Consider the following 136,158-nt stretch of genomic DNA (forward strand, 5'->3'; position numbering starts at 1 on the left):
CGTTTGTTCCTGTTATCCTCCTTGTCCGTTATGTTCCTTTTCCTGCTTTTGAAGAAAGACCAGTTGGGATACCCACAGTTCTGAAGTGCTTTCCTGATGTGATTCTGCTCCTTCTCTTTTCCCTCTACCATTGTAGGGATGTTCTGAGCCCTGTGTTGCAAGGTCCTAATGACCCCCAATTTGTGTTCCAGTGGGTGGTGAGAATCGAAGAGTAGGTACTGGTCCGTGTGTGTGGGTTTCCGGTAGACCTCGATGCTAAGGCTTCTGTCTTGTCTAATGTGTACATCACAATCCAAGAAGGCTAGATTATTCCCACTTACGTCCTCCCGAGTGAAATTGATGTTGATATCCACTGCATTGATGTGTTTAGAGAAGGCTTCCACTTCATGGGCTTTGATTTTAACCCAGGTGTCATCCACGTATCTGAACCAGTGGCTGGGAGCAACTCCTGAAAAAGTGGTCAAGGCTTTATGTTCCACTTCCTCCATGAACGCACACCAAAACCCAGCTGTTTTCAGTGGCTCACAGGAGGACAGAGAGAATCAGCATTCCATTGATCACCTTAACGGGCAATCCATTGATCACCCTAACGACTCTCGAGGCCATTCACATTCAGCCCCCAGTGACCCACACCAACAGGATGACTCAACGACACCTTAGATGAGCTTTTCATCCATGAGAGGATAAATACCTGATACTCCCTACCAGTCAGACAGAACTGAAGAAGCCTTTCGGATGAGAGGTGAAACGTCTTCAAGAATCTTCAAGCAAGTCCAGTTGCTCTCTTTTACCACCCATAGTTACTATGACCTGGATGACTGAGAATATTCACAGATAAGGTTGCTTTACAATTGCAAAAAAAAAAAAAAGTCCACCAAAAGAGGGTCAGGATGTAATTCCAGTGGCATAGTTGCCCATAGTCCCATCAAAAGGTGGATGAAGGTATGTCACACACCGCCTGCACAGCCGCCGCGATACCACCAGGCATCATCACTCGGGACACCGGGCCAAGCACAGAAACACCTTTGCACAGAGTGCTGGGGAACCCCGATGTTAAAGAGAGCAACGAGTTCACTGCAGTCCATAGTGAGGAGCACAGGCATCATCCACGGCGGACCAAAGCCTGAGCAAACTGACACCCAAAACTGGGTCTGGAGCTAAACTACAACTGGCGGACAAAATATTCAAACAAAGAACAAACATCAAAACATACAAAAAAAAAAAAGCTCCAGTGAGAAGCAGCAGCCAAAACGTGCACTGCGTACTCTTAACCGGAAATGGAAAGTCACACTGACCAAAGATGGACAAAAAAAGACGCAACGCACAACAAAGTCCTGAAGACTTTCCTGTGGAGGAAAATTTACCTCTGATAGAAAGCCTTATTTTATAAACAAATTTATTCTACCCACATTCACTGGATATGAGCAATTGTGTGCTCTGATTGGCTACTAGGATATCAGCTCATATATCGTGAGTAGAGAAAAACAAAATGGCGGAGTGCATCAAGTCAGATATATCACTTTATCAAGTATTTTAAAAGAAACAGAAACAGCTAAATAAAAGAAAATAATATAATCGCGGTAATGCACTTTTAAGTTGGTTTGCCAGCTGCCAAAAAAAGAAGAAAAGAAAATGGCGGCGTGTTATTGAACCAACCAAGGCGGAATAAAAACTCTACTCAAAAACAAAACCTCAAAAAGTTAAAAAATAAAAGCACAAAATATTGAATAAAAGTATTTAATGGTAAGAACATATCTTTTTAATTTTTAAAATTTTTTAAGAAATATATGTTATTTACCAGCTGGGAGGTCCGTATGGTGAAATACCGTGACCGAGGTCTTGAAAGTACTGAGTGAGGCCCTCTGGGCCGAGGTCAGTATTTAAGGCCGAGGTCACGGTATTTCACCATACGGACCGACCTTAAGCTGGTAAATAATATATTTATTTTTTTCTTTACCAAATTCTAACAGAAAACGAGAGCGCCCAAAAGGGAAAACCGAGCCGAGCCGCCATTTTGAATCCTCATTCACGGCTGTAATGCAAATGGCTTCCTCCTCGGTATACAAGTGCACTTCCATGGCAGGAAAAAAAACTACATTTTGCCTCCTATGTAGTCCCCTATTTATACAAAATTGAGTCATTCAGGATTCAGCCATGTTTTTGCTCGGCGTTAGCAACAGTTAGAGGTTTTTAGCTTTCTCCTGAAATGTTTTGTTTTATTTTGTCTTCCTCAGGGTAGTAAAACTCGCTTTTGCTGTGAAGACTGTCGTTATCGCTATCCATGCTGTAAAATTAATGCTATTTTGAATCCTCATTCACGGCTGTAATGCAAATTGCTTCCTCCTCGGTATACAAGTGCACTTCCATGGCAGGAAAAAAAACTACATTTTGCCGCCTATGTCGTCCCCTATTTATACAAATAGGAGTCATTCAGGATTCAGCCATGTTTTTGCTCGGTGTTAGCAGATTATAGGTTTTAGCTTTCTCCTGAAATGTTTTCTTTTATTTCTTCTTCCTCAGGGTAGTAAAACTCCCTTTCGCTCTGAACACTGTCGTTATCACTATCCATGCTGTAAAATTAATGCTATTCTCCTGAGAAATGCTGGCAAAAATTTACAAGATTTTTGCTAATTTTATAAATAAATCTGCCCTGTGATGACCTGGCGACTTGTCCAGGGTGTACCCCGCCTTTCGCCTGTAGTCAGCTGAGATAGGCTACAGCTTGCCTGCGACCCTGTAGAACAGGATAAAGCGGCTAGAGATAATGAGATGAGATGAGATAAATAAATCTTATAAAAAAAGATAAATGTTGACAAAAAAAATGCTACTATGTTTGTTGTTGTTGTGAACGAGCGAGTCGCCAGAGGTCCGTAACCGGGGTCCGTAACCGGGATCCGTATCGTAGGATATGGACCCGCTCGCCAGCCAATCAGAGCGCGGGATTTGGACCACGAAAAAAAAAATTATTATTATAGCATTTTTCACAAATTGCTCCTGTCATTTCGCCAGTTTGTTTACATTCTAAGTGGAAATGATTTTGTTGGACGTTTTGTATCAAGCTTTTATTTATCGAATTTGCAAAAAATAAAAAGGCTCTGTTTCTCAAAATCCAGTGAATGTGGATAGAATAAAACAGTTATTCCACTCAATCTCGTCATATATGGATTATAGCTGACTATCAGCTCAAGTATGACTCGATTTCATGGAATAACTGTTAAATATTTGCACCATTTGTTAAGTAAAACAGATTTTAAAAATGTGTTTACCATACAAGTCCCCACGTTAATATACTGCTATAGATGTTACTATAGAAATGCGAGCAACTGACTAAAGGTGCTATTATGGAAATTTAATAAATCAATCAATCAATCAATCAATCAGAATAAAGAATTTCATAGCGCAGCACAATTAACATTTTTAAAGGAACAGTCCACCGTACTTCCATAATGAAATATGCTCTTATCTGAATTGAGACGAGCTGCTCCGTACCTGTCCGAGCTTTGCGCGACCTCCCAGTCAGTCAGACGCAGTCAGACGCGCTGTCACTCCTGTTAGCAATGTAGCTAGGCTCAGTATGGCCAATGGTATTTTTTGGGGCTGTAGTTAGATGCGACCAAACTCTTCCGCGTTTTTCCTGTTTACATAGGTTTATATGACCAGTGATATGAAACAAGTTCAGTTACACAAATTGAAACGTAGCGATTTTCTATGCTATGGAAAGTGCGCACTATAATGACAGGCGTACTAACACCTTCTGCGCGCTTCGGCAGCGCATTGATACGGAGCTCAGATATCAGTGCGCTGCCGAAGCGCGCAGAAGGTGTTAGTACACCTGTCATTATAGTGCGCACTTTCCATAGCATAGAAAATCGCTACGTTTCAATTTGTGTAACTGAACTTGTTTCATATCACTGGTCATATAAACCTATGTAAACAGGAAAAATGCGGAAGAGTTTGGTCGCATCTAACTACAGCCCCAAAAAATACCGTTGGCCATACTGAGCCTAGCTACATTGCTAACAGGAGTGACAGCGCGTCTGACTGCGTCTGACTGACTGGGAAGTCGCGCAAAGCTCGGAGAGGTACGGAGCAGCTCGTCTCAATTCAGATAAGAGCATATTTCATTATGGAAGTACGGTGGACTGTTCCTTTAAAACTGAATAATGATTTTTACAAAGTATTTTTTGTATAGTCTCCCAAACGCTTTTGAGAAATATGTTATTATTTGTAATAATACTACTACTAATAATGAATATTTTATATTTGAATACGGATCTGTTTTCTTCCTGAAAGGTCACATGACCTATAACCGAACTGCCCCATTGATCCCAAGCTTGTTCTGGCAATTAAATGACTTTACAAGTCAATATGAGTTAAAATATCACATCTATAACCCTGTCATTGCCCTCCTGCACTGCCTTACCCTATGATGAAGTATGCATCACGTGCAAGAGTGTTTTCCCCAGTCTTGTACACCACATATAGCAAAACCAAACATGGACAAACATCTAGAGGTCGTTTATAATTGTCCGGCTGCACCCAGGTGCTGGTGTTTGTTGACGATGAGACGCAGCGGCGTGGATTAACATCGATTCCGCCGTGACCCTGCATGCAGATCAGGGTCCATGTCGGGCCTTCGGATGCTGTGCGTATCGATCCTGCTCTAATTTCAGCACAGAGGGAGTGAGAGGGAGGCGATGAGGGAGGGAGAGAGCCTTGTTTGCCTGCAGACCGTTGCACTTCCAGCTAAAATAACCACCTGCCTACACACCAAGCCAGGATGAAGATCAAGATGGGGTGGATGGAGGAGTAAAGTCGTTAGGTAATATGGATTGTACGATTAAATCCGATTTACTGCAGCCATGAATGTTACATAAAGCATTTAGCAATGCAGCATCATGCAATGAAGATCATTATTAGATATTTCTTCCAAAGTCCTACTGAGTTTTCAAATCTGATTCTCAGAAGATGTTGATAAATTATCATGTTGTTGCTCCATATTACGTTATTATACGGACACGAGTGTTTTACTGGGAAATACGCCACTCGTATTTTTCTTACGAGCTCCATCCGGGATATGGAGAAGCAAAACCGTGACATAAATCTCTATATGTGACTTGTGATTAAACCGATGAATTGTTTTGATAAATTTTGGTACTTTTTGTTTGCGAATGTGTCGATATAATAAAAAGAAAATCACACTTTGACTTGAAGATATGAAATTTATCTTCTCATGATGAAAAAACTCGCATTTTTCATATGAAATACATCGCGGATCGGAGTGACATATTTAAATAATATTGGCTGGCGTTGAGTGGTATATCAGATATATTCCATTCAGCTAGTATGATAATGAACGAGTCAAAGACGAAAAAAAGCCAGCAAATATTATTATTATTATTATTATTATTATTATTATTATCCATACACATTCCCTTCGGGTGTTCAGCATGTCTTTCTCTTTCAAAATTCTCTCAAAATCTTCCATATTTAACAAAGCAAACCTGGCGGCCATGTTTGTTACAGTTGTTCTCTAGCGCGGAAGTTTTACGTCTCCGACGTGTGACGTCATGTCGTCTTGACAACCATGCAATATCGTAAACCATATTCAATGCTTATTCTCCACTGGGTAGAGTGACATAATACACGTACGATAAGCGATATGCTAACAATGTTGCATGCTATCAAACCAAATGAATGAAACCTGCTTGAAGGGACTAGAACACATGTTTTTACTCCAAGGAAAAAGTGTCCTATATGGATAATAATTCCTGATATTTCACTCCGATGACATCACTCTCAGGGTTTTCCCGCTGACTTTTTGTTTGCGCGTTGTCAAAATGGCGAGCCAGTTCAAAATGAAATTCTTTTGATTAACATGCGTATTTATTTTTTTTTTTGTGGATGTATCCATATAATATAAAGAACATTACATGGTGGTGCAAAGACATGAAGTTTATCTTCTCGTGTTGAAAATATTTTCATTTGCTCGCTTCTCTCACTTGTGAAAACATATATTCACCACTCGAAGATAAACTTCATATCTTCGCGCAACCGTGTAACGTCCTCAGTATACATTTTGTATCCACAGTATTCATCTGTACTACGTTCTTAATGTACGTTCACGCCAGCATCTGAAAGAAGTTTTTCGTTTTGTTTGGAAGTTTCAATTTCAGTGACAGAATGATGGCGTGACAGAGCGATCATGAGATATTTATTAGCTTGGTCCTTTCCTTTGTATATAACATAACATCTTTTCTTCTCGCTTTCCGTTACTGTAGTCGGTCTTTCACGTTTCATTTGCATCCTCCATTTTTCTCTCCTGTTTCAAATTTGTATCCCACAATGCCTTGCGCAAACAGGGAAAGCCCATCACGTGATGCATGACGTAGTATCTTGTATTGGGTCATGATGAAGCAGGAAAAAATAGCAGAGAATTTAGGGCCACACGGCTCTAAATTCATTAATTGTTCTATTAAAAAAACTAATAAAATTGGAAGTCTGTGATTCGAATTCAGTAGCTTTCGGTCCACTAAACAAAAATAATTGGGTGTCGGGGAAAATTCTTTTTATGACCTACACTTGAACAATCTGAAAGGCAGTCTAGCTTTAATGTTTGTTAAATAGGCTGTGGTGCTGATTTTGGGGAGAGTGGGGTCAGTTGTAAGTCATCAGTAATCAGTTGCTCCAGTCAAAGCAAACTACAGCTACGGTATAAATGTTTTATTTATGCTACTTTCTAACTACAGGAGATCATACTGAAATAAGGAAATCCATGCGAAATTACTAAACCCTTTGTCAGGGTTCCCGCTGGCGCTCGTCCCGCTCGTCATTGACGAACATAATCCATCAGTGATGAAAAGAAAATTACTAGCAATCATCATAGTGACGGATATATTTGTCATCTTTATCATCATCATACGTAAGTCATCTTTTCTAGAAATCTCTCCACAAATCCCTTCGTTTGTTGAAATCCAACCCCAGTGAAGAGATGGCGGGAGGCCAGTGTATAAACAATGAGCACGTGCTTGTGACCAATAAAAATCGTTCATATATAATGATCAAATGAGCGCCGGCACGGTGGTGTAGTGGTTAGCGCTGTCGCCTCACAGCAAGAAGGTCCTGGGTTTGAGCCCAGCGGCCGGCGAGGGCCTTTCTGTGTGGAGTTTGCATGTTCTCCCCGTGTCCGTGTGGGTTTCCTCCGGGTGCTCCGGTTTCCCCCACAGTCCAAAGACATGCAGGTTAGGCTAATTGGTGGCTCTAAATTGACCGTAGGTGTGAATGTGAGTGTGAATGGTTGTCTGTGTCTGTGTGTCAGCCCTGTGATGACCTGGTGACTTGTCCAGGGTGTACCCCGCCTCTCGCCCATAGTCAGCTGGGATAGGCTCCAGCTTGCCTGCGACCCTGTAGAACAGGATAAAGCGGCTAGAGATAATGGATGGATGGATGAGCACCAAGCTTTTGACCAATCGCAGTTCATCTTAATCGGCCTGGTGAGGTGGTGGAATTATCTCTGCGTGAACCAAACAATGGCGCAGTCTAAACTGATGAAGTTTTTGGGCGGGGCTTCTTCAAGCACTGAAGATGATTTAAGGGCTGGAACAAGCACAGGGGAGACACGCTCAGAGCCTCGACTGTCCCCGAGCACATCGGACAGTGTTAGTAATATGGGGTCAGTAAGAAAAAAAACCCCCGCCAAAGTGAAAGTGTTGTCAGCCAGCAAGCAACTGAAGGGAGCTCTGTTTCGGGGGCGTGGCGTATTGAGTTCCCATGGCGAACGTATGATGTAAAACATAGTGTCATTCTGTGTTTGGTTCATAAATCGATGGGAAATTCGGATTCTTTCACTCTTGGTTGTTCCAAGACTCTTCTCGACTCTGTTCAATTGTAAATCAAGTTTTGTGTTGAAGTAAAGGCTAAAAGGAGTCCTAATATCTCTTTTGAATAATTCCGTCTTAAAATAACCTTCAGTACGCTCAAACTAAAAAGTGGAGAATATTTTTTAGAACCCGGGGGAACGCTGCTTTGTAGCTAAGTGTGATTTTCTCACCTTTTAGGTCACGCTATGCAGGCAGAGCATCTTTCAGTGGCACTGGGATTTTCAATTTTCACTTTTGCTTCTAGAACTTCACTTGTGGTTCAGATACCGTACATGTACCGTATATTTTAGATCAGGAAAGCCTGTACATTTTGTAATGTCAACATTTCACCCATATTGTAATGAAATGGCTGGATTAAAGACCACTCGAGCTGTCTGTGGATCGTGAATAAGATTTCGAGCTGCCGATTGAAAGCTGTTTGATAGAGAATTGGTTGTTGAATACGCGAAAAAGTGATGTGTGCATGTGTGTGTGTGGTGCTGCTGCGTTTTATAGGTCGGAGAGAGAGAGATGCTCAGCCATTCTGTCCACACATGCTTTAAATATGCATGGAGTCATGAGTCACACAGGGAATTAGATACTGGTGAGATACTGGTGACAGCAAGGCGCTGCACTTTTCACTGAAATAAAGACTGTAGGAAAGAAAAGGAGGGCGACAGAAACAGGGAAACAGGGATGGAGAGATAATGGAGAGACAGAGAGAGTGGATTAAGCAATGTGAGGTTAATAAACGAGGGCACTTGTATTGACACTGAGCAGCCAGCTTGTAGAAGTCTCCGTTTCCGCCTACTTTTTTAACGTTTGATCGAGTTGGTTTTGTGCTACAGTGAAACGGATGTACAGGACATACGTTCAGATTGTAAACAACAACAATAATATAAATACTACCCGTGAATACATAATGTATGAATGAAGAAAAAACATTCAGTGACTATTTCAGCGCTAGATCTGTTGAATCAAGAGCAACAATAAAACTCCAGTTTGTCAATTGCTGTGATTGATGATGTGATTACTACAACACGATGACACTAGAGTAGGATTTCCAAGAGCTGGTTAAGGTGCAGTATTTCATTCCAGCCAATCAGGACTCACATCTGGTTCCACCTGTTTACCAGTCGATCAGGTAGTAGGTGTGTCTGCTGCTTAGCTACAAATTTAGAGCATGACGGATATTAGGATATTATTCTATTCACATTCACTGGATATGAGCAATCTCACGCTTTGATTGGCTACTCTGCTACTAGGATATCAGCTCATATACCGTAAGTAGAGAGAAACAAAATGGCAGCGCGTGTTGCTGAACCAACCGAGGACGAAATAAAAACTTGACTCGAAAACAGAACCCCAAAAATTATCAGGTGTTTAAAAGAAACAGAAATGGCTAAAAGAATATATATTTTTCTCCCGTAATATCTCCTGTTCCACACTCCAGCCCAGTTGGTAGCGGTAATGCACCTTTAAGTTGGTTTGCCAACCACCAAAAAAACCCTAAAGAAGAAGAAGAAGAAGAAAAGCCCCCTAAAAAAACCCCGCCAACAAAATATGGAATGAAAGTATTTGATGGTAAGAACGTAGGGTTTTTTTTCAAGAATTATTATTATTATAATAGCATTTTTCACCGGTCATTTCGCCGGTTTATTTACATTCTAAGCGGAAATTATTTTGTCGGACGTTTTGTATCAAGTTTTTATTTATTGAATTTGCAAAAAATAAAACTAAAAATGCTCTGTTTTTCAAAATCCAGTGAGTGTGGATAGAATAAAACAGTTATTCCACTCAATCTGGTTGTACATGGCTTATAGATAACTATCAGCTCATGTATGACTCAATTTCGTGGAATAACTGTTAAATAGTATATTAGTATAAATCTTGAATCTTCAGTCTTGCTGGAAGCTCTATAGTCTCACTAAGACTCCTCAGTACCTGGCTGAGGAACTCCCAGCAGGCCGTGTGCCAGTTCCTCTTGCACTCTGTGTCTATACGAGTAATGAACCTTTGTGACAGGAAACACGGGAGTATGTTAAGTGAGGCTTAACACAGTCTGTTCCTGGATGCTGAATGATCATAATTAATTTATCAGGGCCTGGTGTGATTGTGATGCGCTGTCGTAAAGCCTCTATTATGCTTGTACATACAAACCGCCCACAGTTGATTACAGCATGGGATCTGGAAATGGAAGAGAGGGATAAAATGTGTAAATAAATACAGGGGTGAAATTTGTCCAATTCAGAATTCACATCGATGTATGGGTTCATTCAAAGTGGATTCTGTTATTGTTTACATTTGTTGATTTTTCACGTGTAGTTTGGCTCTACTTGTCCACATATGATGATCTTCGTCCTTCAGGGTTGAAGATGACCATGACTTCAATTTGGTGGGTGGCGGTTGTGGGTCCTGAGGTGACTGATGAGGCCAATCCGGGTTTTGAAGGTACGCCCATATGTTGACATTCCACGTGCCAAGGTTGAGTACCTTCACTGTCTTTTTGGTGTATTTCGACTGCTTAGTGAGATCCCCACCAGCCGTGGTTTACTGACCAGGGTGAGGTGAGGCAGGCTATGTTTGGGGCACCATTTCTAGCCCCTTCCTCTATGGAGGTGAGCAGAGCGAATCCTAAACAGAGCTGCTCAGACACCCAAGGGGCTGCCGAACTCCGCTGCTGCTTCATTCCAGCAGAGAGCGACCCTATGCCCTGGGCCACCTGTGTGCAAGTTCATTACTACAGCTTCCAGTGTTTCTGCACCTGCTGCTTCGCCACTTGCCCATCGCTGCAGGACTTGAATTTAAGTCATGACTTGCGCATGGGGCGGCACGGTGGTGTAGTGGTTAGCGCTGTCGCCTCACAGCAAGAAGGTCCGGGTTCGAGCCCCGTGGCCGGCGAGGGCCTTTCTGTGTGGAGTTTGCATGTTCTCCCCGTGTCCGCGTGGGTTTCCTCTGGGTGCTCCGGTTTCCCCCACAGTCCAAAGACATGCAGGTTAGGTTAACTGGTGACTCTAAATTGACCGTAGGTGTGAATGTGAGTGTGAATGGTTGTCTGTGTCTATGTGTCAGCCCTGTGATGACCTGGCGACTTGTCCAGGGTGTACCCCGCCTTTCGCCCGTAGTCAGCTGGGATAGGCTCCAGCTTGCCTGCGACCCTGTAGAACAGGATAAAGCGGCTAGAGATAATGAGATGAGATGAGACTTGCGCATGACTTGGATTAGAGTGAGGGAGAGTTGTGCAGCCGTCAGCCTCACTCTCTCGTTCTGACCTAACTGGGTTCATGGGCAAGACAGAATCAAGACGGCTGGAGCTAGGTCGGAATGCAGCGGATGGCCAACAGTGTTCTACGTGTTGCGCTGTGCCCTGATCGTGCTCCACAAACACTTTGCTGGGTCCGCCTTCCTGCCCATTTAACCATCAGGTGGTGGTCTCCTCCACGTAGTCTGCCGAGTCCAGTCTTCGGTCGTAACCCTGATCGGGGGGGTGAGGGGTTGCTAGTGCTTACTTAAGGCACCACCCCAGGATAGTGGAGGGAAGGAGACGCCTTACTACTCCATTGCATGGCGGTCAAGGACGGCACATGCCCACTGCCCTAAAATACCCCACTTTACTTGTCGTCGTAGCATGAAGCATCACTGCATATCAGTCCTGCCGTTTTTCTGACGCTTTTATCCTAAAATTTCCCAAACCTTTCCTAAGCATCCTTACGGGAGTGGTCTCTTTTCCAGGATGACCCCACCTGTCGACAGGGCATCAGGGTTCACTGAAAGGTTTGATGTAGATGAAAATGGTGGAAATCATATGCCAAGGCGTTCACACTCACCAGACTCAAACACTTATAGGAGATTTTGGAATGACGTACAAGTCAGCACTCTCCATCACCATCATCAAAACACCATCTGTCTGTCTTTTGGAAGATATTCATTCCTCCAGAACAGTTCCAGAGACTTGTGGAATATGTTGCGAGCCACATTGAAGCTATTCAGGCAGATTGTGGTGGCACGACACTTTACTAAGAGACTTTATATTAGGTTTTCCTTTAATTTGTCACATATCTGTAGGTTGAAAAAATGTCAGAGTGAGATGTTTACATTTCAGCCAGAGGAAAAGATTTTAATACAGCTTTTTGAAGATGGCTGTTGTGGACAGACATAAGATGTCAAGCCAAAAAAGATGTTTATTTAGGAGACAGAAAATGGACCAGACTTGCTAGGCTAGTCCAGTATTTTTATTTATTTATTTATTTATTTTGTTAAATGTGGCTAAGAAATGTGTACATTTGAGGCAATTTGACGATTCCTTGAACATTTCTGTTCCAGTTCAAATGCTTGTTTTTCTGCTGGAAACGAGAGTATGGAAGTATGGAGATGCTGTGCACCTTTACATTGTGGATATTCTCTAGCTTGTGGCCGGAAAAGTACACGTAAGATATTCAGTAACCCATAAACTGAGCATTTAAGACTAAAAATAGACAAATAATGTTTTTTTGTTGGACAAATGGAGTCAGGACAGACTGTCGCACTAATGGATCTCCTTTTTAGATCTGTAGTATGAGAACTAAGTTGCTCACTAATTTATGTCTCGTACTGTAGCAGTGATCTGAAATGCGATTACTCTGAGCGGGCGTATATTAAGTTGATGTTTAAAGTCAAATGTGTGCAGTGAAATATCGACAGGAAATACAGGAAAAAAGTGTACGAATGAAGCGCAAAACATAAGGTAGCTAGCTAACTGGATCTGGATCGCTGTACAGTATACAAGTACACGATTATGAAGATTCAGGTACAATAGGGGTACAATGTTATGTCATTTTGGCTCCGTTGAAAATGAATAAGGTTAACGGACATACATGACTACCTTTGGTCAAATCCTGTATACTAATCAGTATTACATCTCTGTACTAAAGTGCTTTATGATTACATTTGTGCGTTCCATGTCTCACACGCAGGCTCTGCTGATCTCAGTCAGACTGTAACCCCTGATGTATGTATGTGTGTGTGTGTGTGTGTGTGTGTGTTTGGCGTCCTGCTGGTAGTGTTGCTGACTCTGAGCAGTGTTATGGCCACTGCTATAACCCCCACCTCACCTCATCCTCTGCCTGCTGCTTGCTGCAATGTGTCACCTTGTGAAGTCTCTACAGTGTCCCGGCAGTGTGTCACTGACGAACAGTCCATGATATGATATAGTTTAGCCGTTTGTACTTAACAGTGCAGTCTAGTTTTGTGTACAGATTATTTTATATTATATAGACACGGGTGTTTGACTGCGAAATACACCACTTGTATTTTTCATACGAGCTCCATCTGGGACGTGGAGAACCAAAACTGTGACATAAATCTCTATATGTCACTCCTGATTAAATCGATGAATTGTTTTGATAAATTTGGGTACTTTTTGTTTGTGAATGTGTCTGTATAATAAAAAGAAAACCACATGTTAGCTGAATGGAATATATCTTATATACCATGAAAAAAGGCGGCACGGTGGTGTAGTGGTTAGCGCTGTCGCCTCACAGCAAGAAGGTCCTGGGTTCGAGGCCCGTGGCCGGCGAGGGCCTTTCTGTGTGGAGTTTGCATGTTCTCCCCGTGTCCGCGTGGGTTTCCTCCGGGTGCTCCGGTTTCCCCCACAGTCCAAAGACATGCAGGTTAGGTTAACTGGTGACTCTAAATTGAGCGTAGGTGTGAATGTGAGTGTGAATGGTTGTCTGTGTCTATGTGTCAGCCCTGTGATGACCTGGCGACTTGTCCAGGGTGTACCCCGCCTTTCGCCCGTAGTCAGCTGGGATAGGCTCCAGCTTGCCTGCGACCCTGTAGAACAGGATAAAGCGGCTAGAGATAATGAGATGAGATGAGAATTTCATTATAATTTTTCTCTTCTAATTCTAATTTGGCCTCATTTTCTATCAAATTTGCTTCGGAAATGAAAGGGTTACTGTCCTGAAAACATTTAAATCAAGTTATCCAGTGAGATTTGTTTGTTTGTTGTGTCTAGGCTGAGAAGAGTTTAGAGCTACTCACTCATTGGTTAGGACTTCATTGCCGGGACAGAAGGCCATGGCAGTGTATGTTTATGTAAGAAGTGACAGATGAATTAACCAATCAGATTTTGATTTATAGTGGGAGGGACCAAAAATGTATCACCCTCGGCCTTCTTGAAGGCCAATGCGAGCTTGACCGCAAGTCGGCGCCATCAGCGCAGCAGTGAAGTCACCTTCCAGCCAGTGTAGCATTCATCAGTGGTGCTAGTGAATGCTAGTATAGCGGTCAAGCCAGTGCTATCGAGAGCTACAGGCTAACGACCGAGAAACTAAGATTTCTGTCTCCATACTCTTCTTCCACGCTGCATGCTTGCTACAGTATTTTTCACTCAGACTTACACTACCTTTCAAAAGTTTGGGGTCACCCAGACAATTTTGTGTTTTCCATGAAAAGTCACACTTTTATTTACCACCATAAGTTGTAAAATGAATAGAAAATATAGTCAAGACATTTTTCTGGCCATTTTGAGCATTTAATCGACCCCACAAATGTGATGCTCCAGAAACTCAATCAAGTCCCAGCTCTAATAGTAACGGTTTGCTACTGCTTGTAAATATGCATGAAGAATATCTAATGAAGTTTTGGTAGCCTTTCAGGTGTTCAACGTGTCTTTCTCTTTCCCGGCAGACAAAGAAATGTTTGCCGCATTAGCTCCGACATGTGACGTCATGTCTTGACAACCATGCAATATCGTAAACCATATTCAACGCTCATTCTTCATTGGGTAGAGTAATGTAATACACATAGGCTAAGCGATATGCTAACAATATTGCATGCTATCAAACCAAATGAATGAAACCTGCTAGAAGGGAATAGAACACGTTTTTATTGCATCAAAAAAGTGTCCTGGATGTATAATAATTCCTGATATTTCACTCCAGTGACATCACTCCCAGTGATTTCCCCCTGACTAGACGTGCGATGTCAAAATGGCAAACCGGTTCAAAATTAAAATTCTTTTGATTAACTTTTTTTTTTGTGTGGATGTGTCCATATAATATAAAGAACATTACATGGTGGCACGAAGATATGAAGTTTATCTTCTTGTGTTGAAAAATATTTTCACTCATTCGCTTATGTCACTTTCTGATTTTTTTTTCTGTCCATTGTATGCACCAGAATTAAATGAACTTAAAAATATTTTAAACATTTCAAACATTGGCTAACCCTTTTCTAAATACATTAAACTAGCTAGTTAGTGAATGTACATCAGTTAAACATAAATAGCTAGCTTCAGAAAATATTACATAGGCTACACCTTGCCAACTAACACTACACCAAGTAGCTCAACCAGACAAATATGAGTATGGCGACTCAAATTGGCTGCTGCATCATGTAACTCCTACCTTTTCAGTTAAAACAGCCAATTACCTTATTGATTGAGATGTAACCAGAAAACACACGGCCTATCAGATTCTTATGCGGATGTATTTGCAGATATACAGCTTTGCTTTATTAGTTATCAAGACACACAGTTTCGCTGCAACCTGAATTTTTTTTTTTTGACATAGCTGCCAAGATGGCTGCTGAATGAGACTTTACTGGCTAAACATGCATAGATAAACAGCTAGCTAGTTGACTAGCTACTAGACTGCTATTAGGTTATGAATTAAAGAGAGATGGGTTGCTTTAGGATTGTGGGTAGTGCAGCACTTCTCCAAGACTTGTGGCTTCAGGAGCATCATTTCACAATTCTTGTGGAAATTTTTACCATTGCAAACTTTGTTGGAGGAGGCTATGTTTTCCTTTGTTTGTTCCCAATGTAACTCAAAAAGTAGTGAATGGATTTCGATGAAATTTGGAGGAAAGGTGAGCCATGGACCAAGAAACAATTGGTCCAATTGATTTTGAACGGACAGATCAACATCGATGGCACTAATGGAACTAATAAAGGAAATCACAAAATGTATAGACAATAAAAAAATAGCAATTGGAGTATTTGTGGACCTAAAAAAAGCATTTGATACCATTAATCACAGTATATTATTAAGTAAACTAGAAAAGTGTGGTGTTAGGGGAGTTGGGTGGAGTTGGCTGTCGAGCTATCTAAGAAACAGGCAACAGTTTGTGCAGATAGGTGACCATAAATCTGATTTCATGAACATTACATGCGGGGTACCACAGGGGTCAATATTAGGTCCGAAATTATTCATAATATATATCAATGACATATGTAGAATTTCGCAAGTACTGAAATTTTTGTTTGCAGATGACACCAATATTTTTTGTTCCGGTGAGGATTTGCAGCAGACTTTGGAGACAATCACAACTGAAATAAATAAACTAAAACTATGGTTTGACAAAAATAAATTATCATTAAATCTAAGCAAAACAAAGGTCATGTTGTTTGGGAGACACAAAATAGATTGTAATGTAGAATTGATAATAGACAATACTAAGATACAACCCCGATTCCAAAAAAGTTGGGACAAAGTACAAATTGTAAATAAAAACAGAATGCAATAATTTACAAATCTCAAAAACTGATATTGTATTCACAATAGAACATAGACAACATATCAAATGTCGAAAGTGAGACATTTTGAAATTTCATGCCAAATATTGGCTCATTTGAAATTTCATGACAGCAGCACATCTCAAAAAAGTTGGGACAGGGGCAATAAGAGGCTGGAAAAGTTAAAGGTACAAAAAAGGAACACCTGGAGGACCAAATTGCAACTCATTAGGTCAATTGGCAATAGGTCATTAACATGACTGGGTATAAAAAGAGCATCTTGGAGTGGCAGCGGCTCTCAGAAGTAAAGATGGGAAGAGGATCACCAATCCCCCTAATTCTGCGCCAACAAATAGTGGAGCAATATCAGAAAGGAGTTCGACAGTGTAAAATTGCAAAGAGTTTGAACATATCATCATCTACAGTGCATAATATCATCAAAAGATTCAGAGAATCTGGAAGAATCTCTGTGCGTAAGGGTCAAGGCCGGAAAACCATACTGGGTGCCCGTGATCTTCGGGCCCTTAGACGGCACTGCATCACATACAGGCATGCTTCTGTATTGGAAATCACAAAATGGGCTCAGGAATATTTCCAGAGAACGTTATCTGTGAACACAATTCACCGTGCCATCCGCCGTTGTCAGCTAAAACTCTATAGTTCAAAGAAGAAGCCGTATCTAAACATGATCCAGAAGCGCAGACGTCTTCTCTGGGCCAAGGCTCATGTAAAATGGACTGTGGCAAAGTGGAAAACTGTTCTGTGGTCAGGCGAATCAAAATTTGAAGTTCTTTATGGAAATCAGGGACGCCGTGTCATTCGGACTAAAGAGGAGAAGGACGACCCAAGTTGTTATCAGCGCTCAGTTCAGAAGCCTGCATCTCTGATGGTATGGGGTTGCATTAGTGCGTGTGGCATGGGCAGCTTACACATCTGGAAAGACACCATCAATGCTGAAAGGTATATCCAGGTTCTAGAGCAACATATGCTCCCATCCAGAGGACGTCTCTTTCAGGGAAGACCTTGCATTTTCCAACATGACAATGCCAAACCACATACTGCATCAATTACAGCATCATGGCTGCGTAGAAGAAGGGTCCGGGTACTGAACTGGCCAGCCTGCAGTCCAGATCTTTCACCCGTAGAAAACATTTGGCACATCATAAAACGGAAGATACGACAAAAAAGACCTAAGACAGTTGAGCAACTAGAATCCTACATTAGACAAGAATGGGTTAACATTCCTATCCCTAAACTTGAGCAACTTGTCTCCTCAGTCCCCAGACGTTTACAGACTGTTGTAAAGAGAAAAGGGGATGTCTCACAGTGGTAAACATGGCCTTGTCCCAACTTTTTTGAGATGTGTTGTTGTCATGAAATTTAAAATCACCTAATTTTTCTCTTTAAATGATACATTTTCTCAGTTTAAACATTTGATATGTCATCTATGTTCTATTCTGAATAAAATATGGAATTTTGAAACTTCCGCATCATTGCATTCCGTTTTTATTTACAATTTGTACTTTGTCCCAACTTTTTTGGAATCGGGGTTGTAGAAATGGTACAGGAAATTAAATTTCTTGGTGTGATTTTGGATCATAAAGTCTGCTGGAAACCTCATGTAGGATACGTACGAGCAAAACTGGCAAAGTGCTCGGCAGTTCTGTGGAAAACAAAACATATTCTTGATTGCAAATCTTTGCATACTCTATATTACTCATTATTTTTGCCATATCTGATTTACTGTGTCGAAGTCTGGGGAGACACCTACAAAACCACTCTGCAGCCGATATGTACAATACAGAAAAGAGCAATAAGGACAATAAACAAAACGGGATGCAGAGATCACACAAACTCACTATTCATAAAATCACACATGTTGAAATTTATGGATCTGGTCAAATTCAGAACAGCACAAATAATGTACAAAGCGAGAAATAATCTATTGCCGAAAAATATACAAGGAATGTTTAGTGAGAGAGAGGGGGGATATAATCTAAGGGGAGACCTAAATTTTAAAAAACCAAAGGTTCGAACAAATATGAAAAACATGTGCGTATCGAGCTGTGGGGTGACTTTATGGAACAGACTGGAGGCAGAAATAAAACAAAGTGTAAATATAAATCTGTTTAAAAAAAGGTACAAAAAAATATTTTTAAACAAGTATATAGAAGGGGCGGCACGGTGGTGTAGTGGTTAGCGCTGTCGCCTCACAGCAAGAAGGTCCTGGGTTCGAGCCCCGGGGCCGGCGGGGGCCTTTCTGTGCGGAGTTTGCATGTTCTCCCCGTGTCCGCGTGGGTTTCCTCCGGGTGCTCCGGTTTCCCCCACAGTCCAAAGACATGCAGGTTAGGTTAACTGGTGACTCTAAATTGACCGTAGGTGTGAATGCGAGTGTGAATGGTTGTCTGTGTCTATGTGTCAGCCCTGTGATGACCTGGCGACTTGTCCAGGGTGTACCCCGCCTTTCGCCCGTAGTCAGCTGGGATAGGCTCCAGCTTGCCTGCGACCCTGTAGAAGGATAAAGTGGCTAGAGATAATGAGATGAGATAAGAAGTATGTAGAAGAGGAAGTATGTCAACGGAGGATGATGAGGGATAAATAGAATAGGGTTGATTGTTATATTAGAACTAACTTAGTATATGGTATATATGGTATATATTTATTTATGGGGATAGTTTATATCTTCATATTTACAGGGATAGGTATGTAGTAGATATTTATTTTTGTAATTATATATTTATATAGATATTTATGAAGTGTATATATGGTATATAGTATATATTTTTGTAATTATATATTTATATAGATATTTATGAAGTGTATATGAATGTAGTATATATTTAATTTTGTCATTAAATATTTATATAGATATTTATGAAGTATATATATATATATATATATATATATATATATATATATATATATATATATATATATATGGTATGTAGTATATATTTATTTTTGTAATTATATATTTATATAGATATTCATGAAGTGTATATATGGTATATATTTTTATAGGAGTATTAATGTAGTTTGGATTTTGGGGTAGTTAAAAAGGGGTGGGAAATTAAAAAGTATTGTACTTCTTCCCACTCCTTTTTCAAACAATGTGTGGTGTATTGTAATGTCTTAGCTCTTTATCTTATTTCATTTATTCTTTTTTTCACTTTCTCGTTTTCTTTCTTTTGTATGTACAAATAGTTACATACATTTTTTATACATGTTCGAAAATAAAATAAATTCATTCATTCATTCATTTTGATGCAAATCCAGATATGTATGTGGATCCAAGATTATTTTGTCTCTTCCAAATATAACTCAAAAAGTAGTGAACGGATTTGGATGAAATTTGGTGTACAGCTTTAGTGTTATACCAGGTTCAAGTCATTTGATGTTGATAGTATGTAGCTTGGCCGAGGTATGCACTCTACTCTACCGAGTGCCCTTCTCATTACACATGAGGTTCGTTAATAATATTTGTCCTTTCCAAGCCTTCTTATGAAGCTTATTTTTAGCTCTTCTTCTGTACCAATTCTATTTCCTTCTAAAATGCATGGACCTTGATCAGTATGCTGGGTTTTCAATTCAGCCTTGATGGATGGAAAGGTCTCAGAAGTGGTCATGGACAATGCAGCGCATAAAGTGTGGTGTGATATGTACACAAATTGGCCCTAAGCCTATAGCGCGACATTCCCATCAATGCCCATCAAGGTCTCAGCCTATGTGCTCTATTCCTGCAGCTCTCACATTATCTTTCCTTCCTCACACTCCAACTGCAGATGCACAATCGACTTTTTGGCACTCACATAGCGTTAACCCTGGCAGGCAGACTCGCACATGTTATTGCACAGGGAGCCGGGAGCATGGAAGGAATTTGTATTTTAATATAGAAAGGTCAGGTGGTATTACTCCGATATGATGATCTCATTAGCCTGATTGTAAAAACTATATTCACGTCATTGAGTGTGAAGGCTAGCAAGGCAGATTGATTTAGTCCTTTGTGGATGTGAAGAGACATCCTGAATGGCGATTTTGAGTCTTTTAGGATTTCAAGGACCATTTAAAAGCACACTGAGAATCTTTTATCCAAAGAGCATGCTCTCTTTAAGACATTTTTTTTTTTTTGGCATGCTTTGTAAAGAGGTAGAGGATTGGCAAGGACTTGCTTCATGGTGAGTCATCACTGTATACCCCTACGCATACTCATTCTGCAGGCTGCACAATGGAAAGACGTGTCTTCTTCTTCTTCTTCTTCTTCTGTTTCTTCTCTGCACCAGACGCAAGGATGGGAGTATGCCAGGCGCAACTGAAAATTATTAATACGACGTGCTAATGTGCGATTGCACCGTGGGAATGCAATCGTGCTACTCAGTGTCTCCTGCCATTCATTGAATTTTTTTCTCTGCGTTAGCATTCCTAAGCGAAATATTCCTTTCAAATTTGAATCGAATTGGCAGAACAAGAAGAAATTAAGTCACAGAAGGCGAAGAAGACAGTTTACTCCGAGCATCCAGGCGGAGCAGATGAAGACGAGGAGAGAAATAGTGTAACATAGCCGAGAGAGCGCTTGAGGCTCAGATACAGAGCAAGCAGTTTATGCCACACTATACAGAGCCATGAAGACAGAAAGGCAGGCTGTGACTGACACATATATACACACACAGAATCTGAAAGCTGCTTCATCAGACAGACGGACGAATGAGAGGAAAGAGCAGGACAGCTATTTAAAGGTCTCCAGAAGTGTGTGGATTGAAAGAGTGTGTGTGTTTTTAACGGATGCTTGATGCAGCACAAAGCACAGCCTGGTCCCCTCACCTCCCTCCCTTTACTGTCTTTCCTTTGTGTTATGTCTGACTCGAGTAAAGCAGCATTTTTCTCCAGAGAGGATTGGAGCGATTTCCTTCACCTCCTATTTAAGCGTCTTCGTCTCTTCACGACCGAAAAAAGATTTCCATCCCAAAGATTTCTATAATTTCTGTAATCAAACCAGGGTATTTTTCTTTTTTACTTTGTATTGCGCTTTTAACAGGAGGCATTCTCATAAAGCAGCTTCACTGAAATTTGGATGTAAATTTAGATAGAGAGAGAGAGAAGACAGATTATTCGGAATACTCTGATCAGTTTCAAAACTGATTCAACTGAAAAACAACAAAAAAAACAACCAGAAATAATCTACTTCACTTGTGATTTGTATTCAGCAAACAGACTAATACGAGAAAAGGTGCCCTGAAACACTTGCTCTCTGCCTGAGTACTGCAGTCTACATTATTTCTGATACCAAATCATTATGGATTCAATCGGTATTTGAAGGAACAGGCAAGCCTCAGCTCCACAGGGGCAAAAGAGATTAAAGTTCCAGGAATAGCACGTATAGTAAAAGGGGATATTGGGGATAGTGAGCATATTAGAATAATTTGGATTTGTAATAGCCTTATTAGTTTTACATAATCTCAAGTGGACAGTGTGAGAAAAGACATCACAGAAATAGGAAAAGCACAATTAGTGGACTCACATTGAGAAATACTTTAGCCCAAGCCACTGGGATCAGTTTTTAGTCTGTAAAATAGTCCTAGTCCCGTCTTCATTGCTGTCAAACACGAAACGGGTGAACACAATAGGGTAACAAACCAATGACAGGAAAGGGGCGGAGACAGGTTCCGTATACTTCTCTTACCACCTCCTCTATCTCTTCCCTCATTAGAACTTGTACCAGAACCGCTTTCTCGGGCTGGCGGCCATGGCCTCGCCGTCTCGTTCGTCCCAGGCCCGGCGCCGGAGCAAAGACCCTATCCGGCACAGCTTCAACCCGGAGCACTTCCCCAGTGTAGACTTCCAGAACGGCGAGCCTGAGGAGCTGGCAGCTGCCCTGCCGCGTTCCACCAGCGATACGGACCTGGTGACATCACACAGCCGCTCCACACTGACCGCCAGCACGTCCCACTATGCCATTGGCCAATCGGTGGACATCACACTTACCTGGGACATCAAGGAGGAGGTTGATGCCGGAGATTGGATTGGAATGTATCTTATTGGTGAGTGATGAAAAATCGAGAGATGTGAAGAAAGCAGACTGGATTTGGCTGTCTATAAGGAACGGTAAATCTGTTTCATGCCCTCTCTCTCTCTCTCTTTAATCCCTCACTCTTCTATCACACTGTCTCCCTGTTTCTTTGGGCCTGTGTGAACGACTGAGATTGGATTGAATCCAATACAAACACAAATCCATTAATCATTTGTTATCACATGCCTAGCCAACACAGACTCCAGCAACTGGCTGTATTATAAATAAAAACGAATTGTTTGCTGGAAAAAAACGTCCTTGAAATTAGGGACCCACATCATCATTACATCGTTTTCCTCAGAGAGGTATGCTACAGTATGTTGGTACAGATTCTTTTTGTCTTTTTCAGATGAAGGGCTATCGGAGAACTTTATGGACTATAAGAACCGCGGGGTGAATGGCTCTCACAAAGGCCAGATTGTGTGGAAGATTGAAGCCAATTCTTACTTTGTTGAACGTAAGTGAATTGTCTTTCATGCACACAATGTTCAGTATATTTTACAGTAGGCCTCTTTTTGAGGTCTACTTTTGAGGCCTACTTTGACCAAAGCAACATGCTCATCCCACACAATCACCATCATCTTCATAACCTGGAGACTTAGTGCTGACAGATTTGCTTTGGATCAGCATATTTAATTCTACAGTCTTCACAAGCAAGTAATTCACATCCAATCAGTGCATCAGAGCCTCTAAACATCATTGACATGTCAATGTGACATGCAGGCCTGCGGAAGGATGATAAGCGTTTGATCTTGATGCGCTATTACCCAAGCATAAAGACCACAGGACATTACTTTGTTCTACACATAGCTGCCATGGAAACAAACACACCATGTCCACTCACACAGTTTGCTCTGAGCAGTCGACGTTGAGTACCGAGTGCTCTAATACACTTGAGTGTGGCTGGCTTTTTTTAATGCCTGTCTTGCAGCTGGGGTCCACATTTCATTCCATACATACACATGATCCCTCTGTAGCACAGTGCAATACCTCATTAGACGTGCTTTTGTGCAGTGAGAGCAGCTCTGAGCAGGAGTGCCTTAAGAGCCATAGACAGAAATGTTGGTGTTTCTTTGTGTACATACGATATGGGTATCTTCAATTAGTAACCATTTATCCTGGTGAGGATCGCGGTAGATCCTGAGTCTATCCTCAGAACACTGGGCATGAGGCGGGAATACACCTTGGATGGGATTCCTGTCCATCGCATTGAAATTCATATATATTAGTATATGTTGGTGTGTCTTTATGTACATATGATATGGATATCTTCAATTAGTAACCATTTATCCTGGTGAGGATCGTGGTAGATCCCGAGTCTATCCTCAGAACACTGGGCATGAGGTGGGAATACACCTTGGATGGGATTCCAGTCCATCGCATTGAAATTCGTAAATGCACATGAATGAGATAAAGTGACCATTTTTGAGGGAATTTTTAAAAATAATTTTCAAAATGTTCAATTTCTAAGATGATTTTTTTTAAGCCATATTAATTCAGTATTTGTCATTTTTTAATGCTATGCAGCTAGCTACCATGAATTCACCTGAAAGGATTTATATATATTTTTTAACTTAATACATTTTAATACCTTGGTAGCTATCTGGCTTAGAAGCGTACCTGACAAGATTTCTGAGCAGATCTATATATATATATTAGTGCTGTCAAGCGATTAAAATATTTAATCGCGATTAATGTCGCGACTGTCATAGTTAACTTGCGATTAATCGCAATTTAATCGCACATTTTTGTCACATGAAAAACCATTGTAATTCTCTTATCAGCATAAAAAAGTGAATGCGCTTGCTCACCGTTCGAACTACGGGGGTACTCGGGGGATCCGAGATCCCCTGAAACAGACATGAGATCCCTTGAAAACATGATTTGGGAAATGTTGGGGGGGGTCTCTAAAATATTGGCAAAATGATGTTTATTGACATAGCAATCGTGTGTAACGGGAAGCATTTGCATATCCGAAGTGAGCGCGCGATGGAGAGCCGTGCTCTGAGACAAGCGCAAGCACCCCCCCAAGGGAAAATAAGGGACCCCCCCGAAAATATCGGCATAGTTCGAACACTGGTTGTACCAATGTTTTTTTTTTTATTGCAGAGCATAACACGTCTTGTCACAGCCACTGCAAAGTGGGACTGGAGCCGCCGATGGGAAAACGAAACCTAAGCCGAGCACCGTGGCTCTTCGGGGGAGGGCAGAGGACTCTGGCTGTGCGGGGCGTGGCATCATGTCACAGAGCGTTAATCTCGCGATAAAAAAATTATCGCCGTTAAAAGTTAAAATTGAGTCAAGTTAACGCGTTAATAATGCGACATTTTTGACAGCACTAATATATATATATATATATATATATATATATATATATATATATATATATATAAATAAATAAAATGTGTTTATTTTTAAACCTTTTACCATAACTGCTAGTTCTATCTAGCTGGCTAACTTATCAATATTTCTGAGAGTATTTCTAAATGATATTCCTAAATGTTCATAGTTGTTACAAACGAGAAAATAAGCTAATCTCACACGTTTGAGAAAACCTTCTCTCTTTTGTAATCTCCAATGCTAATTCTGACCAGCTAGCTAACCTAAGTTAACCTGACAGGATTTCTGAGAGGATTTTTCATAATCCGTACTTCTAAAGCTAGCTAACATGAGCTAATTTATTATTTTTATTATTATTATTATTATTTTAAATTTTTTCGCTAGCTACTGGCGAACAAAAGCTGACAGGATTTCTGTGAGGACTTTGAAATCATTTAAAAATGTTGGTCTTCTAATGATAGTTAGCTAGCTAACATGGGAATTCCTGACAGGATTTCTGAGAAGATTTTTGTCATAATCCTTCTAATGCTAGCTAACATGAGCTAATTAACAATCTCTAAAAGGAATTTAAAGTCATATTCAGAAAATGTTTATAATTTTTCTAGCTAGCTGCTGGCTAACAGAAGCTGACAGGATTTCTAAAGGGACATTTAAGTCATTAAAAAATGCTAGTCTGCTAATGATACAGACTTCTAATGGTAGTTAGCTAGCTCACATGGGAATTCCTGACAGGATTTCTGAGAGGATTTTTCATAATCCTTACATAGGGTGACCAGATTTCCCTAGTCTGAAACCGGGACACTTTTGCGTGCGACCATGCTCGCGCACGCACACCTTTTTTTTTACGTAAACGTGACACTCAGAGAGGTGCTCTTATCATTTTGTTGAAGCTCACATTTATCAACATCTCACATGAAATAAAACAAACAGGCATTTTGTTATCTAGTAGCATAGTGGTATACAGATCAGTTAAATTATGGTCAGACAACAGATTTTGTAATGGCTGAGAATAGACCAGGCTATGTCCATAGGCCAAATTTAAACTGATTTATTTTACCTGTTTGTGAGAACACCAAGAAGAATGCATATGCACATGTAGGCTATATCTCTAAAATTGTACGCACTATAGCATGAACTTAAAAAGTAGATATGTGACCTCAACATAGCCTAGGTCAGAATCAACCTTACTAACCATTCCCCACAACTGAATGAATAAAGCAAGAAGATGTGTACAAAAGTGAACACTTTAATGGAAGGTGCTGTTTAATGGAAGGAAGCTGTTCAACACAGCAATATGGCCAAACTGTCAGAATGGTATGTTAAACAGAAACAAAAAAGAGACAAGTGATTTGAGAATATATACTACGGAAGCCGAGAGAGGCCCTTCATATAATCCTTTTTTTTATTCACCTTGTTATCCCGAGATAACGACATAATTAATTCAGGATCTCGAGAAAACAACACAACTAATTCGAGATCTCGAGAAAACAAAACAATTATTCCGTGATCTCGAGAAAACAAAACAATTATTTCATGATCTCGAGTAAACAGCTGAGAAATGGTTCATTCAGGTGCGCCAAGAGACTTGTGATATGCTGACTTTGGGGCTATTTCTCATTCTGTATAGACGCAACTGGCCTGGCTTCGTCTCTACCGACGGAGATACAGTGATCCAGCTGAGATCATGAAATAATGGTTTTGTTTTCTCGAGATCTCGAATTAGTTGTGTTGTTTTCTCAAGATCCTGAATTAATTATGTCGTTATCTCGGGATAACAAGGTGAATAAAAAAAGATTATGTGAAGGGTCTCGCGGCTTCCGTAAATATACACTCAAACAAAACAGCAGTAAAGGAGGAGAGGGGCGACAGCCTGAGGAAAGCCCCCACAGGAGCGCACAGCATTTGCAACATAGGCTACCCAACTCAGTACAAGAACAAAGCACTTACAGTGTGTGCAGTAGGCTTCATGCGCATTGTTCTGCACCTCTCGGAGGAAGGGGTAGATGCCCTGTAAATCTTTGGAAAAGGTGTATTTTCTTTTCGGCATAATTGCTGCGGCATTACTGTTGCTAGCTGCTAGACAAAGAACATTTGCGCCAGTTAATGTTTATTTTATTGTTGCATGGCAACACGTTCTGTTGTCTGGAATAATGTGGCTAAATAAACACCCATGCCACAGGGCCAGGGGGCAGTAACCAGGAAAGTTTGCGATTCCTGTCAGTTCATCAAAATAGTAAATGCAGACATTTCTCTGCTAATGATTCCCACGCTGCTCAGTCGCAAATGTCGCGAGTGGCAAAAACCGGGACATATCCGTGTCCCGACAGACTTTTGTCAGGACTCGGGACACACAACCCCAAATTGGGACTGTCCCGGTAAAACCGGGACGTCTGGTCACCCTATCCTTACATCTATTGCGAGCTAACCAGAGCTAATTAACAGTCCCTAAAAGGAATTTAAAGTCATATTCAGAAAATATTTATTATTTTTTAGCTAGCTTCTGACCAAGAAAGCCTGACAAGATTTCTGAGAGGATTTTAAGTAATTTTAAAAAATGCTAGTCATCTTATGATACACACTTCTAATGAAAGTTAGCTAGCTAACATGGGAATTCCTGACAAGATTTCTGAGAGGATCTTTTATAATGCTTACTTCTAAAGCTAGCAAACATGAACTAATTAATAGAATCTCTAAAAGAATTTTAAAATGATATTCAGAAATATCAGCAGCTAGCTAAAAAATGTTTATAATGTTTTAGCTAGCTGCTGGCTAACAAAAGTTGACAGGATTTCTGAGAGGATTTTATGTCATATTTCTACACGTTTGCCATATTCATCGCCACTCAAACTATCTGTCCAATCTAAGCTAAAATATGTTGACAGGAACCTTCATTGGTAATGCTAGCCAACCAGCTAATATATGTATAAAAAAAACACCTTGACATGATTTCTCAAATAATTTTAAAGCTATATTCATAAAGATTCACTGATAAATCTAGCTAGCTAGTTAATACTAACCAATGTGACACGATTTCTCAGAGGAATATTCATAAAATTCACTGCTAAGGCAGTGTCACGCAGCTAAAATGAGCTAGCATGGCAGGATATCCAATAAATATTTACCACTCTAAATCCTAAAACTATTTCTGAGCACTGTTTAAGGGGTTCAAAGATGTGTCTGCAGTCTACAGACAGATGATTCAGTACATTTCACATCTGTGTTTATCTCAGTAATGCATAATGTACGTTTATTTGAATTCTCTTAAATAAATAATGTCACCAATAATAATGGTGGTTGCGTCTTAGCTGTGCTATGCTAGCGTCAGTATGACGCTGCAGAAAAGCAGGCCGTCACAACAGCTGCTTTAGCGCTACGACAGCGATTTATCATCCCCATATGGCACGTTGCGGGGAGAACGTGCAGCTCTGTGTGTTGCAACACACTGCTGCGTTACGGTTATGTGAGAGACTAGTAGGTTAACCGACGACTATGTCTCTAATGCAGGAGTTTGCATTGGGCGTGCCACGTGAGGGGAAACGCTCTGTGAGCTCTGAATCTCCTCCACAGCTCTGTTTTCCTCTGGTTATCGGTGTAAAGTGGAGTTTATAGAGATGGGGAGAGAAAGAAAGAAAGAAAGAAAGAAAGAAAGAAAGAAAGAAAGAAAGAGTCGATACTGACCACATGCCACCTGCTTTGGTCCTATCAATCAGCCATATTGCTAACAGGAAGTGCTCCTGTTGGCAGTCTTCAGCAGTGTAGAATTAATGAAACTATAAAGAAATCTATTTAAAGGTGTGTGCGTGTGTGTGTGAGAGAAAGAGAGAGAATACAGAGGCTAATTTTAGCCACAACACTCAGCATTTTGTCCATAAAAAACACTGCCCTTGTTCGAACTCATGCCAGTGTTTTGTTGACTGTGTTTAAAAAAGAATTCTGGTGGTTTTACACTGATTTGTTTAGGCCGATTAAGGGCAAAGTACAAAGTTGTAGGACGCTCTTCAGAAATCTCAAACAGGACCATGTCACATCAGTAGACTGTCCTCTGTTACACACTTGACTGACGGTTCTGATGATTTCTACGCTTTACATAAGTGATACCCTTTCTATCCCAGTGCTTCTGAAGCTTTGGTAACACTTTGTGATAGGGTCCACAAGTTAGCATATATTAATACATAAGTAATGCTTTCATACTGTTTCTAATCTTTAGCACATCAGGAAATCATGAAGCATACAGTGGTGCTTGAAAGTTTGTGAACGCTTTAGAATTTTCCATATTTCTGCATAGCTGTGACCAAAAACAACATCAGATTTTCACACAAGTCCTAAAAGTAGATAAAGAGAACCCAGTTAAACAAATGAGACAAAAATATTATACTTGGTTATTTATTTATTGAGGAAAATGAGCCAATATTACATATCTGTGAGTGGCAAAAGTATGTGAACCTCTAAGATTAGCAGTTAATTTGAAGGTGAAATTAGAGTCAGGTGTTTTCAATCAATGGGATGACAATCAGGTGTGAGTGGGCACCCTGTTTTATTTAAAGAACAGGGATCTGTCAAAGTCTGATCTTCACAACACATGTTTGTGGAAGTGTATCATGGCACGAACAAAGGAGATTTCTGAGGACCTCAGAAAAAGTGTTGTTGATGCTCATCAGGCTGGAAAAGATTATAAAACCATCTCTAAAGAGTTTGGACTCCACCAATCCACAGTCAGACAGATTGTGTACAAATGGAGGAAATTCAAGACCATTGTTACCTTCCCCAGGAGTGGTCGACCAGCAAAGATCACTCCAAGAGCAAGGCGTGTAATAATCGGCGAGGTCACAAAGGACCCCAGGGTAACTTCTAAGCAACTAAAGGCCTCTCTCACATTGGCTAATGTTAATGTTCATGAGTCCACCATCAGGAGAACACTGAACAACAATGGTGTGCATGGCAGGGTTGCAAGGAGAAAGCCACTGCTCTCCAAAAAGAACATTGCTGCTCATCTGCAGTTTGCTAAAGATCACGTGGACAAGCCAGAAGGCTATTGGAAAAATGTTTTGTGGAAGGATGAGACCAAAATAGAACTTTTTGGTTTAAATGAGAAGCGTTATGTTTGGAGAAAGGAAAACACTGCATTCCAGCATTGGAACCTTATTCCATCTGTGAAACATGGTGGTGGTAGTATCATGGTTTGGGCCTGTTTTGCTTCATCTGGGCCAGGACAGCTTGCCATCATTGATGGAACAATGAATTCTGAATTATACCAGCGAATTCTAAAGGAAAATGTCAGGACATCTGTCCATGAACTGAATCTCAAGAGAAGGTGGGTCATGCAGCAAGACAACGACCCTAAGCACACAAGTCGTTCTACCAAAGAATGGTTAAAGAAGAATAAAGTTAATGTTTTGGAATGGCCAAGTCAAAGTCCTGACCTTAATCCAGTCGAAATGTTGTGGAAGGACCTGAAGCGAGCAGTTCATGTGAGGAAACCCACCAACATCCCAGAGTTGAAGCTGTTCTGTACGGAGGAATGGGCTAAAATTCCTCCAAGCCGGTGTGCAGGACTGATCAACAGTTAATGCAAACGTTTAGTTGCAGTTATTGCTGCACAAGGGGGTCACACCAGATACTGAAAGCAAAGGTTCACATACTTTTGCTACTCACAGATATGTAATATTGGATCATTTTCCTCAATAAATAAATGACCAAGTATAATATTTTTGTCTCATTTGTTTAACTGGGTTCTCTTTATCTACTTTTAGGACTTGTGCGAAAATCTGATGTTGTTTTAGGTCATATTTATGCAGAAATACAGAAAATTCTAAAAGGTTCACAAACTTTCAAGCACCACTGTATCTATATTAACAGCCATCTGAGTCATATCCGAATAACCGTGAATAGTGGTTCAGTATTAACATCGTGATAATGTGTTCTGCTAATTATGACTTAGCATGACTTGCAGTATTAATAAAGATCTTATTAGGAACCTGAGGTCAGAGCAGAAGGTCAGGCATGATACAGTGCTAAACAGCTTGGCTAAGATTTTGATCTCATGATAATGACTTCTGATCGCTTTGATGTTACCTTGACTCCTGAGCTGTATGAAATAATTTTCACCTCTTCTCTTCCTCTCCCTCTCCCTCTCAGCGGAGACAAAGATCTGCTTTAAGTACTACCATGGGGTGAGCGGCGCCTTGAGGGCCACGACACCCAGTGTGACCGTGAGGAACCCTTCAGCACCGGTAGGTGTGTGTGCACTGTGTGCTTCCCAACACCAGTGACCAAAATTTCAACCAGTACTTGTACCCTCCAGTCCAATCAGTTTGCTTTTTCAGTACACATCATCATCATCGAGTAACACCGAAGGATGATTTTCATTACTGAGGAGAAAAAAATTAGAATAGACAATGCCCGGATTGATATGTAATCAAGGATTTGATGTTTAGGAAGTGCATTAAGAGCTGTTTTGATGTAATGAAATCACTGTTTTGCATAAACCTGGAAACTAGAAGCAAAACCATTTGTGAGTGTAGACCCTTTTTTCATCTTAGCACCCCTAAAAATAACAATAGTAGTAGTAATAGTGCATTTTATTATTATTTTCTGACATTGTCTCCTAACGTTATATTTTGACAACTTGTACAGAGATGGTACAGGTTCAATCTTAAACAGGTTTAAATTTCCAGCGTTGTTGATGTCATGACGTCACGGCTCACTCACACAGGCGTTGGATGCTTCAATTGTGAGGCTCATCGTTAATAAATAAGACCTGCGTTGCTCGCGGCAGAAAGGAGACGAAGAGTTGATTTCATGACACAAATCGGTGGTGCAAATTTAAAACGCACGTTACCTGAAACGTGAGCAAGCAAAAGTGTAGAATGTTCTGATAACGCAGGGTTGTTGCTGTGACTTAAAAAGTGTCTGCTTATGGATATTTGTTCCCTAAAGTGTCAAAAACGTTAACTGATGGAGGATAGTTCACTAGAGATTATTAGCTAATGTTAGCTTTCTGAGCTTTTAGTCTGCTGGCATGTCACTAGTTGCCAGCCAAGGAGATAACTGATGTCCTTTATTATTTTAGTTTCCTCTTCTGATCAAACTGAGCTTCATGGTTTGTTTACAGTACATTTATGGACAGTGAATTGAAGTACTGAAAGAAAACCTGACTTATTGGAAATGTCATTTTTTCCATAGATGGATGTATGTGTTTTATCTTTAAAAAAAAAAGCCAGATCCAGGTGAGAGAAAGTTGATTAAAGCTGTCTCAGTTCCCACAGGATCAGTTTGGCGCACAAAAAAGAGCCTTCCAACAAAACTGGTGGAGCTTTGGAAAGTTCTGGCCATCATGATTGAGTCTTTGCCTCAGGTTTCATTAACTAACTAAAGGGTCCACCCTAACACAGATCTACAACCCCGATTCCAAAAAAGTTGGGACAAAGTACAAATTGTAAATAAAAACGGAATGCAATAATTTACAAATCTCAAAAACTGATTTGTGTTCACAATAGAACATAGACAACATATCAAATGTCGAAAGTGAGACATTTTGAAATTTCATGCCAAATATTGGCTCATTTGAAATTTCATGACAGCAACACATCTCAAAAAAGTTGGGACAGGGGCAATAAGAGGCTGGAAAAGTTAAAGGTGCAAAAAAGGAACAGCTGGAGGACCAAATTGCAACTCATTAGGTCAATTGGCAATAGGTCATTAACATGACTGGGTATAAAAAGAGCATCTTGGAGTGGCAGCGGCTCTCAGAAGTAAAGATGGGAAGAGGATCACTAATCCCCCTAATTCTGTGCCAACAAATAGTGGAGCAATATCAGAAAGGAGTTCGACAGTGTAAAATTGCAAAGAATTTGAACATATCATCATCTACAGTGCATAATATCATCAAAAGATTCAGAGAATCTGGAAGAATCTCTGTGCGTAAGGGTCAAGGCCGGAAAACCATACTGGGTGCCCGTGATCTTCGGGCCCTTAGACGACACTGCATCACATACAGGCATGCTTCTGTATTGAAAATCACAAAATGGGCTCAGGAATATTTCCAGAGAACATCATCTGTGAACACAATTCACCGTGCCATCTGCCGTTACCAGCAAAAACTCTATAGTTCAAAGAAGAAGCCGTATCTAAACATGATCCAGAAGCGCAGACGTCTTCTCTGGGCCAAGGCTCATTTAAAATGGACTGTGGCAAAGTGGAAAATTGTTCTGTGGTCAGACGAATCAAAATTTGAAGTTCTTTATGGAAATCAGGGACGCCGTCTCATTCGGACTAAAGAGGAGAAGGACGACCCAAGTTGTTATCAGCGCTCAGTTCAGAAGCCTGCATCTCTGATGGTATGGGGTTGCATTAGTGCGTGTGGCATGGGCAGCTTACACATCTGGAAAGACACCATCAATGCTGAAAGGTATATCCAGGTTCTAGAGCAACATATGCTCCCATCCAGACGACGTGTCTTTCAGGGAAGACCTTGCATTTTCCAACATGACAATGCCAAACCACATACTGCATCAATTACAGCATCATGGCTGCGTAGAAGAAGGGTCCGGGTACTGAACTGGCCAGCCTGCAGTCCAGATCTTTCACCCATAGAAAACATTTGGCGCATCATAAAACGGAAGATACGACAAAAAAGAACTAAGACAGTTGAGCAACTAGAATCCTACATTAGACAAGAATGGGTTAACATTCCTATCCCTAAACTTGAGCAACTTGTCTCCTCAGTCCCCAGACGTTTACAGACTGTTGTAAAGAGAAAAGGGGATGTCTCACAGTGGTAAACATGGCCTTGTCCCAACTTTTTTGAGATGTGTTGTTGTCATGAAATTTAAAATCACCTAATTTTTCTCTTTAAATGATACATTTTCTCAGTTTAAACATTTGATATGTCATCTATGTTCTATTCTGAATAAAATACGGAATTTTGAAACTTCCACATCATTGCATTCCGTTTTTATTTACAATTTGTACATTGTCCCAACTTTTTTGGAATCGGGGTTGTATTATATTGAAATCTGTGATTATTTGTTCTGAATTATTCTTAGACACTACAACAGACCATCCAGCTAATTAGGTTGCTTTTGAAAGTATCATTGTAATGTGTACCTATTCATTTTCTTAAAAAAATTATTGGTGTAAAACTCATGTTACTAAAAGTAATTCATTAAGTATTATTGTTTTATTAATGTTTTAATCGCAAGGCACTGTATGCATGACATTCTGATTGGAGGCTGCGCCCCCCTAAAGGTCTTACTCTTGAATCGCCCCTGAGCAAAGCAAGATGTTGTTGATCAGATGGTTTGTATATTTCCTGGATTTGGTATGAGAGTGAAACTGATCTGTGGCTTTAACTTCACACTCTGCAGCACGTGTGTATGTTGGGGAGGATTTTCGAAGTATTTTTTTCTATGGGGTGACAATACTGATTGTATCTCTCTTTGTTTCCATCACGCTCGCTTTCCTTCTGTCTCTCCCTCCCTCGCTCAGGTGTTCAAGCCGGTTGCCGTGGATGACGTGCCTCAGAGTCAGGGCAGCCGAAGACTCATCAGCTTCTCTCTGTCAGGTACGCACCACCCGAAGCACGGTGCGTGTTACCATAGCAACTGCCACGAGCACGCTTTCCAATTAGCAGAGAGTAATTTGGTTAGATAAATTTTCAGTTCACCTCTATTTTTAGTGACTCCCGAGGGACGCTTATTATTGATCATCACTTCAGTCTTTCACTTACAAATCTTAACATGCCACGGCTTCCCTCCGGAGAAGAGTAACGTAAACACACTTGCATAAACACTTGTGCCATTACTGAAAGCGACGAGCCAAACGCTGAGCTGACAGACGAGTGCTTTTAGAAAACCCTTCAGCTTAGGCATTTAATTCGCTTGACTTCTAAGTAAAGCTCTTTCCCATTAATATTTCTTGTGCTTGTGTGTGTGTGTGTGTGTGTGTGTGTGTGTGTGTGTGTGTGTGTGTGTGCTCAGATTTCCAGGCAACAGGCTTAAAGAAGGGCATGTTCTTCAACCCGGACCCCTACCTGAAGATCGCCATCCACCCGGGCAAACACAGCATCTTCCCTGCTTTACCTCACCACGGCCAGGAGAAGAGATCAGGCATCGTCTGCAACACCATCAACCCCGTGTGGCAGAGAGAGGTGGGGAGATATGATACGACCATACATATGCATACACACACACACACACACATGCATATACGCTCATATTCATTACAACTCGACCTCTAAAAGCTTACCATGTCCTTCTCTGAGATCTGAGCATGCGGTTTCAGTGTTTTCACGACACCCTTCACTGACTTTCCTCCAAATGAACTCACGGCAAAGGGAAAATGTAGGACAGTGAATTAATCGAAATCATGGTTGACAAATCACATGCCATAGGCTTTACAGGTGTAAAAAGGTTTAAAAAAAAAAGGTGTAAAAAGGCTGTCTGGATTTGTTTATAAATCTCAAATCTAAATACAGTACATGAAATTATTATACATATAGAACACTTTTACGATGGAATAAAAACATTCCCTTCTAGCGGATTCCATTCATTTGGTTTGATAGCATGCAATATTGTTAGCATATCGCTTACCCTACGTGTATTACGTCACTCTACCCAATGGAGAATGAGCGTTGAATATAGTTTACAATATTGCATGGTTGTCAAGACAACACGACATCACATGCTGGAGACGTAAAACTTCGTGCTAATGAGCGACTGTGACAATTTGTAAACAAACATGGCCGCCAGGTTCGTTTTGTTAAATACAGAAGACTTTGAGAGAATTTTGAAAGAGAAAGATGTGTTGAACACCCAAAAGGAATGTATAATAATAATAAGAATAAGAATATTGGCTGGCTTTTTTCATGGTAGATCAGATATATTCCATTCAGCTAGACTCGTCTTCAACTCGTTCAATATAGTGCTAGCTGAATGGAATATGTCTGATATACCATGAAAAAAAGCCAGCCAATATTATTTAATTATTATACATACAGGCCACTTTTTCCATGGAATAAAAACATGTATTATATTCCCTTCGACTAGGTTTATTGATAGCATGAAATATTGTTAGCATATCACTTGTCCTCCATGTATTATACCACTCTGCCCAATGGAGAATGAGTGTTCAATATGGTTTACGATATTGCATGGTTGTCAAGACAACACGACGTCACACATCGGAGATGTAAAACTTCCACGCTAGCGAGCGACTGTGACAATTTGTAAACAAACACGGCCGCCAGGTTTGCTTTGTTAAATGCGGAAGATTTTGAGAGAATTTTGGCTGCCAGGTCGCTCCGTTGTGTGTAGCTGTCAATGTTGATTTTAAAAGTAACTAAGTAAACTACTATGGATGGGTGGTTGGCGTCTAAACCGACTCCCCCACCAGTTAATACTGGTGAGGAGGGTGGCATGACACCCAGCAGGATGAAAAACAATACCTGTCAAAGGGCGGATGAGCTCCTCATGAGCCAACGGCTATCATGCAACAACAACAGGATGTTCCGCCGATCAAACAGGACATCTTGCCAGGAGGGTATCACATTGCGCTGGATGGTACCGACATCGTACCATCGTACGACATTTCATGAAATTAAATCTGTATGAACTATAGACTATTTGATTGTTATTCACTGTGTTATATCCATATCGGTGTAAGGCGTACATATATATCGTCGCTGTCAGGTCAAAACCTGCTATGTGACATTTTTCCTTTTTTACAGGAGACGTAAAAAACTTAATAAAACTCTGAAATAACAAGCTGAGAAGCCAGTAAAAGTTGTTCTATTATTAGCTTGGTCAGTTAAATATCCATCAAAATAGCTAATTGCAGCATTATATTAGCGTAAATTGCAAAAAAGTTATCCTTGAGAATTGACCTAAATTGTCACATAGCAGGTTTTGAACTGACAGCGACGATATATAAAGTAAACTACACAGGGATGTGAAGAATAATATACGTACTTTCGGGCTTGACTGCACTCGCATTAGCCTTTGCTAACATTACACCGGCTGGAAGGTAACTGGACTGGTGTGCTAACAGCACCGAGTCAAGGGTAAGCTTACATTGGCCTTCGAGAATGCTGATATGTAGAGAGTGTGTATGTACAGTGGTGCTTGAAAGTTTGTGAACCCTTTAGAATTGTCTATATTTCTGCATAAATATGACCTAAAACATCATCAGATTTTCACACAAGTCCTAAAAGTAGATAAAGAGAACCCAGTTAAACAAATGAGACAAAAATATTATACTTGGTCATTTATTTATTGAGGAAAATTATCCAGTATTACATATCTGTGAGTGGCAAAAGTATGTGAACCTCTAGGATTAGCAGTTAATTTGAAGGTGAAATTAGAGTCAGGTGTTTTCAATCAACAGGATGACAATCAGGTGTGAGTGGGCACCCTGTTTTATTTAAAGAACAGGGATCTATCAAAGTCTGATCTTCACAACACATGTTTGTGGAAGTGTATCATGGCATGAACAAAGGAGATTTCTGAGGACCTCAGAAAAAGCGTTGTTGATGCTCATCAGGCTGGAAAAGGTTACAAAACCATCTCTAAAGAGTTTGGACTCCACCAATCCACAGTCAGACAGATTGTGTACAAATGGAGGAAATTCAAGACCATTGTTACCCTCCCCAGGAGTGGTCGACCAACAAATCACTCCAAGAGCAAGGCGTGCAATAATCGACAAGGTCACAAAGGACCCCAGGGTAACTTCTAAGCAAATGAAGGCCTCTCACACATTGGCTAATGTTAATGTTCATGAGTCCACCATCAGGAGACACTGAACAACAATGGTGTGCATGGCAGGGTTGCAAGGAGAAAGCCACTGCTCTCCAAAAAGAACATTGCTGCTCATCTTGAGTTTGCTAAAGATCACGTGGACAAGCCAGAAGGCTATTGGAAAAATGTTTTGTGGACGGATGAGACCAAAATAGAACTTTTTGGTTTAAATGAGAAGCATTATATTCGGAGAAAGGAAAACACTGCATTCCAGCATAAGAACCTTATCCCATCTGTGAAACGTGGTGGTGGTAGTATCATGGTTTGGGCCTGTTTTGCTGCATCTGGGCCAGGACGGCTTGCGATCATTGATGGAACAATGAATTCTGAATTATACCAGCGAATTCTAAAGGAAAATGTCAGGACATCTGTCCATGAACTGAATCTCAAGAGAAGGTGGGTCATGCAGCAAGACAACGACCCTAAGCACACAAGTCGTTCTACCAAAGAATGGTTAAAGAAGAATAAAGTGAATGTTTTGGAATGGCCAAGTCAAAGTCCTGACCTTAATCCAATCGAAATGTTGTGGAAGGACCTGAAGCGAGCAGTTCATGTGAGGAAACCCACCAACATCCCAGAGTTGAAGCTGTTCTGTACGGAGGAACGGGCTAAAATTCCTCCAAGCCGGTGTGCAGGACTGATTAACAGTTACCGCAAACGTTTAGTTGCAGTTATTGCTGCACAAGGGGGCCACACCAGATACTGAAAGCAAAGGTTCACATACTTTTGTCACTCACAGATATGTATTATTGGATCATTTTCCTCAATAAATAAAAGACCGAGTATAATATTTTTGTCTCATTTGTTTAACTGGGTTCTCTTTATCTACTTTTAGGACTTGTGTGAAAATCTGATGATGTTTTAGGTCATATTTATGCAGAAATATAGACAATTCTAAAGGATTCACAAACTTTCAAGCACCACTGTAGTTAAAAAACAAAACAAAAAACTATTATGACGAATAAAACACTTCAGTCAAGTCAAGTTTATTTGTATCGCGCTTTTAACAATAAACATTGTCGCAAAGCAGCTTTACACAATTTGAACGACTTAAAACATGAGCTAATTTTATCCCTAATCTATCCCCAATGAGCACGCCTGTGGCGACGGTGGCAAGGAAAAACTCCCTCAGACGACATGAGGAAGAAACCTCGAGAGGAACCAGACTCAAAAGGGGAACCCATCCTCATTTGGGCAACAACAGACAGCATGACTATAACATTAACAGTTTTAACATGAAGTCAGTTTTGTTGATGTTATAAACTCTTCACTGATGGAAACTTGAGTGCAAAACTGTTCATGACAACTGCAGTCCTAAAGTTAGCAAGTCAACTGTAGTCCTCAGCAGGGCCGTTGACAGCTTTGGCTGGGCCCGGGACAAAATAATCTGAGTGGGCACCCCCCCCCAAATAATCTGAGTGCCCCCCCCCACACACACACACATACGCGTGCACGCACATCGCCACGCAACAACCACCCACACCCAACCCCTCTTTTCACAGTCTCCATTCACTCCAACCCTTAAATAACAGGTATTCCAAGCCCATTATAACAGTCAACCATTTTATTTCAACATTTCAACATATTTACAGTTTGAATATTTCCTTAGTCTGCAACTATTCAGGTGCGAAATGCAATGCGCCGGACTTTTGCTGTGGCAAAGTCGTCAATAAGGTCATTGAAGTCCAGCTTCTTTGCAAGTTCGCGCTCTATAGAGAGCATAGCCAGCCCATTGAGCCTCTCCTGTGACATGTTTGAGCGCAGGTAGTTGATAAACCAAAATGATTGTTTACGGGATGGAACTGGGCCTCAATGAGAACGGAGTTATGGCTTTCCCAAAATCTGAACATAGAAGCATCACCACTAGTGATGTGTACAGTGAGTTTTTCAGTGTATTTTTTTGTCTTGTTTTTCATAAACGTCCTTTCCGTACTCGATTTAGAATGTTACAAAAAAAAATTGACACCCTCCCAACCACGTAACATTAGCCTATCTGACCTGGGGGCTGACACGTTTATTACGGATAAACCAAAAGGATTACAGCGTTCCCTGGATATAGAACTGGACCGAGAAGATTTCAAAATCTTAACGTGTAAGCAACAACAATAAAACAGAGGTTGTTTTATTCATTTAGGGCTTATTAGGCTACTTTCATTAATTGCGCTTTTCATACAGGCCTATCATTTTTCACTTGAGCAAGGGAATTGTTTGAAGAGTATCCAGTGTAAGCGAAAGTTTAATGTTTTGCAACAGACTAACCTCAAAACACCCCATTTATAGCCCATTCGTTACATTAAACTCTATCTAGCTGGCAATTTCACATGCCGTCGTATCTACACGGGATGATTTCCAACAAAATAAGGTTTAATTAACAAGAGGCAGCGTTCCACGGGCTTTCAGCTAACTGGAGTCCAGCTCAGCGCAGCTCAGCAAGCGTGCCTAAAACATTTGGATATGATTGCCACATACATATACACATACAAACAGCCACTCAAATCTCCACTGCCAAGCCTCTACCTCTCCAATGCCAGATCCATGTAAACAACACGGACGATTTGGAATTACCTTATTCTATTCTATAATCGGCTGGTCAGTGCTATACTCAATACTTCAGTGACTTACCCATCCAGTGCGAATTATTTTGTTTACAAGATGCCACATCTGAGTCGCTGACAAATCCTGAATTTCTGTAAAGATAACTGTGCAGAGATTTATAAGCACGCAGTGCTTCACCACTGAACAGCGAGGGAAAGTTAATGAGGTAATTATACACGTCCGGGTATTCCGCTGGCAGTTCAAAATCCGGTCGTGAAAACTCCGTCCGGTAAGCCATAAGGGTCACAAATCTGTAGCTCGTTTATTTTAGACATATATCTAGTTATCTGTTCATTAGAAAAATGAGCCGTGTAGTCCGTCGGTTGAAATTGATCCATTCTGTACACGAGTGCAGCAGTATTCAGCGGTGTTTTTGACCGACAAGATGGCGGTTGTGTACTTTCCGGTCACATGACTGCAAGATCTTTATAGTGCCGTGTTATTTGGCGCCTTAATCAAAGACCAAACCATTTCTGCATTAGGGGTGGTACGTGGGTTCTTGAATCTATTTTCGAAGACAATAAAGGCAAAAGAACCAGAAATCATTCATTGAATGCAAATATAGCACATTTTTCTCCCCCAAATCAACACATTTTGAAATGAAACAGAATGATTAATGGCATCTTCATGAGGGACCAGTTCTGGGCCCCCCCTCATGCCTGGGCCCGGGACAAAATACCCGGTTGTCCCCCCCTGTCGACGGCCCTGGTCCTCAGCCATAAAAGCATTACTGTAAGAGTCCAGAGCGTCTTCCAAGTGTGACTTTCAGCTGTCCTCATGGGGCCGTCCTCCACAGGAGCGATGCGATGAGACTCCAACCAGACACAGGGCACCAGGATGGATCAGGCAGGTCCGAGGAGCAGAAGAGGTCAGGATCTCGATCCCAGGACCGACATGTAACTCAGAGGGACAGATTTGGGGGGGGGGAGAGAGAGAGAGAAAACACAGGTTGTTAGGTATGCCCAATGTCACCTGAATAAGTAGGAACAGTATACATATTGCACTGAGTACAAGCAGGGACTCCGGCAACTAGCTATGACAGCATAACTAAAAGGGGAGAGCCAGAAGGTAACACAGGCATGAGGGAGCCCCGGGACATAAAGCAGCAGCCACTACACCATCAACAAACTCGAGTGAGCAAGCGAGTGGGGACTGACAGCATCCATACATCCCAGTTTACCAAAACACTCTGTCTGAGGATCCTCCAGATCTACACCTTTACCTCATAAACACCGTTAACAAAAGACTTGACTAAACAGATATTTTCAGCCTAGACTTAAATACTGAGACTGTGTCTGATTCCCGAACTTCAGGGGTTGATGTTGACTCCGTTACTTGCTATAAAAGTGTAGATAGTGATGTATTGATGTATTAAGTTTTGGATCAGGCGGCACGGTGGTGTAGTGGTTAGCGCTGTCGCCTCACAGCAAGAAGGTCCGGGTTCGAGCCCCGTGACCGACGAGGGCCTTTCTGTGCGGAGTTTGCATGTTCTCCCCGTGTCCGCGTGGGTTTCCTCCAGGTGCTCCGGTTTCCCCCACAGTCCAAAGACATGCAGGTTAGGTTAACTGGTGACTCTAAATTGACCGTAGGTGTGAATGTGAGTGTGAATGGTTGTCTGTGTCTATGTGTCAGCCCTGTGATGACCTGGCGGCTTGCCCAGGATGTACCCCACCTTTCGCCCGTAGTCAGCTGGGATAGACTCCAGCTTGCCTGCGACCCTGTAGAACAGGATAAAGCGGCTAGAGATAATGAGATGAGATGAAGTTTTGGATCAGCCCTGTTTATTCTCATGGCTATTTTTTATTCTCGTGAGATGACTTTAGGACCTTGAAGGAACTCTCAAGGGAATTTGAATGTTGTTCATACAGCAATATTATTTTTTGACAATAATAGTATGTTTAATCATGATGCCTGTTGGCAATTTGCAAAGGGAAGATTTAAGGCTTTATTATTATTAGCCTGATTTCTCTGGCAACCCAGAGAACATAATTGGCCCTGTTCTGTGAGTGGGAAGGATGGCGGGGTTTTTTTCTCTCTCTTCTGTGTCTATCAGAGAGACGCCAGCCAGGCATCTGTTAGCGCTTGTCTAAAGGGAAAATAGGTCAGTGTGGAAGATATACAGAGGGGAGTGTGTGAAGAAGGAAATCACTTCCTTTTTATTCTTTCTGAAGGGATAAAAAGAATGAAAGACGGCTGGTGTTTTATGGTGTGAAGCCCATAGCCACTCGCCTCTAAGTGTGTTCAGCTGCCCAGTTTGAAAGGATGCTATTTGCCATTAAGCGACATTCCTTTTCAGACAGGGAAGTCTCAGACAGGTCGAAAATTTTTTCACCAGTTTTCTCTACAAAGTGGTTAAAAATCTGCCTTTGTTGATTCCCCGTCCCGACATGGTACAGCACACGGACTATACAGATACGCCTTTACTGGTTAGAAGGATGGTTCTGGGCATCTCTGGTCTTCTCCAGCTGGAAAAATGATTGTCAGCTTTCAGTCAGAGCTTTAGATGAGAGCGATTCATCACGTGAGTGATTGAAGCACCCGGCGCTGAGAGCTGGCCCTGTGGGGGAGGAGGGAAAGTAGGTCGGCACGGAGAGATGTAGAAAATGGAGAAGATGGGTAGAGACGAGTGAGGTGGGGGTTCAAAGCGGGGAAATCATCTCCTTTTCATCTCTTTGTGAAGGGAAAAAGGTTGAGGCGGCTTATTGCCGTTTGCCTTGGAGAGCGACCTCACCCACAGCTCAACATCCTGCTCATGGTCTCTCCAGCTGTGCCTTTTTTCCACCCTCACAGTTAACAACTCACAAGCACATGCACACTTACACACTTTATGTACAAGTATAAAGATCTACTTATTGTCCAGGCTTGTGTATAGCAACCAAGAATGATGTTACATGGTGGTTAGGAGGTCACATGTCTTCTCAGAAAGCAGAAGACAAAGCTGCAGGCAGGCACAATATGTGGAATGATGTGGCGCTAACATGGCGTCTCTTCCATAAAGACTCCCGAGGGAAGCCACGGACAACAGAGATGACAGAGGCACGCTGGGTAGTGTAGTCCCCATTCCGTAAGACACAGCTGGAGAGATTTTATGCCAGAGCTCACGTCTTCATTTTTTTTTTTAGACTTTCGTCTGTGTATATGGGCTGCAGTAGCGCTTTGTCATTTCCTTCTCCCTCAGAGAAGAAAAGGGATGTAAGGATAAAGGAACTTACACCAATATTGACGCCATCGGTTTAAAAAACATCACTTTCTGATCTCTGTCACTGGTCTTACAACATACACTCACTGGCCTCTTTAATGGGAACTTGTACTTGATTCTAAAATTCCTGTTCTTGGCTGCAGGACTGGAACCCAATGTGTTGTTCTTTCTCCTGCTGCATGCTGAGCTGCTTTTCTGCTCACCACGGTTGTAAAGAGTGCTATGAGTTGCTATATCCTTTCTGGCAAAAAAAAAAGCTCGAACCAATCCGTCCATTTTCCTCTGATCGCTCTTATCAACAAGGCTTTTGTTTCCACCAACAGAACTGTCACTCACTCACTCGATGATGTTTTGTTTTTCGCATCATTCTGTTGTGTGTGAAAACCCCAGGAGATCAAGAGCAGTTTCTGAAATACTCAAACCAATCCATCTGGTTAGCACCAATACCCATGCCACAGTGAAAGGAAAGTCACACTTTGAGATCACAATTTGGGATTGGCTGATTAGATAACTGCAGAAAACAGCAGGTGGAAGGGGATTCCTAATAAAGTGGCCGGTGAGTGTACACCTAAATAAATGAAACCGTGATGGAAAAACATGAAGAATTAACATCACTTAGAATATTATTGCACCTAGGGGATATAAATATACGAATAAATAAATCGGAAAGTCCTTAACTGATTCAGACAGATGTTAAAGCGAGCGTAAGTGTGGAGTGTGTTGTGCTGGAAATGCTGTGCAAGGGTTAAAAGCGCTTTCTTCTCTCTTCTCTCATCTCCTGTTTCACAATCTGTGCAGTTCTGCCATTCCCACAGACCCACCGTTTCCTGTGCAGATGCATCACAAGTGTGGCAGCTAGGGATTAGATTGGACCTTGCCCACAGACATAGACACACACACACACACACACACACGCACACACAAATACAGAAGACTTGTTGGCGTCATGCATGAACACACACAGGCTTTTTCTTTTTAATGATCTGGGAGAAATCGCTTGCATACAGAGACACAAGAACAAAAGGCACTCGTACAGTCTTCTTGTTGTATTCTCAGTGTTTTCAATAATAGAGCCCTTGTTTTTTTTTCCCCTCGCTCTCTTTCCCCAGAGCTCTTTTCTTTAATTCTTTAACTCTGTTCCTTCTGCACATCGCACATTTGTTCTGTTTCGCTGATTTCCCTTCTTGCTTGCGTCCCTCCTCCCTGTGTCATTGTTAGATTTCCCCAAGAAATTGCTCTCCTGCTGCGAATGAGAAAGTGGAGTCTGTCACAAATGGAGCAAACCTTCAAAAAATGATAAACGCTCCTGCTGATTGCAGGCTTTCAGCGATCAGAGCCGTTCTGAACTTTCGGCGTATTCCATGGCAGGACATCATGCAAAGAGGGTGAAGATAGCAGGCCAAGAGGCTCGTTGGCACCAAGAAGCCATGTGCAACATCGTTGTTACAGTGTCTTGTTTTCCTCCTCATTAATCTTAAAGGAGCCATGTGCATTTTTTGGTGCCCTCTGCTGGCTGTTAAGCAAATTGTAATAATAATAATAATAATAATAATATGGTGATTAGCTTTCCCTTGCCCAGAGTCAACCCAACCCCCTTTAATGAAACCATTTCTTGTGAGTTGAGAAGCTGTGTTCTGAAAGAGGGTGGAGCTCATTTCTGGGCCAGAAAAATGTGAGTAAGCAAATCCATTGGAAGACCTACAAACCAGGGCGGCACGGTGGTGTAGTGGTTAGCGTTGTCGCCTTGCAGCAAGAAGGTCCGGGTTCAAGCTCCGTGGCCGGCGAGGGCCTTTCTGTGCGGAGTTTGCATGTTCTCCCCGTGTCCGCGTGGGTTTCCTCCGGGTGCTCCGGTTTCCCCCACAGTCCAAAGACATGCAGGTTAGGTTAACTGGTGACTCTAAATTGACCGTAGGTGTGAATGTGAGTGTGAATGGTTGTCTGTGTCTATGTGTCAGCCCTGTGATGACCTGGCGACTTGTCCAGGGTGTACCCCGCCTTTCGCCCGTAGTCAGCTGGGATAGGCTCCAGCTTGCCTGTGACCCTGTAGAACAGGATAAAGCGGCTAGAGATAATGAGATGAGATAAAATGCGTAGCTTTCTGTAATTACATACATCTTGCATGAAATAACTATTCAGTTCAAGTTCTGTTAATGTTCACAAGATAAGGATAAAGTTAGCTAGTGGTTAATGGACAGCTAATGCACAGCACCTCTTTCTCAACTAAAATATCCCTAACTTACTTGTTATATTAACTGCTAGCGAGCTATCGCTTCAGTCAATGGTAGCAAACCAATGGTAGCAAAGTTAGCTAGTGGTGAATGTTAGTTAGCTGTCTAACTAGCGCTATGTTAGTTAACAAGATGTCTATCTTTATGAAGAGTAACATATATGGATCAGATATAGTCATAAAGCACATTTCAGTATCTTGCTTTTGCTAGTTTTTAGCACTTAGCATTGCTCTCACTGTAGATGTTTTTATCCAAGTTTCTGAAGTCTTGTTGTGCTGTTTTTTATTACCTCTGCCAAGGAGGTTATGTTTTCGGTAGCGTTGGTTTGTTTGTTTGTTGGTTTGTCTGTTAGCAACATTACGGAAAAAGTAATGAATGGATTGCTCTGAAATTTTTTTCCAGAGGTGTGACTGGGCACAAGTAGCAATCCATTAAATTTTGGCGGTGATCCGGATCACCTTCTGGATCCCGGATTTTTTTAAAGGATTCTTGGCGGAGGTCTTCGCTTTCCGAGTACTTTTCTAGTTGGATTATGAATCTGTTTTCTAGAAGACATTGTGAAGAATTTTGTAATGAATGTTTAGAAGAGTGCTATGGAGCGCTTGCATGTGACGTCACAGCCGATCCAGATTGTGACAAACGCCATCTTGTCGGTCAAACGCCATATTCCGCCTTCTACTTCTACTTCTGGTTCTACTTCTGCTTTTACGTCTACCTTTTCTTCTGGAAAACCCTACTATATACAATTCTACTACAACGGCTGCGGCTACAAGCTCTCCCTACCTGTGCACGTTTTTTATGTTTTTTGTGTGTATTTTTGCGTGTTGTTCGTCTGTACCGGACTTCAATATCCACTACAACCGTATGGACTTACTGGACATTGGTTTCCAGCAGAAAATGATGGTTTGTAGCGATTTCCATCGCATGCACAACATTCCAAATGAGAAAAAAAAAAACATTCCGGACGAGATAGCAAGACCAGCGGGGTCTCCGTGGATTGTTATCGGAAGCAAAGCGAAGGAGGCGGCGCCGGGAGCGGAAGCAAAAGCGAGGCTGCAGAGCCGGCCTGTTGACTAAGCTCAGAAAACAGCTACTCAAATCTCCACTGCCAAGCCTCTACCTCTCCAACGCCAGATCCATGAAAACAAGACGAACGAGCTGGAATTACCTTATTCTATTCTATAATCGGCTGGTCAGTGCTATACTCAATACTTAAGTGACTTACCCATCCAATGAGGATTCTTGTTTACAAGATGCCACATCTGAGTCGCTGACAAATCCTGAATTTCTGTAAAGATAACTGTCTAGAGATTTATAGGCATGCAGTGCTTCACCACTGAACAGCGAGGGAAAGTTAATGAGGTAATTATACATGTCCGGGTATTCCGCTGACAGTTCAAAATCCGGTCGTGAAAACTCTGTCCGGAAAGCCATAAGGGTCACAAATCTGTAGATCGTTTATTTTAGACATATATCTAGTTATCTGTTCATTAGAAAAATGAGCCGTGTAGTCTGTTGGTTGAAATTGATCCATTCTGTACACGAGTGCAGCAGTATTCAGCGGTGTTTTTGACCGACAAGATGGCGGTTGTGTACTTTCCGGTCACGTGACTGCAAGATCTCTATACAAATAAAGATTCCTACTACTACTGCTGCTATCTAACTAACATTAGCCAAAACCTCTTGTAGTTGAATAACATTAGCTATGTTAGCTAGCATGCTAAAGTGTTGTTGAGGTATACCTCATTTGGCTGAATAAATATGGTATACTATATGCATCTGAAATATTAATATTAATATTAACTAACAGGGGCGGCACGGTGGTGTAGTGGTTAGCGCTGTCGCCTCACAGCAAGAAGGTCCTGGGTTCGTGCCCCGGGGCCGGCGAGGGCCTTTCTGTGTGGAGTTTGCATGTTCTCCCCGTGTCCGCGTGGGTTTCCTCCGGGTGCTCCGGTTTCCCCCACAGTCCAAAGACATGCAGGTTAGGTTAACTGGTGACTCTAAATTGACCGTAGGTGTGAATGTGAGTGTGAATGGTTGTCTGTGTCTATGTGTCAGCCCTGTGATGACCTGGCGACTTGTCCAGGGTGTACCCCGCCTTTCGCCCGTAGTCAGTTGGGATAGGCTCCAGCTTGCCTGCGACCCTGTAGAAGGATAAAGCGGCTAGAGATAATGAGATGAGATGAGATATTAACTAACATTAATATTAACTGTATGTTTGCTAACACGGTGTGACCAAATACCAGATTGTTTTCTTTTAATATCTGTTGCGTAGCAGGTAGGTCTAATAATGCTTGGTAAAAGTTAATTTTGGACACGTGAAATGTTTTGTTATGGCCTTAATTGTGCCTAATGATGTTTTTAAAGGGATTATGTATTTTTATAGCTATTACCTTATTTGTGCAGCCGTCTGTTTTGAAAGATCTTTGGTTTTGGTGATGGGTGACAATGGGATTTTGAAATTTGTCTGTCTGTCTGTCTGTTTCTCTCTCTTTCTCTCAAACAACAGAGGTTTAATTTTGTGTCTTTACCCACGGACGTGCTGGAGATAGAGGTAAAGGATAAATTTGCCAAGAGCAGACCCATCATAAAGCGCTTCCTGGGGAAACTGTCCATGCCAGTGCAGAGATTACTGGAGAAGCATGCTATTGGGTAAGTTCTACATATACTGTACGCATAGAATTCATAATCTGTGTCTTGGCCCTCATACAATATGTTGTAGTCTGACAGGATACAGGTCATTTCGTCCAATGACCATTTCATCCAATAGTTAAGACATTTGGTTCAAAGCCTTTTTCATATGCACTATCAATTATTTTCTATTTCAGGTATTTGTTTGTTCGAAAAAAGGAGGAATTCTCAATGGAATTTGACGGAAACAAAACGCATTTTTGCAAAATAAAAACGAAACCGGAAATGACGGGAATCAGCGAGTGTCAACTTCGGGCGCGTTTGGCTGGGGCCGCTTGTGGGGAGAGATCGTTTTTATTGGACCAAATTACATACAAAATCTATACTCGCACTTGCCAGATATCCTTGGCAAGTGTGAGATATGATATCCAGATATGAGAAAATGTGCGTTTTCTCAGTCTTTATATAGTCACGCTGATGCCTCTTGATCATGTACAGGTGAACCTCATTAACAGCGCGCGTGCGAGAGTCCACTCGGATGCACTCCGGACTGCGCACACGCCGAGTGGACTCTCGCACGCGCCCTGTTAATGAGGCTCACCTGCACATGATCAAGAGGCATCAACATGCCTATATAAAGACTGAGAAAACGCACGTTCAGTGCGAAGTATTATACCACGTCAGCACGCATTACCGAGCCTTATTCTCCTGTGTAGATTCCCTGGGTTTCTGATCCTATTTCCTGTTCTTAGTTTCTGTTTTTTTCTTTGCCTGATTTAGCCTGTTTGTGCCTCGCCCGACCTTTTGGTAGTTTCACACTTATGAGATTGCCTGCCATTTTGGATTGTTTGCCTGTGTGTTTTTGATAGTGCTTAATGCACTCCCTTAAATGAATTATGGTTTGTTTATATCTCGATCTTGTCGCACGTATAAAATAATTGATAGTGCGTATGAAAAAGGCTTTGGACGAAACGTCTCCACTATTGGACGAAATGTCCTGATCCCGTCTGACATGGAGTTGCCAATATATGGCTTGATGCTTTGCTTTCAAGGTAAGCTACTGTAAGTAGCTACCGAATGCTAATTTCTATCCAGACAAAACCCAGATTCAGCATTATACCATTTTCTTTTTTTAGATTTTTTTTGGGCTTTTTTTCACCTTTATTGGACAGGACAGTGTAGAGACAGGAAATGAGCGGGAGAGAGAGACGGGGAGGGATCGGGAAATGACCTCGGGTCGGAATCGAACCTGGGTCCCTGGATTTATGGTATGGCACCTTAGCCAGCTGAGCTATGATGCCCCGTTATGCCATTCTCATGGATTGACAGCAATGATCGTCTGAATCTGGCTGCCAGTCTGTCAGGCTTGATACTGACAAGAACTTAGAATTGGCTGAACCAAAATTAAATGCTTGGTTTGATGCTGTTTTTAGGACATTTTCCAAATGGAGTTCATTCATTCATTCATTCATTCATTCATTCATCTTCAGTAACCACTGTATCCTGGTCAGGGTCTTGATGAGGAATGGGACGCCATTGGAGGACACATTCGCACCTCCACGATTTATATCCACCTCCTGGCATGTATTTCGGAAGTGGGAGGACATAAGAGAACCTAGAGGAAACCCACATTGGGAGAATGTGCATATCTGTACAAAACCAATAACCCGAGGTCAGGATCAAATGTCACAAAAAACCTTAAATGTCCAAAATGTGGCTTCTTCCTGGTGCGTCATTTCTATCATGATAGTATGGTGAACCTCAACCGTATTTGACTCAGGATCATGTGCTATCTACCTAATGCTTATAGAAAGTATATGAAGGTGATTGGAGGTGTGGGATCCAATCCTAACTATATCCCACCACTTATCTGCTGGAGTTTATGCTTTTGGGCCTCAACTCCTTCATAAACAGAACTTCTCATTTATTCTCTGTCCTCAGTGACCGAGTGGTCAGCTATACTTTGGGCCGAAGATTGCCAACGGAGCATGTCAGTGGTCAGTTGCAGTTCCGATTTGAGATAACTTCTTCAATTCATCCAGGTTTGTCCTAATTTACGTCATCATTGTAATTAAAGGCAGTAGACAGGTACTGCTTATCTGGATTTCTGCTACTTTGAGCTGATGTAGTATGGTGGTTTTTCTTGGGTTTTTTTAATTGCGGCTCTCTTCATCCTCTAGATGATGAGGACATGTCCCTCAGCACAGAGCTTGAGTGTAGCACAGTGCCTGGGGAACATGAGCCAGGGCAAGTGGCAGTAGGAGAACATCCTGCTCCAGTCCAAGCCGAGGACACCATGAGCCTGGATCTGGTTGCTGCTGATCTGCCTCTGGATGGAGATACGGCCTCAGTAGAATTTCCCATGGATGTAGAGCCTTTAGAGGCAGATAAGGGAAGGGCAGAGATCCAGGAAGTGGAGGAGACCACGGGGATCCAGGAGGCAGAATCTGTACCTGGAGAGAGCAGTGAGGTCCTGGTGCCTGAACAAGATGGAGGAAGTCAGGTGAAGGCCCTGGTACTTGAGCAAGATGGAGGAAGTCAGGTGGAGATCCTGAGGCCTGAGCAATACGGAGGGAGTGAACAGGAGGTGGCAGCTCCAGAGCAGATGGAGCAAGGAGAGACAGGAGTAGAGGGAGAAGGATATAGTCAAGAGACAAATCATGGAGAACTAGTTGATATAGAAACTATGGAAAGGACAAAAGCAGCCCCTGCTGTATTGGTGGAAAAAATGGAGAATGCAATGGGAGGATCTGAACCTCAACCTGTCTCCGCTGAGGCTTGTGCTCAAGCAGAGGATGAGGATCAGGAAGAAGAAGAAGGTTGCTCACTCCGGATGCGTGGTGCAGCGAAGCGGAAAAATCGGCCTTGCTCACTACCTGTGTGTGAACTGGAGACGGTAATTGCCTCCACATGCGAAGAACCTGAGACCCCACGGTCACACTACATCCGTCTCCATCACCTTCTCCACAGCCTTCCGTCTAACCAATCAGAAAGCTCTAAAACGGAAGAGGAAGAAGAGGAGCAAGATGAAGATGGTGCCGCACCAGAGCCGCTGACTCCCAATGGTCCACGCCGTTCCCTTCCCCGCAGCCGCTCGCACCAGCGCCTTTCCGAACTTGTGCAGATACTAGATGGAGAGGACCAAGCACTAGGTTCTGAAGGTCAGGTGAGAAGCCAAAGGTCTCCAGCTGAAAGTGAGGGTGAGGCTGACCTTAGCCCAGTTCCATGTTGCAGTCACATGGTGACGAGGGGTGCAGGTGCAATGCGTGCAGCATCTTTGGACAGCGCACGATGCGGCAAGAGCAGCGTGTTCTCCTCACAAGAAGAAGATGACGACATGGACGGGCTGAATGGCATCTTGGACTTGGAGGTGGAGCCTTGTCCAGGGGTGCAGACTCGAATGAGGGATGGAACAAGGTGGGAGGAAGTTCCTGACACTCATGTGCAAAGTCCACATGGCATTATGGGTAATGGAGAGTCCCCAGGAGCTGGGACAAGCAACAGGAGTGAGTACGAGTCTGAGTGATTCTGAATCATCACATCACCCAATATTTATTTAATGTTCTTATCATTTATTATTGATAAAAAACATTTTGTACATGAGAGCCAAAATCTCCCAGTAGGAATGATGCTAAATTTTAATACATGAGCTGAATTTTGATCACCGTGTTACTGATGTTGTAAATGCTGTAGTGAAAATGTGTCTTCCTAGACATCAAATATTTTGTCTGCGATTTGGATATTATCCCACAGCACTGTTTAACTCTCAAACCTGATTGGGCAGATTTTTTTTTTTTTTTGTAACAGCATGGCTCTGACATTATAATATTGGCTGCTATTTAAATCTCACGTTTATATTAATGCCCTCGTTCTAATACGTTATCGTTTCTATAGCAACAGCTTGTTCACAGGGACTTGTATGGTGGACGAGCTACATGAGCTAAGGCTAATAATAAACAGATTAGAAAAATGTGTTATTTAACAAAGAGAAATTTATAATTGTTGATGTCAGGCTTGTAGTACTTGAGTCCAGGACTCGGACTCGAGTCTGGCTCGTGACTTGACTTGGACTTGAGCACTGATGACTCAGGCTCGGACAATCCCGATTCCAAAAAAGTTGGGACAAAGTACAAATTGTAAATAAAAACGGAATGCAATGATGTGGAAGTTTCAAAATTCCATATTTTATTCAGAATAGAACATAGATGACATATCAAATGTTTAAACTGAGAAAATGTATCATTTAAAGAGAAAAATTAGGTGATTTTAAATTTCATGACAACAACACATCTCAAAAAAGTTGGGACAAGGCCATGTTTCCCACTGTGAGACATCCCCTTTTCTCTTTACAACAGTCTGTAAACGTCTGGGGACTGAGGAGACAAGTTGCTCAAGTTTAGGGATAGGAATGTTAACCCATTCTTGTCTAATGTAGAATTCTAGTTTCTCAACTGTCTTAGGTCTTTTTTGTTGTATCTTCCGTTTTATGATGCACCAAATGTTTTCTATGGGTGAAAGATCTGGACTGCAGGCTGGCCAGTTCAGTACCCGGACCCTTCTTCTACGCAGCCATGATGCTGTAATTGATGCAGTATGTGGTTTGGCATTGTCATGTTGGAAAATGCAAGGTCTTCCCTGAAAGAGACGTCGTCTGGATGGGAGCATATGTTGCTCTAGAACCTGGATATACCTTTCAGCATTGATGGTGTCTTTCCAGATGTGTAAGCTGCCCATGCCACACGCACTAATGCAACCCCATACCATCAGAGATGCCTGAGCCCATTTTGTGATTTCCAATACAGAAGCATGCCTGTATGTGATGCAGTGCCGTCTAAGGGCCCGAAGATCACGGGCACCCAGTATGGTTTTCCGGCCTTGACCCTTACGCACAGAGATTCTTCCAGATTCTCTGAATCTTTTGATGATATTATGCACTGTAGATGATGATACGTTCAAACTCTGTGCAATTTTACACTGTCGAACTCCTTTCTGATATTGCTCCACTATTTGTCGGTGCAGAATTAGGGGGATTGGTGATCCTCTTCCCATCTTTACTTCTGAGAGCCGCTGCCACTCCAAGATGCTCTTTTTATACCCAGTCATGTTAATGACCTATTGCCAATTGACCTAATGAGTTGCAATTTGGTCCTCCAGCTGTTCCTTTTTTGTACCTTTAACTTTTCCAGCCTCTTATTGCCCCCGTCCCAACTTTTTTGAGATGTGTTGCTGTCATGAAATTTCAAATGAGCCAATATTTGGCATGACATTTCAAAATGCCTCACTTTCGACATTTGATATGTTGTCTATGTTCTATTGTGAATACAATATCAGTTTTTGAGATTTGTAAATTATTGCATTCCGTTTTGATTTACAATTTGTACTTTGTCCCAACTTTTTTGGAATCGGGGTTGTAAATTGGAGACGAGGACTCTGATTTTTTCTTTATTTTTTTGTAACATGCCATAATAATTTGGCATAAGATATTTATATCTATATTACCTTTTGTACTAATTTCATGCAAGAGTGTCACACCTGTGCACCTTGGCACATGCATCAGATAGACTCTTGGGTGCACTCCGGACAGCGCGTGCGGCAAGCCGACTCTCTCACACGCTCCGTAAATGACTCGCACCTGCACAGGATTAAGGCACAATCAGTGCGCCTATATAAAAATGATGAAAACACACTTACTTTGCGAAGTATTGAGTTGCATTGCTGATATATTACCGAGCCTTATTTCCTTGTTTGGTTTCCTGATTTCCTGTTTCTCGTCTTTGATTCTGCCGAGTCTATGATAGCCTGTTTGTCTCTCGCTCGACCTATTGCCTGTTTCACCGTTTTACGATTTTGCCTGTCGTTCTGGATTGTTTACGTGTCTTCGCTTGTATTAATAAACACACTTTCTGCACTCACATCCATCTCCCAACCATCTCTGACAGAATACTTCTCACTCCCTGACAAAGAGAAGCACATTCACCTGTTCATATGGAATGTTTAGGAACAAACTAATGTTAATGGTGCTGAAACAGCCACCGTCAAATGGTGCGGTTGGAGTCTTGTTCTCGGACTTGACTCGAAATTTTTTTTAATGGCTTGGACTTGAGCACTGGGGATTCGAGACTAGACTCAGACTTGAGGTTTAGTGACTCGACTACAACACTGGTTGATGTGGTGAAGTTTTTAGTAAGGAGGTGTTGGTGGACCAGTGTCAGTCATCTCAAAGTGACACTAAAGCTGTTTTCTTATATTGTTTTTGGTGTGTGTAGGAGAGTGTCCTCTGCCATGTAGTTACCCTCCAGTGAGCCAGCTTCCTGCTCTGAGGCCGGACCCCCACCACTACCCGACCATCGACGAGCCTCTTCCTCCTAGTGAGTGCCCCCTTCTGGATGACCCACTCACTGCGACACATTCATGAAGTAGTCAGTGACGCTTGTATATTTTTAGCTCATCTCTGATGCACACAGTATTTATCAGATTTCCACTTATCTGTTTCACACCTCACCAGTATTTTGAGCCAAGCTGTGAGGGTTGCCTCAAAATCACTTTTTCACTACACTCTGCTTGCTTATCGGTGTTACTCTGTCACACGTCTGATTCTTTCTGGTTTGTGTGCGTGCAGATTGGGAGGCACGTATCGACAGTCATGGACGCGTGTTCTACGTGGATCACATTAACCGCACCACGACGTGGCAAAGACCAACAACAGCAGCGACGCCCGACGGTTTGCGCAGGTCCGGCTCCATCCAGCAAATGGAGCAGCTCAACAGGAGGTGTGTTTATGTGTGCATGTTTTTTTACCCACAGTAATTTGCCAATGATTGCAATTTTTATTAATTAAGGAGCAACACATTTTGACACTTTTTATCCGTTCATACTCCTATCTAAAGTTAGCAGAGGTGGAAAGAGTACTAAAATATTATACTCAAGTACAAGTACTGTTACTCTGATGAAATTTTACTTAAGTACAAGTAAAGTTACCAGACAAAAAATCTACTCAAGTAAAAGTAAAAAGTAGATCATTTAAAATGTACTTTGAGTAAAAGTAAAACGTTACTTTTAACAATGGGTGTTTTCTGCCTCCATTGTGTTGTGCAAAAATGAAAAAGAAGAGGAAACAAGGATATATGTACATCTCAACCCAGATGTTTTATTTAAAGGAAGTGTATCAAATTGAATGCTTAGGATAATGCTGCATTAAAACTGAGACAAACAAAAAAAGGTCGATACACACAGTCATGTCGTTTACATCGCCCTGACCACACACAAAGCATTGTACACGAAATATGAAAGTGAAATGTTGCACCGAAATCTCGTAGCTTGCCTGTGTGCACTGTGTGTTATTGAACAATTCAATTCAAACATTATTTGTTTTGCTTAGTATTCCTTTCTGGCCTGTTGGATGTAGAATGGTAGGAGGACTGATCACGTCAGGTTGGCGAGCTAACTTGCTTGCATGATTAGCCAACCGAATAACAGACTAGTTACCGTTATGTTACAGTACCAACAGGTTGCTACTTCAACATTAGCAATGCCATCCACTATTTTTGGAATATAACCAGCCTATTGTCAGTTTTACTATGGAAAGGAAACATTATGATCGGGGCGCAGATACGTTTTTTGAACTGGGGGGGACAAAAAACTGGGGGGGACAAAGCTGCCAGCAAACCAACCCCAATCCCGATATGCCTGTCAAACTTGTTGTGGGTAACCATAACAACCAAGCTCAAGCTCGCAACCTGTGCAGTCTGCGCAGCTCAACCAACCGAATATCAGTCTTTGTTTTGTTTTATGTGAGTTGTTGCAACTATGTATACAGTGGGGCAAAAAAGTATTTAGTCAGTCACCAATTGTGCAAGTTCTCCCACTTAAAAAGATGAGAGAGGCCTGTAATTTTCATCATAGGTATACCTCAACTATAAGAGACAAAATAAGAAAAAAAAATCCAGAAAATCACATTGTCTGATTTTTAAAGAATTTATTTGCAAATTATGGTGGAAAATAAGTATTTGGTCAATAACAAAAGTTCATCTCAATACTTTGTTATATACCCTTTGTTGGCAATGACAGCGGTCAAACGTTTTCTGTAAGTCTTCACAAGGTTTTCACACACTGTTGCTGGTATTTTGGCCCATTCCTCCATGCAGATCTCCTCTAGAGCAGTGATGTTTTGGGGCTGTCGCTGGGCAACACGGACTTTCAACTCCCTCCAAAGATTTTCTATGGGGTTGAGATCTGGACACTGGCTAGGCCATTCCAGGACCTTGAAATGCTTCTTACGAAGCCACTCCTTCGTTGCCCGGGCGGTGTGTTTGGGATCATTGTCATGCTGAAAGACCCAGCCACGTTTCATCTTCAATGCCCTTGCTGATGGAAGGAGGTTTTCACTCAAAATCTCACGATACATGGCCCCATTCATTCTTTCCTTTACACGGATCAGTCGTCCTGGTCCCTTTGCAGAAAAACAGCCCCAAAGCATGATGTTTCCACCCCCATGCTTCACAGTAGGTATGGTGTTCTTTGGATGCAACTCAGCATTCTTTCTCCTCCAAACACGACAAGTTGAGTTTTTACCAAAAAGTTCTATTTTGGTTTCATCTGACCATATGACATTCTCCCAATCCTCTTCTGGATCATCCAAATGCTCTCTAGCAAACTTCAGACGGGCCTGGACATGTACTGGCTTAAGCAGGGGGACACATCTGGCACTGCAGGATTTGAGTCCCTGGCGGCGTAGTGTGTTACTGATGGTAGTCTTTGTTACTTTGGTCCCAGCTCTCTGCAGGTCATTCACTAGGTCCCCCCGTGTGGTTCTGGGATTTTTGCTCACCATTCTTGTGATCATTTTGACCCCATAGGGTGAGATCTTGCGTGGAGCCCCAGATCGAGGGAGATTATCAGTGGTCTTTTATGTCTTCCATTTTCTAATAATAATTGCTCCCATAGTTGATTTCTTCACACCAAGCTGCTTACCTATTGCAGATTCAGTCTTCCCAGCCTGGTGCAGGTCTACAATTTTGTTTCTGGTGTCCTTTGACAGCTCTTTGGTCTTGGCCATAGTGGAGTTTGGAGTGTGACTGTTTGAGGTTGTGGACAGGTGTCTTTTATACTGATAACGAGTTCAAACAGGTGCCATTAATACAGGTAACGAGTGGAGGACAGAGGAGCCTCTTAAAGAAGTTGTTACAGGTCTGTGAGAGCCAGAAATCTTGCTTGTTTGTGGGTGACCAAATACTTATTTTACTGAGGAATTTACCAATTAATTCATTAAAAATCCTACAATGTGATTTCCTGGATTCTTTCCCCCCATTCTGTCTCTCATAGTTGAAGTGTGCCTATGATGAAAATTACAGGCCTCTCTCATCTTTTTAAGTGGGAGAACTTTCACAATTGGTGGCTGACTAAATACTTTTTTTCCCCACTGTACACTGCTGTGCACCTCAATAAACCGATTGGTAATTAGTCTTTTGATTTTTCCGTGAGGTTTGCCTTATGCAAAGAAAGACAGCATAGACATTTTTTCCTCCCTATAAGTGGGGGGGACCGAACGAGGTGAATTTAAATCTGGGTGGGACGAATCCCACCCGTCCCACCCTCTATCTGCACCCGTGATTATGATGCCAATGACAATACTTACCTCAACATGCTTGCGCAGATTAGACGTGGAATTTTTGTATGCCGCAATGGTTGTCTTCTTGGGCACACATAATCTGCATTGCATAATGAAACTGTCACCCCTTTTCTCTACGAAGCTGAAGTGATCACGTATGTAGGGCCAGGGGTGCACTTCATTACTGGAAGAAATTGCATTTTCTGCAGGGTCGTCCACCACAGGTTCCTTGGTCTCCTCCATGTCCGCAGGGGCGCTTTATCAACACCCGTGGCCCAGGGGCTAGGCCCCTCATAGGCTACCTGTCAACCCTACCCTTACCGTTGGCCAGGAAAACACTCTTATTTTATTTGCAATACGTGTCAAGCATTTACAGTGTAAGCGCGTAATTAGCCTAGAAGCCTACGATAGGTTACGTTTGGCTCAGCGTAGCTGCGCAAGGCCCACGCTCACATCGCTCAACACATCCGACCACAGAGGGAGAGAAGAACGCGCGCATTATCATTACAGAGCCGGTTCTGATTATTACCACAGACAGGACAGTGATACTGCGTAACTTTCACGCAGGGGCATGGCCAGAGATAACCACACAAGCGCGCGTGCGCTAATGTAGACCTATGTGTTGTAAACATAAAACACACACACCTACAGACAAGTCCTTTAAAAAATAAAATACATAAAAATAGCTCGGCGGCATGAAAACAAACATTCACTGCAAGACAAGGTGCCCTAGAATCGCCATCAGTTTTTAATATCTATATGGACTTTGTTGCACAGCATGAGATATCAAAACTGTACCCAAATACAGGCTTCAAGTTTAGATATTGCATTCCAAATGAGGTATCCACAAGAGAAATGCGTACGAAAGCACGAGCATCAGGAGAGGGTTGCATAACAGAGATTCTATACGCAGATGATCAGGCCATACTCGCTGGATCCATCGAGGAGCTTCAGAATATTCTTCAGTTGTATGATAAGACCTACACCCGCTTTGGTTTACAAATATATGTCAAAACAGAAACAATGGCTTTTAACATCAATGAGGATATCAAATGTAAACCAAGTATCATTTCCCTTGGCGGCACTAATATTAAAAACATCCGCACCTTTAAATATCTTGGTTATAATGTCAGCAACTGTGATGAATCCTCACACTTCCTGCATGCTAGGATAAGTGCTGCATTCATGAAATGGAATGAACTGAAACACGTTCTAACCGACCACCGAATACTACTAAAAACCCGTATAAAGTTCCTAGTGGCATGCGTTCGATCTCGCCTCCTGTACAGCACACAGGCATGGCAACTATCATCCAGTGAAATTCACAAAATTGAGGTAGTGTGGCACGGCTTCCTAAGGAAAATGATTAAAGGTGGATATAAACGAAAGAATGCCCCTGACCAAAAGAACACTACAAATGAAGATATAGACTGGAGCTACAAGATGTCCAATGCTGACCTCCGGAAACTGACAGGAAGCCAGGATATAAAACTATCCTGCTACGTACAACAACTAAAATATATTGCTCACGTTTGCAGAATGGGCAATAACCAAGTGCAAAAGCAGCTCCTGTTTGACAAAAATGGTTACAAATGGACGAAATGGGAAAATCTGCTGGGCATAGACACCCAACAGATAAGACGTATGATGATGGACAAATCAAACTTTGAGCAACTGCTGCAACTGCTACAGCAGAAGCACCCCTAGAGAGTTTAACTTTTGACAGGGGAACATGATGATGATGAAGGTACTTGGCTCGGCGGCCACATGAAACATAAACACCATGGACAGCGGCCAAACTCATAACTCTACAGACCGAAATACACGAAACCAAGTCCTACTAGGGTCTATTTTACCGATCTATGTTCAAGCATCATGCAAGTCTTCCTTCTCCTTGAATAAGACCGTGCATTCAACTGCCTTTTTGACATGACTGCATAGAAATACCACTTGCAACAATATTTCACGCACTCCATCAAGAAAAAAGTTAAACATGATGAACACGGGCATACTGTTTTGAGCATACGATTTTTTAAAAAGAAACTAGCTACATCAAAGTCCTTCAATAAACCCATCCTTTAGCGCAAATGAGCTTAACCTAGTTCAAAGCATGACGCTAGCAGTAGCTGCATAAGGCAAAATCATGTGGGCCTTTCGTCAACAACAAGCCACGGCAGGCAAACAATAATCAAGTGTCCTTACCTTAAAACGTTGTCTTGACCACAGAACTTCTCAAGTATTTCACTTAAATCCACACGGGTTAACAACACACCCAACACAGCTAGCGAGAAATGTGGATATGCGCTAGCTTTGTATTGCTATTCCCCTCAGTATGCTTACTCTGTCTGCTGCCCGAACTGTGAACATTATAGGCTACAATCTTTTCATCAATTTCTTCAGTAGATGCCGTTTTAGACAGGGGCGTCAGAAGCATTTTTAATATGGGGGACACACACTGGCGGGGGGGTCCTCCGCCAGAAAATTTTTAATTAATTTTCAACAATAAGTCCTCATTCAACTAGTCCATATATTCATCAGCCTGTTTTTAAACCCACCGCTACGCCTAAGATAATGAGATGAATGTGACACAATTTATCACCAATAATGACTTTATGGGTGCATTTTACTTTTTATTTTGTGTTTTCTATTTAGTTTTAGATGTAACACAACATGCCACTGGGCCAAGCAATAGTGACACTCAACTGTATGTTTAAAAATAAGAATATTCATAATCTCACACAATGAACAGGCATGACATGGCATCATGCAAACTTCATAACACAAAATCACACTGTGTCAAGCAACGGTGACACATAAAAAATAACTTCACACAATGAACAGGTGCAATTTTGTCAACCTACATGCAATGGTGGTACTACAGTAGCATTTACAGATTAGTATAACAAATAGATTTATAGATATAACTCCTTCTTATATTGGTGCCACCACAATTTCTACCACTTCATAACTTTTATCCCCCTTTCCTTCACAATCCACCTGGAATAACATCCATCTCTCTCCATCGCTTTCCTCTCTACTATTCCTTCCCCATGCACTGATTTCCCATCTTACGCTACGTTCACACTGCAAGTCTTAATGCTCAATTCCGATTTTTTTGTGAAATCCGATTTTTTTGTGAGGTCGTTCACATTAACAAATATATGGGACTTGTATGTGATCCTCAGTATGAACGAAAAGCGACCTAAAAGTGTTCCGCATGCGCATTGCAGGATACGACGACGTCACACGCAGTGAGCATGGCCAGTGTTTACGGAAGTAAAACTGCCCGGTTGCGGTATGACTCATCCAATCTAGCTTGAATAGCTGTATCCCCCCAAATGGAAATCAGCTCCCTAACCTCTGCGTCCTTCCATTGAGAAGATTCAGAACCTTCACAGCCCGAAGCGTCCCTCGCATTGATGTCATGCGCAGGGGCGCAGATACGTTTTTTGAACTGGGGGGCGGACAAAAAACTGGGGGGGACAAGGCTGCCAGCAAACCAACCCCAACCCCGATATGCCTGTCAAACTTGTTGTTAGTAACCATAGCAACCAAGCTCGAGCTCGCAACCTGTGCAGTCTGCGCAGCTCAACCAACCGAATATCAGTCTTTGTTTTGTTTTATGTGAGTTGTTGCAACTATGTATACACTGCCGTGCACCTCAATAAACCGAATGGTAATTAGTCTTTTGATTTTTCCGTGAGGTTTGCCTTATACAAAGAAAGACAGCATAGACGTTTTTTCCTCCCTATAAGTGGGGGGGACCGAACGAGGTGAATTTAAATCTGGGTGGGACGAGTCCCCCCCTCTATCTGCGCCCGTGATTATGTGCCATGTTGTTGTAACTTTTTTTGAGAGACCCGCCGCCTACTTCAGCGCAGAATAGTGACGTTTGTGGCTTGTTGATGACGTGCAAGTCGGATGAATGCGACCTGGCGGTTCAGACTTAAGTCGCATATGAAAAGAGCGGATAGGAATCGGAATTAGGACCACATATCCAAACGGCCCGGGTCGGATTTGAAAAAATCGGATCTGTGTCGTTCATATTGTCAATAAAAGATCGGATACAGGTCACATATGGGCGAAAAGATCGGATTTGAGTCACTTCAGCCTGCAGTGTGAACGTAGCCTTACTTTCCAGAAAACTGCCAAAGACCAGACAAAACAAGGAATCAATAAATATCATCAGAGCAGACTTGAGCTCATTCTTGGCATTACAGTAAGGCAGGCCTACTGGGTTTGAATTAAATGATAGCTAACATTAAGCTAGCTGATCCATCTCCTAATATTGACTAGCCAGCTAACTGCACTAACATTTCCATTGGGACAAAAAAAAACCCTGTCCTGTGGGGAAATTTTGACTGACTTTCCGCTTCTTTGTAAAGAATGTCCTTATGTCCATTGTGTCTGGGGAGAAGGAAATACTGCAAACAATTCATCATCAACCAAGAATACCCCATTAGGCTAAGCTTATTTCACTGTTTAGTTGAATATTAATTTAACGTGTCCTAGGGTTGATTTTGAGGGCAGATAACAAAAGAATACGGTTTTAGCAAAAGCTAGACATTGTGAGGTTGCAATGGGGATGACGTCACCTCCTCCACTTTCCAGCAGCTGCACCAACATTTCTGTGCTCGCGCTGAGATTCACTTCACTCGCGCGCGGTGAGCTGTTGTAGGGAACGCCCGGAAAACCCGGAGTGGATTTTCAGTGGTCTGTGTATTCTCTTATCGATCAAGTGGAATGGATTCTTTCACGAAGCAATAGAAACGGCGCTGGGTGAACGCTACGTTCACACTGCAAGGCTTAATGCTCAATTCCGATTTTTTTGTGAAATCCGATTTTTTTGTGAGGTCGTTCACATTAACAAATATATGCGACTTGTATGTGATCCTCAGTATGAACGAAAAGCGACCTAAAAGTATTCCGCATGCGCATTGCAGGATACGACGACGTCACACGCAGTGAGCATGGCCAGTGTTTACGGAAGTAAAACCGCCCGGTTGCGGTATGACCCATCCAATCTAGCTTGAATAGCTGTATCCCCCTAAATGGAAATCAGCTCCCTAACCTCTGCGTCCTTCCATTGAGAAGATTCAGAACCTTCACAGCCCGAAGCGTCCCTCGCATTGATGTCATGCGCAGGGGCGCAGATACGTTTTTTGAACTGGGAGGGACAAAAAACTGGGGGGACAAAGCTGCCAGCAAACCAACCCCAACCCCGATATGCCTGTCAAACTTGTTGTTAGTAACCGTAGCAACCAAGCTCGAGCTCGCAACCTGTGCAGTCTGCGCAGCTCAACCAACCGAATATCAGTCTTTGTTTTATGGGAGTTGTTGCAACTATGTATACACTGCTGTGCACCTCAATAAACCGAATGGTAATTAGTCTTTTGATTTTTCCGTGAGGTTTGCCTTATACAAAGAAAGACAGCATAGACGTTTTTTCCTCCCTATAAGTGGGGGGGACCGAACGAGGTGAATTTAAATCTGGGTGGGACGAGTCCCACCCTCTATCTGCGCCCGTGATTATGCGCCATGTTGTTGTAACTTTTTTTGAGAGACCCGCCGCCTACTTCAGCGCAGAATAGTGACGTTTGTGGCTTGTTGATGACGTGTAAGTCGGATGAATGCGACCTGGCGGTTCAGACTGAAGTCGCATATGAAAAGAGCGGATAGGGATCGGAATTAGGACCACATATCCAAACGGCCTGGGTCAGATTTGAAAAAATCGGATCTGTGTCGTTCATATTGTCAATAAAAGATCGGATACAGGTCACATATGGGCGAAAAGATCGGATTTGAGTCACTTCAGCCTGCAGTGTGAACGTAGCCGAACTCATATTTTATGTTAAATGTGTGGGGGGGGTCCAAACGAAGAATTATGAAATGTGAGGGGGACATGTCCCCTTCACATTCAATGGTGGCAACGCCCATGGTTTTAGACATTTTATTATCCCCATCGAAATATGCTATTATACTAACAGGATTATAACTCAAATCACACGACAGGTATTCAAATCACAACTGATTTATTTTACTGTTGGACAGATCATAGCATATCTAGCCTAGCTGCACATAGCCTAGCTGCTGGTAGGCTGATCACTGATAAGTAGCTGATATTCTGAACAGATTGGTGATCCTTACCTTAAAAAGTCTGTGACTTTAGGTAACGATTCTATCATTACCTGCATCTCTCTTTTTTTTTTTTCCTTTTATGCGCCCCGCTAACATGTGAACGCTTCATCTTTCAAAGCCTCTAAATTTGTGTCTCTGTAGTCTGCAGTCTTTGGCGCGCTTTCGTGCGTGACCAGGGCCGTCGACAGGGGGGGACAACCGGGTATTTTGTCCCGGGCCCAGGCATGAGGGGGGGCCCAGAACTGGTCCCTCATGAAGATGCCATTAATCATTCTGTTTCATTTCAAAATGTGTTGATTTGGGGGAGAAAAATGTGCTATATTTGCATTCAATGAATGATTTCTGGTTCTTTTGCCTTTATTGTCTTCGAAAATAGATTCAAGAACCCACCTACCACCCCTAATGCAGAAATGGTTTGGTCTTTGATTAAGGCGCCAAATAACACGGCACTATAGAGATCTTGCAGTCACGTGACCGGAAAGTACACAACCGCCATCTTGTCGGTCAAAAACACCGCTGAATACTGCTGCACTCGTGTACAGAATGGATCAATTTCAACCGACGGACTACACGGCTCATTTTTCTAATGAACAGATAACTAGATATATGTCTAAAATAAACGATCTACAGATTAGTGACCCTTATGGCTTTCCGGACGGAGTTTTCACGACCGGATTTTGAACTGCCAGCGGAATACCCGGACGTGTATAATTACCTCATTAACTTTCCCTCGCTGATCAGTGGTGAAGCACTGCATGCTTATAAACCTCTGCACAGTTATCTTTACAGAAATTCAGGATTTGTCAGCGACTCAGATGTGGCATCTTGTAAACAAAATGATCCTCACTGGATGGGTAAGTCACTTAAGTATTGAGTATAGCACTGACCAGCCGATTATAGAATAGAATAAGGTAATTCCAAATCGTCCGTGTTGTTTACATGGATCTGGCGTTGGAGAGGTAGAGGCTTGGCAGTGGAGATTTGAGTGGCTGTTTGTATGTGTATATGTATGTGGCAATCATATCCAAATGTTTTAGGCACGCTTGCTGAGCTGCGCTGAGCTGGACTCCGGTTAGCTGAAAGCCCGTGGAACGCTGCCTCTTGTTAATTAAACCTTATTTTGTTGGAAATCATCCCGTGTAGATACGACGGCATGTGAAATTGCCAGCTAGATAGAGTTTAATGTAACGAATGGGCTATAAATGGGGTGTTTTGAGGTTAGTCTGTTGCAAAACATTAAACTTTCGCTTAGACTGGATACTCTTCAAACAATTCCCTTGCTCAAGTGAAAAATAATAGGCCTGTATGAAAAGCGCAATTAATGAAAGTAGCCTAATAAGCCCTAAATGAATAAAACAACCTCTGTTTTATTGTTGTTGCTTACACGTTAAGATTTTGAAATCTTCTCGGTCCAGTTCTATATCCAGGGAACGTTGTAATCCTTTTGGTTTATCCGTAATAAACGTGTCAGCCCCCAGGTCAGATAGGCTAATGTTACGTGGTTGGGAGGGTGTCAATTTTTTTTGTAACATTCTAAATCGAGTACGGAAAGGACGTTTATGAAAAACAAGACAAAAAAATACACTGAAAAACTCACTGTACACATCACTAGTGGTGATGCTTCTATGTTCAGATTTCGGGAAAGCCATAACTCCGTTCTCATTGAGGCCCAGTTCCATCCCGTAAACAATCATTTTGGTTTATCAACTACCTGCGCTCAAACATGTCACAGGAGAGGCTCAATGGGCTGGCTGTGCTCTCTATAGAGCGCGAACTTGCACAGAAGCTGGACTTCAATGACCTTATTGACGACTTTGCCACAGCAAAAGTCCGGCGCATTGCATTTCGCACCTGAATAGTTGCAGACTAAGGAAATGTTCAAACTGTAAATATGTTGAAATGTTGAAATAAAATGGTTGACTGTTATAATGGGCTTGGAATACCTGTTATTTAAGGGTTGGAGTGAATGGAGACTGTGAAAAGAGGGGTTGGGTGGTTGCTGTGTGGCGATGTGCGTGCGCGCGTATGTGTGTGTGTGCGCGCGTATGTGTGTGTGTGGGGGGGCACTCAGATTATTTGGGGGGGGCCCCACTCAGATTATTTTGTCCTGGGCCCAGCCAAAGCTGTCAACGGCCCTGAGTACACTCTTTAAAAATTACTTGAAAAAGTATAAGTACACAAAAAAGCTACTGAAGTACAGTAACGCGAGTAATGTAATTCGTTACTTTCCACCTCTGAAAGTTAGTTAGTTCCTGTTCTCACTTTCGTTAAAGCAGATATAAACAGTTGTTGCCTCAGCAGCCAGATTTTAGCATTCAACAACAACAGCACTGTGCACATTTTATTTTTGGCTGAACTTTTAAAAAGATTCAGCCGCTTTGTGGATCTGATTCAGAGTGTAGATGATGAATCATCAATGTAAAGTGCCTCATACTTCAATTTGAGGATGTGTGGAGCGGTCTACAGAGGGGAAGTGAAAGCGTCGTGGGCCGTCTCTTGCCTTTTATTCCACCTTGTGCAGTGTGGATTTGTGTTCTCTGTCATATTCAAGATTGCTGCTTCTCTTCACTCTTCCACCTCTTACGTCCTGCTGAAAACATGCTTCTGCCAGGGACTTGAAAACTGGCACTCTTGCACCACCTGGTGGACAGAAATATCATGAAACATAATGGTGTAACAATACACGACTGGTACAATTCGATTTGATTCGATTCATGAAACTGGCCTCAGGTTTTGATCTAATTCTATTCTCGGGAAGAAAAAATATCACTGAAAATACTTTTTTTTTTAAATTTCTGAATCATAAACAATGCAAAACTACAGGTTCAGCTCTGACCCAGGGAAAATGATCGATTTGAAGCATAATGACCTCCGTAGCAGCCTCAGACATGCCATTTTAAAGCGGAACCGAAGGCAAATTTTTTATTATCAAAATTCTATTTGTCATGTTATTAAATATCGGAATGCATTTTTGATCGCTATTTTGTCGTTGCTATAGCAAGTTACGAGTGTTTGAAATATGCTCTGTAATATATCAGTCCATATGTCAAAGCGACGGCCGTAAACGAGATTCGTTGAGACCTGTGCGAGACATCGTAGGACGGAAGTAAAACGTACAGCGGAAATCAAAGTGACCGACATCTGCCAACATTCCCTGTGTCCGAAATCGCTCGCTCGTTCACTACTCCCTACATAGGGAATTACTATATAGAGGACTATATAGTTAGCTCATTGGTAAAATGAGAGAACGCTTTCGGACACTACTCCGTCGCGCTGGTATTTACGTCATTACTGTCGCACAATTAAAACGTGCCAGATCAGTCGGCTGGTGGGTTTTCAAAATAAAAAATACATGCATGTGTTTTTGTGATAAATCCATATTATACTGAGCGCATTTCCAACATTAATCAATACAAAGTCCCTGCGTCTTTCAGTTCTTTTAAATCAAGGCTGAATACTTTCTTTCTTCTTTGCCGCTGCCTTTTATTAAATCAAACTTGAGACTTTTAATTTGATTTCTTTCAGCGCGACTGCAATGCATGATGGGATATATCGCTTTGGTTAGTGACCATTGGTTGTACACTACTTTTCGTGATGCATTGTGGGATACTTTGAGTGCACTATATAGGGTGTAAATAATCCTCACTAAGGTTTCGGACAGGGCGGCACGGTGGTGTAGTGGTTAGCGCTGTCGCCTCACAGCAAGAAGGTCCGGGTTCGAGCCCCGTGGCCGGCGAGGGCCTTTCTGTGCGGAGTTTGCATGTTCTCCCCGTGTCCGCGTGGGTTTCCTCCGGGTGCTCCGGTTTCCCCCACAGTCCAAAGACATGCAGGTTAGGTTAACTGGTGACTCTAAATTGACCGTAGGTGTGAATGTGAGTGTGAATGGTTGTCTGTGTCTATGTGTCAGCCCTGTGATGACCTGGCGACTTGTCCAGGGTGTACCCCGCCTTTCGCCCGTAGTCAGCTGGGATAGGCTCCAGCTCGCCTGCGACCCTGTAGAACAGGATAAAGCGGCTAGAGATGATGAGATGAGATGAGGTTTTGGACAGCACTACAAAATAGCGTCTACACTATATAGTGAGCAGGGAACGATTTTGGACACAGGGGTAGTCGAAAGACGCGCGCGCCCTCTTTCGAATGCTGATGTAATCAAGCCGGAAGTTTTGTTTGTTTTGAGAGCAATCAGGAAAGTTTGAAAAAAGTAGGCAGTAATCGTCATTTAAACTCGTTTTTGTGCAATATTTCGTTTGGAAAACAGTTTTCAAAATGGCAGCACTGACACCTGGCTGACACTTCACGTTTCAAAGTCTCGTGAAGATCGCGCGGATAAGCGACGCCTGCCATGGACCAAACGAACTAAATTCAACATGGCTAAAAACTGAATAGGCCGATAAGTATAATATTTAATTGCAATTATTTGCGAATACGAGTCACGATATAAGATTACTAAAACCAAAAACGTAATAGAATAACACGTTAATTAAGAAATAAAGCAAGTTTAAAAATGACTTCAGTTCCCCTTTAACTGGAAATAGAGCTCCAAAGTCGGGTTAAAATGCCTGGCTTCCGTGGCCTCTTTCTCTGGCAGTGTAGATCACAACGGCGTCGCAGCTGATGTCATTTGAAAGCCACTGAAGAGCTTGTTTTCACAAGGTTGTGTAACCATATAACCTATAATCCATATCAGTCATCATTCTGATCCACAAGTGTAAATGATTCCCGAGAATGGTGCAGGCTTTCCATGATCATGTGACCATGTTTTCTATATAATTTAACTTCATGAATTGTGCAGATTATCTCTGACGTTCAAACAGTGCATTTGCATTAGATACATATTTAATAGAATTCTTACTTCCATGATGTACATCATAACATTGTCCCGTAATGACACGATGATGCACATCATGGGCCTGAAAATACAACCCCGATTCCAAAAAAGTTGGGACAAAGTACAAATTGTAAATAAAAACGGAATGCAATGATGTGGAAGTTTCAAAATTCCATATTTTATTCAGAATAGAACATAGATGACATATCAAATGTTTAAACTGAGAAAATGTATCATTTAAAGAGAAAAATTAGGTGATTTTAAATTTCATGACAACAACACATCTCAAAAAAGTTGGGACAAGGCCATGTTTCCCACTGTGAGACATCCCCTTTTCTCTTTACAACAGTCTGTAAACGTCTGGGGACTGAGGAGACAAGTTGCTCAAGTTTAGGGATAGGAATGTTAACCCATTCTTGTCTAATGTAGGATTCTAGTTGCTCAACTGTCTTAGGTCTTTTTTGTCGTATCTTCCGTTTTATGATGCGCCAAATGTTTTCTATGGGTGAAAGATCTGGACTGCAGGCTGGCCAGTTCAGTACCCGGACCCTTCTTCTACGCAGCCATGATGCTGTATTGATGCAGTATGTGGTTTGGCATTGTCATGTTGGAAAACGCAAGGTCTTCCCTGAAAGAGACGTCGTCTGGATGGGAGCATATGTTGCTCTAGAACCTGGATATACCTTTCAGCATTGATGGTGTCTTTCCAGATGTGTAAGCTGCCCATGCCACACGCACTAATGCAACCCCATACCATCAGAGATGCAGGCTCCTGAACTGAGCGCTGATAACAACTTGGGTCGTCCTTCTCCTCTTTAGTCCGAATGACACGGCGTCCCTGATTTCCATAAAGAACTTCAAATTTTGATTCGTATGACCACAGAACAGTTTTCCACTTTGCCACAGTCCATTTTAAATGAGCCTTGGCCCAGAGAAGACGTCTGCGCTTCTGGATCATGTTTAGATACGGCTTCTTCTTTGAACTATAGAGTTTTAGCTGGCAACGGCGGATGGCACGGTGAATTGTGTTCACAGATAATGTTCTCTGGAAATATTCCTGAGCCCATTTTGTGATTTCCAATACAGAAGCATGCCTGTATGTGATGCAGTGCCGTCTAAGGGCCCGAAGATCACGGGCACCCAGTATGGTTTTCCGGCCTTGACCCTTACGCACAGAGATTCTTCCAGATTCTCTGAATCTTTTGATGATATTATGCACTGTAGATGATGATATGTTCAAACTCTTTGCAATTTTACACTGTCGAACTCCTTTCTGATATTGCTCCACTATTTGTCGGCGCAGAATTAGGGGGATTGGTGATCCTCTTCCCATCTTTACTTCTGAGAGCCGCTGCCACTCCAAGATGCTCTTTTTATACCCAGTCATGTTAATGACCTATTGCCAATTGACCTAATGAGTTGCAATTTGGTCCTCCAGCTGGTCCTTTTTTGTACCTTTAACTTTTCCAGCCTCTTATTGCCCCTGTCCCAACTTTTTTGAGATGTGTTGCTGTCCTGAAATTTCAAATGAGCCAATATTTGGCATGAAATTTCAAAATGTCTCACTTTCGACATTTGATATGTTGTCTATGTTCTATTGTGAATACAATATCAGTTTTTGAGATTTGTAAATTATTGCATTCCGTTTTTATTTACAATTTGTACTTTGTCCCAACTTTTTTGGAATCGGGGTTGTATTATTTTTCTTTGACTGGCAGCCAACAAGGTGTATAGATTGTCAGCAAAGGGGATGTGATCTGTAGATACTGTAGGTTGAAGGAAAGGCTCAATAGTGTTTCCAGTGCTACTGAAATTCAACACTCGGGCGGAAAAAGATAAACTGCTTCTTTAAGAAAACAATTTATATTATAGAAAACCTAAAGACTTGATCCTTCTTCTTGGATCATCTAGCTGACGCGGTGGAGATAACCATGTTGTGGAACTAAACTGTTCTGTTTCAGATATCAGACCATCCAGAGGACCATGGCAACAGAGAGGAGGGAGGAAGAAGGAGGGAACCCTCGAGTGGAGAGGACGAGCAGTACAGAGACCGACTCGCCACCTCAGACAAGCGGTGAGCACGACATACTGTAAACGCACATCTTTAAGCAGCTAATAATGGATAACCCTGACCCGTCTTTGGTGAAGTAATGCTTTACCTAAAAATACAAATTTCTCTCATAAATTATTTAATAAATTAATTCCTTGTCTCTCAGAGTCAAGGAGAGACTCGCACTGCTCGATGAGTCACTGTCAGAAGATCACTCTGCTGCTGCAGTGTCCAGCCGTCAAGTTCATCACACACCCCGAGTTCTTCACCGTGCTCCACGCTAACTATGTGAGCTCATACACACACATATACACACACATACACACAGGGTTATTCTGCAGATGTAAGCTGACAGACGGAAGCTGACTTCAGGTGTTTAAGTGTAATCGAATCCGTCTGAACTCTGTAAGGACAATTACATGACTCTGAGGACATGCTGCGTCATGAAATATATTAAGTTATTTTCAAGCCGACCTAATCATAGCTTGTTTTTTGATAAACAGCATATTCTCTTGGCCTGTTATCCCCTGTCCCGGGGAAGGGTACTCACCTTCTGAAATCAACTCCTCTCACAATTTTTGGAGGAATTTCATGAAACTTGGCAGGATTCTTTGTTATATGTCAGTAATGCACATATTGTAATTTCGTTAAATTGGATCACATTTTACCAGAGTTACAGCCCTTGATTAACAACCTCGTACTTTTACAATTTCATGAAGGCGTGCTTGCCTTCTGAAATCAACTCCTGTCACAATTTGTGGAGGAATTTCACCAAACTTGGCAAAAGGCTTTGTTATATGACAGTTATATGCATATTGAAATTTCGTTTAATTTGGGCAAATTTTACCCCAGTTATGCGCTTGATTATTAACAAACTTGTACTTTGGCAATTTCATCAAGGTGTGCTTGCTTTCTGAAATCAACTTCCCTCACAATTTTTATCCCCCGCTGGCTGAAAGGCCCGAAGGGGGATTATGTCGTGGCGATGTCCGTCCGTCCGTCCCAGGAAGGGCGCTCACGTTCTGAAATCAACTCCTCTCACACTTTATGGAGGAATTTCATGAAACTTGACAGGATCCTTTGTTATATGTCGATAATACACATATTGCAATTTCGTTCAATTCGGTCACATTTTACCAGAGTTATGGCTCAGTTACCAGCGGGGGATATTGTGCTGTCAGAGCACTCTTGTTCTGTATTGTCAGTGTGGCTGAATGCATATCTCTTTTCTCTTGCTCTCTGTGTCTGATAGGGTGCATATCGCATGTTCACTAACAGCTCGTGTCTGAAGCACATGATCCTGAAAATCAGGAGGGACGCGCGGAACTTCGAGCGCTACCAACACAACCGTGATCTCGTCTCCTTCCTGAACCGCTTCGCTGATTCCCACATGGAGTTGCCTCGGGGCTGGGAGATTAAAACCGACCCTCAGGGAAAGGTAGCAACAAAACAAACTGACATTTTGTCATTAAGTCCTGCTTTTTGGTGTATGTATATGGCCCGTTCTATAATTGCGGGTACATTTCAAGTGTCGACTCTGTTCGTCCTCGTCAACTCTGTTGTCCTTAAGCTGGGCAGTCTATTCACAGAACTGACGACAACAGAGTTGACATTTCCCACCATTTTGTGTCTTAACTCCACATGCTAACCTCAAACTAGCTACCACATGGCATGTACACAAACAGACATTTTTGGATTTTAATTGTATTATTGTTTGTTTTTGTTTTTTTTTTTAAATGAGAGCGATTCACTCCAATATCACAGTAACAGAGTTGATGAGTAATTAATCTACTGTTGGTGTAAAATCCTCAACATTTTGTTCACATTAATGAGAGAAGAAACATAACAACACACCTCACTGCCTTTCTGAAGTTTCCCGCCAGATGAAGTGACATCTCTCGGTGCAGGTGTCATGCGTGTTATTAAAAGTCATCCCCTGTGTCCGAAATCACTCCCTACTCACTATATAGGACACTATATAGTGAGGACGCCATTTTGTAGTGCTGTCTGAAATGATAGTGAGAATTATTTACACCCTATATAGTGCACTCAAAGTATCCCACAATGCATCACGAAAAGTAGTGTACAGGTGACGGTCACTAACCAAAGCAATATATCCCATCGTGCATTGCGGTTGCGCTGAAAGAAATCAAATCAAAGGTCTCAAATTTGATTTAATAAAAGGCAGCGGCAAAGAAGAAAGAAAGTATTCAGCCTTGATTTAAAAGAACTGAAAGACGCAGGGACTTTGTATTGATTAATGTTGGAAATGCGCTCAGTATAATATGGATTTATCACAAAAATCCATGCATGTATTTATTATTTTGAAAACCCACCAGCCGACTGATCTGGCACGTTTTAATTGTGCGACAGCAATGATGTAAATACCAGCGCGACGGAGTAGTGTCCGAAAGCGTTTTCTCATTTTACCAATGAGCTCAGTATATAGTCCTCTATCTAGTAATTCCCTATATAGGGAGTAGTGAACGAGTGAGCGATTTTGGACACAGGGTTTGTGGATTTTATGCGGTCTTATAACAGAGTTAACAGAGTTGACGAGAACAGTGGGACAAATAAAAAATATATATTTTTTATTCCTGAAATTTCACATAATACAGAAAATAGACTTTCTATGCAATTGATTTTGTAACAGTTAATAGAATCAGCCCCCAAAAACCAGATTGTTAGACCGAATCACTTCCTGTTTATTTGAGTTGAATGGATGAATCAGGAGTCGAAGACGGCCAGTAATGTGTCCGAAAGCGTTTTCTCATTTTACCAATGAGCTCAGTATATAGTCCTCTATCTAGTAATTCCCTATATAGGGAGTAGTGAACGAGTGAGCGATTTTGGACACAGGGTTTGTGGATTTTATGCAGTTTTATAAGAGTTAACAGAGTTGACAAGAACAGTGGGACAAATAAAAAAAATATATTTTTTATTCCTGAAATTTCACATAATGCAGAAAATAGACTTTCTATGCAATTGATTTTGTAACAGTTAATAGAATCAGCCCCCAAAAACCAGATTGTTAGACCGAATCACTTCCTGTTTATTTGAGTTGAATGGATGAATCAGGAGTTGAAGACGGCCAGTAATGTGTCCGAAAGCATTTTCTCATTTTACCAGTGAGCTCAGTATATAGTCCTCTATCTAGTAATTCCCTATATAGGGAGTAGTGAACGAGTGAGCGATTTTGGACACAGGGTTTGTGGATTTTATGCAGTTTTATAAGAGTTAACAGAGTTGACAAGAACAGTGGGACAAATAAAAAAATATATATTTTTTTATTCCTGAAATTTCACATAATACAGAAAATAGACTTTCTATGCAATTGATTTTGTAACAGTTAATAGAATCAGCCCCTAAAAACCAGATTGTTAGACCGAATCACTTCCTGTTTATTTGAGTTGAATGGATGAATCAGGAGTCGAAGACGGCCAGTAATGTGGGGGAAGGGGTGGGAGTCATTTAGTTAATGTTTTATGGATAAATTGGGTCTAAAATGTACATCAAGCATTGCTATTGGTGTAAGTTTGTCATAATTTGCATTATTGTTCAAAACTGAGTCAATTAAGATTTCTTTTGTGGAAAATAACGAAAGGTTTATCTCGGAGACGTGAAATGTACCTCGAATTCTAGAATGACCCATTTATATATATATATATATATATATGCAACTTGACCCAGATCAAATCCGGCTGATGTGAATGACACAAAATACAGTGGAATTTCAGCAGCTTTGAACAGTGCTGACCTTTACAACCTCTGTCTCTCTCTGACTCTGCAGTCATTCTTTGTGGATCACAACAGTCGTGCCACGACCTTCATCGATCCCAGAATCCCTCTGCAGAACGGCAGGCTGCCCAACCACCTCACTCACAGGCAACACCTGCAGAGACTGCGCAGCTACAGTGCAGGAGAGGTGCGTGTGGGTGTGTGTGTGTGTAAGAAATTCCCACAGAAAGGCACATTTTAAAGGCTCCTATAAACAGTGGAGATCTTTAAATAAGTGTTTGATTTTTTTAAAAAATCCTACATCCTACGTATTAATGCTTTACAATAGGTCACATTCCCCTAACTTATATTTATATACAGTAATAATAATTCAGCAATTCTATAACGATACAGCTTTAACTGTACTTCCAACAGCAAGTCAAATCACAGGTTTATACGTGTTAACACACTTGTTCTAATATGTTATCATTTCTATAGTAACAGCTAATTCACAGGGACTTGTTCAAGCAGACGCTGCATATAATCTCAGCTTAATCATAAATGTGTTGAAAATGTTCCATTATTTAACAAAGAAAGGTCGCATTTATGGAAGGAGTCTCCAGCGTCAGTGCTTTTCTAACAGTAAAATTTCAGGACAAAAGATTTTACGTTTTCTTTGTAACATGACAAGCTGCGTTTTGGTTGTCATTTCATTAAATGTAACTATAAACAGATAAAAAAATTCCAGTCTGTTCCAATCGAAAACCGGCAAATGATTAACATATAGTATAAGTAGAATAAAACAGGTTGGGATGTGATGCTCGAGGAAAATAATTCACGTTGGAGTTCGCATTAGATTAGGCTTCATCACACGACCTTGCCATTTATTATTTTCCTCTAACAGCACGAGCCCAAGTGTTTGTTCCTTACTGATCTGAATATTAGTTAACTAATGTTTATTCCGTCCATGACTAGTAAAAAGTATTGTTATTCTGTTAATAAGTTTGTTAATGTTCATATACGTTGCAAATAATGTTAGTTAAAAAAAACCCACACGTTCATGTAATATTGATCACCAAATGAGTCAAATGTGTAATAGAAATGTCTGAAAATATTACACTTTTTTTTAAAGTTTAGTTGGGTTTTTGTTTGTTTGTTTGTTTGTTTGTTTGTCCTTTTACTCAATGAGTCATTTTATTTGTTCAGGCATCTGATGTGTCCCGCACTCGCGGAGTGTCTCTGTTAGCGAGGCCTGGCAATAGTTTAGTAGCCGCCATCCGAAACCAAAGCCAACATGAGCCGGTGCCACTGGGTGAGTGGAGCAATAAGGAGCAGGGTTTAATTACACATTTACAGTTTATTTTAGAAACACTATAAAAATGGGATATTAGCAAGTGAAAACATCTCAGTACACTCACTGGCCACTTTAATAGGAACTTGTTGTTGATTCTAAGCTTCCTGTTCTTGGCTGCAGGAGTGGAACCCAGTGTGTTGCATGCTGAGATGCTTTTCTGCTCACCACGGTTGTACAGCGTGATTATATGAGTTCCTATATCCTTCCTGGCAGCTCAAACCAATCTGGCCATTTTCCTCTGACCTCTCTGGACCCACAGGACTGTCGCTCGCTGACTCTATGGTTTATTTTTTTGCGCGCCATTCTGTCTGTGTAAACTCTAGAGACTGCTGTGTGTGAAAACCCCAAGAGATCAGGAGCAGTTTCTGAAATACTCAAACCTGATTAGCACCAACACCCATGCCACAGTGAAAGTCACACTTTGAAATCACAGTTTTTCTCATTCTGATGTTTGAATGAAGTGAGCAGTACGGTAACTGAAGCGCTTGATTATACCCCCGCTCCAAAGGAGGGGAGTATACTAGTTTACCTCCATCTGTCCGAAACACCCTTTTTCTCAGCAACCACAAATCATAGCTGCTTGGTACTTGGTACCAAACTTCAGTTTGGGGTTCTATACCATGTATAGAACAGATGTGCGACAGACATTTTCAGGTCTGTCCCACATCAACTTCCTGTTTACCGACTGAATGAATTTACAAAACATATAGCATGGATTTACAAACTTTTCGTAACACTTTTCTCAGCAACTACAAATCAGAACTGCTTGATATTTGGTACCGAGCTTCAGCTTGGGGTTCTATACCGTGTGTACCGTTTTCAGGTCTGTCCCACATCAACTTCCTGTTTACCGACTGAATGTATTTGCGAAACATATAGTGTGGATTTACACAATTTTCGTAATGCTTTTTTTCTCAGCAGCTACAAATCAGACCTGCTTAATATTTGGTACTGAACTTCAGCTTAGGGTTCTATACCGTGTATACCGTTTTCAGGTCTGTCGCACATCGACTTCCTGTTTACCGACTGAATTTATTTACGAAACCTATAGCATGGATTTTGACGCTATTTCAAGAAACAAAATGCTGTTTGAAAATGACGGTTTACCAGGATGCTATTTGAAATCCCTGGCGAGAGACACTGCTCTTTACTTACTTGTTTCAGGATTAATTATTTGTTGAAGTCAATATTCATAATAAGTGTCCTATTCCTTCGATTGCTTGCATTCTGATATAAACGAGAGCAGCGGGGGGTACGTAAGTGAGCAGTAGCTCACAGTTGATCTTGTTTGTACCTGCATGATTTTATGCATTGTGCTACTGTCAAGGGATCGGCTGATTAAATAACTGCATAAAACTGCAGGTGGATGTAGGGGTGTAACTAATAAAGTGGCCAGTGACTGTATATTATTAATTATGAGACAATGATGAAACAATTATTAAACCTATTTCAAAACATTTTTACTCATTTCAAGCTTGAAATCTTCATTATCTACATGTATAATTTTATTCATTTCAAGAAAAAACAAAGAAGCCAAAATTTATGACTTCAGCTTATGAATTCAACATCATCTGACAATTTCTAGCTTGAAAGAAGTAAAAATTGTCTCAAAATAGGTGTAATATATATTTTTTTGTTATTAGGTAATCTTATCATATGAGATTAGATTAATTTGTCTATATTCACTTATCGGTTTTTGCAGTGATGTAAGCAAAGCAGATTAAAATATAGAGCAAACATATCTAACGGAACACGTTTGTGTCCACAACAGCGTACAATGATAAGATTGTGGCGTTTCTACGGCAACCCAACATCTTTGAGGTGCTCCAAGAAAGGCAGCCGAGCCTGGCCAGGAACCCCTCGCTCAAGTATGACCTGACCTCTGACCTTCTGATCAGTGTACTGAAGAACTGTAGGAAAACCATGCTCAAGGTGTGTGTGTGTGTGTTTTCTTAGAGAAAAGGTACACCACATCCGTACAGAAGGCACACCCAGACTAGAAAAGCTGTCCTGCGATGCCGACTTCGTCATGCTATTAAGGTAAGTCATCTTGTAGCTTAAACATTCCAAAAAAGGACACAATAAATGTTCAGGCCCTGATATACTAACATTACTAACGTTCTGAATATTGAGTAATGTTTTACATGTGCAAAATCATATAAATTGTGGAAATGCTGTCACGCGTCAAATCAGGGAACTAAATAACAGTAAATTGAGGATTTTTGCACGGGCTGGTTGTTCATGGTGCAGGTGATGAGTTCCGATATCTAGGAAACGAGGCTCAAAATACAATACAACTGTAACATAAAAGTGTACGTGAGTGTGTGTCTGTTAATATTAGGCTTGGCATGGTTATGGGAAAAAAACCGAACCGTACGATACGCCTGTTGCGGTGCAATACGCGTATAAACCGCGGTACCCCTATTTAAGACGTTCGCCAAAAAAAAAAAAAAAGCCGAATGCCCGTATGAAACCACGTGGTTCTCTTTCGCGCGAAAAGAATTGAAGTGACAGCGGAGTGTGGATGGCAAGTGCAAAAATGGCAAGTGGGAGTGGAGAAGGCAGGTCGTCGTACATAGAGGATGCCCCCGCGGCATTCAAATCAGGTGTGTGGGAACATTTTGGTTTTCCCATTACATGCGATGACGCCGGCAAAAAATCAATTGACAAAAACGTCACAATATGCAAGCTTTGTAAAGTACGAATGCCGTACACTCGTGGGAATACTTTAACACACACATCTGTTCAAAAGTAAGCTTTAAGAACTCATTTTTATTTCTTCCAATTATGAAAACTCTGTATGTGACAAAAGACACCTGGTTCCTCTAGATGCCACAACATGGCAGCAAACACTCCTGACACTTTGTATAAATACTGTAGTAAATAAAAAAGCTGTTGAAATCATCCATGTCTTCCCTCTTGCTGTTTCAAAATACTACCTGGCTTTTCATCAGAGATTGTTCATAAAATGTGCTTATGTCAACTCAAACTCAGTTTGTGCATGATTATTTCATTGTAACTATAATTTTAACCTCTCTTAAATGCTGTATCCTAAACTATGTTTACTTAAGGTAAATAGTAGGCTATATGCCCAAATACAGAGTACTTAAGATTTAAAAAAAAAAAAAAACGCAATACGTACCGAGCCGCAGACCTCAAACCGCAATACGTACCGAACCGCGACTTTTGTGAACCGTGCCACCCCTAGTTAATATAGTAGATGAGAGCGAACACATTTTCGTAAGTTCTATTTAAATGCCATGAGCATTGGATGTGCGACGTCATCAATTAGCTTATTTTAATAAGAGATCATTTCAATAAACTTCTACAATCTCCTTATTAAGATTTTATTTAGTAAATGTTATAACTTTGTCATAAATGGATGAAAACCAGCTTCTGCAAATGTAGTACATGTCTTTTGGTCTTAATAATTTGTACACACAATTATTGCTGGTAAACGCTGCCCAGTATTTCACACTTTTTCACAGTGTTTCAAACGCCTGAAAATACACTCACTGGCCACTTTATAAAGAACACCCATACAGTACATAGGCTACATACACCTGCTGTTTTATTTTATGCAGTTCTCTAATCAGCCAGTCCCTTGACGGCAGCGCAACGCATAAAATCATGCAGATACAAATCAAGAGCTTCAGATAATGCTCACTTCATTCAAATATCAGAATGTTCGTGCTAACCAGATGGACTGGTTTGAGTATTTCAGAAATTGCTCCTGATCTCCTGGTAGTGTAGGCTAGACCCCGAAGCCGCCGCCAGGCGCCGCTAAAACCGCCATTTAGAATTTGAGCCGCCGCCAGCCAATAATTTTGTAAGCCAATTTGAGCCGCTATCTAATAAAATTTGGCTGAGCCACTAAGAATTGTGTACATCAAATAATGGGTTTATCCACATCATGAGCTACAAGAAAAGTGACACAAACATGATCAACTGTACACACTAGTAGTAACACAATAGAGACGTATAGGCATACACTGTAGAGATTTAGAACTGATATCACAGCACAGAGAGCCACCACAAGCTTGCCGTTGTGACTACCTGTCTGGCTTCCCGCCCCTCACACCGTTACCACGATACACTGGGGAACCCGGGAACCCACCCAGAGCATCAATCGACTCCGATATCGACGAGATGGCTGCATTCTTTGCCACTGCTGAGGGAAAGTGTAAAGGTTTTTTTTTTTTTGTTTGTTTGTTTGTTTGTTTGTTTCACATACTTCGAGATTGATAAAAAAAAAAGTACTCCACCACTCTACTTTCATCATAGTAAGATAGCTGCCAGTCCTTCACTGGTCATTGCTAGTGAGAGTAGATAGCTAGATGCCTTCCTCGAACAATCCAGATTAGCTTATTATTAGCATTGAACTACAATCTTGCTAGATTTATATTTACAATGAAGTAAGAGACCAGGGGACCTGTGGTAATTTGCTATTTATTCCCCCCATTTGTTTGATCCGTTCGCCCGGATATATGCCACACAGTGACGTCCAGTATCAGCCATTTGTAGCCATAAACATTTTGGTGGCTGCAGCAGCCATTAAAGTTTTGGCTGAGTCAGCTAGCCAGCCAATAATTTCATCAGCCAGCCATTATCCTGAAAACAAACGGCTTCGGGGTCTAGTGTAGGCTCATTTGTAATTTCGTGTAATGTTTTTGGTAAAAGCAAAAACTCATTTGATTTTGAAAGAAGATATCATAAGTTTAAAAAAAAATTAGGGTGCCATTTTTTCTTCACATTCTAAGGGTCCGAAATCCAAGATGGCGGCCAAAATAGCCGCCGTTTAGCAATAATTCAGTATCTTCGCTAGTACACATGATATAATTACAAACAAAGTATCTAAACATAGGTTTTCTGACACAAGAAAACCAATGGAATCATCAAATTTAGGCTAAAGTTGTGATTTACATGCCTAATTTCAAGATGGCGTCCAAAATGGCTACCGTTTACACTAAATTCTACTTATTTCGACACCGTAGTCCATACAATGATATTGGAAATAAATGTTCAAAGACCTTATCTGTTTGATTAAAGTAATGTATTGGTCACGTGGTACACATTATAGACCCCTTCGCATGTTTGTAAACAAACCGACCGTTGCCAGGATGCGCGCGCAGCCTGGACCCAGAAACAATGGCGCTGCCCATAGACCGGCATTATGAGCTGTCAGATTATGCAAAACAATTGTCGTTACAAGATCGAGAATGCTACATAAATAAGTTAACTCTAACAAGTGGACATCGCCTACCGGATCCGTATTTAATTAAAGAGTGGACGGACGATGTTAGTAAGTTCCCTGGTATACAATGACCAGATATATACTCGTACCTTATTGACCAGACTTCAGTGTACACCCACAAAAAACTTCGTGCCTACAAGTCTTTAGACACATATGATTATGTTATGTGCGGGCATGTACAGAACGTGTTTTACACTGAAATTGTTTTAATCAAATTATGCCAGTGATGTGATGGCAATGTGGCTTTAGCTACAACAGCAAATACCAACACTAAACAGCAATTTGCAGGAGGTGATGGCATGAAAGGAATGATAGTGTAAAGAGTGCAGCTAAGAGAAATCAGAGCTGCGTAAAAAGCGAGAGGCAGAGAGCAGAAATGAAACTGAACGGGGCGGGAGCTAGGGTAGAGCAGTCAACGTAAGTTGACATTTAGAGTGAGGGCACACAATTTTACCTTTCCATCCTTGCTTTAAAATTGTGATTTTCGGCATACACAAATAATGATGGAACAAAATCTGGACTGCTTGAGTCAAGCGAGACCTCTCCTACAAACAAAACTGCATGCTAAGCTAAGTTAACATGCTAACAATATTCATTACATTGTGTAACTATGACCCAGCTAATCAGACAAACGTTACCAAAGTATTTTGCTACATCAATAAACGAAGACTAGAAAGAATAAAAAAGAAAGATTGAATAAATAGCCTGATCTTACCTGTGATGAAGTGGGCGCTGCATTTTTGATGGTGCTTTCATCCCAGTCTACACGTTTGATGGCTTGTAGCCATAGACGTCGGCGATTTTTTTGGAATGGGTGAGATCCTGCTAGAATTCTGAACATTTTAACCCCATCACTGCTACGATTCCGACACCCGACAACACAACAACTAGGCATTTCTGAGTCTTTTTTGGGTCCAGGCTGCGCGCGCAATTTCCGCTTTCGTATGAATGACGTTTACTGCGAAGGGGTCTATATGAACAAGTCAATAAACAAATCTATATAACTATAGTGAAACCACGTTAGTTATTGTTCAGTCATTTTATGAACGAAAAAGATGCAAAAAGTCACATGGTATGTATATAGATGTAGTTTTAGCAGTGGACATCAAACGTCTTCACACTCTTCATTTATCCCTGGTTGGCTTGTTTTGTTGTTGCAAGTGAAAACCCAACATCCACAGAATTCTGTACATGGGATATTGTTTTTGCGACAACTGCACCTTCCTTCACATCCACTTTTGCATCCGCACTTTATCAGGTGCAGTACTGCCTCAGGAGCTGGTGGATTCAAACATCGAACAGGAGAGAAGTGACTTGAACCTGCGTCAAATGTCCAACCAAATGCAGCAGGTGCTGGGAGGCGTGGGTGATTTTCATCAGCTTTCCTCCAAATCATGGCTATGTAGTGTGCACGCCGAATATGTAAGTCCAGTGAACCAGAAGTTGGTGGAAGGTTTTCTCCTTCCTTCGGCTGCACGATTTGAGTAGAGGAACCAGCGAAGCTCTTTTACTGTTGTGTGGATTTTTGATCGATACAGCACGCAAACAAAACGTTCCAGCTGAGAGCATGCATCAGAGGGCGGATCGTTGTCATTTCCTAGCATTGCTAGTGCATCCAGGATCTCATCGTCACAAGACATGAATGCCTTGAAGCACCAGTCTTTGGTTCTGCCAGCAAATCTACCAGACATGTCGGAGCCTGTCAGAGCATGAAGACCCAACAGTGCAGAAGCACGCTTTTGTCCTAAGTTGTTGTATATGTTACAGACAGAAATGTTCCTATTCAGCCTGCCCTTTCCAGTGAGGAAGACTGTAGAAACTGGCAAGTGTGGATACATGTGGACCAGTAGCAACAAGACATCCGTGTCTGGAGAACTGACCACAAGTCCTCCTTTTTGCTCGTTCAACGTGTTTTGTTTGCGAGATCCTTGTAATATGTCTTGTGGTAGGAAACACTTTTCTGTAGCAGTTCATCGGCAGACGAACCACTTATGCGATCCTTTAATGCAGAGTACTCTGTTTCCCCGTATGAACATCGAACATCAGTTGATGCAATTAGTTTCTCTACTGAAAGCAAAGAAGGGTGAAGCACATAGTTTGTATAATCTGTTTGTTTGCTCCTCAGCTGACAAATGAAGCAAAGTTCAAAGTCCACAGTTTTTGACTTCTTGTTAGATGAAGACTCTGCCATGTTGATTAATATATGGACTCTAAGCTACGTTATGGTTGCTGTGGGTAATTGTTTCCTGCAAATACAAAGAAAATACATCTTTGTATACACATATACACCAAATGTTTAAACCTTAAGCTAATGCGGAAAAACTGCGTCCAGCGACTGCATTCAAACATCAATTATGGGGCCCGCCGTGTTTAATTCAAGATGGCAGTCTGTCTCATCTCATCTCATTATCTCTAGCCGCTTTATCCTGTTCTACAGGGTCGCAGGCAAGCTGGAGCCTATCCCAGCTGACTACGGGCGAAAGGCGGGGTACACCCTGGACAAGTCGCCAGGTCATCACAGGGCTGACACATAGACACAGACAACCATTCACACTCACATTCACACCTACGGTCAATTTAGAGTCACCAGTTAACCTAACCTGCATGTCTTTGGACTGTGGGGGAAACCGGAGCACCCGGAGGAAACCCACGCGGACACGGGGAGAACATGCAAACTCCGCACAGAAAGGCCCTCGCCAGCCACGGGGCTCGAACCCGGACCTTCTTGCTGTGAGGCGACAGCGCTAACCACTACACCACCGTGCCGCCCCGGCAGTCTGTCTGAAACACAAAATAAAAAGATTAGTAATCACAGGGAAGTTGTTATCCATGTGGAAATCTCTATTTAAAGTTAGTTTTATAAGTAATAGATGCTGAAAAAAATATTGGAACCAGATTTATATCAATCGTAATGTCTAATTTATGCCGTTTTTGTATCATGGCAGCCATCTTGGATTTCAGGACATTAGAGCGCGAAATAAAAATGGCACCCTATTTTTTTCTTATGTTTATGTCATATTCTAACAGAATCAGGCGAGTTTTTACTTTTACCACAAAAAAATACACGAATTTTTATTTCATGACAAATGAGCCTACACTATGGGGTTTTCACACGCAAGAGTTTGTAGAGTTTACACAGACAGAATGGTGCGAAAAACAAAAAAACAATGAGTGAGTGAGTGAGTGAGTGACAGTTCTGTGGGTGGAAACAAACGCCTTGTTGATAAGAGAGGTCAGAGGAAAAATGGACAGATTGGTTCGAGCTTTTTCGCCAGGAAGGATATAGTAACTCATAGCAACTGTTTACAACCGTGGTGAGCAGAAAAGCATCTCCACATTTGGCTGCAGGAATCCTAGTATCAAGAACAAGTTCCTATTAAAGTGGCCGGTGAGTGTGTATATATTAATTATGGCAAAAACAAAAAAGGACAAGCGATGCTGTTTTACTCTTTTGAAAGATATAATCCTCCAAAGCCACTATTATTAAACTGCTTCCATGTTTTTTACGCTGTCATATTTGTAAATACACACCTTTTAATAAATCACGGCATCAGTTGTACAGACAAGTTGTGTATTTGTGCGCAGTTTGTTTGAGGAGGAAATCATGTCCTACATTCCTCTCGCCGCGTTTCACTCCGGTTTCGCCTTCTCTCCACGCTGCTCCCCCGGCTCCTCTCCACAGAATTCTCCAGGTGGGTTCAGATTGCCACACAGCAACAGAGACTTTTGTATTAATTCTACTGTCGTGGCTCGATAAGCAAATTATTAGCTAACGACATGGAAATATTCGGCTACAGAAGTTTTCCATGTGATAGTTTCGAGTCTCATTGATTGATTGGCTTCACAGGAACCCAGAGAGCTCGTGCTCCAGCTCCATATCGCAGAGACTTTGAGGCCAAACTTCGTAACTTCTACAGGAAACTGGAAGCCAAGGGTTATGGACAAGGGCCGGGGAAGATCAAGTGAGTCAGGTTAAATCCAGGAAGGAAAAAAAAATCATACAGGGTTGTGGATGTATTATTTATCAACTGATGTTGATATGTTGTGTTCAAGTCCATATGTTAACTGATTAACTCATGGTGTTATTGTTGTGTGTTCCAGATTAATAGTACGGAGAGATCATCTGTTGGAAGGCACGTTTAACCAGGTCATGGCTTACTCACGCAAAGAGCTCCAGAGGAACAAACTCTATATTACGTTTGTTGGCGAGGAAGGGTATGTCCTAGAGCACCCACCGTTCGCAAAAAGCTCAGGTTTAAAAGCTGAAAATTAAATCTGCCTTTAAAGCTGTACTATGATAAGGATTTGGATTCTTCAAACAATTTTGGATGAGTATTTCTGATCTAATGGTGAGGAATGGTGAGTCATTCCATGTTCTCGTGCAATAGTATTCCAGTAGTAAGCAGTGCCAATAGTTATACCATAAAATGTTGACGCTGTCCATGGCTGGGAGTCCAAGGTGGTGTTTACATTAGACCGTATCAGCGGATCATCAGATTAACATTTTTAAAACGATTCGCGTGCACACAGCAACGCCAATACATGGATACGCTAATCACATGACTAATTAGACGGCACGTCACATGATCCCAGTGCATATCGGGCATGCGCAAGTCACTCACCACTTGCAAGTGGAAGGATGGCAAGCGAACACCTTCTCCAGCAGATAAACACACCTGGCTGTGATGTTCATGTTCTCACTGAGTTTAAGCGCCTGAAGGAGGTAAATAAGTTGAAATGTGTAAATAAACCTCAGTGCGGCTCAGCGCTTCCTCCTGCGCTCCACATCACTCCGCCCTGAACAGCGAGTGCCCTCTGGAGGGTGCGCACTCCAGCCCTGCGCAGCTCACAGAGCGCGTGAGTGAAGCGCACGAGCAGTGATTCGGGACTGAGCCGCTGTGTGTGTGATCCCAACGCCAGCGAATCAGGAAGGTGGATGTCACAGTGACGTTGTCCAATGACGACGTCAGCTAGAGCTCAGCACAGCGTTTCCGTGTTCCTCAATGTTTACACAGCACCGGATCAGATACGAACTGGGTTGAATACGTGGGCCCTGGCGGATTCAAGTTGTTCCGCCTGTGGAGTCGTTTCCCGGCGTTTTAATGTGAACGGACAGTGCATCCGCGACGAAAACGAGACGGATACGGTCTAATGTAAACACCACCCAAGAAAACAAAATTAGTCATGCTTTTTGGATGACTGAGATGGCGTTACTGTCTCTCCCTTGTCAATCAAAGCAACACTATCCAATCGTGTCCATCTACGAACTCGTATGCAGAAGAGGGCAGTTGGCACTTTTCTTCAGGTCTGTTCAGCTGTCCTGTGACAGCATGAGCAGCAGTTCGAAAAGATGCCTTGACTAGCACGAGCTAGCTTTTACTCTCTCCAGTTGGTAGTTGCTGTGTGAGAATCACCTGTACTGTATATCTGGATTTATTCTATCCACATTCACTGGATATGAGCAATCGCACACTCTGATTGGCTACTTTACTACTAGGCTATTAGCTCATATACTGTGAGTAGAGGAAAAACAAAATGGCGGAGCATGTTGCTGAACCAACCGAAGATGAAATAGAAACTCTACTCAAAAACAAACCCCCCAAAATTAAGTAGTTAAAAGAAACAGGAATAGCTAAAAGAATATAGTTTTTTGTTTGTTTTTTTCTTTTTCCCCCTCACTATCTCCTGTTCCACACTCCAGCCTAGTTGGTGGCGGTAATGCACCTTTAAGTTGGTTTGCCAACTGCCAAAAAACCCTAAAGAAGAAAAAGAACACCCCAAAAAATACAAAAAACCCCAACAAAATATGGAATAAAAGTATTTGATGGTAAGAGCGTATCTTTTTTTTATTTTTCGAGAATTATTATTATCGCATTTTTTCCCAATTGCTCCTGTCATTTCGCCGGTTTGTTTACATTCTAAGCGGAAATGATTTTGTCGGACGTTTTGTATAAAGGTTTTATTTATCGAATTTGCGAAAAATAAAAATGCTATGTTTCTCAAAATTGGCTACCAGCTCATGTACGACTTGATTTCGTGGAATAATTGTTAAATATTTCCAAAGCTATTAGAATACAGTCGTGCCAGTTGAAGCCTCCGTATCACAATCCACATTTATGGGTACCAGTACACTGTAAAAAATGTAACTTGCAAAATTGTTGAGTGAAAAAAGGATTCTAAGTTGACTGAACAAATTTCCCTTCTAATTGTTCAAGTAACTAAAAAAAATAGTTGAGACGCCTTTCCTTCGCCACAAGTTCATAGGAATTGGAAAATTAAGTTAAGTGAACTTATATATTCAAGTGCTGATTGACGCCCCTTAACCAATGCCACTGCGCATGCGCACTTCACAAGTTCGAAAGTTTCAACGGTCGGGTGGAGTGAGAAGTCCGTGGAAACTGACATGAGACGTTGTATAGGAGTCTAGACTAAGCTTTCCTCAACAGACGCCAGGGAATTCCCTCCTTGTATGTCGGTATTTGTTTCTGTTTGTGTAATAATAGGCAAAGTGAAGTAGAACTTAAGTGTTGAGAGGTTTGTGTTAACTAAAAAATGTAATGCACACTAAATCATTGTAAAAAAAAAAAAGTCAAGCCAACTTAAAAATGTAACGCAACCTGCTGCCAAAGGATTTTGAGTAAACTCAACTTAGAACCATGATGTGCCAACTTGCTCTTCTAAGTTAATTGGCATTATTATTTCAATTTATTTCAACTAAACAATTTGTTGGACTGAACTTCTAAAGTCAAGTCAACTCAACATAAACTACTCTTCTATGTGAACTTAAAAGAACATTTTGGGGCATCATGGCTCAGGTGGATAAGGCGCCATACCATAAATCCGGGGACCTGGGTTTGATTCCGACCCGAGGTCATTTCCCGATCTCTCTCCTGCTCATTTCCTGTCTCTACACTGTCCTATCCAATAAAGGTGGAAAAAGCCCCAAAAAAATCTTTAAAAAAAGAATAATTTAGGATAACAATGTTTTTTGTGCCAACTTGCTTTTCCAAGTTAATTGGAATGATTATTTCAATTTATTTCAACATCACAATTTGAATACACTGAACTTGCTAAATAAAGGTCAACATAAAATAAAATAAGGTCAACATAAAATACTCATCTGTGTTGACTTAAAAGAGCAAGTCAGCACAACTATTTGGCCCGGACTTGAGTTTACTCAAAATCCTTTAGCAGCAGGTTGCGTTACATTTTTAAGTTGGCTTGACTAATTTTTTTTTACAGTCTAGTCCTCTGGTAGCCGTGAATGTAGATCGTGATATTGAGTCATCATATTTCTATATTAGGGGCGGCACGGTGGTGTAGTGGTTAGCGCTGTCGCCTCACAGCAAGAAGGTCCGGGTTCGAGCCCCGTGGCCGGCGAGGGCCTTTCTGTGTGGAGTTTGCATGTTCTCCCCGTGTCCGCGTGGGTTTCCTCTGGGTGCTCCGGTTTCCCCCACAGTCCAAAGACATGCAGGTTAGGTTAACTGGTGACTCTAAATTGAGCGTAGGTGTGAATGTGAGTGTGAATGGTTGTCTGTGTCTATGTGTCAGCCCTGTGATGACCTGGCGACTTGTCCAGGGTGTACCCCGCCTTTCGCCCGTAGTCAGCTGGGATAGGCTCCAGCTTGCCTGCGACCCTGTAGAAGGATAAAGCGGCTAGAGATAATGAGATGAGATGAGACTATGTTTTCTTGATATTGAACTTTACTGCCATCTGCTGGATTTTAAGATGTATGGCATCGTTGGGCTCAAACCTTGCAACATCAATGAAAGTGAAAATTAATTTGTGGATCCGCCCTGCAACTCAGATCCACTCTAAAGTTTAATGGCCTTTTCCTTTGCTCATACCCTATATGCTATACCCTTCCACCAAGTTTGATAGAAATCTGGTTGGTAGGTTTTGCACAGTCCTGTTTACAGCCAGACAGACCTGAAAAATAACCTCATTGACATAGGTAATTATGGTAATTTGGCTTTTCTTAAACAATATTATTTTAACAATGTTTTTTTCTTGTATTTTTTTTTTTGTCCAGTCTGGATTACAGTGGGCCTTCTCGGGAGTTCTTCTTTCTGCTCTCTCAAGAACTGTTTAACCCGTATTACGGCCTGTTTGAGTACTCTGCCAATGACACATACACAGTCCAGATCAGCCCCATGTCAGCCTTTGTAGAGAATCATTTGGAATGGTGAGACCGCCTAGAACACTTCTTCAGATTAATCAATGATGGGTGTGCCCTTGAGAAACCAAGATTTGTTATGGTTAATTTAAATTATCCTGCTGAGCTAGCTTTTGTTGCTTCCTTACTGTTCTCAATCCGTGTGTGACATTTCTCTTGCTTTTTGAGAAATCAGCTACCCTGAAGAAATCAGCTAAAGGCTTCTTACAAGCCTATGTTTGTTTGTGTTTAGGTTTCGTTTCAGTGGCCGGATCTTGGGCCTAGCGTTGATTCATCAGTACCTGCTGGACGTCTTCTTCACCCGGCCCTTTTATAAAGCTCTTCTCAGACTGTAAGTGCAATCTCACAGCTTGTTCACAGTGAGAGGTTTTATTGTCCATAAGAAATGGCATTGAGGATATATCCAGTGCAATACTGCGTTTGAAAATTGAAGTAAAAAAAACTCAGAGTTTCAGCTTTTCTCTGTACTCACTGTATGAATGTACTTGTTCTTGTTCAGAGCGACTGACCTGAGCGATCTGGAGTATTTGGATGAAGAGTTCCACCAGAGCTTACAGTGGATGAAGGACAATGACATCACAGACGTCCTGGATCTCAACTTCACCGTTAATGAAGAGGTGTTTGGACAGGTACTATATGTGGGGGGGGGGATCAAAATAAAACACACTTCACCAAGGTTATAGGATCCGACAGGGTGGTATGATGCCCAAAGTTGATTATTTTCCTATCACAGCACATCTCCAAGTTTTATTCCTCTTATACCAGAGCAAGTTGCCAGTGATTAAAGTTTTATGGATCAAAGGCTGACGTCATACTTTTTATCTACATGTAGTCACATTGGAACGTCAACAAAACAACTTAGTTTCTCCACCACGGAGGTTATGTTTTTGATGCGGTTTGTTTGACTGTAAGCAGGATTGTGCAAAACTTACCAAACTGATTTTGATGAAACTTGGTGGAAGGGTGTAGCATGGGCCAAGAAAGAACCTATTAAATTTTGGAGTGGATCTGAGTCACGGGGTGGATTCATGAATTTAGTTTCACTTTTGCCTTGGTGGAAATCTGTGCTCAACAATGCCATACATCGTAAAGTTGAATAGTAACAAAACATAGCCAGTGTAGAAGTATAATGACTCTGTATCACAGTTCACATTCACGGGTATCAGTGATCCTCTGAGATACACACGTAGGCATATAATTCTAATAGTTTTGGAAATATATCTAGACATATAACAGAGATGTCCACAATCGCCGGCGACTGGTGGTTTTCTCCACCTACACAGACGGTCTGCACCGGCTACTCGATCCCAGAAAAAAACAACAACTTGCATTTCTCTTGCTTTTTGAGAAATCAGCTACCTGAAGAAATCAGCTAAAGGGTTCTTAATAGGCTATAAATAAATTTAATAGGTTCTTTCTTGGCCCATGCTACAACCTTCCACCATAAATAAAAAGTATGACATCATCCAATTTTCAGGCGATTTATATCGTCTCTGCTGCCCATAATTTGCTGCAAATCCAATTATTCCACCACGAAATTGTCTTTGATTCGGGTCTAACATGACCGGAAGCGACGCCATGTTTGTTGATCGATTCTCACGCTCTGATTGGCTGAGCTGGACCACGTGATGCCGCCGTAGCATATGTAGTTATGTTACAGAGTCAGGCAGCGTACTACAGAGGGTAACTGAGAAAGCCAAGCACACACACACACATCTGGAGGGAAATTTCATATTTATTTTGCATGTATTTTACAGGGAAATGCTTAGTAATTTATTAGCTAAGAATGCACCAGAAGCCACCAGTAGGCATCCATCCATTCATCCATCCATTATCTATAGCCGCTTATCCTGTACAGGGTCGCGGGCAACCTGAAGCCTATCCCAGCTGACTATGGGCGAGAGGCGGGGTACACCCTGGACAAGTCGCAGGTCATTGCAGGGCTGACACATATACCCCTTTTCCACCAAATCAGTTCCAGGGCTGGTTTGGGGTCAGTGCTTAGTTTGGAACCGGGTTTTCTGTTTCCACTGACAAAGAACTGGCTCTGGGCCAGAAAAACCGGTTCCAGGGTAGCACCAGCTCTTTGCTGGGCAAGAGGAAAGAGCTGCTTACGTCAGCGGGGGGCGGAGTTGTTAAGACCAACAACAATAGCAAGACCGCGAGAGGGCGCCATTTTTAAATAAGCGACGAGATATCATGGATGCAGTAAAGCAGCAGTCATCCATTATTGTTGTTGTTGCTTCTTCTTCTCCATGTTGTTGTTGCTTTGATGTTCGTGCCAAGGTTTATGCAAATGCAGCGACGTAACTGATGTATACAGTGACGTAATGACGTGGCTCCCCTTAGCACCCCGAGCTATGGAAAAGCAAACTGGTTCTCAAGTTGAACAATTTGTGAACCAGCACTGGCCCTGAACCAGCCCTGGAACTGACTTGGTGGAAAAGGGGTAATAGAGACACACAACCATTCACACTCACATTCACACCTACGGTCAATTTAGAGTCACCAGTTAACCTAACCTGCATGTCTTTGGACTGTGGGGGAAACCGGAGCACCCGGAGGAAACCCACGCGGACACGGGGAGAACATGCAAACTCTACACAAAAAGGCCCGCGTTGGCCGCTGGGCTCGAACCCGGACCGTCTTGCTGTGAGGTGACGGTGCTAACCACTACACCACTGTGCCACCACCAGTAGGCATATAAATTTCAAAATTTTCTAGGGAGGCATGCCCCCAGACCCCCCTAGCATTAGTGTACCTTTGGCGTACCCCCTGCTACTTTTTTATGTACCTGGCTACTTCAGATTGTCTGGAGAACCCTGATATGAAGTGGTTGCTGTTGCAGATTTGCGTAAGAGTCGACTATTGTCCTTGGTGGAGGTCTGCACTCTCTGAGTGCTCGTCTAGTTAGCTCACTGGCCGTAGAGTGATGAGCTATTGCCATCACGCAGCGTCCATCATCCGTCTGTCCGTCCACAATTCACAACAAGAGTGCTCTGAGAGCACAATATCCCCCGCTGGCCATAACTCTGGTAAAATGCAACTGAACTGAACGAAATTGCAATATGCGTACAGTATTACCGACATAGAATCCTGTCAGGTTTGATGAAATTCCTCCAATAATTGTGAGAGGAGTTGATTTCAGAAGGTGAGTACCCTTCCCAGGACGGACGGATGGACGGACATCGCCATGACATAATCCCCCTTCGGGCCTTTTGGCCAGCGGGGGACAAAAATTGCAACTGCTTGCTGAGTTTTCAATGGATTTTGATTTGGATTGTTTTGTTTGGAAGATGAAGTTGTTCTTATGAAGAACAACTTGGCTAATTATAAACGATTCTGGTTTCTCATGGTACAGCCGTGTGAGCTACTTCGTTGCTGACGCTCTGGTTCTTTATAGCAGCTATAGCAAAACATCTGTAAGTTTTCAGTAATACAAATCACACATGTAACATGCAGTTGTCTTGCTGAACTTGTTTCTGATCTGTTAGTGTAAACTTGTTTGAAAAGGAACATTAGTAATACGGAATCGACCGTTGATTTGATCCACAGAATGCGCCGCATTTTTTTTTTTTTTGGCTCACGAGCTTGGCTTTGTGTGCATTGTCAGGTAACGGAGAGGGAGCTGAAATCGGGAGGAGCCAACATCCAGGTGACGGAGAAGAACAAGAAAGAGTACATAGAGCGCATGGTGAAGTGGAGAGTGGAGAGAGGAGTGGTTCAGCAAACCCAGGCTCTGGTCCGGGGCTTTTATGAGGTATACACGCTACTGCCACATTTTTGCAGTGATAAGTCATGCCTTGTGCATGGGACGTACACAAATGCACATCACCAGCCTCTATGACTACGTTCAGACTGCACCCTGAAACAACCCATATCCGATTTTTTTGCCCATATGCGACCTGTATCCGATTTGTTACTGACAATTTGAACGACACAGATCCGATTTTTTTCACATGCGACCCAGGCCGCTTGGATATGTGGTCCTAATTCCGATGCATATCCGTTATTTTCACATGCAACTGCAGTCTGACCGGACAGGTCGCATTCATGCCACCTACACGTCATCAACAAGAGACAAACGTCACTATTCTGCGTTGGCTAATCCCGCCTCTTTGGTGGAAAACAACAACATTTGTACAGTTTTCAGAATTTAAATAGACTTTTATAGAATTGATCAAGCTAATGGTGGATTTGGTAGGGACCTGGATGTTGATCTGTTAGCCTGATTAAATAAAACAGTTTCTATAACTGATTTATAACTTAAACCATCCTGTATTACAAGATTATAAGATTGTTCTGGAAATTTCCAGTAATTTGACACCTTCGGTCTCATTAGTCTGCTGCCCACATTAATCAGATTATTGTGTGAGTTCCGCCGCCGCCACAAAAACCACATCGCCAGGTCTCGCCTCATCTCCATGCTTTACTTGCAAACTTGAAGAGTGCGCTTTTTTTTTGTTTACGTATTACGTAGATGTGCTTATTACGTGTCAATTTGCGCATGCGGGACACTTTTGGGTCGTTTTCCGTTCATATTGGAGATCGCATACAAGTCTCATATAATTGGTAATGTGAACGGCCTAACAAAAAAATCGGATTTCACAACAAATCGGATACAGTATGGGTCGTTTCAGGTTGCAGTCTGAACATAGTGTATGTCACCTTCGGTATCTGTGTACTTGTGTGTGCAGGTTGTGGATTCTCGACTGGTGTCTGTGTTTGACGCTAGAGAGCTGGAGCTGGTCATCGCTGGGACGGCCGAGATCGACCTCAACGACTGGAGGACCAACACTGAATACAGAGGCGGTGAGGATACACACCTCTATTTAATCATCATTCTTTAATTAGCAGTTGATAGTGATCGGTTGATATTTATTCAGTTTTTAATTAGCTCACGTGGCCATAAGGCTGATGAGTTATTGCCATGGCGTGGCGTCCATCATCTGTCCATCGTCCACAATTCAGTTAAAGGGGAACTGAAGGCAATTTTTTTTTTTATTATCAAAATTCTATTTATAAAATATCGGAATGCATTTTTGATCGCTATTTTGTCGCTGCTATAGCAAGTTATGAGTGTTTGAAATATGCTCTGTAATATATCAGTCCATATGTCAAAGCAATGGCCATAGACGAGATTTGTTGAGACCTGTGCAAGACATCGTAGGACGGAAGTAAAACATACAGCAGAAATCAAAGTGACTAACATCTGTCAACATTGTCAAAAGACGCGCGCGCCCTCTTTCGAATGCTGACGTAATCAAACCGGAAGTTTTCCCTGTGTCCGAATCGCTCCCTACTCACTATATAGGGCACTATATAATGAGGATGCCATTTTGTAGTGCTGTCCGAAACCTTATTGAGGATTATGTATGAAATGCACTCATTTAATAATATGCATGTGGTTATTATTTTGAAAACCCATCAGCCGCCTGATCTGGCACGTTTTAATGGTGCAGCAATAATGATGTAAATACCAGCGTGATGGACTCGTCCTTATCCTGTTGTCTTTCCAACTCTTCTCTATTCCACATTGGTTCTAAGTCTTATCTCATCTCATTATCTCTAGCCACTTTATCCTGTTCTACAGTGTCGCAGGCAAGCTGGAGCCTATCCCAGCTGACTACGGGCGAAAGGCGGGGTACACCCTGGACAAGTCGCCAGGTCATCACAGGGCTGACACATAGACACAGACAACCATTCACACTCACATTCACACCTACGCTCAATTTAGAGTCACCAGTTAACCTAACCTGCATGTCTTTGGACTGTGGGGGAAACCGGAGCACCCGGAGAAAACCCACGCGGACACGGAGAGAACATGCAAACTCCACACAGAAAGGCCCTCGCCGGCCACAGGGTTCGAACCCGGACCTTCTTGCTGTGAGGCGACAGCGCTAACCACTACACCACCGTGCCGCCCTGGTTCGAAGTCGTATGGAATAATCTCCATCACTGATGAAGCTGGCAAATCTCAAAATTAATCTAAATTGGAATGATGTGGCGATCTGGCCGCTGTGTAAACAGTTTTCAAAATGGCGGCGATGACACTTCACGTTTGAAGTCTCGCACAAGTCTTGTGAAGATCGCACGGATAAGCAACGCCTGCTGTGGACCAAACGAACTACATTCAGCATGGCTAAAAACCGAAAAGGCTGATAAGTGTAATATAATATGCCAATATGAGTCACGATATAAGGTTAATAAAACCGAAAACGTAATTGAATAACACGTTAATTAAGAAATAAAGCAAGTTTAAAAATGACTTCAGTTCCCCTTTAAATCGTGTCTCCTCTGTCGGTTCTCCACGGATTTCCGTTCTGATTGTTTTGTTTGAAAGAACTCATCACTCTGCACAAAACTTGGTCGTTGTTTTGTCAATTTTTTTGCTAGCGCGTTACTAATTAGGCCAAATTAACGAGTTTTCCAGGCTAGAATTGTATCTCCTCTCTGATTTCTCATCTGATTCCAGTTCTGATTGATGTTTTGGGTCGATCTTCCCTCGAGGAACAAAACTTGATTGTTTGTTTGTTGATTTCCTGTTGTAAACAAATTGTTTACAACTTTGTTTATTTTCAGTTAAGTCGTATCTCCTTCCTCTGTCAGTTCTCAATGGATTTCAGTTCTGATTGTTTTGTTTGAAAAAACTAGTCTTTCTGCACAAAACTCGGTCTTTGTATTGCCAATTTTTTGCTAACGAACTGGTAATTAGGTCACCTTAATGAGTTTTCGGACTTTTCACCAGAATTGTATCGCCTCTCTGATTTCTTACCTGATTTCAGTTCTGACTGATGTTTTGGGTCGATCTTCGCTCGAGGAACAAAACGTTTGTTTGTTTGTTTGTTTGTTGATTTTCCTGTTGTAAACAATTTGTCGTGGAGGTTGGTCCTCTCTCTCTCTCTCTCTCTCTCTCTCTCTCTCTCTCTCACATTGTCACATTTCAGTTCTGTTTGATGTTTTGGTCGTCATGGTTGTTTTGATGGCAGGCCAGATGAGCGACTACATCCTTGATGTTCTGGTTTCAGGTTACCACGACGCGCACATCGTGATCCGGTGGTTCTGGGGAGCAGTGGAGCGCTTTAACAATGAGCAGAGGTTGCGGCTGTTGCAGTTTGTTACAGGGACGTCCAGCGTGCCATACGAGGGCTTTACAGCTCTGCGTGGAAGCAATGGCCTGCGCCGCTTCTGCATCGAGAAGTGGGGAAAGATCACCTCTCTGCCCAGGTACACTTTAAATACGCTTATGAGTTGTGTAAGTCTGACATCTTTTTTTTTTTCTTTTGTACTACATACTCTCGGGTTCGAGTGCACCTGAAATTAAATTAAAAAGTGTGTTTCAGAAATTCTTGTTATGAACTTGATTACAGTATATCTCAAAATAAAAATATTTTATAGTTCAATATTTCTAGGAAAATGACTACTTTTTTTTTCATGACTCATTCTGTACTGTTCGACCAAAAGTTTGTGGACACCTGACCCTCACACCTGTATGTCCTTGTTGAACATCCCATTCCAGATGTACTCGATGTTTGCTGTTATAATAAGCTCCACTCTTTTCTTCTGGGAAGGCTTTCCACTAGATTTTGGGGCGTGGCCGTGCGGATTTGGGTTCATTCGTCAGGCGCTGATGTTGCGTGAGGAGGTCTGGGGTGCAGTCGGTGTTCCTGTTCATCTTAAAGGTGTTCAGGTTAGGGTTGTGTAGGACACTCCAGTTCTTCCAGTCCAACCTTAAAGGAACAGTCCACCGTACTAATTCCATAATGAAATATGCTCTTATCTGAATTGAGACGAGCTGCTCTGTACCTCTCCGAGCTTTGCGCGACCTCCCAGTCAGTCAGACGCGCTGTCACTCCTGTTAGCAATGTAGCTAGGCTCAGCATGGCCAATGGTATTTTTTGGGGCTGTAGTTAGATGCGACCAAACTCTTCCGCGTTTTTCCTGTTTACATAGGCTTATATGACCAGTGATATGAAACAAGTTCAGTTACACAAATTGAAACGTAGCGATTTTCTATGCTATGGAAAGTCCGCACTATAATGACAGGCGTACTAACACCTTCTGCGCGCTTCGGCAGCGCATTGATACGGAGCTCAGATATCAATGCGCTGTCGAAGCGCGCAGAAGGTGTTAGTACGCCTGTCATTATAGTGCGCACTTTCCATAGCATAAAAAATCGCTACGTTTCAATTTGTGTAACTGAACTTGTTTCATATCACTGGTCATATAAACCTATGTAAACAGGAAAAACGCGGAAGAGTTTGGTCGCATCTAACTACAGCCCCAGAAAATACCATTGGCCATGCTGAGCCTAGCTACATTGCTAACAGGAGTGACAGCGCGTCTGACTGACTGGGAGGTCACGCAAAGCTCGGAGAGGTACGGAGCAGCTCGTCTCAATTCAGATAAGAGCATATTTCATTATGGAAGTACGGTGGACTGTTCCTTTAACACACCATGTCTTCATGGAGCCCCTGTGCTTTGTGCACAGGTGCATTGTCATGCTGGAACAGGTTTGGGACTCTTTGTTCCAGTGAATGGAAATTGTAATGTTACAGCAAACAAAGACATTTTAGACAGTTGTACGGTTCCAAACTGTGTGGCAACATTTTGAGGAAGAGCCACATATGGTCAGGTGTCCATGGATATGCTGTGCAAAGGCAAACTGCAGTATCTGCCGAATCCCTGAATTGAGATAAACGGCAGTTTGGTTGGTACTTGGTTTGGCATGGTACTGCAGATTTCAAACACTCGTAACTCAAGTTAGAGTCACAGAACTTTCACATTTAATAGAACAGATATGGCACCTAAAGTTCATGCACAAAACTCAATTTCACAAAATATGTAGACACTGTAGTTTACCTTTGCATGGAAGGTATTGTCCAGGCATGGGTGAAGGTGGCAGTGAGAAATGTCGTTGTGGTTCTCCATATTTAGCTGGTTCACTAAGCTACTGTCAGGTCAGGTATGTTTAAGCACTTACTAAAGATGAATGAATGAGAGAATGTGAAAATTTAGGCCCTGGTCCCACAACACCGATAACTATAACTATACCGATACCTGCATTTAGTTCCAGTCTGGAGCAGTCACACCACAACTATAATCCCCACTATAATATCGGTTGGTGCTGCCACTCAGGGAAATAAACACGTACAACTTAGGAATACACTGTGTGCACAATTATTAGGCAAGTTGTATTCCTGATGATTAATTTTATCGTTGAACAAATACAGTGCTCTCAGTCAATCCAAATTGTTAATAAACCTAAAACCAGAATGATTAACAAAGGAAAGGGGAGTTTAGGCCTTCTCAGGGGAATATACAAGTGTGCAGAATTATTAGGCAACATTTAGTGTGCAGAATTATTATGCAACTAAATGAAAAGCTTAAAGTTTCCCATCTCACTTGTTTATTTTAATTTTCAGTGTAACAAATAAACAACTCAGAATTAACAAATAAACACTTCTAGCATTTCAAAAATATTCAGTGACCAATATAGCCACCCTTCTTTTCAATAACTGCCATGAGCCTTCCATCCAGTCTGTTAGTTTTTTGATTTGTTGACGATCAACTTTTTGTGCAGGAGCAACCACGGCCTCCCAAATGCTATTCAGAGTGGTGTATTGTCTTCCCTCGCTGTAAATCTCATGCTTAAGAAGGGGCCACAAGTACTCAATAGGGTTTAAGTCAGGTGAGGAAGGGGGCCATGTCATTACTTTGTCATCTTTAAGGCCTTTGTGGGCTCGCCAAGCAGTGGAGTACTTGGGTGCATGTGATGGTGCATTGTTCTGCATAACAATCATGGCCTTCTTGAATGATGCAGACTTCTTCCCATACCACTGCTTGAAGAATGTATCTTTTAGAAACTGGCAGTAGGTTTGGAAGTTGATGTTAAGTCCATCTTCAACCTGAAATGGTCAAACTAGCTCATCCTTAATAATAGCAGCCCATGCCATTACCCCCTCCACCACCTTGCTGGTGTCTGAGTCAAAGTGCCCTGTGTCCATTAGTTATCCAGCTATGGGCCCATCCATCTGGTCTATCCAGAGTCACTCTCATTTCATCCGTCCATAAAACCTTTGGAAAATCTGTCTTCAGATATTTCTTGGCCCAGTCTTCACATTTCAACTTGTGAGTCTTGTTTAGTGGTGGTCGTGTTTCAGCCTTCCTTACCTTGGCCATGTCTCTGAGCACCGAACACCTTGTCCTTCTGGACACTCCAGGTCGGTTGCAGTTCTAGAATATTGTGGCACTGGAGGATAATGGGTTCCTGGTAGCTTCATGTTTAATCCTTCTCAAGTCTTTTGCGGTTAATTTGTGTCTTTTCTTCTCCACACATTTTTTGCGACCCTGTTGACTATTTGCAACAAAACGTTTGATTGTTTTGTGCTCACATTTCTATAGCTTAGCTATTTCAAGAGTGCTGCATCCCTCTGATAGGCATTTTACAATTTTTGTCTTTTCAGTGTCTGTTAAATCTCTTTTTTGGCCCATTTTGCCTGAGATAAAGAAGCTGTTTAATAATTATGCACACCTTAATATAGGGTATTAATTACTTTAGGTCACACCCTCCCTCATTACACAAATAAATACAACCTGAGAATGCTTAAATCCAATTAGTGTTAGGGTTTTGCTGGGATTCGAACCTGGTTCGTTGGTGTGATAATCCAGCAAACCCCCACTAGGCCACCAGGGGGATGACTCAAATGCAGAGGCGTAAGGCGGAAGTAGAAAAAGAATCAAAAGGTTTATTTAAACTATATACACTATATACAGGGCAAAACAAAAGACAAAAAAAAAAACCAAAGAGTATAATCCAAAAGAAAAGCAAAGTGCAAAAATACAAAAGCTAAGAAGATCAAAAAACACAGTACAAAGGAAACTGGAGATAAACATAACAGCACAAAGACTCCGTGACAAGAGGACTGAACTCAGGGGTATAAATAGACAAACTAATTAAGGACACAGGTGAAGATAATTAGGCAATTAACACAAACTCAAAACACAGGAACAGTGGCGGCCTCTAGAGGCCAAAATGAACACGACATGAAAAGGAAATAACAGCGGCCTCTAGAGGCCAAAACAGTCCTAGTCCTAACAGGCCCCCCCCCCTAGGAGCGTCTCCTGACGTTCCCAGGGCGATCCGGATGGGCCGAATGGAAGTCCCGACATAGTTCTTTATCAAGGACATCCCGAGCAGGAACCCAGCAGCGCTCCTCAGGACCATAGCCCTCCCAGTCCACCAGATATTGCAACCCGCCGCGGACCCGGCGGGAGTCAAGCAGGCGATTCACAGTGAACACAGTCTGCCCCTGGAAGATGCGGGGGGGTGGGGGGTTCCTAGGGGCAGGGGCATACGTAGACGTCAGTACGGGCCGTAACAGGGAAACATGGAAAGTGGGGTTGATCCTCAGAGTCCGGGGCAACTGGAGCCGGTAGGAGACAGGGTTCACCCTGCGCACCACCTTGAAGGGGCCAATGTAGCGAGGAGCAAGCTTTCGGTTCTCCACCCGCAGTGGAAGGTCCTTAGTGGACAGCCAAACACGCTGCCCAGGGCGGAAAGCGTGTGCAGGTCTTCTATGGCGGTTGGCCTGAGTCTGGTTGGTTCTGGAGGTCTGTATGAGGGTCTTCCTGACCTTGCTCCAGGTCTTGCGACACCGTCTCACATATTGGTTGACCGAGGGCACCCCCGCGTCCTCCTCCTGGTCCGGGAACAGAGGTGGCTGGAACCCGAATTGGCACTGGAATGGCGACAGCTTGGTGGCCGATGACTGCAGGGTGTTGTGGGCGTACTCCGCCCATGGCAGCCAGGTGCTCCACGATGTCGGGTTATCCATAGCCAGGCCTCGCAGGGTGGTTTCCAGGTCCTGGTTGAGCCTCTCCGTCTGACCATTGGACTGTGGGTGAAACCCAGAGGAGAGGCTGGCAGTGGCTCCGATGACCTTGCAGAACCCGTGCCACACTCGGGAGGAGAACTGGGGCCCTCGGTCTGAGACGATGTCCTGTGGAAGACCAAAGACTCGGAAGACATGATTAAACAAAAGTTTCGCAGTTTCAAGAGCAGAGGGGAGTTTGCACAGTGGTATGAAGCGGCAGGCCTTGGAGAATCTGTCAACTAAGACCAAAATGACCGTGTTACCTTGTGACTCAGGCAGACCCGTGATAAAGTCGACTGCCACGTGGGACCAGGGACGCCGGGGAATGGTCAGAGGATGCAGGAGACCCTGGGGACGCTGTCGTGGGTTCTTGGTTCTGGTGCAAACCTCACAGGACAGGACAAATGACCTTACTTCCTTCTCCATGTTAGGCCACCAGAAGCGTCTTTTCAGGAAGTCCAGGGTCCTCCGAGCTCCCGGGTGGGCGGTGAGAGGGGAAGAGTGACCCCACTGGAGAACCTTGGCCCGGGCTTGATGTGGGACGTACAAGAGGCCTGGTGGCCCCGTCCCAGGACCGGGGTCCTGGCGTTGGGCTCGTCGGACAGCCTCCTCAATACCCCAGCGGACAGGGGCCACAATCCGGGACACAGGGATAATAGGCCCGACTTCATTCTCCCTGTTAGTGGCAGAGAACAGTCTGGACAGTGCGTCAGGTTTGGTGTTCTTGGAGCCGGGGCGGTATGAGAGGGTGAAGTCAAACCGACTGAAAAACAGGGCCCACCTAGCCTGTCGAGGGTTCAGTCTCTTGGCTTGCTGGAGGTACTCCAGGTTCTTGTGGTCAGTCCAAACCAGGAATGGATGTTGTGCTCCCTCCAGCCAGTGCCTCCACTCCTCAAGGGCCAGTTTGACCGCTAGCAGTTCTCGATCCCCCACATCGTACCGGGACTCAGCAGGACTCAGGCGGTGGGAGAAGTAAGCGCAGGGGTGCAGCTTTCCTTCCGAACGTTGAGAGAGCACCGCGCCGACACCACTGTCCGAGGCGTCCACCTCCACGATGAATGGTTGGGAGGTGTCCGGGAGAACCAGAATGGGTGCCGTGCAGAAGCGGTCCTTGAGGTCTTTGAACGCCTTTTCTGCCTGAGGAGACCAGCCATAAGATCCACCTGTCCCTTTGGTGAGGTCTGACATGGGTGCTGCCACAGAACTGAAGTTCCTGATGAACTTGCGGTAGAAGTTAGCGAATCCTAAGAACCGCTGAACCTCCTTAACGGACTTGGGAGTAGGCCAATCCCGGACGGCCAGGGTCTTGGCAGGGTCCATTTGGAGTTGGCCTGTCCGTACAATAAATCCCAGAAAGGAGACCTCGGGAACATGAAATTCGCATTTCTGGGCCTTGGCGAACAGATTGTTCTGTAGCAGCCTCTGGAGAACCTGGCGGACATGGTGGCGGTGCTCCTGCACGGTCTTGGAAAAGATAAGGATGTCGTCGAGGTAGACAAAAACGTATAGGTTAATCATGTCCCTTAAGACGTCGTTGATTAGGGCCTGAAAAACAGCTGGTGCGTTGGTGAGTCCGAAGGGCATCACCTGGTATTCGTAGTGCCCAGACGGGGTGTTAAAGGCAGTCTTCCACTCGTCTCCCTGTCGGATACGGATGAGGTGGTATGCGTTCCGTAGGTCCAACTTGGTGAAGACGGTGGCGCCTTGGAGCAGGTCGAAAGCAGTGGACATCAGCGGAAGGGGATATCGGTTGCGCACAGTGATCTTGTTCAGGCCCCTGTAGTCAATACATGGTCGAAGCCCCCCATCCTTCTTGCCGACAAAGAAGAAGCCGGCACCAGCAGGTGAGGTGGAGGGTCGAATGAACCCAGAGACCAGGGCGTCTTTGAGGTATTCCTCCATAGCCTTGCGTTCTGGCTGAGAGAGGGAAAACAGTCTGCCACGAGGAGGGGTAGTCCCAGGGAGCAAGTCGATGGCACAGTCGTAGGCCCGGTGCGGAGGAAGAACGGCGGCCCTGCTCTTGCTGAATACCTCCTTGAGATCCCAGTACTCTGTGGGAACTTGAGATAACTCGGTGAGATCAGGGGGCTCGGCAGGAGACACAGGAGAGCTAGAGAGCAAACAAGAGGCATGGCATGCAGGGCCCCATTCCACAACCTGGCTTGTTACCCAGTCTATGCGAGGGTTGTGGCGAGTAAGCCAAGGAAGGCCTAGAATAACTGGGAACTCAGGTGAAGGAATCAGGTGCAGGGATATTTCTTCCTTGTGACCTTGAGACTGGAGGAAGACTGGAGAAGTAACTTGAGTGACTCTTCCATCACCTAACGCTTGGCCATCGAGGGCAGACACAGACAGAGGGACTTCAAGAGGTGCAGTAGGTATATTGATGCTTTGGGCGAAGTGAATATCCATAAAGTTCCCAGCCGCCCCTGAGTCTATCAAAGCTTGACAAGAGTGGACAGACTCACCCCAGGAGATGGAGACCGGGATGTAGATTCCTTGGCCAGGGAGTCCGGGAGAGAGGGTAGGCCCCGTCACAACCCTCCCTCGGCTGGACGGGGCGGTCCTTTTCCCAAGAGTTCGGGACATGATGCTCGGAAGTGACCAGGCTTGCCACAGTAGATGCAGCACTTGTCCCTCCTTCTGCGCTCCCTCTCAGATGCGGAGAGGCGAGTACGACCCACTTGCATGGGTTCTGGACAGTCACTGAAGGAGGTAGACGGTCTCCAGGTAGAGGTAGGGAGGCTGGGGGGGCTCAAGGCTTGGTGGCGTTCTCTCATCCTGTTGTCCAGACGAATAGCATGTGAGATGAGGGTTTCGAGGTCACTTGGGCATCCAATAGAGGCCAGACCGTCCTTGATGGGGTCAGACAGACCATGGTGGAAGGCTGACACCAGGGCAGTCTCGTTCCATCCACTTACTGCTGCGAGTGTTCGGAACGAGATGGCGTAATCTGCGACGCTTCCTCCTTGCCGGATGGACATGAGCTTTCGGGCTGCGTCGGTACTGATGTCTGCCTGATCGAAGACCCGAAGCATCTCTTCAGAAAACAGCTGGAAATCAAAGCACTCAGGTCCCTGTCTTTGCCAGATAGCAGTAGCCCAGGCTCGCGCCTTACCAGCTAATAAGGTGATCACAAAGGCAATCTTGCGGCGATCCGTAGTGTAGGTGGTAGGCTGAAGCTCAAAGGTGAGTTGACACTGGGTAAGGAACTCTCGGCACTCACTGTGCTTGCCGTCATACCTCTGTGGTGCAGGAAGGCTGGGTTCGCGAGGTGAAGAAGGCAGCATTGCAGGAGGCACTGGAGCAGGAGTGGGAGCTGGATCAGGAGCAGGAACTGGATCAGGAGCAGGAGATGCAGGCAGAGATGTCAGCTGTGCCAGGGTTTTCCCAATTTGCTGAAGCAGTTCCTCGTGGCGAGCGAGGGCCTCACGTTGGCTGGTGAGCGTACGTCCATGAGCGTCCATGGTCGCTCCGAAGCGTGTCAAAGCTGCCATAATTCCCTGAAGGTTGGCCGGGTAGACAGTTGAAGCAGCCTCTGCTGAGTCGGTCATGACGGAGTCTTTCTGTTAGGGTTTTGCTGGGATTCGAACCTGGTTCGTTGGTGTGATAATCCAGCAAACCCCCACTAGGCCACCAGGGGGATGACTCAAATGCAGAGGCGTAAGGCGGAAGTAGAAAAAGAATCAAAAGGTTTATTTAAACTATATACACTATATACAGGGCAAAACAAAAGACAAAAAAAAAAACCAAAGAGTATAATCCAAAAGAAAAGCAAAGTGCAAAAATACAAAAGCTAAGAAGATCAAAAAACACAGTACAAAGGAAACTGGAGATAAACATAACAGCACAAAGACTCCGTGACAAGAGGACTGAACTCAGGGGTATAAATAGACAAACTAATTAAGGACACAGGTGAAGATAATTAGGCAATTAACACAAACTCAAAACACAGGAACAGTGGCGGCCTCTAGAGGCCAAAATGAACACGACATGAAAAGGAAATAACAGCGGCCTCTAGAGGCCAAAACAGTCCTAGTCCTAACAATTAGCATTCAAGTGTATCTAGCTTGCGGTTGGAAAACATGCATAGAAATAATGGTAGGGTCAGAGTACTCACTTGCCTAATAATTGTGCACACAGTGTAGTCATAGAAGTTTTTTCCAAGTAGTAGCACATTATTCCGGGTCGTACTGTACAGCTTGGACTTCAAAACAACCCATGCACACACTCCAGTGGTTGATATAATACGGATAGGTCACAGATTACGAAAATATAATTTAAAAAAAGGATACAAAATACAGTGTGGTTACGGATTTTAATACGGATGCATCATGGATGCTAATAATTTATGGATTGGTCACAGATGTTTCAGTATATTACAGATTGGTTACCGATTTCATACGGATGATGCATCACGGATAAAAAATTAACAAGTCTAAAACAGTTAAATGTTTGGACTGCCAAAGTTCATAATTAAAATATCTTACCTGCATTTATATGTCTACTTTATTAATTTATTATTGATATTTCACGGAAAATCACATATCCGTGAATAAAAGATCTGTGCTTTGTATTATATATTTTTTTAATTTTCCACTAATCCGTATTCCGTGACTTCATGATGCAACAAGGATGTACAAAGATGCCCGGGGAAAAATATCACATTCTCAGACAACATCACATGCAAACAATGACCTGATTGGTCAGATGTTTTATCGGATCAGGTCCAGACCTGGAAAAATCGCTCCAGAAGCAATCTCACCGATACGGATAAACCAATAAACCCAGGCCTGGGCTATAGGGATCGTTATCGGTCTGGTGTGAGCACCGACCACATAAACTGCAGGGGATTGAGTTATTTATAGTTATCGGTATTGTGGGACCAGGCCTTTCATGTGAGTTTAAATCAGCCACAAGGCTGCTGATTGGTCAGAATTTAAATGTGTTAAATGAAAAAATTGTTCAACCCATAGCCAAAAAATGTCCCCAATTTTCCATCGGATCCATTGGAGTGTTGTGGTCACATGGTTTGAAATGGGTACGGATTATCTATATTCATGAACTACAAAGTCTGAACTACTATCTCGCTCAAAATGGTACATTATTGCGCAGCTTATGACTGCAATAACAATTCAACTGATAGTAGTCGATCATTTCATTCTTTTCCGAGTGATAAAAGACGTCAGGAGTTAAGAAATTATTAAATTTACAAACGAATTTGCATTGTTTGGTAGTTGTGTGCGATGCAGCATCGAAACTTTTGTCTTAAATTTAAAGCCAGTTAAATTTGTATTTCTTTTAGATTTGGATTACAAAAATTAAAAGAGATCAAAGAAAAGATTTCAAGCGATCTAATTTGATGTACTGCGAGTTGGCCCAGTGGTTAGTGTGTCCGCTTCTCGACCAGGAGATCCTGAGTTCTACTAGCGGTCAGGTCATACAAAAGACCATGATAAAAATTTGTACCTACTGGTGAAGCACTGCAATAGAGATGCAAGTGGGGAGTCAAACTCTCGTGGTTAGTAGAGGACCAGCCCCCACTGTAACCCTAGCTACTGTATGTAACAGGCGAGATCCGAGGGCTATAGAAACAAAGATTGGTGCCGCCCAATGCACCTCAAAAGACTGGTTACCTCACCCGCTACAGAGTAAGTGAGGCAAGGTATAGTTTTCGGTTGGGTTTCTTTTTTTTTTTAACAATATTATGGGAAAACAGGCGGCACGGTGGTGTAGTGGTTAGCGCTGTCGCCTCACAGCAAGAAGGTCCGGGTTCGAGCCCCGTGGCCGGCGAGGGCCTTTCTGTGCGGAGTTTGCATGTTCTCTCCGTGTCCGCGTGGGTTTCCTCCGGGTGCTCCGGTTTCCCCCACAGTCCAAAGACATGCAGGTTAGGTTAACTGGTGACTCTAAATTGACCGTAGGTGTGAATGTGAGTGTGAATGGTTGTCTGTGTCTATGTGTCAGCCCTGTGATGGCCTGGCGACTTGTCCAGGGTGTACCCCGCCTTTCGCCCGTAGTCAGCTGGGATAGGCTCCAGCTCGCCTGCGACCCTGTAGAACAGGATAAAGCGGCTAGAGATAATGAGATGAGATGAGATTATGGGAAAACAGCTGGATCAAACTTCATGAAACTTTCAGGATACTGTAGATGGGCATTGGTCTCAAATAGAACCTCCAACATTTTGAGGGTCATCCGGTCAAGGTCACCAAAAAGATCAAAATTATTTTTGTTGTGTCTACTGCTTCATATAGAGGCGCTAGTCACTACGTCATCATGCTATAAGAGTGTAACAGTTGCGCAGTGCGCATACACGTACACGTGTTCCGATTAAAATGGCCGGTGAGTGTGTATAATTCAGTTCACCATTCAAAATAAATGGACCAGACTAAAGAAATCGCTTTCAGACATGTTTATGCTTATTACAGAGGGAAAGTGCGTTCCACTGAGCTCTAGCGCCGGGCCATTTCCTCGAAATATGAGTTTGGGTCATGGTGACAGCGTGTGTATGTCAGCCTCGGTTCGAAGGTTTCAGTTTCGAAAACTGTAAGAGGTACACTGCAAAAAATTTAAAACTGAATTTGAGGAGAAAATTCCTGAATACTCGTGAAATTATCTTGCTGCATGGACAGATAATTTTACTTGACAAGACATCTTGGAATAAGTTGGTTACAATCTAGAACTAGTTTTAATAATCTCAGAGTTGGTGTCTTGTTTTCTTCTACACTGCAAAAATGGTATCTTAACAAGTTAGAATATCTTGAATATAGTTAAAATGATCTAGTATTTCCTATTAGAAGAAAACAAGACACCAACTCTGAGATTATTAAAACTAGTTCTAGATTGTAACCAACTTATTCCAAGATGTCTTGTCAAGTAAAATTATCTGTCCATGCAGCAAGGTAATTTCACGAGTATTAAGGAATTTTCTCCTCAAATTCAGTTTTCAGTTTTTTGCAGTGTACGAGTAGAATAATATAAAGTACAGACAATTAGTATATTTTACTTCTGTGATTTTTAAATTGTTCATTTTTGGATTATGCTTCATTTTTGTGGCTACTGACTCATAGAGTAAATATATATGCTATATTTACTGTATGGACATGGGATCAGAAAACTGTTTTATTTATAAGCAGTAGCCACATGGACCCATAAGGCATCTATTTTTTTTTTTTTGTGATATCTTCTTTCATGGCGGCACGGTGGTGTAGTGGTTAGCGCTGTCGCCTCACAGCAAGAAGGTCCTGGGTTCGAGCCCCGGGGCCGGCGAGGGCCTTTCTGTGCGGAGTTTGCATGTTCTCCCTGTGTCCGCGTGGGTTTCCTCCGGGTGCTCCGGTTTCCCCCACAGTCCAAAGACATGCAGGTTAGGTTAACTGGTGACTCTAAATTGACCGTAGGTGTGAATGTGAGTGTGAATGGTTGTCTGTGTCTATGTGTCAGCCCTGTGATGACCTGGCGACTTGTCCATGGTGTACCCCGCCTTTCGCCCGTAGTCAGCTGGGATAGGCTCCAGCTTGCCTGCGACCCTGTAGAAGGATAAAGCGGCTAGAGATAATGAGATGAGATGAGATCTTCTTTCATATTCATCATAAGTGCTATCGGGTGAGGTTTGTTTTGCCTGGCAACACTTGTTCGTACTGGGATGGGAGGGACTTCAGCATATTTTACCGAGGAGGATTTTATTAATACCGAAAGCAAAGTAATGGGATTAAAACCTGACGCTCTGCTGAGTCTTGAACAAAAGATTACAAGAAAAAGGTCACTTTCTGCAAAGCTAACGCGCACACAACTACCAATCAATGCAAATTCGTTTGTAAGTTTAATAATTTCTTACCTCTTAAAATCTTTTATCACTCAGAAAAGAATGAAATGATCGAGTTGAATTGTTATTGCAGCCATAAGCTGCGCAATGATGTACCATTTTGAGCGATATAATAGTTCAGACTTTGTAGTTTATGAATATACGGTAGATAATCTATACAAACGCAAAGCGTGTAGGCGTTTGTTTACTCACTTCAAACCATGTGACCACATCACTCCAGTGGAGCCGAGGAGGTCTATTTAACAGTTATTCCATGAAATCGAGTCGTACATGAGCTGATAGTCATGATAAGCCATGTACGACGAGATTGAGTGGAATAACTGTTTTATTCTATTCACATTCACTGGATTTTGAGAAACGGAGCATTTTTATTATTTTTTGCAAATTCGATAAATAAAAACTTTATACAAAACGTCGGACGAAATCATTTCCGCTTAGAATGTAAACAAACCGGCGAAATGACAGGAGCAATTTGTGAAAAAGTGCTGCTGCTATAATAATAATTCTTGAAAAATTAAAAAAGTTACGTTCTTACCAGGGCGGCACGGTGGTGTAGTGGTTAGCGCTGTCGCCTCACAGCAAGAAGGTCCTGGGTTTGAGCCCCGGGGCCGGCGAGGGCCTTTCTGTGTGGAGTTTGCATGTTCTCCCCGTGTCCGCGTGGGTTTCTTCCGGGTGCTCCGGTTTCCCCCACAGTCCAAAGACATGCAGGTTAGGTTAACTGGTGACTCTAAATTGACCGTAGGTGTGAATGTGAGTGTGAATGGTTGTCTGTGTCTATGTGTCAGCCCTGTGATGACCTGGCGACTTGTCCAGGGTGTACCCCGCCTTTCGCCCGTAGTCAGCTGGGATAGGCTCCAGCTTGCCTGCGACCCTGTAGAAGGATAAAGCGGCTAGAGATAATGAGATGAGATGAGATGAGACGTTCTTACCAGGGCGGCACGGTGGTGTAGTGGTTAGCGCTGTCGCCTCACAGCAAGAAGGTCCTGGGTTCGAGCCCCAGGGCCGGCGAGGGCCTTTCTGTGTGGAGTTTGCATGTTCTCCCCGTGTCCGCGTGGGTTTCCTCCAGGTGCTCCGGTTTCCCCCACAGTCCAAAGACATGCAGGTTAGGTTAACTGGTGACTCTAAATTGACCGTAGGTGTGACTGTGAGTGTGAATGGTTGTCTGTGTCTATGTGTCAGCCCTGTGATGACCTGGCGACTTGTCCAGGGTGTACCCCGCCTTTCGCCCGTAGTCAGCTGGGATAGGCTCCAGCTTGCCTGCGACCCTGTAGAAGGATAAAGCGGCTACAGATAATGAGATGAGATGTTCTTACCATGAAATACTTTCATTCCATATTATGTTGCTTTTTTTTTTAATTTGTTGAGGTTTTGTTTTCGAGTAGAGTTTTTATTTCGTCCTTGGTTGGTTCAGTAACACGCGCCGCCATTTTGTTTTTCTCTACTCATGGTATATGAGCTGATATCCTAGTAGTAGAGTAGCCATTTCAGAGCGCGCGATTGGTCATATCCAGTGAATGTGGATAGAATAAAAATTCTTACCTGGCAAACACACAGAGTGGCCCTGCACAGAGCACTGTGCAGGTAAATTTTCATGACTGATCTCCTCAACTCTGTCTAATCATGTCATGTGTGTGATGTGATTTGTTTCAGGGCTCACACATGCTTTAACCGGCTTGATCTTCCTCCTTACCCATCCTACACAATGCTCTACGAGAAGCTCCTCATTGCTGTCGAGGAGACCAGCACTTTCGGCCTTGAGTGACGTGACGTGACGATGTGACGTCACTCGTGTACGCTCCACATCAAGTACAATGCTATAAATGTGGATCTGTTTTTTAGTCCATAAAAATAGCGATTTGTGTGTATATATGTATAAATATATATACAGTATATATATATATATCTTGCTTCGAAATCGAAGACATCTTTGCATGCATCACTCACCTGCGCACATGACGTCCCGTCTCTGGGCAGGACCGTGTGCACGATGCAAGCTGTGTATGCAATATGACACAACAGGCTTTAGCCTCAATCTTAACTCTCAGGGCCTCGACCTCTGCTGCAGCACTATGACGCCAACAAGGCTGCAGCGTTCAGTTGGGACACACACACACACACACACACACACACACACAAAACGCAATCTCACTCGCTTCGGCGATCGACTCGGTGAACACTTCCTTCCAAAAAGGCGTCATGACAGAGATGAGCACTAATATTCGAATATTAGAAGCAAAACAGGAAATGACATCAGGAGCCAGAGAGAAAGAGAAAAGCGTTTAGGCTGTGGATCTTTATCAACTGCATGAGTAGGGTTGTCATGGTAACAGTACCATGAGCCCATAGTTATTGTATAATTTTTTTACATCAACAAGATTGATTTTGTTCATTTTGTCAGTTTGGAATGTAATAACTCTAACGTGTAGCACTGAGAAACAGAGAGGAAAGGAGCTAACGCTGGTAGGTTGAAGCCTGGACTGGATATTTCTCCACTGTCACGATGGAGTTCTGTCACATGGAGGTCATTTTGAAATTTGAACATGTCAGTCATTCTCATTTTTCAGTTTCTGTATCGTATGGAAGGAGTCTCCAGTGTCAATGGTTTGGAAGAGTGAATTTTCCGAAATGGGAAAGCCTTCAGGACGGAGGACGTGATGGTTTTTTTCAAGGTTCTTTTTTTCCCCCTTATTAACTTAAAAAGACAGGCTGGTGAGAGAACAAGTCTTCATAGCTTTTATAATGTAAATGAGGACAAACTTGTGTCATGGATGATCCACAACATATTTTTTAGATATTAGATTAGATTAGATTAGATTAGATTAGATTAGATTAGATTAGATTAGATTAGATTAGATTAGATTAGATTAGATTAGATTCACTTTATTCATCCCACATCGGGGAAATTCACATGTTACAGGAGCAAGAAAATGTCAAACAGATAACAAATAAAACTGAAATAAAAATTAGACAAACGAAGGATTAAATACAGAGGGCTATTTGCATTATCTATCGTGAAAAAGTATAGAAAAATTGCCTCGGGAGAGGCAAATTTTTCCGAGAGGCTCGGAAAAATTGCACATTACAGGTAGACTCTGTACTGTATATATACACACACATATATATACATATATAAGTATGCATAAAAATAGTTTAAGGCCTATATTATTGCACATAATTGCATCGATGAGAGATGGCAGAGGTAGTAGTGGTGAAGTAGTGCAAATTAAACGACAAACAGGTTATTGGTGCTACGTTACAAGTTGTGGGTGTTATGCAGTCTGACAGCAGCAGGTATGAATGACCTGCGGTATCTCTCCTTCTTACACCGTGGGTGTAGCAGTCTACTACTAAAAGAGCTGCTTAAAGCCCCCACAGCCTCATGTAGGGGGTGAGAGGGATTATCCATGATTGAGGTCAGCTTGGCTAACATCCTCCTCTCACTCACCACCTCAATGGAGTCCAGAGGACAGTCCAAGACTGAGCCAGCCCTTCTGACCCTTCTAGTTATAATGTAGTGGATCATCCATGACAAGTTCGTCATCACTTACGTTATAAAAGCTATAAAGACTTGTTCTCTCACCAGCCTGTCTCATTAAGTTAATAAGAAAGAAAGAAAGAAAGAAAGAAAGAAAGCACCTTTTTCACAAAAAATGGCAGTAAACACATTGAGAACATGTGACGAGACCTCAGAGTAAAACAAAAATATATATATTTTCAAAAACACCTTTTTTTATACCCCGTGCAAACAAAGTTTGAGGGGTATATAGGCATCACCCTGTCTGTCCATCTGTCCATGTATCTTGTAAGCGCAACTCCTCCTAAACGGTTTGATGGATTTTGTTGAAACTTTACACGGTTGCAGTAGACCACCTGAGGATGTGCATGAAGGAAACTAATCCCAGTCTGATGTTTCAAAGGGGAGATAATTCAGCTAATTTCCTTACATATGGCAATGTACTGTATGATGAGAGGCTCATAGGCGGGGGGTATTCTATAGTGAGTTTACTCACAGTTCTAGTTTGTTTTTGTTTTTAATTTTGCATAATCTTCCTGCAACGATTATGTTGGTTTGGTTGTCCCAAAAAAAAAAAATCTAGAAAATGCATATTGGTTGATTAAAAAAGAGGGGGAAAAAATCCCACTAAAATTGTAATTAATTTTATTTATTACAATATATTCATCTCATTATCTGTAGCCGCTTTATCCTGTTCTACAGGGTCGCAGGCGAGCTGGAGCCTATCCCAGCTGACTACGGGCGAAAGGCGGGGTACACCCTGGACAAGTCGCCAGGTCATCACAGGGCTGACACATAGACACAGACAACCATTCACACTCACATTCACACCTACGGTCAATTTAGAGTCACCAGTTAACCTAACCTGCATGTCTTTGGACTGTGGGGGAAACCGGAGCACCCGGAGGAAACCCACGCGGACACGGGGAGAACATGCAAACTCCACACAGAAAGGCCCTCGCCGGCCACGGGGCTCGAACCCAGGACCTTCTTGCTGTGAGGCGACAGCGCTAACCACTACACCACCGTGCCGCCATATATATATATAATTTTTTTTTTTACTTTGAGGTCTCATCACGTTCTCAATGTGTTTACTGCCACTTTTTTTTGTTAAATTTTTTTTTTTTAATTTCTTGATTAACTTAAAAAGAGAGGCTGGTGAGAGAACACGTCTTTATAGCTTTTATAATGTAAGTCATACGGTAGCAACCTTGTGTCATGGATGATCCACAACATTGTAACTATAAACGGGTTAAAAAAAAGTCATTCTTTTATTCGTTAAAAAAAGCAGTGGATGGCAAATTGCAGTGGTATAATTTTTTTTTTTTTACAAATTTTTAGCTCCACCTATAAATAAAATTCATTACAATTTTGTTGTTTTTTTCCCTTTTATCTATTTTTATCAACCAATTTGCAGTTTTAGATTTTTTTTTGACAACCAAACCAACAATTTCTGCAGGAACACTGCGCAAAATTAAAAACTAAAAAAATTGTTTTTGAAAAAAAAATATATATATTTTTAAACTTTGAGGTCTTATTACATGTTCTCTATGTGTATCACCATTTTTTTTGTTAAAAACTTGTTTTTCTTTCTTTCTTTCTTTCTTTCTTTCTTTCTTTCTTTCTTTCTTATTAACTTAAAGAGACAGGCTGGTGAGAGAACACGTCTTTATAGCTTTTATAACGCTAGTGATGACAAACTTGTTACGGATGATCCACAACATTGTAACTACAAATAGTTAAAAAATGACACCTTTATTTAATTATAAAAATGGCAGTGGATGGAAAATTGCTGTAGTATAAGAGAATTTTTTTATTATTATTATTATTTTTTACTTTTTTTAGCTCCACCTATAAATAAAATTCATTATTAATTTTCTGTTTTTTTATCTCTTTTATTTCTTTCTATCAACCCATTTCCATTTTTTTATTTTTTTTTTTTTTATAACCAAACCAACATTATATTTGCAGGAACATTTGTGCAAAATTCAAAACTAAAAAAAAAAAAAAGAGTTGATTTGGATAAAAACATTTGTTTTTTTTTTAACTTTGAGGTCTCATCACATGTTCTCAATGTGTTTACTGCTTTTTTTTTTTTTTTTTAAAGAGACATTAGACAGGTTTTCTGACTTCTCCTTTAAGTGAATTTGTAGTGAACTGGCTTTCTGGGAGTTTTTTATCTGTGGCAAATCTCACACACACACACACACACACACACTACAGACGCAATAGATGGAAACTAGTTTGCAAAACGCTGGAGACAAACATGACTCAAGCAGGTTGTGGTATTGGAAGTCTTTAAATAATCTTGAGACTTTTTTTATTTATAATGCTTCATTTTTAATATTCTTTTGTACACTACCCCGAAGGATATCTGTAAAGATTAGTATTCAGTGAAACAGTTCATTACATGCGGTGTATTCTCTGTAATATTATGATGTAATTACCCAAAAGACTTGTATGATGCTGTAACACTTCTTTTTTTTTTTTTATCGAGATTGTATTTCTTCTTTATAGAAATATCAGTGGTGCAGGTGATGGGACTGTTCGGTGATTCTGGGTTAGTCATGTGATGGTTATGGAGTCTGTACCCTACTTTGGCTTTTGACCTCTTCGTTCTCATCACATTTACACGTCTGAGCACGTTTCAGAGGGAGGAGCTCGTGTGCTGTAGAGTCACGCTTCATATAGACGGCTATTGTACGTAAATGAAAAGATATCATACTGACGGCTTTTAAATCAATGCTATCCAGTGTACAGATAGTGGAATTTGGGCGATCTTTGTATTTGTAAATTGAAGTATTCAGATATTCAGACTCTATTGCAAGTACAGTAGGAAGCTATATAAATGAAAAATGCTGCAGTACTGATCAAAAATTTTTTTTTTTTTAACTATTATTTCTTATTACGCTCAATCCTGGATATAGCCTACCACTGAGTTTGTATTTAATGTGTCAATTGAAATGTTGTATAATTGGATGTACTGTAAATCGAATGTGTATATTATTGTCTGTACAGTATGTGTAACGTATAGATATCAACTTTGAAATGCAATGTATGTATTAGGGGTTAAGAGGCTTCTTTTTTAATCTGTTAATCTATCTCTTTGGTTGTATAAATGCATCATGACATGCTATGCACATTTTAGTTCAACAAATAAGAATGCAATTTCCTGTCAGTCGTTACGAGGGCTTTTCTTTAATTTCCCAAAGGCCGGGATGATTTTCATCTCAAACGGATTGATCAAGCTGCCTTACAGCACCTCTGTTCAAACCATTTCAGCTGTTGGAGGTGTGAGAAAGTTCTGGCTCCTGCATCGTCCTCAAACACATAAACACATTGTGTCTCTCTCTCTCTCTCTCTCTCTCTCACTCTCACACACACACACACACACACACACACTGTCCTGCATGAATGGCTCACTGCATTGCACTGTGTGTTCATCAGGTCTACGTCTCAGCTGGTTTTGTATTCTGTAAGGCTCCGGGCTTCTTTGTCGGGCCGAGCTCTGTTTAAAAAAAAAAAAAAAGCATAGCACTGTTCAAGAATGTCAATAAACAATCACTTTGTAATCCATTGCCTGTGAATCATTCTTGTCAAAAAGCACAGGGTTTTGAAATGTCAATCTCTGAACACTGAAAAAAATATTAAACTTTAATAACCCTTTGGTGACTGACCCCTTGAACATGGTTCCTCCAGGAACGATGACGTTTCAGTCGTCAAGACAACGGAAAAACTAAAATACAAGAGCATTTTGTTTTGTGCACAAGATCATTGTGACGTATCTTTCTGTTTTTGTATTTTAGTTCTTCTGTTGTCTTGACAACTGAAAAGTCATAGTTCCTGGAGGAACCATTTTCAAGGGGTCAGTCACCAAAGGGTTAAAAGGACTTGAATATAAATAAATTAATAGATAAATAAATACAGATGAATGTTTTTTTGGACCTAATATATATCAATGTTGTGAATTCAATGGTTTTCAGTTGCCCAGAAAGTCAACTATGGGGCATAAAGTCAATTCAAATGATCAACATATACCACTGTGCAATGCTGTGCAGGTCTTAGGCACATGTAAAGAAATGCTATAGAGCAAAAATGAATTAACTTAAATGTTTCTACATTTAAAAAAAAAACTATAAAAGTGTGGTAAACAGTAATACATGAAGCAAAGTCAATATTTGGTGTGAGGTGACCCTTTGCTTTAAAAAAAAAAAAGTCTCAGGTCCAGTGAGTGCAGTTTTATGCGGAAATGAGCTGTAGGTTTTACTGAGCATCTTGCAGAACCAGCCACAGTTCTTCTGGACACTTTGACTGACTGTCACACTTGCTTCTTCATTTTGCACCAAAACCCAGTAGCCTTCATTATGTTTTCTTTTTTCATCTGAAAAGTGTTCTCTTATGGAATATACTACTCAGATACAAACTTTTTTTTTTCCTGTAACATTTAATTTTGTGCTGGAAAACGAATGTTTGGAACTCGAAAATGTTTTTGTACTGACTTGATAATGTATAAGTCATGAAATGAGCGCATAATCTATAACAAAGTTTGCATGAAAAAAATAGACTTTTGCACAGTAGCCTAGTGTATATTTAAATAGCCTATTTTTAAGATAAGAGAGCCTTTTATTATCCCACAAGGGGAAATTTACATTGTTACAGCAGCAAAATATATAAAGAGAAAAAGATAAGGCAGTGAAGTAGTGCAAAAGTACTAAGTATACAAAAAAGAATATATATATATATATATATATATATATATATATATATATATATATATAGGGGCGGCATGGTGATGTAGTAGTTAGCGCTGTCTCCTCACAGCAAGAAGGTCTGGGTTCAAGCCCCGTGGCCGGCGAGGGCCTTTCTGTGTGGAGTTTGCATGTTCTCCCCGTGTCCGCGTGGGTTTCCTCCGGGTGCTCCGGTTTCCCCCACAGTCCAAAGACATGCAGGTTAGGTTAACTGGTGACTCTAAATTGACTGTAGGTGTGAATGGCTGTCTGTGTCTATGTGTCAGCCCTGTGATGACCTGGCGACTTGTCCAGGGTGTACCCCGCCTTTCGCCCGTAGTCAGCTGGGATAGGCTCCAGCTTGCCTGCGACCCTGTAGAAGGATAAAGCGGCTAGAGATAATGAGATGAGAATGAGATGAGATATATATAGTTAACATTAGTGTATTTCACAAATGGCTCAAGATAAACAGAAATGGACAGCAACATACAATAAAAAGAGAGAGACAACGTGAAGAGGGATATATCAGATGCATTAGTGGATTCATAGAACTCTAAATAATGCATTTTATTTTATATGCATTAATTAAAAATTAGGTGAATAAGATAGACTTAGAAATAAAGAACATTACTTAGACATACTGCTCAGTATGCAGAGATTTGTTGATTTTATTTTACTGAATTTTAGAAAAAATGGGAAATATTGAAGATTTTTAAAACCAGGTTATTATTACAGCTATATAAAACTGTATATAATCAATAATAACACGTGCAAATCCTTTTGTTTGACACTAAGCGGCAGGACAGAGAAGGATTTTTTTTCTCTTTGTTTGCGGAACCATCTTTAACAGAAGAAACAATCCGACACGGAGCTTTTATTATGTTGCACCCGTCTTTGCACTAAAATTGATAAGCAAGTTCACCAATCGTGTCGCTTGACGCGGGTCATATTAGCCAATCACAGCCTGGGAGGCGGGATTTACGTAAACAAACACGGAAATGTATGAAACAGCTGCGGTTGCTGTGGCGACGCGGTGAGTCGTTAGAAACAGGTACGAGTTTGATGTCTTTTTGTTGTTGCTGTAATTTAAAGGGATAATTTGCCTAAAATGTAGACGGTTTACTCTCAGTGTAGTCAAGAAATGTTTGGTACCTGAAGGAGCTCTGAGGCTGTTCATTAAACTAACAAATAATGGAAGCTTATCAAAAAGAAAAAAGTTCATTTTATTAAGTACACTACCGTTCAAAAGTTTGGGGTCACTTTGAAATTTCCTTATTTTTGAAAGAAAAGCACTGTTCTTTTCAATGAAGATCACTTTAAAGTAATCAGAAATACACTCTATACATTGCTAATGTAAGAAGGTCCTGGGTTCGAGCCCCGGGGCCGGCGAGGGCCTTTCTGTGTGGAGTTTGCATGTTCTCCCCGTGTCCACGTGGGTTTCCTCCGGGTGCTCCGGTTTCCCCCACAGTCCAAAGACATGCAGGTTAGGTTAACTGGTGACTCTAAATTGACCGTAGGTGTGAATGTGAGTGTGAATGGTTGTCTGTGTCTATGTGTCAGCCCTGTGATGACCTGGCGACTTGTCCAGGGTGTACCCCGCCTTTCGCCCGTAGTCAGCTGGGATAGGCTCCAGCTTGCCTGCGACCCTGTAGAAGGATAAAGCGGCTAGAGATAATGAGATGAGATGAGACATTGCTAATGTGGTAAATGACTATTCTAGCTGCAAATGTCTGGTTTTTGGTGCAATATCTCCATAGGTGTATAGAGGCCCATTTCCAGCAACTATCACTCCAGTGTTCTAATGGTACAATGTGTTTGCTCATTGCCTCAGAAGGCTAATGGATGATTAGAAAACCCTTGTACAATCATGTTAGCACAGCTGAAAACAGTTGAGCTCTTTAGAGAAGCTATAAAACTGACCTTCCTTTGAGCAGATTGAGTTTCTGGAGCATCACATTTGTGGGGTCGATTAAATGCTCAAAATGGCCAGAAAAATGTCTTGACTATATTTTCTATTCATTTTACAAACTTATGGTGGTAAATAAAAGTGTGACTTTTCATGGAAAACACAGAATTGTCTGGGTGACCCCAAACTTTTGAACGGTAGTGTATACTTAAGTAAAGTTCCTTCAGTATACTTTTGTGTACCAAGTATACTGATATCATTGTGCTTACAACATAATGCTGCCTTCAGGACAGGGAGATTTCAACATGACAATGCAAAACCACATTCTGCTCACGTTACAAAGACATAGCTGTGGAAGGTGTGTCCCCTCTGTCTGTAATAGAGAATGTGTGGAATTTTGAAACAAAAAACATGATAACAATGACCCTGTACTGTTGCATATCTTAAGATAAAATAAGATGTCTTTATTGTCATTGTCACTTTTCCAAAGGTTAAGACCTGTTTGCATGAAGAACGAGACAAAACAACACCTGAAACACTTCATCACTTGCTGTCTTCAGTCCTTAAAGGAACAGTCCACCGTATTTCCATAATGAAATATGCTCTTATCTGAATTGAGACGAGCTGCTCCGTACCTGTCCGAGCTTTGCGCGACCTCCCAGTCAGTCAGACGCAGTCAGACGCGCTGTCACTCCTGTTAGCAATGTAGCTAGGCTCAGTATGGCCAATGGTATTTTTTGGGGCTGTAGTTAGATGCGACCAAACTCTTCCGCGTTTTTCCTGTTTACATAGGTTTATATGACCAGTGATATGAAACAAGTTCAGTTACACAAATTGAAACGTAGCGATTTTCTATGCTATGGAAAGTGCGCACTATAATGACAGGCGTACTAACACCTTCTGCGCGCTTCGGCAGCGCATTGATACGGAGCTCAGATATCAGTGCGCTGCCGAAGCGTGCAGAAGGTGTTAGTACGCCTGTCATTATAGCGCGGACTTTCCATAGCATAGAAAATCGCTACGTTTCAATTTGTGTAACTGAACTTGTTTCATATCACTGGTCATATAAACCTATGTAAACAGGAAAAACGCGGAAGAGTTTGGTCGCATCTAACTACAGCCCCAAAAAATACCATTGGCCATACTGAGCCTAGCTACATTGCTAACAGGAGTGACAGCGCGTCTGACTGACTGGGAGGTCGCGCAAAGCTCGGACAGATACGGAGCAGCTCGTCTCAATTCAGATAAGAGCATATTTCATTATGGAAATACGGTGGACTGTTCCTTTAAACATCATTTAAGCGTTGTGAGAAGGAACGGCAACATTCTAAAGTGATTAATGTTTTACCATCCTAACTTTTTCTTTAAATGTGTTGCAAGAATCGAAATTGAAATTTTTTAAAAATAAAGTTCACGAGGTTAAACGTCAAATAATGTGTTGTTGGATTGTTTTGAGTGCAATACAGATCAAAGATTATTAACAAATCATTGTTTTCAGTTTTAATTTCAACATACCGTCCCAACTTTTTCTGATTTGGGCTTGTAGTGTGAAATTGCTTTATATCACTTATATGTATAAGATTGTACAAGTGGTATTAATGAGTTAAATTTCAGACACCAAGCATATCAGAAGATAACTCTTACATGTTCTCTGATCTTTTCTTTGAATTCTAGACCAAATACAGCAATGCTGACGGACACAAATAGTCACTACGACGTCTTTATCCTTGAGCAATGTTCAGCGTCCCTTCCCCACTTGGCATGGTCCACTCCCAGAGTGTCCAGCTCCTGTGTCTCACGGCATCCAGCGGCGTTCCACTCTTCTCCCGTGGCTCCGCCAAGCAGCTGCCCTTCTCCATCATTGGTTCCCTGAATGGCGTGCACATGTTCGGGACGGGTCACAACACCACTCTGTCCTGCTGTGAGACTGAACAAGGTGGACGTGTGCTCTGGAGAGTCTTCCACGACAGCCTGATGCTCATCTGCGTCAGCAGGAATGCTAACGTTAGCGAGCTGCACTTGCGGCGTTTGTTGGAGAACACCTGGAACTGCATGGTGCTTGTGTTGGGCCTGGACGAGCTGGCTAATGTGCGGAACGTAGAGCGGCTCAAGAGAGAGCTGCGCTCTTGCTATCGGTTAATCGACATGCTGCTTGAACGCAGAGTGGATGATCGCGATCGTGATCCGGGTCTCATGGGAGATCTGACGCACTGCACTGACTGTATCCTGCTACCTCATCCTGACCTCCTCCAGGAGACGCTGGAATCCTTCACCAGGGCTGCCGAGAGCGAGTTCGGCTGCTTGCTTGTCCGCGGGCGACTCGCAGTAGCGACCGAGAAATGGTGGCGTCTCGCTCCACAAGAGCTCGTCCTTCTTTCCGCCTTCGCAAATTTGCCCCCTGGGAAAACATCATGTGACTATCCAGTCTTTTTACCTCAAGGTAGCCCTAATGTTGCGCTCAGGCTGCTGTGCTTCCAGCTGCTCCCGGGTGCCGTCGCTTGTGTCCTGTGTGGCCCCAAGCCGTCTCTGTATCAGCTCGAGAATGAGCAGGTTTGCCGGTTTTGGTCTCCCGTAGTGGAGAACCTGCGATCCTGTTTGGACCAAGCCGAACGCTCAGCTCTGTCTCCTTCCATCAGTTTCCGCCGGGACATCCTCGCTCTTCTTCTAATAAACCGGGAGTCACGCAGATCAGTAGCGTCTCTTGGCCACGCCTGCTCGAAAGCCACGCCTCTTCTTTCAGCAGCTCGTCGCTGGGAGCTTCTGCGCCTCTTTTACACGTTTTCAGTAACGCGCTATTTCACCTCGGAGGAGTCTCCAGGCTCGGAGCGTCCAACTACCGAACTGCTCCATGAAGAGTTTTCCTCAGGGTTCACACACCTGCCCGTGCACTGCTACCTCGTAACCGATGAATGTAAATGCTACGCCGTGCAGACGCCCCAAAACCAGCTCTTCCTCCTCACCAACCTCTCTGTGCCCACATTCGCGTTGCGCTCTGTCGCCACACACACTCTCGATGCCATCACTACGGCGACTGGCTTTTAAGGCATCAGATAGTGTCGGAGTAATCACTGGGGTTATTTAACAGTTATAGTCGGCTATAAGCCGTGTACGACCAGATTGAGTGGAATAACTGTTTTATTCTATTCACATTCACTGGATTTTGAGAAACGGAGCATTTTTATTTTTTGCAAATTCAGTAAATAAAAGCTTTATACAAAACGTCCGACAAAATAATTTCCGCTTAACAAACCGGCGAAATTTGTGAAAAATGCGATAATAATAATAATTCTTGAAAAATAAAACAAAGCTACGTTCTTACATCAAATACTTTTATTCCATATTTTGTTGCTTTTTTTTGTGTGTATTTTTGGGGTTTTGTTTTCGAGTAGAGTTTTCGAGTAGAGTTTTGGTTCAGTAACATGCTCCACCATATTGTTTTTCTTCTTCTTTAGGGTTTTTTATCGGTTGACAAACCAACTTAAAGGTGCATTACCGCCACCGACTGGGCTGGAGTGTGGAACAGGAGATATTGAGGGGGGAAAAAACTATATTCTTTTAGCTGTTTCTGTTTCTTTTAAATACTTGACAACAAAGTGATGTATCTGACTTGATGCGCTCCGCCATTTTGTTTTTCTCTACTCACGGTATATGAGCTGATAGCCTAGTAGTAAAGTAGCCAATCAGAGCGCGCAATTGCTCATATCCAGTAAATGTGGATAGAATAAATGGGGATATTTTGTAGATGTTGGTCAAGCGAGCTGCACACAAAGCCTCAAAGTTTGTTTGGACTTTTGTCAAAAAACAACATTATTATTATTATTATTATTATTATTATTATTATTATTATTATTATGTGTATGGCTGATTTTACTGTATATTTAATACAAGAATCAAAAACAGAACATGATGTTCAAGTAGATAAGCCGTGCGTAGAATCCCAAAAGACTTCCTATTCATTACAAACGCTCGCTACATAGGGTATATAATGCAAGTAAAAGAGTTGCACATTCTTAATTAGTTTTATATATATACTCATATATTCACTTTTAGCAGCCACGATTTAAACATGTATATAAAATAAATACATTTCTTTTTCCTACAACACCTCAAGACTAATTTCCTAAAGCTATGTTAGATGATGTAGGATCTAATGAACATCCATCCATACAAACTCCACACAGAAAGGCCCCGTCAGCCACTGGGCTCGAACCCAGAACCTTCTTGCTGTGAGGCAACAGTGCTAACCACTACACCACCATACTGCCTCATCTAATGAAAAATTTGGATTTTTTTTTTGCTTTCAATATTATGAAAACACACACAGTACTTGAACAGTGCAATTCTGACATCTGTAAAGGAATTATAAAATAATCACAATCCCAGCGAATGCAAAACCGGAGCTGCGTAGCCATGAATCTAATCGCTATCACTAATCTAAGATGATTTGTAGCATTTTATCATTTTTACGTGTCGTCTTATCGAGCTAGCCCAATCGTAGATAATTATATAAATGAAATGAAACATTTTCTGTGTCTGTTCTTGCGATGTGGGCAGAAAGTTTGGTGTCCCTTCCAGGCTGTTTCTCCCAGCATTCCTGGGATAACATCTGGATCCAGCAGAACCCTGACCAGGATAAAGTATTTACTTATTGAACTGAAGACGTGAGTCAGTATAGTGATATGAACCTACATGGCTACATACATGTTATAAGTTTTTCATACGCACATACAGCACTGTGCAAAAGTCTTAGGTCTAAGGACTTCTACATTATCGAGTCAAAACAGTACAAAAACATTTTAAAGCTCCAGATGTTTGTTTCTTCCAGAACAAAATTAAACGTTACAGAAAAAAAAATTGTATCTGCTATCTGAGCAGCATATTCCATAAGAGAGCGCTTTCCAGATTAAAAAAACAAAACATAATGAAGGCTGCTGGGTTTTGGTGCAAAATGAAGACGTGAGTGTGACAGTCAAAGTGTCCAGAAGAACTGTGGCTGGTTCTGGAAGATGCTCAGTAAAACCTACAGCTCATTTCCGCATAAAACTGCACTCACTGGACCTGAGACAACTATTTTATTTTTAAAGCAAAGGGTCGTCTCACACCAAATATTGACTTTGCATTTATTCATTGATTATGGCTTACTGATTACTTTTTATAGTATTTTTTAAAATGTTGAAACATTTCATTATTTTTTTAAGCCATTTTTGGTCAACAGCATTTCTTTACACGTGCCTAAGACTTTTGCACAGAACTGTACATGCACGCTCACTGGATTTTTTTTTTTTACTGCACTGTTCTGAATAAACACTAGAAACTTTTTTTTCTTTGGTGTGTGTGAAAATCCCACTGAAATGTTTCTGAAATACTCAAACCAGAACTAAGTCTGGCGCCTCCAACCACATCGGGGTTAAAGTCACTGAGATCACTTTTGTGCATCATTGTGATAGTGGATAAACTTTAACCAAAACTCTTGACCTGTATCCGTTTGATTTTTGCTGACACTGGAGACTCTATCCATCCATTATCTGTAGCCGCTTATCCTGTCCTACAGGGTCACAGGCAAGCTGGAGCCTATCTCAGCTGACTATGGGTGAGAGGCAGGGTACACCCTGGACACTGGAGCACCCGGAGGAAACCCACACAGACACGGGGAGAACATGCAAACTCCACACAGAAAGGCCCTCGTTGGCCGCTGGGCTCAAACCCAGGACCTTCTTGCTGTGAGGCAACAGTGCTAACCACTACACCACCGTGCCGCCCCTGCACTGGAGAATCTTTTCAAAGAATTTGACATCAACGACTTCTGACCCAAAACCGCCAAGTCAGTATGTCAGTGATTTACACACTTTTTTTTTTTTCTTCCATAGAACATCTGGTAGACTGTTAGAACTGCTGTATGGAAAGTTAATCAAAACCTTCTGACTACTCAGCAGAGCTGGACAAAGTACCCAACTTCATTACTTAAGTCAAAGTACAGATCCCACTGATCAAATGTTACTCCGATACAAGTGAAAGTTGTCCAGTCAAATTTTTAAAGTACTGAAGTACTTGCTTTTAAAAATACTTAAGTATTAAAAGTACATTTTCTGTCAATGCATTGTTGTATTATTGTCACAACGCTTACAAAACCTAACACCGTTACCAAAGCCAGAAATGTGAATTCACAAAATGAATGCATGCTGTGCCATCATGGTGGTTTAACGTTAAGCTAGCTGGTCAGTGAAGCTCCACCTGATATGCTAGCAAACTCTTTTCAAACTTGAAATCATATTGTGTAGCTAACGCTACTAGAAAAGAAATACTTCTACATTCTTTTTATTTGGCAAGATAATGCTGAAACATATTTCTGAAAGGACTTCAAATAAGTTAACATCATTCATGTTAGCGTAACTCCGTTTTTACATGCTAACTAGCTATGTGTAAACATTAGCCATGGACAAAGCGGTGGCAACTTGGCAGGCAAATCCATAGAAAGTCATGTGACTAACCAGACTGCATAGCTACGTTTGCAACGTTATCGCTAGCTCTATTAGCAGGGGGCAAAATATCCTGCAGAAAATGCATGGAACTAGAACAGAGGATTTCTATCCTGGAATCAAAGATTGATGCTCTGCCAAAGACGGACGAATTAAAAGCGATATCTCAGGAAAGGAGTACAGAAACAGTGGCTGAGAATGCAGAGATTGCACTCCGACAGACCGATGGCATTGCAGATCGAGTGTATGAATTCATTGATCAAGCTGGGCAAAATGTGAGTACAGAAAACTGGCAAATGATGGGTGGCAAGCCCAAAAATAAAAACAGAAGAGTAATTACCTCAACACCAGCTCGTTCTACAAATTACAATAGGATTTACAATCCTATGGAAAATTCACAGCCCATAAGGCTTCAGAACAAATTTGAATGCCTCAGGGATGTGGAAGAGGATTTTTCTAGCGGACAAACACATCGTAAAAAGAGATCGCACCAAGATCGAAGAGCTGTGGGAAGAGGCAAAAAGCAGCTCGTTACACCACCTGATCCCACAACCCTTGTTCTTGGTGATTCCACTGTAAAACATTTAAAAGGTCATGGGATGATTATTTGCTGCCTTCCAAATGCATCCATCTCTGACACCAAAGACAGCATTTTGAAACTCATGTCCGAGCATAAAACTATCAAACGTATTGTTGTGCATGTGGGAGCAAATGATGTTTTCAGAGAACAGCTGTTTGTCCAAGATGATTTCAGAAAACTTTTTTCTGATCTCTATAAGACTGGAATACAATCTTTTATTAGTGGCCCACTCCCAGCGAGAGGAAGTTTTGCATTTTCTCGACTCTTCAGTCTTACATGCAGGTTTGAGCTTACCTCAGTGCTTACAAAACTGTTTCAGCTTTTATTGAACAATCAGTATGTCCCAAAGTCATGGAAAATATCAAATATAGTTCCCGTTCCCAAGAAACCAAAAGCCACAGAGCTTGATGATTTTAGACCTGTTGCACTGACCAGCACTCTGTGCAAGTGTATGGAGAGGGTCATAGTTAACCATCTTTTATCTTCGCTTAATGAACATTTTGACCCACTTCAATTTGCATATAAGAGGGGGCGGGGCACTGGCGATGCAACTTTAACACTAATGAATACAGTCAGCAAACATGTACAGCAACCTAAAAACTTTGCAAGATTATTGTTTATTGACTTCAGCTCAGCTTTTAACTGTATGCAGAAACATATTTTAGTTGAAAGATTGTGCAATATTAATGCAAATAGTATTCTTGTGCAATGGATAAAGGAATTCCTTACAGATCGACCACAAAGAGTGGTGTTCAGTGGCATCACTTCTGAAACTGTAATTTTAAATACGGGGGCGCCTCAAGGCTGTGTACTTTCACCTGTTTTGTTTTCCTTGTATACTAATGAAATGCAAATTATGAACTCTACTTGTCACTTGTATAAGTATGCTGATGATATGGTTGTGGTGGGTTTAATGCAGGCAGGGAATACAGCCAACCAATCTGCATATTTTAACTGCATTGAGGAGCTTACTACTTGGTGCAATGATAGTGCTCTTTTTATTAATGAGGGAAAAACTAAAGAGATGGTGATAATGAAACAGAAAAATGCCTGCCATGAACTCGTACCTGTTGTAATCAACGGCCAACATGTAGAGGAGGTCGAGGACTTCAAATATTTAGGAACATATTTTGATTCCACCTTGAGTTTTACTAAAAATACTGAGTATATTTTTAAAAAGGCAATGCAGCGCCTATATCTACTTAGAAAGCTGAACTCCTATGGGGTCAGCAAGAATGTTTTGGAGACTGTGTACAGGAGTTTGGTTGAGAGCGTGTTGACATTTGATGTGTATACTTGGTTTGGAAACCTGGGGGCTAAGAACAGAAACAAACTATCCAGGATCGTGAACATGGGCAGTAAAATTGTTGGCAAAGGGCAGAAACCATTAGCAGATATATATGCCACATATGTAAGACATAAGGCCCAGCATATTGTGTCTGATTCAGTGCATCCTCTGTTTAGAGAATTCAGGAAACTGCCATCAGGAAGGAGGTACACAGCTGCTATAGTAACCAAGAATATATATAAAAAGTCATTCATACCAAGTGCAATATCACTGCTTAATTCCCAATAGTCCATGTGAAATATCTGTGCACTTACTCTAGATATTTGGGTCTATCTAACATTTAGACTATTGCTGCTGCTGGTAATGTGTTGTATGTATCAAGATGAATGTGATATATGTTGTATTTTGCTGTTTATTTATTGTGTATGTATTGTGTTTCTTGTTGTTTATTTATTGTATTTTTAAAACCCACCTGTGGAGCCAAAGACAAATTTCCACTTTTGTGGACAAATAAAGTTATTATTATTATTATTATTATTATTATTATTATTATTAACACCTGGCTTGGAAAAACTTGTTTTTCATTTGGTATGAACTTCATAGACAATTTTAACCTTTTCTGGAATCGCAGAGAATTCTTCAAGCCAAATAGCACTGAACTCAGCTGGATTGGAGCCAAGGTCTTAGTAGACCATTACAGACTTGCAATCTTTTCTCAGCCAGCATTGAGGAAAACAGTTGATAAGATGTCGCAGACGGACATAGTTACAAAAAACAATACCTCTGCAAAGACAAAACAATCATCTTTGCAAGTCGTCATCAAGGACACACAGACATCTGATCTGCCAGACTGCCAAGATTCAAAGACAGACTGCCAAATATCAGAGACAAACTGCCATACAAAGAACTCACCAATTTCTTGCTCTTCTGACTTCACTACTTCATCTTCATCTTCCACACGCATGGATTTCCCAAATAGTATGCAGAGATTGCTCCAAATGGCTACACTCTCTTTTTCCAGCCCAAATCTGTCGCGACAAGCAGTGTACCCAGTTCATCAAAACTGTGTTCACCCAGGACTTTCAGCTGGCTCACCATCTAAAAGATACATGTCATCTCCAATCCTTTCACCCTCGAACCAAATGGAACATTTAGAAAGTCTTGTTTGATGTACTCTGGGTCCCTGCAAATGGATGTAGTTTTGAAAACCAGCTGGGACCCAATATGCCTATGCCATTCTCTATTCCTGTGTTGATAAGAAATAGAAAACATAGAGCACATTTAACCCAGGGGGTAAACCAATCTAATCTCCTTCCTGTTTTAAAACAATATCAGAGTGCACAAGCAGATATTACTTCTAGACTTTCTGTAAAGCTAGCTCTTCTGAACGTTAGATCACTTTTAAACAAGTCATTTTTAATTAATGATCTTATCTGCAAACACAATCTTGATTTTTTGCTTCTAACTGAAACTTGGCTGGATCAAGCAAATAGTGCTACCACCCTTATTGAAGCAGCTCCCCCAAATTTTAATTTTTTGAATGTTACCCGACAAGGGAAAGGTGGAGGGATCGCAAATATATTCAAAGTCTCTTTTCAATGTAAACAATCCTCACTTGGTGATTTTACATCCTTTGAACACTTATGTGCATTTGTTACATGCTCTCCTAACATATTATTATTAACTATTTATAGGCCTCCAAGACATTCAGCAAAAGTCTTTCTTGAAGAGTTTGGTGAACTGTTGTCAGTCATTTGCTTAGAGTTTGATTGTCTTTTTATATCTGGGGATTTTAACTTGCATGTAGATAATACTGAAAACACTTATGCCAAAGAACTACTTGCACTTATTGACAACTTCAACCTTGTACAACATGTAGAGGGGCCGACCCACTCTCATGGTCATACCCTTGACCTCGTTATCGCAAAGGGTCTTACTGTTTCTAATACTGTTGTTGACCTGGCCTTATCTGATAATTTTTGTGTTTTCTTTGATGTTTCTATGTCTCCTCACATTCAGAACAGCTCAACGACTATAGGTAGGAGAGTCATAAAAGACAACACATGTGCTCTCTTTGAGCAAGCTCTCTCTCAGAACTCAACCAAAATGTCAGACTCTGTAGATGATTTACTGGAAATTTTTAATTTAAATATGACCCAAATTATGGATGATATTGCTCCATTCAAAATCAAAAGAGTCAGTGATAAGCAGAAAGCACCATGGAAGCAGTACCTGGCTGTTAAACTGCTAAAGAGAGAATGTAGAAAGACTGAAAGAAAATGGCGCAAATCTAAACTTCACATCCATTATCAAATCCATAAAGAGATGCTTTGTAATTATAATTATGAAATTCATAAAGCAAGACAGTCTTTCTTCTCCAATATCATAAACAGGAATATGAACAATGCCCGTGTGCTATTTTCAACAGTAGAGAAGCTAACTAATCCCCCACCACAATTAGCACCTGAACTTCTCTCGGTTAATAAATGCAATGAGTTTGCATCCTTCTTCAAAGGTAAAATTGATAAAATACGGCAGAATATTGCTTATAATATATCTCAGCTGCAAAAAATTGAAAAACTGCAATCACCAATGACACAAATAGATAACTTCAACACAATGTCAGAATTTTGTTTAATTGATTATGAGACTCTTGAAAAAACTGTACAAAATCTCAGTTCCTCAACATCTGAATTGGACATTCTGCCCACCAACTTTTTTAAGTCTGTTCTTCATCTTATAATTACAGATGTGCTTCAAATTATAAATACATCCCTAGAGACTGGCGTTGTTCCTGTGTCCCTGAAAAAAGCCGTTGTAAAGTCCCTACTTAAAAAGAATAATCTGGATCCTTCAGTATTAAATAACTACAGGCCAATATCAAATTTACCATTCATCGGGAAAATCCTTGAAAAAATTGTCTTCAATCAATTAACTGCCTTCTTGATATCAAACAGCCGTTTTGATAATTTTCAGTCAGGTTTTCGTGCCAATCATAGCACTGAAACAGCGCTGATTAAAGTTATAAATGACATACGTCTTAATACTGATGAAGGCAAAACATCGGTCCTGGTATTACTGGACCTCAGTGCAGCTTTTGATACTGTTGATCACAACATACTGCTATATCGACTTGAACACTGGGTTGGATTGACTGGTAAAGATATCAATTGGTTAAATTCATACTTAAAAGATAGAAGCTTCTTTGTTACCATGGGAAATTGTTCCTCAACGTCAATGTTCTTGACCTGTGGTGTCCCCCAGGGGTCGATTCTTGGATCATTACTTTTCAACCTTTATATGCTCCCACTTGGGCAAATTATCAATAACAATTCAATTTTGTATCACTGCTATGCAGATGACACCCAAATTTATTTTGCTTTATCACCTAATGATTATGCCCCCCTTGAATGTCTCTACCAGTGTATCGATCAAATCAACAACTGGATGTCACAAAATTTTCTTCAGCTGAACTCAGATAAAACAGAAGTAATTCTATTTGGGGAAAAAAGATGAAAGACTCGGGATTACCAGTATTCTTGACACAAAAGGGATTAAAACTAAAGAAATGGTTAAAAATCTTGGTGTTTTCATTGACAGCGAGCTAAACTTTGACAGGCACATGAAAGCAATCACTAAAACGGCATTCTATCACCTAAAAAACATTTCCAAACTAAGAGGACTTATGTCAAAAAATGATCTGGAAAAACTGATACACACCTTCATCTCTAGTAGGGTTGACTACTGCAATGGCCTTTTCACAGGCCTGCCAAAAAAGACCATCAAACGACTTCAGCTGGTGCAAAATGCAGCGGCTAGGGTTCTCACACGAACAAAAAGAACAGAGCACATTACTCCAATTCTAAGGTCCCTTCACTGGCTTCCAGTAAGCTACAGAATTAACTTTAAAGCATTGCTGCTGGTGTACAAATCTCTAAATGGTACAGGGCCCAATTACCTCTCTGATATGTTGCAGCGGCCTAACCCAATCAGATCTACCAGATCGCAACAGAAAAAATTTACTGTTAAAACCTGTTGTTAAAACAAAGTGTGGTGAAGCAGCTTTTAGCTACTATGCAGTGCAGCTATGGAACCAACTGCCAGAGGACATCAACAATGCTCCTGCTGTTGGCAGCTTCAAATCTAGGTTAAAGACCAAGCTGTTTTCAGATGCTTTCTGTTAAATAATTAATAGTCTTCTTTACATGTTTTATAATCTGTACTTTTACAGTTTCTGCATGTTTCAAATTTTACTTAACTTTATTCTATTTTATTCTGCTGTTTTTTTTCTCCCCCTATTTGAACTTCTACTTCATTTTATTATTTTATTTCTACTATTGTTTAATTCTTATTATATTTTTCCCATTTATTTTATGTAATTTTATTCTCTATTGTTTACTGTTTTGCTTTTACTTCTGTAAAGCACATTGAACTGCCACTGTGTATGAAATGTGCTATATAAATAAACTTGCCTTGCCTTGCCTTGCCTCTAAAAGCACAGACAACTTCGTTGCAAGCTTTCTCTTGGAATAAAACACCTCGATATGCTTCAACAGGTTGGACGGCGAGTTTTTGTAGGCCGTGATGTGGTTCGTTTTCGGCAAACATTTAAAACAAAATGAATCTTTAACCCTTTCAGAAAACTGAAACATGGGTTCCAGGTAAAGCCATGAGTGCGTGCGTTCTCCAGAAGAACCGCCTCCTTCCATTCTGCCATCAACTGATCGTGTTAAATAATGCTGCGGAGAAATAAGTGAACTTGATTTTATACGGTCTCTGGACGTGACGTGACCCTAGTGATTACTGATCGGCTGTCTCAGTGTCACCTGCGAAAAAATCAAATACGTTTTAGAAAAGAAAAAACATCTACTTTCAAAGCCGCTTCATAGTAACGAGGACCTTGATAGAAATGTAGTGGAGTGAAACGTACGATATTTATCTTTTAAATGTAGTGAAGTTAAAGTCATAAGTTTCCCCCAAAAAAATACTCAAGCAAAGTACAGATACTCAAAAAGTGTACTTAAGTAAAGTACTCAAGTAAATGTACTTCGTTACTGTCCACCTCTGCTACTCCGTATCAAGACTTCAACAGTGCTGTGGGATTAAAAAAACAAAAATAAAACCAAAACATGATTCTTTTTGGTGGCACGGTGGTGTAGTGGTTAGCACTGTCGCCTCACAGCAAGAAGGTCCTGGGTTCGAGCCCCGGGGCCGGCGAGGGCCTTTCTGTGCGGAGTTTGCATGTTCTCCCCGTGTCCGCGTGGGTTTCCTCCGGGTGCTCCGGTTTCCCCCACAGTCCAAAGACATGCAGGTTAGGTTAACTGGTGACTCTAAATTGACCGTAGGTGTGAATGGTTGTCTGTGTCTATGTGTCAGCCCTGCGATGACCTGGCGACTTGTCCAGGGTGTACCCCGCCTTTCGCCCATAGTCAGCTGGGATAGGCTCCAGCTTGCCTGCGACCCTGTAGAAGGATAAAGCGGCTAGAGATAATGAGATGAGATGATTCTTTTTATATTTAGAGTGAAAAAGACAATTTCTTAAAGAATCCGTGACTGCTTCTTTCTCTACCCTGTAATGCCATTACACTGATTTGTTGCCCATTAGCAAAATCCTGTTCATTTTAAGCCAAGAGTCTAACTTATTTTTATTCTTATTCTACATTCAGTAGAGCAAGCCTTTTAATCAGCTAATAGCTTGTCCTTTTCTACAAAGTGAAACTCGAATCCCATCACAGAGCCACAGTGGATGATGTATGTTGTAGTTACCGGTGTCACATCATTCCATTTTGCCGTCCTGTATACATTGATATATTTCTCTTCTTATCTTCTATTCGATGGAGCATACATTTTTAATCCACTTAAGCTGCCGTCCTTGTGTTTTTTTCAATAGCTTTTAAATTACTTACCAAGTTATACCTTGTATCCAAGTTTCACTGACATCCCAAATTATTTATTTTTATTTTCTATTTTTTGCTTTATATTAAATGTTGTTCAGTTATCAGAGAATAAAACTGGCTTAGATTCAGCATAACGGAAATTATTCTATCCACATTCACTGGATATGAGCAATCACGTGCTCTGATTGGCTACTCTGCTACTAGGATATCAGCTCATATACCGTGAGTAGGGGAAAAAAAATGGCAGAGCGTGTTGATTTGTTTTCCTTTAACAGCAAATCCAGGAGTCTTCTTTGTTCTTACTCTTATACTCTTACACCGCAGCAATTTACCAAGGCTAACAATTCTTTAATTTATTAGTGGATGATATGTCATTCTTTCTTTTTAACCGTTTATAGCTACGTTTAATTAATGTCGCAGAACATCTGCAAAACAAAATAGTTCTCGTTATCACTTACAATATAGCACTAATTAAAAGCTATTAACATTTTTCTCTTTTGTGAAGTTAATATATGGAATTATTCTATCCACATTCACTGGATATGAGCAATCGTGCACTCTGACTTGCTACACTACTACTAGGATATCAACTCATATACCGCGAGTAGAGAAAAACAAAATGGCGGAGGGTGTTGCTGAACAAACTGAGGACAAAATAGAAACTCGACTCGAAAACAAAATCCCAAAAAATACAAAAAAAAGCAACAAAATATGGAATGAAAGTATTTGATTGTAAGAAGGCATCTTTTTTTTTTAAATTCAAGAATTATTATTATTATCATTATTGCATTTTTCGCAAATTACTCCCGTCATTTCACCGGTTTGTTTACATCTCATCTCTCATCTCATTATCTCTAGCCTCTTTATCCTGTTCTACAGCGTCGCAGGCAAGCTGGAGCCTATCCCAGCTGACTACAGGCGAAAGGCGGGTACACCCTGGACAAGTCGCCAGGTCATCACAGGGCTGACACATAGACACAGACAACCATTCACACTCACACCTACGGTCAATTTAGAGTCACCAGTTAACCTAACCTGCATGTCTTTGGACTGTGGGGGAAACCGGAGCACCCGGAGGAAACCCACGCGGACACAGGGAGAACATGCAAACTCCGCACAGAAAGGCCCTCGCCGGCCCCGGGGCTCGAACCCAGGACCTTCTTGCTGTGAGGCGACAGCGCTAACCACTACACCACCGTGCCGCCCTGGTTTGTTTACATTCTAAGCAGAAATAATTTTGTGGGACGATTTGTGTAAAGTTTTTATTTATTGAATTTGCAAAAAAAAAAAGCTCTGTTTTGCAAAATCCAGTGAATGTGGACAGAATAAAACAGATATTTCACTCACTCAATCTCGTTGTACATGGATTATAGGCGACTCGATTTCGTGGAATAACTTAAATAACAAGAAGAGCTACTGTATTTTCTACCTTTTGTGGCCGGACTGGCGATTTGATGATAGACTGATAGTGTTATCACTTACGTCATTGTACATTTTTATGAGATCGCTTGACTCTGATTGGACGCAGTTGATTTGATGTCAAATTTTCACATTTTTGTTTCCTCCAGATTCTCCACTTTCCTCCCAACATCTGAAAACATGCAGATAGATTGATTGTGTGTGTGTGTGTGTGTGAGAGAGAGAGAGAGAGAGAGAGAGAGTTTGGTGCCCTGAAATTGACTGCTGTCACATTTGTAATGAATTGGCTCCGGATTCACCAAATAAATCATATTCATCGAATCTCATGTTTAAAGCTTAAACCGACTCGAAACTTCTCATGAATGAAGCCATAAAGAGTTGATTGTCTTCACTGAGGATCTATGTCATGAAATATCAAGTGTACACAGAGGGAAAGTGTGAGATAATGTCTGTGTAGTAGTTTGGAGAACGCAGGGTGCATCATGAACAACGAGTTGAGATAACTTCTGCATTTCGGGTTCGGGTCATTAAGGCACACCAAAAAGTTGGTCCAATTTATGCTCCTTTTGATTAATATTTCTCTTTTATTCTAATTGAACTAATTATTTACCAGGCTTGTTAACAACATCATGTGATGTAAAATGTTTTTTTTTTCTTGTTTAACAATATCATGTAGGTTTACAAGGAATGTTACTGTAGTTTAAAATAAAATGACACAAATTTAGGAAACATGTGTACCCTTATCAAAAAGAAGTCTACTTCAAGTTCATTTTATTAAGTATACTTAAATAAAGTTAAAGTATTGTGGCAGCGGGGGCGTGGTCAAGCGCCGGTCTGTGACAGGAGGGCGGAGTTGAGGAAGGTAAGTGGCAGAATCGCTTCACCTGAGTGTGATTAACCTGTGTTTTGTGTGTGTTCTCCCCAGTAAACCGCCCTACTTAAGGAGGGAAAGGGAGAGCGGAAGGGAGCTTCTTCCCCGGCAGAGCCGACAGTGTGTGTGTCTCTCTGCCTGTTGGTTTAAATATTGTTCGACTGAAGAGTTCGGCAATAAAGCCTTCTGAGAACCTTGATCTCTGTCCTGCCGTCCTCTGTGCTCCACCCACACGCTATTCTCGCTACAGTGGTGCCGAAACCCGGGAAAGGTGGAGCATCAGTCCTGCAGCCCCATGGAATCCTCCCCGTTCGCGGACTTGGTCCACGCCCTCGCCACGGCTCAGCAGCGCCAGCACCAGGCACTCCGTCACGCTCCGGAAGGAGTAGGAGCGCCGCTTCGAAGCCCTGGTGCTGGCTCAGCAGGAAGATCGAGAGGCGTTCCGGCGTCTCCTCG

General features: G+C 41.9%; 2 protein-coding genes across 3 annotated transcripts; both read left to right on the forward strand.

Moving 5' to 3' along the window:
- The first annotated feature begins 7,529 nt into the window (after nucleotides 1-7,529).
- hecw1b (HECT, C2 and WW domain containing E3 ubiquitin protein ligase 1b) lies at nucleotides 7,530-110,786 on the forward strand. Its single transcript, XM_060905432.1, has 28 exons — nucleotides 7,530-7,658; nucleotides 22,061-22,391; nucleotides 22,770-22,877; nucleotides 30,896-30,990; nucleotides 34,247-34,322; nucleotides 34,738-34,907; nucleotides 48,083-48,225; nucleotides 50,146-50,246; nucleotides 50,385-51,710; nucleotides 54,471-54,572; nucleotides 54,824-54,974; nucleotides 70,739-70,851; nucleotides 70,994-71,115; nucleotides 72,080-72,265; nucleotides 74,618-74,752; nucleotides 75,751-75,856; nucleotides 77,670-77,766; nucleotides 77,855-77,938; nucleotides 84,738-84,844; nucleotides 85,000-85,114; nucleotides 85,254-85,367; nucleotides 89,186-89,338; nucleotides 89,562-89,660; nucleotides 89,829-89,958; nucleotides 92,943-93,089; nucleotides 94,027-94,141; nucleotides 96,358-96,556; nucleotides 110,675-110,786. Exons 1-28 carry the CDS (start codon nucleotides 7,530-7,532, stop codon nucleotides 110,784-110,786), a joined length of 4,866 nt encoding a protein of 1,621 aa, XP_060761415.1.
- A 7,474-nt stretch (nucleotides 110,787-118,260) lies between these two features.
- On the forward strand, nucleotides 118,261-125,264 carry fuz (fuzzy planar cell polarity protein). 2 transcript variants are annotated; one of them, XM_060905467.1, is made up of 2 exons: nucleotides 118,261-118,316; nucleotides 120,846-125,264. In XM_060905467.1, exon 2 carries the CDS (start codon nucleotides 120,906-120,908, stop codon nucleotides 122,211-122,213), a length of 1,308 nt encoding a protein of 435 aa, XP_060761450.1. In that variant the 5' UTR covers nucleotides 118,261-118,316; nucleotides 120,846-120,905; the 3' UTR covers nucleotides 122,214-125,264. The 2 variants fall into 2 exon arrangements, with proteins under 2 accessions (XP_060761450.1, XP_060761451.1); XM_060905468.1 differs by lacking the exon at nucleotides 118,261-118,316 and adding an exon at nucleotides 120,445-120,503.
- The last annotated feature ends 10,894 nt before the right edge of the window (nucleotides 125,265-136,158 follow it).

Source organism: Neoarius graeffei, chromosome 23 (assembly GCF_027579695.1).
Source record: "Neoarius graeffei isolate fNeoGra1 chromosome 23, fNeoGra1.pri, whole genome shotgun sequence".
NCBI classification, from domain to species: Eukaryota; Metazoa; Chordata; class Actinopteri; order Siluriformes; family Ariidae; genus Neoarius; species Neoarius graeffei.

Excerpts from the sequence above, each read along its gene's own strand:
- hecw1b (XM_060905432.1), top strand. The coding sequence starts at position 7,530 with ATGGCGCAGTCTAAACTGATGAAGTTTTTGGGCGGGGCTTCTTCAAGC. Across the intron at positions 30,991-34,246 it reads TGAGGAACCCTTCAGCACCG|GTGTTCAAGCCGGTTGCCGT; the intron begins GTAGGTGTGTGT and ends TCCCTCGCTCAG. Across the intron at positions 71,116-72,079 it reads CCGTGCTCCACGCTAACTAT|GGTGCATATCGCATGTTCAC; the intron begins GTGAGCTCATAC and ends TGTGTCTGATAG.
- fuz (XM_060905467.1), top strand. The coding sequence starts at position 120,906 with ATGTTCAGCGTCCCTTCCCCACTTGGCATGGTCCACTCCCAGAGTGTC.